Source organism: Myotis yumanensis, unplaced genomic scaffold, assembly GCF_028538775.1.
Source record: "Myotis yumanensis isolate MYYU_CA2020_CCGP unplaced genomic scaffold, mMyoYum1.0.hap1 SCAF_18, whole genome shotgun sequence".
Taxonomy (NCBI): domain Eukaryota; kingdom Metazoa; phylum Chordata; class Mammalia; order Chiroptera; family Vespertilionidae; genus Myotis; species Myotis yumanensis.
This window is the reverse complement of record NW_027223769.1, coordinates 28,391,962-28,528,435: the sequence shown is the minus strand read 5'-3', so window position 1 is coordinate 28,528,435 and position 136,474 is coordinate 28,391,962. Positions and strand designations below refer to the sequence as shown.

Sequence of the window (136,474 nt, the reverse complement as noted above, 5' to 3'; positions counted from 1 at the left end):
CCCAGCGCTGGGGCAGAGGGCGCGGCCTGAGGTCCCCTGTAAAGCCCCGCGGGTGCGGGACACAGCCTGAGATCCCCTGTCAAGCCCCACCGGGTGGAGGGTGCGGCCTCAGGTCCCCTGGCCTGGCACCAGGATGAGGGGCGCGGCTTGAGGTCCCTGTCAAACCCCATTAGGGTTGGGGTGCAGCCTCAGGTCCCTGCTGATTGGTTGTTAAGGCTTGTTATGGGAACTTGGCCTCCACTGTGGGTGCAGCCATCTTGTGTTACGAAAACCCCACCTCCGCTGTGGGTGCAGCCATCTTTGTGGTGGAGTGATGGTCAATTTGCATATTCCCTCTTTATTATATAGGTTATTTTATCTTAATTAAGAAAAATGAATTTTTAAATTTAATTTTGTATGCTATTTTGACTTGAAATTATACCTCCTGGTCCAGAACATTTCCTGACTTTTTTTTTTAAATCCTCACCAGTGGATATGTTCTTATTGATTTTAGAGAAAGAGAGAAACAGCAATTGGTTGCCTCCCACATGTGCCCAAATGGGATCGAACCTGCAACCTTTTTGGTGTGCTTGACTACGCTCCATCCAGCTGGGGTCATTTCAGGACTCTTAAATATTCATTGCTTGCTTTGAATTATAGAATAAAGATGGCAGAACTAGTAAATTGTTTGTTTTTTAGGGAGGGGATAATATTCTTTTTTTTTTTTTTTTTTTTAAGGAAATCTTTTTATTTACTTCTAGAATAGCTTTACAGGCCATACTTAGAGAATTTCAACTAAGAAGAATCTTTGTCTTTCTTTTTACACCAAGCAACCTACACAACAGGCGTGGTTGCTTTTTCGATAATATTCTTTTTAAAAATATATATGTTTTTATTGATTTCAGAGAGGAACGGAGAGGGAGAGGGAGAGAGAGAAACATCAATGATGAGAGAGAATCATTGATTAGTTCCTCCTGCATGCCCAACACTGGGGATGGAGCCTGCAACCTGAGTATGTGCCCTGACCGGGAATCAAACCATGATCTCCTGGTTCATACATAGGTCAACACTCAACCACTGGGCCAACCAGGCAATACAGTATATTCTAAAGTCATGCAAAGTGTTCACAATATCTATTGTTCTAGATTCTATGGCTGTAACCATAATCTCTGTTGTTTAGGAAAATCGTCTATTTTTATATACCCGGAAATATTAGTAATGCAGTTCATTAATGGAACTGTGTTTTAGGTGAGTGTATAGAGTCAGGAGGTCTTGGTGCTAGCTTTTATCACTTACTAGCTGTGTGACCTTCTGTAAGTGAATTATTTAATCTCGGTTTTAATTTCTTTGTTTTAAAATGTTCTTACTGGATGGCTATAAAGTTCTAATAATTGGGAAAGTTTTGAAAGCTATTAAAATTTGAATATAAACTTAAGTGTTAGTGCTAGTTAAACCTGAGTGAAAAAGTATTAGGAAGAGAGAGTTAGGAAATGAAAGGAGCTGTATGGAGCTGTTTTTGGGTGGGGTAGGGACTTTAAGCAGAGTGAGTTCAAAGTGGAATCTTGGAGTTGCAGAAAGTCCAGAAATAGAATGTAAGGTCTCAGCAGTGTTCGAGTTAATGGTGGTTTGTGATGCATAGGCTAGTGTAACATTGCTTTTTTATACCGTGAGAAAGCCAGCAGGTATTTTAAATATATTTACATGAAGAAAAATTCTATCTTTGGCTCAGTGGATAGAGCATTGGCCTGGGGACTGAATGGTCCTGGGTTTGCTTCCTGTCAAGGACGTGTACCTAGGTTGCAGGCTCAATCCCAGGGCCCCTGCAGGAGGCAACCAGTCGATGTGTCTTTGTCACCTTGATGTTTCTCTCTCTCTCTGTCTCTCCTGCTTCCCTTCCACTCTCCCTAAAAGTTAATGGAAAAATATCCTCTGGTGAGAATTAGCAACAACAAAAGAATATAAATCACATAACATATTACAGTATTTTAGATTAGACTAAAAATGTTTCCTACTTAAAGCCATGTATATCTCAGTATGATCAGATGGCTCACAGAAGGAATGTCTTTTCTAGACAATGGGTCATTAGAGTTTCTATGTGTAGCAGTCTTTTGAAAAATGATGTTTAGTGAAAATGATTTAATTTATAACACATGACATTAACTTTGTGTGGGACTGTACAATAAAACCAGTACGATATTTCAGCATTTTTGTTTGCTTGTTAATCCTCACCCCAGGATATTTTTTCCATTGACTTTTTTTTTTTTTGAGAGAGAGAGAGTGGAAGGGAGGGAGGAGGGGGAGAAGAGAAACATCGACGTGAGAGAGACACATCAGTTGGTTACACATGCCCTGACTGGGGCAAGGGATCAAACCTGTAACCCAGGTATGTGCCCTTGATCTGGAATTGAACTGGAGACCTTTCGGTACACAGGTTGATGCTCTAACCACTGAGAAACACCGTCCAGGGCTTTTATATTTTTCAATTCTCACCCAAGGATGTGTTTTTATTGATTTTTAGAGAGAGAGGAAGGGGGAGAGAGAGAAACATCGATATGAGAGAAACATTGGTCGCCACTCATGCATGCCCTGATCAGTTTGCCCTGCAAACTCGGTATATACCCTGACTGGGAATCAAACCCACAACCTTTAGGTGCAAGGGACAATGCTCCAACCAACTGAGCTACCTAGTCAGGGCTTAGCATACTTTTTGTGTTTAAATCTTACTACAATGTGATTTTTGTTAAGTCATTTACAATACCCTGTAAGATGTCCCAAATTAAGTGGGCTGGATGGCTATAAAGTTCTAATAATTGGGAAAGTTTTGAAAGCTACATATTTTACTTTTTTAGTATGTTCATTATTTAATTCATTTCCCCCATAAATGCTAGCCATCTTTTCACTTATTAAATATATCTTACAAATAAAGAATAGATAAAAACATAAGTATAGTTTTAGGAATAGTAATAAAAGGAATATTCATGTACCTGCTACTTAAGATATAACATTTCTACTATATTAGAACTGTGATTCTAGAATGGTAGCCAGTGGTTCTCAACCTTCCTAATGCCGAAACCCTTTAATACAGTTCCTCATGTTGTGGTGACCCTAATTTCATTGTTACAAATTGAACATAATTAAAGCATAGTAATTAATCACAAAAGCAATATGTAATTATATATGTGTTTTCCGATGGTCTTAGGCGACCCTTGTGAAAGGGTCGTTCGACCCCCAAAAGGGTCACGACCCGCAGGTTGAGAACTGCCGCACTAGACACTTGTGCCAGTAGTCTGAATTGATGTGATGTATGTAAAAAAGTACATACAAGATTTTGAAAACAAGGTACAAAAATATGTACACTATCTCAATAATATTTATATTGATTATATATTGAATTAATATTGTAAATATAATTGAAATTAAATAATTTCACCTGTTTATTTTATTTTAATTTTTTAATTATGGCTGTTAGATTTACATGTTACATATGTGACTGCATTTGTGCTTCACATTATATTTCTACTAGTGGCCCTGTGCATGAATTCTCATACACATTGAAAGGAAATTAATTAGAAGAAATATTTTAATATCGCTATTCGCTCTTTCTCTATAATAGAAGTGTCAACCAAATTCTCAATCGGCGATGACAGATGGAAACACGCGTGTGATTGGCACCAGTGAGAGCTTTATATATATAGATAAGCTTAATTAGGCCTGCTTTCTGATTTAGCTAAACTTTTTTCAGCCCAATAAAGCACCCCAACTTCCCTTTCAGGTAATTGTCAGCAACACAGCAGTAAATATCAACATGAAGCAGATTATTATTGTAGATCACGCAGGGAGAACAATGGGTAAAATATTAAACGGCAGCAGTATATGACTATATTCTGTGCAGTGAGAAAACCTGAAGTCATTTTCAAGGTCCACCATTTCTTCTTTTCAGTCGGGTCAAGTTTCTAAGCTTTCTAAATCTCCGTTTTCCGGCTACTGAAAAGAAAATAGGATTCTACTGAGTCTCCTATCTACCTACTCCAGGAGTTCTGTGAGGAGCAAATGAGATGAGGCACGGGAAAATGCTTCATAGACATTTGGTTAAAGTGTAAAATGTTTGCACCTGGCTATAAAGCAAGTCGTGTTCTTGGGCTGAAGAAACTCCAAGAATGCTAGGCACTAGGGAGAGGAAGCCGGGGGTTGCTACACCATGTCATTACCTGACACCCACAGTGACTGTTGCTGGGCTGGGCTGGGCTGGGCTGTGGGCTGCATTTTGTGCTGTGGGGTCTCTGCAGTGTTGGCTGCCATTTGATGGGCTGTCACTCCTGGGTGGTGGTGGGGCCTGTGTCCCACGTGGGGGAAGCCAAGTGTTGCTTTTTGGGCACCAGGTCTGTGGTGCCGTTTCTTTGTAAATGGCCAGTGCTTGTCACGGCAGCTCCTGCGTTGAGCATCTGCCCCCTGGTGGTCAGTGCACGTCATAGTGACCGGTTGGACACTTAGCATGTTGACCTTTTTAATATATAGATTGGACAGTGATACTTCAGAAAACTCCACAGTTCTATTTCCCACTCCACCAAAAAAACCCACCACAAACCACTATAATGACTGATATATTTATTATTTATTTCTTTGCTTGTCTTTAACATTTTATTTTCTATGCATGTATCTCTAACCAATGCATTGTTGCATTTTGAAAAATAGTACAGCAAGCACAACCTTCATGACAATGTAAATAAAGGATTGCAGTATCATCCTAACATGAAAGCTCCTAGAAGATAAGCTGAACAGAATCTGAGTCAAGTCTGGATTCAGCTTCCCTGCGAATTTTTTTAAAAATACGTTTTTATTGATTTTAGAGAGAATGAAAGGGAAAGGGGGAGAGGGAGAGAAACATTGATTGGCTGCCTTCTGCAAGCCCCCCACTGGGGATCGAGCCAGCTACCCAGGCATGTACCCTAACCTGGAATCGAACCAGTCACCTCTTGGTGCATGGGACAAAGCTTAACCCTGAGAATTTTTACAAGCCATTTTCGGCAAGTTTGTGAGCAGTCATGAATGGGTTGTGAAAAAACTAGGGCTCACGCTAGAGCAGGGGTTCTCAACCTGTGGGTCGCGACCCCTTTGGGGGTCGCCTAAGACTATTGGAAAACACATATATAATTACATATTGTTTTTGTGATTAATCATTATGCTTTAATTATTTTCAATTTGTGACAATGAAAATACATTCTGCATATCAGATATTTACATTACAATTCATAACAGTAGCAAAATTACAGTTATGAAGTAGCAACGAAAATAATTTTATGGTTGGGAGTCACCACAACATGAGGAACTGTATTAAAGGGTCGGGGCATTAGGAAGGTTGAGAACCACTGCTCTAGAGTTAGGGCATGTGGCAAAGTGTGAGCCAATGTTCACAGTATGCTAGAGATCTGGAAGAAAAATGGTCAGAGGGAGTGGGCTGCTCTGTATTATCTGATTCTAGGCTTACCATGACCTCCTTCCTTTTCACAGGAGTTTCTCCGTAAGTCTTTTCATCTTATGAAACTGAAACTCTATCCCCCACTAAACAATAACTCCCCATTATCCTCCTTCCCCAATCCTGGCAACCACCGTTCTACTTTCTGTCCATAATTTTGACTACTCTAAGAACCTCATACAAGTAGAATCATATAGTATTTGTTTTTTATGCCTGGCTTATTTTAGCATAATGTCCTCAAGAGTCATTCACGTTGTAGCATATTGCAGAATTTACTTCCTTAAAAGGCAGAATAATATTTCATTGTATGTGTGTGCCACGTTTTGCTTGTCTAGTCACCTATTGATGGAGACGGGTTATTTGTATGTTTTAGCTGTTGGGAATAGTGCTGCTATCAACAGGGGTGTACAAATATGTCATTGAGACCCTGCCTTCATTTCTTTTGGGTATATGCCGAGAAGTTGCATTACTGGATCATATAGTAATTATTTTTAATTTTTTTTTTTTAGTTACTGCCGTACTGTTTTTCACAATGGCTGTATTCTTTTACATTCCCACCATAAGGATTTTAATTTCTCCTGCTAACACTTGCTGTTTTTTGGTAGTAGCCATCCTGATGGGTATGAAGTGGTATCCCATTATAGTTTTGGTTTTCATTTCCCTCATGATTAGTGATAAGCATCTTTTCTTAATGCTTTTTGGCCATTTACTAGTATGTATCTTTGGAAAAATGTCTATTCAAGTTCTTTGCCCATTTTGGATGTTAATCCCTTAATGGGTGTATATGATTTGCAAATATTTTCTCTCTCTCTCTCTCTTTTATAGAGAGGAAGAGAGAGGGATAGAGAGTTAGAAACATCGATGAAAGAGAAATATCGATCAGCTGCTTCCTGCACACCTCCTACTGGGTAGGAGGTACATGCCCTTGACCTGAATCCAACCTGGGACCTTTCAGTCCGCAGGCCAACGCTCTATCACTGAGCCAAACCAGTTAGGGCTTCTCCCACTCTTTGGGTTACCTTTTTACTCTGTTGATAGTGTCTTGATACATATAAATTTTTTAAATTTCATGAAGTCCAATTTATTTATTTTTTTAAAATAAAGTTTTACTTGTGTCTTTGTTATCATTTCCAAGAAATCATTGTCAAATCCAATGTCATGAAGTTTTTATCCAATGTTTGCTACTAAAAGTTTTATAGTTTTTGGTCTTTGATTCATTTTGAGTTTATTTTTTAATACCGTTTTAGATAGGGTTTTTATTCTTTTACATGTGCGTATTTATTCCTACTACCAATTGTTGAAAAGACCATTCTTTTCCCCATTGAATGATCTTGGCACCATTGGCAAAAGTTATTTGACTATGTGAGAATTTATTTCTGGGTTTTCTATGCTATTCCATGGGTTCTATATTTTTGTTTTTATGCTAATACTATGCTGTTTTGATTTTTGTAGCTTTGTAGTTTTTTTAGCATAAATTTTCCCGTAAGGCAAATTTTATTAATAACACTAGTTTATTTCCCTCCCCACAAGACCAAATGCAACTATCTGAAGTGAACAGATCATCAAGATTTTATTGTTACATAATAAAACAAAACATGAAGCTTAGAATTGGATCACTTGGTCCTTTCTCTTATCTTCTCCTAGTTTAAAATGCTTGCATCTTATAATAGCCACCCTTCTCTTAACACTACGGTGTCGGGTGAATTTCCCGCCAAAATATAAGATGGCGCGGGCAATTATTTAGGTTTCCCACGCAAAATCAGGGATTTTTATGATACCTATTACCCCAATGGGTATGAAACGGTTCGCATACGCAGGTAGGTATCTTTGTGAACGGCAAACAAACAAATATTTGGTAATACGCAGTTACAATCGGCCCAAGTTTACACGTTTCCCGCACTCCACCGCAAATCTATATGAACCGAGTTAAGACGGCTCCCGCGGAGTACGCGCAATTCACGCGAGCCGACTTAACTCGTTTCCCGCACTCCAAGTTTAGATGTGCAGATGGGCCTAACACATTCAAGCCTCAGCACAGTCTTTGTAGTTTTACCCTTTTTGCAGAAAATCAGCTTAGTCTGCCCACCATAAGCACTCTGTTTCCTGTCATAATGCCACTTTTCCTGCACATACAGAGAATCCTTGTCATTGTACTGTGTTATGTTGTGGAGTTGATGCTTGCCACACTTCTTACAGAAAGTCTGGCAGGTTTTAGAAACATTCAACCATGTTTGCTAGAGCGCTATCAACATTGAAAGCATAGTAAGTTTTGAAGTCAGGAAGTGTGAGTCCTCAAGTTTTGTTCTTTTTAAAAATTGTTTTGACTATTCAAGGTCCCTTGAGATTCCATATGAAATTTAGGATGGATTTTTCTGTTTGGTTAACAGATTTTATTGAGTAGGTGTGTATATGTAGTTAACACACACACAATAAGTTCATGATATTTGAACTGTAGAAAGTAGATTGGTCAGTTACATTAAATCACTATGGAAGAAGCTTTTTTTTACACTTACATGCAACCCAATTATGATTCAGGCAAACAAGATTGAATGACTAACCCTAGTGATTATCCAACAGGCGAGCAGATGACTGTGCATTTATGAACCGGTGGGGCATGTGGCTAAAGGAGGATGAGTCAGAAGCACGTATCTTCTAAAGGAATCTGTTAGAATAGACTACAGAAATGATTATAACTAAAAGGCAGGAAATACTCTTCCTTAATGGAATATCTTATTTCCCTGGGTGCCCATGGCCATCCCAGTGTCACTGCTTGTCTTCTGGTTAATTGGTGGTAACAACTATTTATTGTCTTGAAAACTTGGTTTCTTTCCCTCGAAAGAAGTTACTATGTAAAACATGGGTGGAAATCTGTATTTAAGGAATCAGTGTTTCTGTAGTACTCTATATGTTTCATAAATTTTATGTGCATTGAGTTCATTTTTATTACCTATGAAAGGCATTATTCAGGAGTTTTATATGTGAGGAATCTGAGGCTTTTGAGCAAACAAATAATTGATATCAGACACACTGATAGAGCTACAATTTAAACCCAGGTTTTATCTGATTCCAACGTATATTTTGTCATGCACTACATATGTAATTTTACACAGAATTTCAGTAGGTTTCTGGTCTTTTTTAAACTTATCCATAAACTCAAACTTCGTAGGTTCTTTGAACTCTAGACTAAGAACTACTGCCTTAAATAAAAGCATGGCTAAAAATTACGAGTGCCCTTAGATACCTAAAGGCATCCAACAAAGGGGAAATTTTTATTTGGAGACCTGTAACTTAACCTTTAGCCCCTAGGCTCCTTACATGTTTCTCTCTTTTTCTCACTGGCTATTTATAGCATGCTTGCTGGGTTCTTTTCTGCTACCCAGCATCTAAAAGTTGGATTTCTTCTGAGTTCTTCCTGGGCCCTCCCTCTTTTCTCCTACTTTGGGAATCTCTTCCTTTCTTCTAGAGCAGCAGTTCTCAACCTGTGGGTCGCGACCCTTTCACAGGGGTCGCCTAAGACCCATCGGAAAACACATACATAATTACATATTGTTTTTGTGACTAATCACTATGCTTTAATTATGTTCAATTTGTAACAATGAAATTGGGGGTCACCACAACATGAGGAACTGTATTAAAGGGTCGCGGAATTAGGAAGATTGAGAACCACTGTTGTAGAGTTAAATGGTACTGTATTGTTGATGGTTGCCAGACTTAACATCATCAGCCCGTATCTTTTCTCAGAGTGCTAGAATCCCATTTGCAACTGCCTACTCAAAAATCTTCATTTACATATCTCATAAGTGTTACCTATGTAACAGATAAAAACTATTGCAAAATTTTTAATAATAGTTTTATTGAGATAAAATTTACATACACAAAATTTATCCCTTTAGAGTCTACAATTCCGAGGGTTTTAGTATATTCAGAGTTGTGTGACCATCACCACTCTAATTTCAAAATATTTTCATCACCCCAAAATAAATCCAGTACCTGCTAGCAGTCACTCATTTTTCCTGTTCCTAAGCCCCTGGCAACCACTAATCTCCTTTCTCTCTCTATTTGCCTGTTCTGGACATTTTATATAAATGGAATCATAAAACATATGGCCTTTTTCTGGTTTCTTAGCATAATCTTTCCAAGGTTCATCCATGTTGTAGCATGCATGAATACTTCATTTCTTTTTATCGCAGATATTTCATTATATGGCTAATGCCACAGTTGATGGTGCATACATGTTTTTCTGAAGCTCTACTGCTACAGTGATATGGAATTTAAAGCTACAGATTTTGAATATTAAGTGATGTCATGTGTGATTTAGATTGACTATAACATCACAAATACTGATATTTAGAGCTTGGGTTTATTAAAAATTGTTTTATACTAACTTTTACCTTATTTCTGAAAGAATACAAATGTGAGGCTATAGTCACTTCTAACTTTCTGTGAAGTCTCAAACATCCTCTGATATTTTACTTTTGGAAAGATAAGCGGGCCTTTTTGTTGTTTTTGTGTATACTTAGTTTAATCTGTTTACCCATTTTAAAGGCTTTAGAATCTTTTTTTTCCAATCCTTACCGGAGGATATTTTATCATTGATTTATTTTAGAGAAAGTGGAAGAGAGAGGGAAAGACAGAAATATCGATGTGAAAGAAACACATTGATTGGTTGCCTCTTGTACAAGCCTAAACCAGGGCTGGGCCGGAGAGGAGCCTGCAACCCAAGTATGTGCCCTTGACTGGAATCGTACCAGGGACCCTTCAGTCTGCAGGTCAGAGCTCTATCCACTGAGCCAAACTAGCTAGGACTATAGAATGCATTTTGTATAAAATACTTAATTGTTCTTAGAACAATGGGTTTAATCCGTAAGTCATATTTTAATAAATTTTCTTTTCATAGTTTGAAATAGGGCATCATTATTTTCAGTGAAAAATGTCTTAGTGTTTAAATGGCATTATTGAATTATATTACAAAATGCCAAACTGGTAAGAGACAAAATTTTATTTTCTTTGTACTTTGAGGTTTGGTATTCATGAATGTATGAAAGTGGCAAACATTTACTTTGAAGATCTACACATAAAACTATTTATTTGAATGTGAACATTAAATAAATCACCAGAATCATCTAAATATCATTTAAAATTATAATTTCAATCATTGCATTAGCCTTGATGAAGAACTATAGCCATTTTCTGAACCCATTTAAGAATTTCCCAAAACACACCAGTGGTTTTCTTTGTCATGAGAGAATTTTTATAAAAAAGTAACAGCCTTCAGCTTTTGGCTTGGAGGAGGCTTAGGTGCAACTTTTTCTTCGGTCGTCCCAAAACCTGATTCATCCAACACCAGCTGAAGTTTGACCCCAAGGACATTAAAGTTGTGTATCTGAGGTGCAACTATGGGGAAGTCAGTGCCACATCTGCCCTGGCCCCCTGGGTCTGTCTCCAAAAAAGGTTGTTGATGAAATTGCCAAAGCAACTGGTGATTGGAAGGGTCTGAGGATTACAGTGAAACTGACCAGAACAGAAAGGCCCAGATGGAGGTAGTACGCCAAGAGACAGAGAAAAGCAAAAAACATAAGCACAGTGGAAATACCACTCTTGCTGAGATTTACCACCATTGCCCAACAGATGCAACACCAATATTTGGCTAGAGAACTCTGGAACCATTAATGCGATCCTAGGGACTATCCAGACTGTGGGCTACATTGTTGATGGCTGCCACCCTCATGACATCATAGATGACATCAACAGTGGTGCAGTGAATTGCCTAGCTAGTTAAGAACTAAAGAAAATATTTCAATTAAAGATAATTTCACAAAATACAAAAAATATTTCAATTAAAGATAATTTCACAACCAAAAAAAAGAAGGAGTAATAAATGGCCTTTAAAAATTTTTAGTAGTTTTTTTAAGGAAAATATTTTGGCTGTGGAAGTTAATATGAATAAGCTACATTTATGGAATCTTTGATTCTAAAAGATATGAACTCATTGGTGAATGTAGAATCTGATTATGAAGTTGACCTTTCTCTGACATTAGAAGAATTCTCTTTATAATTAGTATAAGAAGTTAAAATATTGAGGCACATTGAGTGGTGAAATGTTATACTCCTCCCTGGTGTGGCACTCCCTTCAACCTCCATTAGAAAGAGTAGGTGGAAATCTTAATTAGAAGAAATAGTAAGTCAAGTTAATATTAATAGGCAGTATAGAAGGGTATTGTTTTTTAGGTTTTGTGAGGTGTCAAATATGAGGTCAGAGTCACTTGTTAGACTTAGGTATATATGTGGAGTTTTGAATTTACAATGTGGAAGGGAATGAGCACTTATCAGAACAGAAGGAAATGTGTGGTTAAACGGTTTCAGCTATAACTGTAGACTATTTCCCTTGGTCCAAATGGGAGGAGAAATGGAACTTTATGTTTTTAACTTTTTCCAATATAAGTAGAAATTGGTTCAGCAGGGTTGATTGGAGTCCTTAACAAGAAAGATGGTTGTGTTTAGTAGTGGAGGCGAATGACATGAATATGTATTAAAAAGGTATAAATCTGCCCTGACCTGTTTGGCTCAGTGGATAGAGCATTGGCCTGCAGACTGAGGGGTCCCAGGTTTGATTCTGGTCAAGGGCATGTACCTTGGTTGCGGGCGCATCCCACTAGGGGGTGTGCAGGAGGCAGCTGATGTTTCTCTCTCATTGATGTTTCTAGCTCTCTGTCCCTCTCCCTTCCTCTCTGTAAAAAAATCAATAAAATATATATATATTTTTAAAAAGTTATAAATCCTATAGCTTTTATTTTACAGGTGTCTTGTAATTTTTCCTAGCATATTTATAATCACTCACGGTCATTTATTCTTATTAAGTCTCTTTAAAAACAAGAATTCCCCAAGATTCTTTGTTGAAGAAACTGCTAAATTGAGTAAAGGAAAAGTTAATGTTTCTAGGTTTCTCCTCAAAATGAGCTGTCTTACTGATTTTATATAATTATAGGTAATAAATAATGCAAATTCTAATGCTCTGAGATTATTCATAGAAAACATTCAGTATAGGCGAGTAAAGAACCTTATTTATAAAGATAATAGAGGCCCAGTGCACAAAATTTGTGCGCAGGTGGGGGGGTGTTCCTCAGCCCAGCCTGCACCCTCAATCTGGGACCCCTCTCACAATCTAGGACTGCTGGCTCCCAACCGCTCGCCTGCCTGCCTGCCTGCCTGATCACCCCTAACCACTCCCCTGCCAGCATGATCGACACCTAACTGCTCCCCTGCTGGCCTGATTGCCCCTAACTACCCTCCCCTGCAGGCCCAGTCACCCCTAACTGCCCTCGCCTGCAGGCCTGATCGCCTCCAACTGCCCTCCCTTTCAGGCCTGGTCCCTCCCAACTGCCCTCCCTTGCCAGCCATCTTGTGGTGGCCATCTTGTGTGTTGGCGTGATGGTCAATTTGCATATTATTGCTTTATTAGATAGGCTATTTGGGCACCTGCCAGCATGGCTCAGAACGTCTTGGTTCAACTCCCCATCAGGGCACATGCCCAGGGTTACAGGCTAGATCCCCAGTAGGGGGCATGCAGGAGGCAGCTAATCAGTGATTCTCATCATTGATGTTTCTATCTCTCCCTCTCTCTTCCTCTCCTAAATCAATAGAAATATTAAAAATAAAAAATAAAAAAGGCAGCATTACCTACTTGATGTGGGTAGTGAACACACAATACAACACAGAGGTGATATAGAATTGTACACCTGAAACCTATATAATTTTATTAATCAGTGTCACCCCAGTAAATTCAATTTAAAAAGCAGCATTACTTATCAGATAGCTATTAGGTTGCTTATAAAGCTGAAGAAAAGTGTAAAAGAGCCTGACACTGGAGAGCTCCAGGGACCCAAAAAAAAGGGAAGCAGTGCACACTTTTCAGGGGCTAATGAATTCCAGTTGTTTTCCGTCTGTATGTCTTTCTACTCAAGATTCAAAAACCAGGCCCTGGCTGGTGTTTCTCAGTGGATAGAGCGTTGGCCTGCAGACTGAAGGGTCCCAGGTTTGATTCCAGTCAATGGCACATGCCCAGGTTGTGGGCTTGGTCCCCAGTAGAGGGCATGCAAAAGGCAGCCGGTCAGTGATTCTCTCTCATCATTGATGTTTCTATCTCTCTCCTTTTCCCTTCCTTTCTGAAATCAATAAATATATATATAATTTTTTTAAATATATTTTATTGCTTTTTTACAGAGAGGAGGGGAGAGGGATAGAGAGTTAGAAACATCGATGGGAGAGAAGCATCGATCAGCTGCCTCCCGCACACCCCCTACTGGGGATGTGCCTGCAACTAAGGTACATGCCCTTGACCGGAATCGAACCTGGGACCCTTCAGTCTCCAGGCCGACACTCTCTCCAGTGAGCCAAACCGGCTAGGGCATGAAATCAATAAAAATATATTTAAAAAAAAAAAAGATTCAAAAACCAAGGCAAAGTACTTGATTGTCCTAGCTACAGCTGGAGGAGCTATGATGTCTACTTCAAATACCATCTTACTATAGTTTTTACAAAATCTGAAAAACTTTCTTTTAAAAATAATCTGGAAGAATTGTAACTAGAAATAAAATTCTGGTAAACCAGATTAACTTAATGTATAGAATATAGTCAGAGGCTGTAGTTTATATACTAGTACTTATAATTCTTGATTTTATGATTGTATTTCTTTTTTTATTTCCTAAGAAAACCACAGTTTTCATAAGTAACTTTGATCTTTGTTTTTCATGTGTCTGATTGGTTTTCACCCTTCTTTTCTGTGTCTTAGGTCTATTTGAAGGCTCCAATGATTCTGAATGGAGTCTGTGTTATCTGGAAAGGCTGGATTGATCTCCAGAGACTGGATGGTATGGGCTGCCTGGAATTTGATGAGGAGCGAGCCCAGGTAGGGAGACTTCAGGCTTTACTGAGTGTGGTCCCTTTATAGACCCCTAATTTTGCCTGTGCCTGAGGATCTATTTTATCCCATCTTTAAGAGTAAGTATAGCCCTAGCCGGTTTGGCTCAGAGGATAGAGCATCGGCTTGCAGACTGAAGGGCCCCAGGTTCGATTCTGGTCAAGGGCACATGCCTGGGTTGCGGGCTTGATCCCCAGTAGGGGGTGTGCAGGAGGCAGCTGATCAATCATTCTCTCTCATCATTGATGTTTCTATCTCTTTATCCCTCTCTCTTCCTCTCTGAAGTCAATAAAAATATGTATTTTTTAAAAAGAGTAAGTATATTGCCCTGACCAGTTTGGCTCAGTGGGTAGAGTGTTGGCCTGCAGACTGAAGGGTCCCAGGTTCGATTCCAATCAAGGGCATGTACCTTGGTTGCAGGCACATCCCCAGTGGGGGCTATGCAGGAGGCAGCTGATCAATATTTCTCTCTCATTGATGTTTCTAAACTCTATCCCTCTCCCTTCCTCTCTGTAAAAAAATCAATAAGATATATTTAAAAAATAAAAAGAGTAAGTATAAAAAGTCTCAGGTTCAAATAATATTGAGGAATCCTAAAGATGTTGAGACACAAATTCTGGTCCTGGTTTTAGGTAAGTTCTGCCTTCAGTGGTTCTAAAGTTTCATTTGATTACCCTAATCTGCTCAGTGGGCTACTTCAGAGTCCAGTAAATGGTTCTCTTTAATATTTGTTCTTGATCTTTAGCACATTGTGAGGAAGAAAAAAAAGAGTTCATAATAAAATGTAGCAGCAACACTGAGGAGCTTGGCAAATCCTCTCCCCAAACACTGGACAAAATTGTTTAAAAAAACAAACAAAACCATTTAATGTCTTGACATTAACCAAAGGGCATAAATTGAGAGGCATTTATTTAAACAAAGCTACCTGAATTTCACTAACAACAGTAGTAGTCTGGCAATTTATTTTATTTTATTTTTTTAAAATATATTTTATTGATTTTTTACAGAGAGGAAGGGAGAGGGATAGAGAGTTAGAAACATCGATGAGAGAGAAACATCGATCAGCTGCCTCCTGCACACTCCCCAATGGGGATGTGCCCGCAACCAAGGTACATGCCCTTGACTGGAATCGAACCCAGGACCCTTGAGTCCGCAGGCCGACGCTCTATCCACTGAGCCAAACCGGTCAGTATAGCCTGGCAATTTAGTCAGGAGCTGCTCCCATCTTTTCCCTCAGCTCTATGGTCCTTCAAGTTCTACCTTTGGCAGGCAGGGCAAGGCATGAGGGCTGGCAGCTCTTATCCTCCTATCAGAGGGAGCTGACTTTGTTTAGAGCAGCTTGGAGGGATGTTCTCAATAATAATAGAGGTCTCTGGCAAACAATCCAGGAAAGCTAATATTATAGGAAGCAACAAAATGGCAGACTAGCCAGAAATTTATTAGGGTTATCTAGGAAAGAGATAGCCCTTATGTTCCTGAAGGCTGTGTGCATATATAAAGCCACACCTGTTCAGGAAAATCTAAGAGGACCTTTGGAGGAAGCTAATTCTTGCTGAACACAGGTTAGACTGATAAGCTCCCTGCACTTTTACAAGATTCCCCCAAAACACACATCCTATGACAAAGGATGGAAGCCTACTGAGTTCCAGGTATTTAGGCAAAACTTCTCACCAGTCATTGGCTGACCACTAATTTATTCTGATGGGGGAGTGGGGTGGCAACCCCTAGAAAGCATAGCTTAAAAACAATAACTAAGCAGTGACATCAGAGGCTGCACACTGCTGAGGAAACAGATTCTACAGAATTGGTCCAGGTAAGTCACTAAACAGACAAACACAAAACAGTGTTATAACCAATTTAGTTTATACAAGGCAAAATTTTATATTGAGTTGACTTTTAAAACTGAAATATTTTATTGGAATGATAGGTAAAAAATTTAGTCTAACTCACAGCATTTCTCATACTTAGAATTTTCCAAGCTTTGTTGCCCCAGTCCACAAATTGAGCTTTATCACTACAAAGTAAGTGCCATCTGTTGTGATAATAAATTAATATAATAGGTTTCACATAATGTAGAAATTTCAAAGCAGGGGATTCCAACCGTCCAATCAGCAGTCAGCACTTATCTGTAGCTTTTTCCATCCCAAAATCATCTATAAAGAGACAAGTAAGTGTAGAAATTAAGAGTAGAAGCTTCATAGTCATAATTGTGAATCCTGGCCCCACCACTTACAGCTGTTATGGACTGAATGTTATGTTTCCCCAAAATTTATACATTGAAGCCATAACCCCCACTGTGACTATATTTGGAGATAGGGCTTTTATAGGGAAACTAAGGTTTAACCCTATATAATAAAGGGCTAATATGCAAATTGTCCCCTCGGCCAGGAGTTCCGCGGCCCCTCCCCTCAGAAGTTCATGCACCGGGCCTCTAGCCCTATCTAATAAAGGGGTAGTATGCAAATTAACTGTCATTCCATCACAAAGATGGCAGCGCCCATACCCACAAGATGGTGGTGCCCAGTCCCTTCAGCCCCGCTGCTGGAGTGTCTGGTCCTGTCAGCCCCGCTGGGGGGAGCAGTGGCCAAGTGGCACGGCTGGATCCGCCCTCAGGCGACGAGCCCAGTGTCCCGCACACCCCGGTCCGCAGAGGGAGGGTGGGCAGGCCTCTGGCCAGAGGCCAGTTGGGGCATGGGACGCTGGCTTTACAGACTGGGCTGAGTGGACTCCCCCCCCTGCCTGCCCGCCACCCCCCCCCACCCCCACCCCCCCTGCACGAATTTCATGCACCAGGCCTCTAGTTAAGCCATAAGAGTGGGACCCTGGTGTAATAGGATTAGTGTCCTGATAAGAGATGCATAAGAGATCTTACTAATTCTCTGCCATGTGAAGACAAAATACTCTAACAGATACTGAGATACCAAGTAACCTAAGAGATAAACAGAAGGTAGTCACAATTCCATTTCAAAAAATCAAATTGTGTAAATATTTCAGCTGAAATATTTTCATAGGTATTTTTGCCTTTGTTCAGAGTACCTTTGACAAACATTAACAAGGATATGGAATACAGTTGATGTGTTGGCTATTTGGAAAACTAGCACTTCTAGTCTCTGGTATGCAATGGGAATGATTATGTATATTCATCACAAGCTATGTACTAGGATATTAGTATAGTGGCATTATTAGTAATAGCCAGAAACTGTAAACTGCCCAAATGCCCATTAACAGAATGTTTAAATTATATGTACACACAAAGAAATACCATGAGGATGAAAAATTCCAACTAGCATACCACTATGGATGAATTTTACACATATATTGAGTGTACCAAAAAAAGCACATGCTGTATGAATCCATTTATATGAATTTATACAAATGGGCAAAACTAACAATAGAAGTAAAGATAGTGGTTCATCCTTGGGAGAGGGGGCTAGTTACTGGAATGGAGCAGAAGGAGTCTTTTGAGATGCTGGTACTGTTCTGTTTTTTCACATGAAATCTGGTTACATGAACATTTAGTTTGGGAAAATTCATCAAGCTATATTTTAGGACAGTGCTGTCCAGTATAATTCAGATGTAAGTCACATAATATAGTTTAAAATTTTCTAGAAGCTACATTTAAAAAGGTAAAAAGAAACAATTGTAATTAACTTTATATTATATTTTACTTAACTTTAATATATCTAAAATATCATGAATTTACAGTCAGCATAAAAAGTTAGGTATATTTTATATTTTTTTTAGTAATAAGTATTTGCAATCCACTTAGAGTCAGACTAGTGTATTTTCCACTTACAGATTTAGACTAGCCACATTTCAAGTATACAGTAATCATATGTAACTAGCAGCTACCATATTGGATAACAAAGCCTTAAGCCATGTGTATTTTTTGTATGGACATTAGGTTAATGATGGACTGAATATACTACAGTGGTCCCAAAAGATTTTAATGGAGTTGAAAAATTCCTGTCATCTGATGATGTTCCTATCATCATTGTTATACTCTTTTCTTTTTTTTAATTCTCACCCAAGGATATGTTTATTGATTTTGAGAGAGAGAGAGAGAGAAATAGATCGATCGGTTGCCTCCTATACAGAGATCGAACCTTTTTGGTGTGTGGGATGACACTCCAACCAACCGAACCGCCCGCCTGGGGCTTCATCATTATACTCTTAATTTACTTTGGCAGTCACAGAAAGATGTTTTTACTTTTAATGTAATGACTTTTCAAAAGTTTTACAGGCATACCTTGGCAATATTTTGGGTTTGGTTCTAGACCACTGCAATAAAGCAACTATTGGAATAAAGCAAGTCACACCAATTTTTGGATTCCCTATGTACATAAAAGTTATGTTTACACTATACCAGAGGTCCTCAAACTTTTTAAACAGGGGGCCAGTTCACTGGAGGGCCAGAGTATAGTTTAAAAAAAAACTATGAACAAATTCCTATGCACACTGCACATACCTTATTTTGAAGTAAAAAAACAAAACGGGAACAAATACAATATTTGTATTTGCATGTGGCCCGCGGGCCGTAGTTTGAGGACCCCTGCACTATACTGTAGTCTAGTAAGTGTACAATAACATTATGTCTAAAGAATGTATGTACTAGTACATACCCTAATTTTAATATTTATGGGGTTTTATTGTTTATTGATTTCAGAGAGTAAGGGAGGGAGGGAGGGAGAGAGATTGGAATATCAATGATGAGAGAGAATCATTGACCGGCTGCCTCCTACACACACAACGCCCACCACCAGGAGCCAAGCCTGCAACCTAGGCATGTGTCCCGACCGGGAATTGAACCATGACCTCCTGGTTCCTAGGTTGACACTCAACCACTGAGCCATGCCGGCCGGGCCTATTTTTAAAATACTTCGTTGTTTTAAAAAATGCTAACCATTGCCAAAACCGGTTTGGCTCAGTGGGTAGAGCGTCGGCCTGCGGACTGAAAGGTCCCGGGTTCGGTTCCGGTCAAGGGCATGTACCTGAGTTGCGGGCACATCCCCAGTAGGAGATGTGCAGGAGGCAGCTGATCGATGTTTCTAACTCTCTATCTCTCTCCCTTCCTCTCTGTAAGAAATCAATAAAATATATTTTTTAAAAAAATGCTAACCATTATCTGAGCCTTTAGCAAGTTGTAATTATTTGTGACAGGGTTGCCACAAACCTTCAATTAGTAAAAAGTGCGGTAAAATGAAACAAAATTAATGGGGTGTTGCCTGTATTTTGATTCTAGGATCAGGTTAGAAAAATTGAACCATTGTTGAAATTTGCAGATTTTGTATTTGAGGTAGTTGATGACATTGGTGTAAAACTCGTGTCCTTTAGCTTTTTCCAAGTTTGTCTGTTAATGAAGCCAACATATAAACAGTTTTGCTTTTTGTATGTGCTTGGGAATGTGAGTGAAATTAACTTAGATTTATATGTTTTACTTGTATTTTTTAAAATATATCTTTATTGATTTCAGAGAGGAAGGAAGAGGGAAAGAGAGATAGAAACATCAGTGATGAGAGAGAATCATTGATCCGGCACACCCCACAATGGGGATCGAGCCCGCAGCCCAGGCACGTGCCCTGACTGGGAATCGAACCATGACCTCCTGGTTCATAGGTCGACTCTCAGTCACTGAGCCACACTGGCTGGGGCGGGTCATTTGTTTTAAATGAAAAGTTATGTTCTACAGAATGATGTTAAATGCACCATGTGCAAGTGCATTTGTTAAATTGTAGTCTTTGAAGTACATGATGAGGCTTCTTCAGCAGATTTATCTTTTGGTTTTCATGTGATCAGTGATAATTCTGATCCACACAGAATATTAAATGTCATTATTTTATGCAAATTTTACATTTATCATCGACATTCTTGTAAATGAATTTGATTCTTAATTTTTCATTAAACATGCACTTGCATTTTAAAATTCATTGCTGCAGAAAGGTAAGTAAGTATTACCAAACTGTAAGATAAATGTAATTATAGACTTAGGCAATATAATATAGACAAACTCACTGCAGCAAGAATGGTCAGAGTATTCTGTATATTCTCTATGAAAGCACTGCTGGACCTTTATTTCCCACATGGATTTCACATATACCCAACCACCTTTTATGATGACCCTACCTGACTACTTTGTGCGGATTGTAGTATAGACCATGGAGTAAAGACTAGTAGAACATGTAGCTGGCAGGCAGCGGGATGTTGAAAACCTTTCCGGCTACCACTTGAGATTGGTAGTTGTCCAAGGCCATTTGAGCATACTTTACTGGATGAGCGTGTAGTTTTATCAGTGAGTGCCCTTTATGCTGACCTTGAAAGGGAGGTATTACTTAAGGTTGCAACAGGAAAGCATTAGGTTAACATTGGTAATTGCTCATTGTCTTTCAGATTTAACCATTTATTAAAGTGCACACTTTTTACTGCACATATATTTCTCTTTTTTTTTTTTGAATTTTTGTGAGTTTATTTGAGCCAAATGCACATATATTTCATTTCTCACTAGGAGAGACCAAGACACAGCTGGAATTAGAAATTAATTTACTACATCTATTAATAATAATACTTGTTTTTTCTTTTAATGAAATAAAAATCTCTGACTGCCCTGGCCAGGTGACTCAGTTGGTTGAAGCATTGTCCCATACACCAAAAGGTTATAGGTTCAATTCCCGGTCAGGGAGTGTATGGGAGGCAACCAATCAATGTTTCTCTCACACGTCAATAATTTTTCTCTCTTACCCTTTCTCTCACTCTAAGAAACCATTTTTTAAAAATCCTCATGTTAGATTTTTAAAAAATCGCTGACCTTTGCTAGAATACATATTAGAGGCTAATAATTTCCTTAGGGAATTAGATCACATCTCATGCTTCATGCTCTCATTTCATCGTGTAATTTTCCTGTACTGGACTAAATCACAGTTGATAATTACATATTGATTTTTGTAATTATTTGTTCATTGTCCACCTGCCTCACTAGACCAGAAATTGTTAGGAAAAGCACCATTTGTTCCCTCACATTATATCCATGACACCTAGCACAGTGATTTGGACATAATAAAGACGCACTAAATATTTGTGGAAATATGGGAAAGTGAATGAGTGAATGCACAGGACAGAAGGGGTATACTGTTATCAGCAGGTGTGTACTAGTTGACATCTAGCTAAATAATAGAAATCCCCTGGGAGTTGAGAACAGTGTTTCTTTGCAGGTGCTTCTGGCTTATATAGTACATTCTGAGAATACAGCAGGTATGTGTAATTATGTTTGGACAGATGTGTAAATTTTATATATTTATAAATGCAAAATAATAGCTAAGACTTAATTCAATGTGTACTTAAGCACTTCTAAAATATGTTGTCTCATTTAATTTTTACAACAGTCTTGTGAAGTAAATATTACTATGCCCAGTTTACTGAGGCTTGGAGAAATGAAATATATTGCCCTGGGTCAAAGTATTAACTCTATTCAGTGACAAAGGATTTATCACATGGAACAAGATCTCCAGCAGTACATGGTCCAGGCCTGTATAGCACTTAATTATGCTATCAGGGGCTCTAGGTCTTTTCATCTTCCTGCTGTACTGTGCTCATTGTGTGACTATATCCTTATTATGTTTGCAAGCTGGCTGCTCTATTTCTGGGCATTGCATCAGTTTTCTAGAAGGAGGAAAGGTGAAATGTCTCCCTTTTCCCCCCCATCACCGTTTATCCACCCTACACCCTCCTCTAACTCTACCCCTCCCATTCCCCAGGTGAAGTGTCTCTCTTTTTTTTCCCATTAAAAAAAAAAACACTTTATTGTTGAGATTATTACAGACGTCCCTCTTTTTTCCCCTCATTGCCTCCCTCCATCTGGTTCCCGCTCTGTCCCAGGCCTTCACCACCCTATTGTCTGTGTCCATAGGTAATACATATCCTATATAATAAAAGGCTAATATGCAAATTGTCCCCTCACCTGGGAGCTCAACCAGGAGTTCAGCCAGGGTGTGGGGCTGGCCAGCTAACTGCCCATGGTCCCTCCTCCCGGCCAGCACCCCCCCCAATCGACCCATCCCTGATTGGTCCTCCCGTCCTCAATCGTGCCCCCCCCCCCCCCCCGCCCCAATCAGAGGCAGGGCCGGCCGGACCCCACCCATGCACGAATTCATGCACTGGGCCTCTAGTATGCATATAAGATCTTTGTTTAATCTCTTCCCGCCCCCCCCCCCCGCCCCCTTCTGAGAATCAACAGTCTGTTCCATTTTCATGCCGCTGATTGTATTTTATTCACCAGTTTATTCTGTTCATTAGATTTCTTATTTTTTTATTTTGATTTTTAGATTCAGTTGTTGATAGGTATGTATTTGGTATCATTTTGTTCATATTTTTTTATCTTTTTCTTTTTATTCTTTTTCCTTTTCTTGAAGAATACCCTTCAACATTTCATATAATGCTGGTTTGGTGGTGATGAACTCCTTTAGCTTTTTCTTGTCTGTGAAGCTCTTTATCTGACCTTCAATTCTCAATAATAGCTTTGCTGGGCAGAGTAATCTTGGTTTTAGGTCCTTGCTATTCATCACTTTGAATATTTCTTGCCACTCCCTTCTGGCCTGCATAGTTTCTGTTGAGAAATCGGCTGACAGTCTTATAGGCATTCCCTTATAGGTTACTAAGTGCTTTTCACTTGCTGCTTTTAAGATTCTCTCTTTGTCTTTAGCCCTTGGCATTTTAATTATGAAGTGTCTTGGTGTGGTCCTCTTTGGGATTCTCTTGTTTGGGAATCTCTGTGCTACCTGGACTATTTCTTTCACCAGGTAGAGGATGTTTTCTGTCATTACTTCTTCAAATAGGTTTTCAATATCTTGTTCTCTTTTTTTCTTCTGGCATCCCCATAATTCTGATGTTAGTACACTTGAACTTGTTCTATAGGCTCCTTACACTATCTTCATATTTTTGGATTCTTACTTCTTTTTGCTCTTCTGGTTGGGTGTTTTTTGCTTCCTCAGATTTCAAATCATTGATTTGATTCTCAGAATCCTCTATTCTACTATTGAATCCTGCATGTTATTCTTTTTTTTTTTTTTTTTTTAAATATATTTTTATTGATTTTTTACAGAGAGGAAGGGAGAGAGATAGAAAGTCAGAAACATCGATGAGAGAGAAACATCGATCAGCCGCCTCCTGCACACCTCCCACTGGGGATGCGCCCGCAACCCAGGTACACGCCCTTGACCGGAATCGAACCCGGGACCCTTCAGTCCACAGGCCGACGCTCTATCCACTGAGCCAAACCGGTTTCGGCAAATCCTGCATGTTATTCTTTATTTCAGTCAGTGTATGCTTAATTTCTGACTGGTCCTTTTCCATGTGTTTGGCATTCTCGCAAAGATCCTTGGAGGTTTCTAGAAGATTCTTAAGTAACCTTATAACTGTGGTTTTGAACTCTATGCCCAGTAGTTTGCTTTCTTCCATTTCTTTCATTTGTGACATGTTTCTATGTCTCTTCATTTTGGCTGCTTCCCTATGTTTGTTTCTATGTATTGGGTAGAGCAGCTATGTCTCCTTGAGTTGGTAGAGTGGCCTTGTGTGTAGTAGGTGTCCTATTGGGCCCAGTGACTCAGCCTCCACAGTCACCTGAGCTGGGAACTCTAGGTGCACCCCTTTGTTGGCTTAGCACAGTTTGTTTGTTTTTTATTTAAAATATATATTTTATTTATTTTTTACAGAGAGGAAGGGAGAAGGATAGAGAGTTAGAAACATCGATGAGAGAGAAACATCAATAGCCTCCTGCACACTCCCCACCGGGGATGTGCCCGCAACCAAGGTACATGCCCTTGACCGGAATCGAACCTGGGACCCTTCAGTCTACAGGCCGACACTCTATCCACTGAGCCAAACCGGCTACAGCGGCTTAGCACAGTTTTGTTATAGTTGAGACTTGATAGCTTTTGGTGTCACTGGGAGGAATTGACCTTCAGGCCAATTTGCTCTGAGGACCAGCTGTGACTACAGTGGGAGAGCTGCTATGCAGGAGACACCCCTATGGAGCAGGACTTGCTTCAGGGGGGCTTTGGTGCTCACTGAGTCTGCCCCTTGAGTGTGTCGCTTATGGATGTGTAGAGTTGTAATCTGGTATGGCCTGATACTGACCACTGGGTACACTGGCTCTTGGGTCTCCAGGGAGATGCAAAGTCATCCACTGCTTAGGGCCACCCAGCAGGAGCTACGAGAGATCTACAGATTCCTCCTCTTTGTGTTGGGTTTGAAGTGCCCAGATAAGCCCCAGTATGAAGCAAGGCAGGCCGGTGCTGGTGCCAGGTCTTGGGCCTTTTATTGATATGTTTGGGGCTCCCTGACCCAACTGCAGCTTATTTGAGATTTTCAAGGACAGGCCATTCAAATACAAAAGCCGCTGCAAGCAGCTTGAGTGGAGTTGTAAATTGGATGAAGTGGGGTTGTAGAGAACCAGGGTGAAGCAAACAGAAATGGCTGCCAGTCAGCCCTGCAACTGGGGAGATCCCAGCACAGGAACAATGATCCCTGTGAGTACCTCCGTCTGGGAGAAAGCCACCCCCAAGTTCTTGCCCTGATGCCATACAAATGTGTCCCCCAGAGCCTTGCCCTGGTGCTGGAGCTCAGATGAAGCAGCACCTTGCAAGTTCAGTTCGTGGTGCTGGCATTTTAAGAAGAACAGCTGGTTTTTACAGCCTGTAGTTATGGGGACTTCTTTTCCCAGCTCTGGGACCCTAGGCTGGGGGATCTGGGACCCCTGGCTCCTTTGGGCGACCTCCCACAGAAAAGATCTCCCTCCCAATTAAAAATGTGGCACACATGGGTGCCAGACCAGCCCGTTCCGTGCCTCCTACCAGTTTCAGTGTGCTTTCTTCTTTACTTCTCTAGTTGTAGGACTTCCATTTAGCCAGCTTCCCGGCAGTTGTGGGGGGCAGTGAGTACAGGCGTTTTTACCTATGGCCATCTTGGTTCCCTCTCCAGATGAAATGTCTCTTAAATGACTTTTTAGAAGCCCCGTTAGGTTGACTTATGTTTCTTTCTCTGGTTAAGAACTAAGTTACCTGGCCACCCTTGTTGCAATGAATCTAGGAAGGTGAATATTGATTACTTTTTTTGTATTGTTTTTTATCTTTTATTTATTTTATTTTATTTTTTTTTAATATATTTTATTGATTTTTTACAGAGAGGAAGGGAGAGAGATAGCTAGAAACATCGGTCAGCTGCCTCCTGCACACCTCCCACTGGGGAGGTGCCCACAACCCTGGTACATGCCCTTGACTGGAATCGAACCTGGGACCCTTCAGTCCGCAAGCCGACGGTCTATCCAATGAGCCAAACCGGTTTCAGCTTTTTGATCTTTTAGTTTCTTCAATTGTACTATTGGAAATCCTATTATTGAGGAATGTGTAGCTGCAAAGGTTGAGCATCCTGTGCTGTAGACAGTACAGGAAACTTACACGATGAAATGAAGCACAACATTTGATCTAATTCCCTAAAGAAATTGTTAGCCTCTAATGTGTATTCTAGCAATGGTCAGAGATTTTTTAAGTTGGAGGGTATTGTAGTCAGATTGTGCTGTAGAATATGGCTTTGATGGCTTTGTGGTGGGTTAGGGAGTGACAGATTAGAAGCAGGAAGAGACTGTTTAGGAGACCTTTGCAATAATTTAGGTAAGAGATTTTAGGATTCTGAACTAGGAAAATGTAGGAATAAAAAAGAGACTAAAGATTCCAAAAATATTTAGAAGGTCGAATGGATAGGACTTGGTTGTTGATTGGCTCTGTGGAGACAGGGGAGAATGAAGAGTCAAAGGTGGCTCCGGTTTCTGACAGAAATTAGTAAGTGGTGCCACTAACTTAGACTAAAGAAGGGTAAAGGAGGAAGGTTAAATTGGTTACCTTTTTAGACACGGTGAGTTTGAGGTATGTGGAGTTCCTTCATGTGCAAATCTTTATCCATTAATTGAGAAAGGATTAGGATAGATTTGTCCTATGTTACAAACATTTTTTTTAATAATATCCCATGGAATTTTATTTACTTTTTTTATTTAGAAATTTCTAATATTTGTATAACCCTGTTAATATTCTCTTTTATATTTCTGGCTTAGTGTTATAATTGGAGGGCTTGGCCTGTCTTATCCCAATTATAGATGTATATACCCAACTTTTTTCTTGTACATCTATGGTTTAAATATTGACTTGATCATGATTTTATTTTGATGAATAGGATGAGGTAGGGAAAGAAAAGGGAAGAGCATTTTTAGTTATTTCCAAAGTGTGGTATAAAACATGAAAATACTGAGTTTTCTTTTTAAAGTAGCTTCTACATTAATTTTTTATGGTTTTGATGTTTTAAGGAATATTCTGCTGTTTTTTCCTTCCACAAGTAAAGCACCCTCCAGTTTTGAGTTTTTATTATAAATTAAAATAGCTATTTCTTGTGTTCTTCTGATAGCAGGAGGATGCGTTAGCACGACACGCCTCTGAAGAGGCTCGGAGAAGAACACGTGAATTTGAAGATAGAGACAGGTCTCATCGGGAGGAAATGGAGGTGAGAGTTTCACAGCTGCTGGCAGTATCTGGTTAGTACTTCCCCCCAAACTCTGAGGCTCTATTTGTGACGTTTGTGCATAATGTTTTAAAATAGTTTAAATTTAATTTTGGCTTTCATTTTTAATAGTTATACTCCATGATTTTGTCCTTATTAAAGGTAATTGGTATAAAGAAACTTTGCCTTAATTTTAAGGTTGTACATGAATTCTTCACTTAGTGGTTTTTATAAAAAGCATTTACTGTATGTGTATTTTCTCTTAATTCATCGTTCCAAATATTTTACCTATTTTTTCTTTTTTAATATATATTTTATTGATATTTTACAGAGACGAAGGGAGAGGGATAGAGAGTTAGAAACATCAATGAGAGAGAAACATCGATCAGCCTCCTGCACACTCCCTACTGCGTATGTGCCCGCAACCAAGGTACATGCCCTTGACCGGAATTGAACCTGGGACCCTTCAGTCCGCAGGCCGACGCTCTATCCACTGAGCCAAACCGGTTAGGGCTACCTATTTTTTCTTAATTATTTTTCAGATTCTTTGTTTTAAAATACCTTTTATCATAGAAAACATTTTTAGAACATTATTAAAACTCTTTGCAATATTATATTTCATTTGTCTGTGAATATTTGTGTTGATTTTGTAACAGTATAATTTTTGGTCATTTTTTGTATTCTCTTTATAGAGAAAAATTTAATATTTCAAAGTACCCTTTTTTTAGGGAGGGGTAGGGGAAGAGAAAAAGAGAGAGAAACATCCACGTGAGAGAGAGAGACATTGCCCTGACCAGGGCTGGTGATTGAACCCTCGACCCTTTGGTCTTTGGGGCAACACTCTAGCCACTGAGAAACCGAGCTAGGATTAGTTTGATTATTCTTATAAACGATTTTACTTGAAGAAAAACATTTTGATGTGTGAGTTTATATGTGTGTGTTTATATTTTTTTAAAGAAAAATACAGTTTGTTGATGGAAGTGCCAAATAATTTATTGTGTGGATAGTTTCCAGTTGGTTTTATGTCAGTGATTTGAAAGCATGGGCTTCATAGTCAGACCTACTTGAGACTCCTGCTCCATCATTTGCCAATCTCTCTTAAGAGATTTCTCATAGAAATTATTGTGAGAATTAAATAGGAAAATGTTTGTAAAGCACTTAGTATGGTGCTTGGTATGTGTATGCCTACAATAAATAATAGATCTAAAATACTTTCACACTAAAAGCTCTACCCAGTGATGGTTCCAGTTAATTGAATTATATGGCTAATAAGAACATCCTTTTAGTTCTCTAAAGTGTATCAGGCACTTTCCTTGCATTATGATGTAGAGCACAGAAAAAAATTATTACATTTTCATCAATGATTTAAGATCTTGTAGGTCTTTATGGCAATAATTTAAAACATCAGTTCTTGTAGAGAACTGTCATCGAGAAAATTGGGCAGGAATCAGACTCCTGAGCTTGCACTGCCAGTTACTTAAGGGAGTTTGGGGTATGTATGTCTTTTGACACTTTGCATATGTATATTTTGCTTCCCTTTTTATTATTTACTTATATATATTTTTTAGAATTACAGTTTACCTTCAATATTACTCTGTATTAGTTTCAGGCATACAGCACAGTGGTTAGACAATCATATACTGTACAAAGTGATCCCCCAATATTTCAAAAACCCAACTTGCCCCATACATAATCCTATATAATAAAAGCCTAATATGCAAATTGACTGAACAGCAGAACGACTGGTCTCTATGACACACACTGACAACCAGGGAGCAGATGCTCAATGCAGGAGCTGCCCCCTGCTGGTCAGTGCACTCACACAGGGGGAGCGCTGCTCAGCCAGAAGCTGGGCTCACAGCTGGCGAGCGCAGCTGTGGTGGCAGAAGCCTCTCCTGCCTCTGCTGCAGGCAGGCGACAAAGGAGCGAGAGGTCCTGGACTGCAAGAGCCCCGGACTGCAAGAGGGATGTCTGACTGCCGGCTTAGGCCCCATCCCCTTGACAGTCGGACATCCCCCGAGGGGTCCTGATTGCGAGAGGGCACAGGCCGGGCTGAGGGGTGCACCCCCCCCCCCCCCACTCCCCAGTGCACAAATCTCGTGCACTGGGCCTCTAGTTATAATATTACTGACTATACTAGTATATTCTCTATGTTGTTATTTATATCTCTGTGATTATTCTGTAACTCTTTGTAACTACCAATTTGTGCTTTTGCTTCCCTTAAAAAAAAAAAAATCCATAACAAATTCCTTATGTCAGCTTGTTTTCTTGCAGTTTACCTCCTTTTTCCTAAAAGGAGAACATTAAAAATGTTTTCTTCCTATAATTAAAGTACTGTAAGAGGCCTTAATATCATATATGGAACAAAGTTTCTTTTCTGTTGTTTGTTTCAGTTTTGATATTTTTTTATCACAATTTTATTTTAAAACAATTTGTTTTCTTACATTCAGCTAAACATTCTTATTACAGTTGAAGAAACAGAAAAATTTATTGACTTTCTTTTAAATAGTTGGTTAATAGAAGGAAGAAAGAAGGCTTAAATCAGTTTCCTAACCAAAAGGTCTCCACAAGTACAGGCTAGCACTGGGAAATGAATTTCCACATCACCCATAAAGATGATTAAGTTAAAAAATAAAATCTGCCAGGAGAGTTTAGAAATCATTTTACCTGGAAAAGAAAAGGCTGAGACAGAAGAGAATAATAATGATCCCAGTGGGTGGTCCTGATGCCTGGTGAGACGGGGTCCAAGGAGCAATGGTAATTCGTGAGTGGTAGTAACCCAGTAGTAGATAGTCCTTGTAAGCATGAGATCCTGGCAGCACAGAGGCTTCGGGATGTCCCACCCTGTTTGGATAACTCTGTGACCTCTGGCTCTGGTATGCTAAACTTGTAATTGTGATGCTCATGAGCATTTAATATATGTGTAAGGTTGAGGTCTCTAACAGCAGGAAGCAGAACCCCACATGGTTAACAGCTCAATGGGTTTGATTTTCGCCAATCTTTTAACCTGAAATCAGTTTAAAAAATTCATTGGACATGTTTCTGTTTTACCATTTGTAAAATTTAGAAAGTTTTAATCCATCATCCGTGGTAGGATTTAGCATTTTCTTTTTCTGATTTTTCTGTAAAAGGTTATTTTAGTAGTCTGATATTTTCTTTATTTTTTAGAGGTAATGACAAATTATCATTAATTTGGCAATTGAAAAACCATAGTGAAATGAATAAACACTACTTAGTAACCGTGTCCAAGTACTGTTAAATCTTTGGTATATAGTAAAATGATATGCAAAAAGAACAGAACACTGTGTATAATAATATCTTATTACCCTGTGGGTATTTTTAAAAGGAATACATACACATACTTGTTTGTGCATAGCCTCTCTAATAAGGATACAGTAAGAAACTGTAACTGGAAATTATAGAGGGAATCAGGTATCTAGGGGCCACATAGGAGGATGATTACTTTTCACTACTTATTTTTTGTACCTTTTGAATTTTATATCATGTGTATATTACCTATTTAGAAAAATAAAATTCGTTTTTAATGTTAATACAGAATGGTGAAAATTGAAGACTTTATAACTTGCTGTCTGTATTCTCTGGCATATATGTTGCTTTAAAAAATGTGAAATCCTTTCTCCAATTGAAATTTTATACAGAACGCCAATAGATAAAATAGATACAGGAACACTGCTCAGTGAATCAGGGGTAGAGATTATCCTGGTCTCCCTCTAGAGTCTGTGGGGTATTTTCAGGGAACCCAGTAGTTGGCAGCATGTAACTTGAGAGTCTTTGATATAGAAGAATGAACAAGAGGTTTGTAATAGATTTCCCTGGTTTTAAATCCTAACCCCACTACTTGTTACCATATGACTACTTGCTTATTTTCTTGAGCCTCATCTGTAAAACAGGGCTAACACCTTTCCTCCTGGGTTGCTCAGTATCTAACACTTATAATGGGGCTCAGTGCAAGCTAGTTTCTTCACCTCATTCTGTGTACCTTGATTCACACCGTATCTGGACTCTCAATAAAGGCAGGCATATCCTCACTTCAGGTATTATTTTGCCAAGCTACTTTAGATTCTGGTTTTGTTTGTTTTTTGATTTGTGTATTTTTAAAAATTGATATTTAGAGAGAGAGGGAGAGGGAATGAAACATCAATGTGAGAGTGAAACATGGATCAGCCATCTCCTGTACACTCCCCACTGGGGATTGAGCCTGCAGCCTGGGCATGGGCCCCAACCTCAAATTGAGCCAGTAACCTTCTGATCCATGGGATAATGCCCAACCAACTGAGACACACTGGCCAGGGTTGTTTGTGTATTTTTAAATATTTTTTTGTTTTATTATTGATTTTTAGAGAGGAAAGGAGAGGGAGAGAAAGGTAGAAACATCAATGAGAAAGAGATCAGCTGCCTCCTGCACGCCCCCTACAGGGGATTGAGCCTGCAACCCTGGCATGTGCCCTGACTGGGAATCAAACAAGTGACCTCCTGGTACATGAGACTATGCTCAATCCATTGAGCCACATTGGCTGGGCTGTTTGTATATTTCTCTAACAATAAAAGATTTTGTACTTTTCTTGATTCTTTGGAGATAAAGATAGCAGTTACCTGGGGGAGAAGGTATAAGGGGAACTTCCCCAAGTTTTGGTAATGTTTTATTTCTTGATGCTGGTTACATGGGTGTGTTCACTTAGTGAAAACTCACCATGGTACATATTTATGATTTGTGCACTGTTCTATAGACTTAAAAAAAAATGTAGACTTTTAAAAAGAAAAAATAGCTCTGGATGGTTTGGTTCAGTGAATAGAGCATCTGAAGGGTCCCAGGTTCGATTCCAGTCAAGGGCACATGCCTGGGTTTTGAGCTTGATTCCCAGTAGGGGGCATGCAGGAAGCAGCCAATCAATATTTCTGTCTCATCATTGATGTTTCTATCTTTCTCTCCCTCTCCCTTACTCTCTGAAATCAGTACAAAAATATATATATATATGCTTTAAAAATAAATAATTAAAATAATCACAGACATTTATTCTATGAAATGCGCCTGCCCATTTCTTGCTGGTTCCAGTGGGTGGTCCTGATGCCTGGTGAGACGGGGTAATTCCTGGGTGGAACCATTATTATTTGCCTGTTGCCACATAGAAGTAGCCCAGTGCCTTTTCTCCAATGATTTGAAAATGTTGACATGCTACCTATTGCAGTTCTCTTCAGGTTACATATCTCTCTAACTATAATTTAAATACCTTACTTTTGGCTTTTGTTGAGGGATATTGAGGTTAATAAGGGACAGGCTACATGCTCTGGTCATAGATAAATGAAAAATATACCTTGTCATCAGTTCGATAGCTTGTACACACTCTGTAACTAGCAACAGCTTTCACTTGATTGGTCTCTTAACCTAAAACTATAATATGGCGCTGTTTGTTCTTAATTCAGCTGCAAAGTGATAGTGCTGAATGAGATTTTCTCTAGTATCTAGAAACTGGTATCATTGGTTAGGTTATAAAGCATTAGCAAATAAGTTGTTATCTTTAATGTAAGAATGGATAAATAATATTGCTTATCCAGCTTTAGGCAGTTTTAATGCAATTCAGCAAATCATAGAAGAATTTTATGTGGAAACTATTTGGAAGTAAAAACAGGCAAAAGGCTTTATGTGGTTTTTTTTGTATTTGTTTTTTGTATGTTTTTGGAGCCTGTGTGGTCCAAGAATAAAAAAAAAACTCCCAACCTTATTCATTTTAAATTCCCACAGACTTCAGTTTTCAAATCACTTAACTCTACCAACACTCATATTTGGGTAAGGAAGGACCAATTAACATAAGAATCTGTCTGTACTGGGCCTTCCTGAAGTGTGTGCTGGCTAAAGGCATTAGATGAGAGTAAACTGGGAACATGAACTATGAACTGGGACTAAGAATGAGAATCAGAAAAGGATTAATGAGGAAGAGGATACTAAATCTGTCTTCTCCAACACTGAGAGAGTGACTCAGTTTGCTGTATGATGTAGGAAATGTAGACTTTTTAAAAATTTATTTTGTTTTAATCTTGTTTTAGTTTGTAAAATTACCCTTAACCGCAGGATTCAGTTTTTTATTAACTTTTGAGAAGTTCATATAGATAAATTGAGAAGTGATGAGCAGCTTTGTTCTAATAACAGCAGCATGAGTGCTAAGTATGTGCCACACATGAGAAATGATGACACAGCTGGATACACTACAATATTTGCTTTACCCTTGATTCTTAAATGCTCTTATAAACTATGTCTCCATTTTGAAGAACTGAGGCTGAGAGAGGATGAGAAGCTTGTCTAAGATCACATAGCTAAGGTGATAGAGCTATCCCTATCCAAGCCCAGAAATGGGGATTCTTTTCACTATCTTATTTTGAAATATCACTTTATAGTTCAAATATTTATGAAGTGATATACTTTTTAAAAGTCTATTTTTATTGATTTCTGAAAGGAAGGAAGGGGGGGAGAGAGAGAGAGAGAGAGAAAGAGAAACATCAGTGATGAGAGAGAATCATTAATCGGCTGCTCCTGTACTGCACACCCCCAACAGTGTTTAACTTTTTAAATATTTTTTATAGCAGAGGTGGGAATTTATTGAGAAACAAGCACAGAGTCCCATGTGGAGAGGGGGGAGAGTCCCCTGTTTAGCTATTTTTAACTATTAGGGCATTTTCTCATAAAGAGTGTTCACTAATTTGATGATCTTAATAATAAAAGAATGAAAATCGCCCTAACCCAGCGGTTCTCAACCTGTGGGTCACCAACCTGTGGGTTGCGACCCCTTTGGGGGTCGAACGACCCTTTCACAGGGGTCGCCTAAGACCATCGGAAATTATATATAAAAAAATTTCTTTTCCCATATATAATTACATATTGTTTTTGTGATTAATTACTATGCTTTAATTATGTTCAATTTATAACAATGAAAATACATCCTGCTTATCAGATATTTACATTATGATTCATAACAGTAGCAAAATTACAGTTATGAAGTAGCAACGAAAATAATTTTACGGTTGGGGGTCAACACAACATGAGGAACTGTATTAAAGGGTCTCGGCATTAGGAAGGTTGAGAACCACTGCCCTAACCGGTTTGGCTCAGTGGATAGAGCGTCAGCCTGTGGACTGAAGAGTCTCAGGTTTGATTCCGGTCAAGGGCATGTACCTTGGTTGCGGGCACATCCCCAGTGCGGGGTGTGCAGGAGGTAGCTGATCGATGTTTCTCATGATGTTTCTAACTCTCTCTCTCCCTTCCTCTCTGTAAAAAATCAATAAAAAAATATTTTTTTAAAAACCCTATTCTGGTAAACTTAATGAAAAATTAGAATCAAGAGTCCCTATATATTGACTAAGGAGAAAAAACTAGAAATTATAAACTTTATTATGCTTTTAAAATAATCCAGTTTAGAGAGTTTCTTTGCCATCATCTAGTCAGGCTTATTAACCACAAAAGAATTCCTTCTAAAACATTCAACCTCCATTAGAAAACTGCCATAGTAGAAAGCATTGCTTCTTAAGACAGCTCAGACATTTGTTGAATTTGTCCTGTAGAAGCTATTTCACTGAACCTAAATCTGTTTTTGTATTTGTCTCCTTCGGTGGCAGCCCATACATCTTCTCTTCTAGCATTAAATTTCCTCCCAGTCTTCCAGCTCTCATTCTTCCCTCTTCTGCTCTCATTCATACTTTATCAGACTTCTCTTTTAATTTTCCTATTCACCCTCCTTCATATGACTTATATCTATCTCATTCCTTCTTAATAATGTAAATAGAAACTAAAAACACAAATAAATAGAAAAATATAAACAAAAATATAAACAAACCTATGGTAACCCCTGCATAGCCATGACCAGGAAGAACTCCAGCTGTTGCTGCTGCCGATTCTTTGTACTCCTTTGAAGTCATCCCTTTATTATTATTTTTTAAATAATTCTTTTTTTAAAAATATATTTTTGTTGATTTTAGAGAGAAAGGGAGAGGGAGGGATAGAGAAACACCAATGATGAGAGAGAATCATTGATTGGCTGCCTCCTGCATGCTCGAGCCTCCAACCTGGGCATGTTTTCTTGACCGGAGTCGAATCTGGGACCCTTCGGTCCACAAGCTGATGCTCTATCCACTGAGCCAAACCGACTAGGGCTCATCCCTTTATTATTAAAATAATTTGAAAATTACTCTTATCTCAAGACAAAAGCTGAAATGGGCTTTTCACAAAGTATTGGTAGGTTTGTAGTGATTTCTAAGACTTTTCTCTGTGTTTCTTCATTGCTAGCCTCTTTCTACCCTTCATTGACTGAAACCAGATACTCATATCATCATCTCTGATTTTGCAGAATTGATCTGTCCTTATACTGCTACATTTAGCATTGATTCTATATGGAACATAAATTGTTTTTCTGACCATATATATTCCATAGCTGTATTAGTCTATAACCATGCAGCATAACTTTAACCTGATTAGTTCATTGAAAGGAATGCCCTAAAATTTAGAGTGCAGTCTGCTAATAAAAACAATAAAGTCTGCCCTGGCCGGTGTGGCTCAGTTGGTTGAGCGTTATCCCATGCCCCAAAAGGTTGCTGGTCCTATTCTGGTCAGGGCACATACCCAGGTTGCAGGGTTTGATCCCAGGTCTAGGACATGTTTGGGAGACAACCTAGCAATGTTTTTCTCCCTCCCTCTCTCCTCCCTCCCTCCCTCAAATCAGTAAACATATCCTCAGGTAAAGATAAAAATAAAAAATAAAGTCTGCTAGAGAAATATAAAAATTTATAGGAAAGACAATAAAAGTTAGTGTTGGATTTTATTTGATTTTTTAAAAGTGAATAAGGCAGTATTGTGTCTGTCTAAATAACAACTCTCTTGAGAAATGATGACTTAGCTGGAACTTCTGACTAAACTTGATCTTACAGTACAAGTGTGACTTGTTGAGATGGTTCTTTGAATGTCAAGAATGCTCTGATCACTGTTTTTGATATTAAGAATTGAAATATTTTGACTTTTGGTTAAATTTGTTTCTAAAAACTGACAGACAGTGGAGACTCAGTTGAGATATTGATACATGATTCCATTTAGCTAAAGATTGCATGGATAATTACAGTTAATCCCAGTTGTTGGTATGTAACATAGGGGGTTAAAAACAAGATCCAGATTGAAAAAGATGGTCACTTGGACTAGGGTGAGAATGGTAAAGATAATCAGAAGTGGTCAGATTCAGGATATATTTATTTATTAGAGGCCCGATGCACGAAGATTCGTGCAAGAATAGACCTTCCTGCCCTAACCGGTTTGGCTCAGTGGATGGAGCATCGGCCTGCGGACTGAAAGGTCCCAGGTTCAATTCCAGTCAAGGGCATGTACCTTGGTTATGGGCACATCCCCAGTAGGAGGTGTGCAGGAGGCAGCTAATTGATGTTTCTCTCTCATAGATGTTTCTAACTCTCTATCGCTCTCCCTTCCTCTCTAAAAAATCAATAAAATATATTTAAAAAAAGAAAAAAAAAAGAATAGATCCTTCCCCTGGCTGCCAGCACCACCTTCACTCTGGCTGGAGCACAGGCTTTTCAGCACCGCACCCAGCCGCCTGCCAGCTTTGTCAGGTTGATTTGCATACTCACTCCTGATTGGCCAGTGGACATCGCTAAGGGACGGTCAACTTACATATTTCTCTTTTATTGGTGTAGATTTTGTTTAAGCATATACTTAAAGGTAGAGCTGTCATAATTTGCTGTTGGGTGTCGGAGAGAGAGATATTATGGGTGACCTTGAGGTTTTTTGCTTAAACAATTGGTAAAGTGAGTTGCCCTTATCTAACATAGGAAAACTGTTGTTGAAGGAGCCAAGTTCTGTATACCAACTGATGTTTATGTTTGACTGACATTAGTAGTCACTAAAGAAAGCTTATGAGGAAGCATGCACTGGAATTCCTGAAATAGACTGAAATATTGCGTGTGGACCAAAGGGGCACTAGGTTATATTATCAGAATGTCATACACAGTATGTTAGTTGTTAGATGTTCTCTATAACTTGCCATAAATAGTTTAACCAGGAAATCTTTATTATAAAGTAAAACTTAAAATCCTCAGTGTTTATAATTGTCAAGCCTCTTAGTTGTTAAATGTTGTTGTAAAGATACTTCTGGGTATACAAGTGCATGAAGAACTCTAATTTTACATTTCTATTTTTGCTTTTGAAACACAATATTTTATCCATAGTAATTCTGGATTTTATTTCTTGAGGTGGAGATTTTTAGTTCAAGTTCAGGTGGCAGAGAAGGAATTCAATAAGAGATTAAATTTATTACATTTTCAACCATTTTTCTTTATCTGTATAATGGGTAAATAATAGCAACTATGTTATAAGTTAAACCCTTTAGCCCTAAAACAGTAAATGTAGATTTATTGTTTTTTTATACATGGTACATATTTCAATAATGTTCTTTTAAATATAACGAGATTTTTATTCTTGGTTTTTAAGGAAACTTTAGCCAAATATTTCATACATAATTTAAATTGTTCTTTTTCCTCTTAGATGTGGAGAGATATTGGCTGAAAACGTTTTAGTTGCAAACTTTTCTTATGTGCTACTGTCTTATTTATCTAGCACTTGGATTTTCAAACATATTTTGACCCCAAACTATGATTTTTGTCATTGCAGGCAAGAAGACAACAAGACCCTAGTCCTGGTTCCACTTTAGGTGGTGATGACTTCAAACTTCGTTAATTAGTAGCACAGCAGATGTGCTCCCCAAATCTTTCCACGTACATTGTTTCTAGTCGACAAAAATAATTGATTAAAAGACCAGAAACTGTGATAACTGGAGGTACTACATACAGCCTATCTCTCAACCTTAGGCAGTAACAAGACATCACAAACTGCCATGGTTTTGCACTATGATTATAATACCTGCATTTCTAATTTTGTATGCATGTAGCCAGTAATGAATTTACATTTTTTCTATGCAAACTTACCTTGTTGGCATTATTTTAGTGAGTTGAAACTATCTACTTGTAAAGCTCTTATTTGTCCTCCATTTTAATTTAAAAGTTCATGTCATTTAAAAACAAGTCAATAAATTTAAATTTTTATCAGAGGGTTTTATCCCTAATCAGTTACTCTAATTTTTTTTCCCTTTTTTGTGTGTGATTTTAGATGTATTGGTTATACAGCTGCATTTTAGCTAGGCATTCTTGTTTTTTTGTTTTGTTTCCCCAATTTTCTTTTGTGTTTTTATTGTCTATGGCATTTTAAAACTGCTGATGTGTTTGCATTATTTACAAGCTAAAACCCTAGTAGCATAGAGCTGTCTGCCACAGCCTTCTAACAAAGTTTACAGTTAAAGTTGCAGTATCCTTTTAAATGTTGATAATCAGCTCCTTTTCTTTCCTTCTTAAATATAAAAATTTTTAATTGGCATTGACTCTAATCTTCCCCAGATCTATTTTAGATTCTGTTCTATAATCATGAGTTTGTGTGGAGATATTCTCCTTAATGATAATATTCTACTGAAATGCCTAAAGAAGTCGCAGGCTGGCTTCTGTTTTATTCAGGGATTTTCTTTTTTTTAAAGTCAATCAGAAAAGGGATACTGGAGCTTCTTCATGTATGTAACAGCATATTAAACTGGAGACAGTGATGAATCAGCTACAAAGGTAATATTGTATTAAAATCATGTTTAAGATAGCTGCTTTTATGTGTATTTTATAATGCATGCTTTTGTAAAAACAATGCTGGGTGATAAAAGATTAGTGTTAGAGAGAAAATGTTCATCTGTGCAGAGGATACATTTTCTTCCATTAATTATTATGGGGAAAAAATTCACAGGTTATATATATGGTATTTTCCAAAAGGACTATTAATAGAACCTTTTGAGATGAATTAGTATGGGAATATTTTTTAAATAGGCTCACTGTCAAATTGAATGCAACTTGTTTTTGTTTTGTTTTTAATACAAAACTGGAAAAAAGTGCTAAAGTCATTTGGCACTTCCTTACAAATATTTTTCATGGTCACATTCATTAACTGTTACTACACTTCTGAATTTTTTTTGCAAAAATGTATTTTATCATGATAGAATGGCATTATTTTAAAGAATTTGAAAAACTGACATGGTCAATTCAGAAAATGAACTGAATTCTGAATAAGGTTATTGCATTTAAAACACATATATACTTGATTGATGAGGGAGGTATGAGTTTCATTGTACATAGGTCTTATAATTCATAAACATATCCAGTATCACAGAATAAAAATGTTTGTTATATATTTGAAGTCATGCATGGTAAGGAGTGTGTTTAAATTGTTATAAACAATAATACATCATAAAAGACCATGCTGATCTTGTGTAACTAAGTACTATGAATGAATTTGGTTGTTATTTGGTGTTATACAGCTCACATGTTTACACACTCAGTGCCCTAATTTCCCCTGAGGGAATCGCCTTTTAAGTGGTCCTTACAGTGGTGTTTTAAGGTTACTTTATCACAGAGCTCCTTGGTTTTTGACTTCTGCACTTACAATTTTTTTAGTAACAATGATGATGATGGTACATTTTTCTCTATTGCTTTTAGTCCACCAGTAACTATGATCAAATCTATTAAGTGTTCATGTTGCCATTGTTGTGTAAATACTGAATTTTTCCTGTCATTTAGCATTGTGCTGCTTTCGTCTGTCTTAATGCTGGCATTAAGATCATGAGCCCTTTTTCTCCAATAGTGCAAGCTTTGAAAACTACTTTTATTAAGTTATTGATGCAATCTGATATTTTTTCAAAACCTATATTTAAACAAAGTTACACCATTGCATCATCTTTTTTAAATTCATCTCCATTAAAACTTGCCTTAACCTACCAGATTGCTTTCGCCACTATTAGCCATACTGTGTGTTTGTATGTTTAATTTACTTTCACAATAAAGTTCTGTGTAGTGAAAACAAGGTCTTGGCTCTTTATTGGACATAATCCAACAGTTTCTCTTCTAGTGTTCATTATGACACAAAAATTGATTTTGTTACCTTGAACTGTTCTTTCATCCTGTTTTATAACCCTAAAAAAATGACAACAGTGGCATCTAGTGGTATTTCTCCAACCTAATTTCAAAGAAAACGTTTAATGTAAATATCACAAAGAATACTAATTTCCTAATGTATATTGTGGTTTTCAAAAGTCTGGCTTAATTTACCCATCCAATGAGATATGACTATAAAGTAGTGATGTCCTTTTGGAGGGGAGGAAGAATTTTAAAAATTACATATCCAAATTAGTACCATCTTTCAAGCTAGTACCTGAAAATTAAGCCTTTCATTTTAGAAGCAATCCTTAAGCTTGGTCCATATGAAAATATTTACTTATTCACCACCAGACTTAACTGTAAATGACAGATACTTTTAAATGCTGAATTGGAACCATTAAGCAACATTCCAAAGAATAAGATCCATACTCTGAGGGTTAATTTCAAAAGTTATTATATCAGGTATTCAAGATATGCTCATTTGAGGCCGCTTGGGAAGAGAACTATCTTAACATGATTATGCTTCATTTGGCAATGAGCTTTTTCAAACCATAAGCCATTGTATGAATTTTCCATTTCTGCATAACACATTGCCCCAAAACTTAGCATAAAACAAGAAACATCATTTTACAGATTCTGTGGGTCAGAAATTGAAGAAGCTTAAGTTCAGTGGTCTGGTCAGAGGTCTCTCTTGAGGTTAGAGTCAAATTGTCAGTCTGGACTTAGTCATTTTAAAACTTGGCTGTGGCTAAAGAATTCCCTTCCAAGCCCACTCATGTGGTCATTGACTGGCCTCAGCTTCTCACAGACCATTGAATGAAAAAGCCCTTGATTCCTAGGAAGGTGTTGGGATGGAGACCTCCTCCACATGGGTGTCTCCATAGGGCAGCTCACAGCTTAGCAGCTGGCTTCTCCAGAGCTAGTGACCCAAGAAAAAATGCATGCCCATGATGAAAGCCAGTCTTTTTAATAACCTATTCTTTGTGTTGCCATAGTCTGTATGTTAGAAGTGAGTCACTGGGTCAGGCCCACACTCAATGGGAGGAATAGTTAGCTTCATCTCAGAAGAAAGGCATGTCAAAGAGTTTGTGGATGCATTTTTAAAACCACCACAGCCATATTGCCACATCTATGTGTATATGCAAGACAACATTGATGTTTTGATCTTCCAAACATCTTTAGAGATAAGATTTCATTCTTTTGCAGGCAGATTTCAAGACACGATTCCCCTAGATCGCATCAATTTCCTTTCTTGCCCCACATCTTTCAAAAATGTTTCAAGTCTAGAAAATTACAGTTGTAGGATGGCATCATGAGTGGAAGTTGGCAGTTTGGTTTAAATATAGGATACTCAGATAACTAAGTCACTATATTAGTCAACTGGCAACTTTTGGTTAGAATAACTTCAACTTGAGAGTTAAGGGGTTTATTGGCCTTATTCAGATTTCAGAAACATTGGGAAATATGAGTAGATAAAATGGAGGAAAAATTTTTTTTAGTATGTTTTTATTGATTTGGAAGAGTGAGGGAGATAGAAAACATGGATGAGAGAAAAACAGATCCATTGGCTGTCTCCTTGCATGCTTCCTGCTGGGGATGGAGCCTGAAACCTGGGCATGTGCTGTGACTGGTAATCCAACCAGTGACCTCCTGGTGCATGAGTTGACACTCAACTGCTGAGCCATACCAACCGGGCAGAAATTTTTATTAGAGAAGATAATCTGAATCTATGATGTCCAGTTTGGTAGGTACTAGCCACATGTGGCTTTTGAGCATTTGAAATATGGCTAGTTGAATTTTTTATATTTAAATTTTAAAACTCAAGTAGTGTTAAATGTTTTTCTGTTATATAAAACTTTGTTTTAGGAGGATTACATTTCACTTTAGTCTTTGAAAATATAGTGTCCGAGTTGAGATGCACTGCTAGTGTAAAATATCAGATAGCAAAGATCTATTACCCCCAAAAAGGAATATAGGAAATTTCACTATTTTTTATTTACTTATTTATTTTGTTAATCCTCACCCAAGGATATTTTTCTATTGATTTTTAGAGAGAATGGAAGAGAGGAGAGACGGAGAGAAACATCGATGTGAGAGAAACATCAATTGTCAATTGGTTGCCTCCTGCAGGAGCCCTGACCAGGGCCCTGGGCCAGGGAGGAGCCTGCAACCAAGGTACATGCCCTTGACTGGAATTGAATCTGGGACCCTTTGGTCCACAGAATGATCCTCTATCCACTGAGCCAAACCAGCTAGGGCTCTATTTTTTTTTTTGACTACATATAAATATTTTTGTATAGTGAGTTATATTGATATTTGATGTATTGGGTTAAATAAAATATTTAAATTTTATCTTTAATAAGGCTACTAGAAAATTTTTAATTACATATATTGGCTCACATCAATATTAAGATTTTTAAGTGGGCAAAGTATATAGATCATACAATCAAAAGGGAAATAAGTTTTAAAAAGACTGAGGCTTACTATTACTGGGTTTTGTTTTGTTAATCCTCACCCAAGGATATTTTTTCCATTGATTTTTTAGGGAGGGGGGAGGAGGAGGAGGAGAGAAAGAGAGAAACATCAATTAGTTGCCTCCTGCATACATCTCTACGAGACCCTAGAAATCAAACCTGCAACCCAGGTATGTGCCTTTGATCAGGAATTAAACCTGTGACCGTTGGTGCACCAGCCTATGCTCTAACCACTGAACACACTAGTCAGGGCTATTACTGGTTTGTTTTTTAAGATTAAAACAAGCCCTAGCCGGTTTGGCTCAATGGATAGAGCGTCAGCCTGCAGACTGAAGGGTCCCGGGTTCAATTCCGGTCAAGGGCACATGCCGGGATTTCGGGCTTGAGCCCCAGTAAGGGATGTGCAGGAGGCAGCCAATCAATGATTCCCTCTCATCATTGATGTTTCTATCTATCCCTCTCCCTTCCTCTCTGAAATTAATAAAATACATGTATATATAAAATTATTCTCATTGATGTTTCTTTATCTTCCTCTGAAATCAATAAAAATATTAAAAGAAAACAAAATATTATTTTACCCCCTAGGATCATTTGGGGGGGTGTATATTCATTGCCCAAAATAGACTGGTCTCTGCCCTCAGGGTACATCTAACCTGGTCTGGGTGGTCAAAAAAGGCTTTCTTGAGACATTTAAGTTGAAATCTGAAGGATGGTAGACACTATGCCAGCAAAGATAAGCTGACAAAAGTATTACAGGAAGCCAGGCCAAAAGCATGGCAAATTTGAGAAACTAAGCAGTTGAGTATGACTAGAACATGGAATGGAGGGGCTGTAGCAGTGAGATGAGTCTGAAAGGGTCTGCAGAGGCCAGCGTAAGAGTCCTATGCAGTCCTGGGTGGACTTTCCCAGCCATGTTAAACTGTTGGGACTCTTTCCAAGAGCAAACTCAGAGCCATTGATGGGTTGAGTTTGCGGGGATGAGTACTTGATATAAAGCTGGTGGTGGTGTTTGATTGGAAAGAAAAAACTAGTAGAAAGTCCCATGGATCACATGGTCACCCAGTAGATTAAGGGTAGCTTAGTGAGCGTTGGAAACATTTCAGACCTGAGAAGCAAGTACAGGAGGCATAACTGACAATTTTCCCAGTTTTTCTTACCATGATAAACTGGCTGTATTGCCTTAACACTCCTAAATTTTTACTGGCTTAAAGACTTAACTCTTACTTGCTAAATACCCATCAGTGGTTGACCTAAGCTGACAGAGCAATCACTAGAGCATTGCCAACCATGTTGCAAAGTCAAGAAGATAGTATAATGAAAAAGGCACTGGCTTTTGTTTTGTTTTTTGTTAATCCTCACCCTAGGATATTTTTTCCATTGATTGTTAGTGAGAGTAGAAGGGAGGGAGGGGAAGGGAAAGAGAGACACACATCAATTGGTTGCCTCCCACACATGCCCCCTATTGGTTTGAAACTGCAACCCAGATACATGCCCTTTACCAGGAATCCAACCCATGACCCTTGGTGCCCTAACCATTTTACAACACCAGTCAGCGCAGGGCACTGGTTTTTAAAACCTGAAATTGGCCCTGACTGGTTTGTCTCAGTGGATAGAGCATCGGCCTGTGGACTGAAAGGTCCCAGGTTCGATTCCAGTCAAGGGCATATACCTTGGTTGCTGGCACATCCTCAGTTGGGGGTGTGCAGGAGGCAGCCAATTGATGTTTCTCTCTCATCAATGTTTCTAACTCTCTATCCCTCTCCCTTCCTCTCTGTAAAAAAACAATAAAATATATATATTTTTAAAAACACCTAAAATTGACACACATGACTTCTGTTTACATTTTATTGGACCTGGAAAGTTACAGGGCTAACTTCACCTGGACAGGGAACTGCAATCCTACCTTTTGCCAAAAAAGTCAAAATATTTGTGATGAATAGCTGTAATGATTATCACAGGCCACTCTTTTTTTTTTTTTTTTTTTTTACCCTTAGGATGTCTGGGGTGGGATCAACTACTCTGTGTTTTTGTGTGTTTTTTTTTAATTTTAAGACTTTTAATATGCACACCACAGGCCACCCTTTCAGTTATTAAATAAGTGTTCCTTTCCTCAAGAAAATACATTTACCTTGGGAGACAACCTCAGAGTCCCAGCTGGTCAGGCATTGAGCTAAAATTCTAAAATATTGGTTATCTGCCCTCTATATAGCCAGTATACAGTGGTGAAATAGGGACAGGAAAACTGCAGGAAACACTTCCATTCAAAAAAGGAAGGATAGCCGAAACCGGTTTGGCTCAGTGGATAGAGCGTCGGCCTGCGGATTGAAAGGTCCCCGGTTCGATTCCGGTCAAGGGCATGTGCCTGGGTTGCGGGCACATCCCCAGTGGGAGATGTACAGGAGGCAGCTGGTCGATGTTTCTCTCTCATCGATGTTTCTCTCTCATCGATGTTTCTAGCTCTCTATCTCTCTCCCTTCCTCTCTGTAAAAAATCAATAAAATATATTTAAAAAAAAAAAAAAAGGATAAAGTCACTGGTCTAACAATTATGCAATGTCATTGAGGCAACTGTCTGAGGGCCCTCTGCCCTAAGAGAGGGAAGTTTTTTTTGAAAGGCCGATAGGGAGGGGTTCTCCAATCCATTGTTTTTCATGACCCTTCACCCCATCCCTGATTTGCTGATGCAGTTAGTTACCTTTTATTTCTGCTTTCAAACTGGCTTTCTTTTTTTTTTAACCTTGACAAATGCAACCAATAGTAACCGTGGTACTAAGATTCTATTTTCTAAGCTTTTCACTGAGGGCTTCAAACAGTACATTTCCTGCCTTCTAAGTTATCACAAGGGACAGTTTTAACACAAGTATTCTAATCCTCCCAGACTGCAACGTCAGTTCCCCCAGGCTCTTTCCTGTCTGAGTAACAACTTGTGTTTTGATTCTTGACTCCTTTTCTCCCTCAATTCCTCTATCTGTAGATCCTGCCAATGAATTCCATCAATTCTGTCACTATTAGATTTTTTAAAATTTTGTTACACACAAAGCATTTTGCCTGTAAGTGCAGTCCTCCTAACACATCTTTGAGATATTTCACAGGTGAAGAAACAAAGGCATAGAGAAGTGAAACAACTTGCTCAAGGCACAAAACTATTAAATGGCAGAACTGGGATTCAAATTCCTAGTTCATATATTTAAACCAACTATACTCTGACCTGAACCAGTCCCTGGATTTCTTTGGGGGGGGGGGGGGGGGGGCTTGGACTGCCATGATGAATACCTGTACTTCCTGAATACACTCTTTTTTTTTGTTTGTTAAATATATTTTATTGATTTTTTACAGAGAGGAAGGGAGAGAGATAGAGAGTTAGAAACATTGATGAGAGAGAAACATCGATCAGCTGCCTCCTGCACATCTCCCACTGGGGATGTGCCTGCAACCCAGGTACATGCCCTTGACCGGAATCGAACCTGGGACCTTTCAGTCCGCAGGCCGACGCTCTATCCACTGAGCCAAACCAGTTTCGGCCTGAATACACTCTTATCGGTGCACCAGCAGGCAGTTCAATATCTGTTTTGTAAAATATATATTTTTATTGATTTCAGAAAGGAAGAGAGAGGGAGGGAAAGAGAGAAACATCAATGATGAGACAGAATTATCAGATCGGCTGCCTTCTGCATGCCCCCTACTGGGGATTGAGCCTGCAAACCAGGCATATGCCCTGACCCTGACCAGGAATCAAACCATGACCCCCTGGTTCATAGGTCTATGCTCAACCATTGAACCACACCAGCCGGGCAACCTTCAAGGTTTTTTGTGGTTTTTCTTTCAGGTCTTAGCATGCCATCTAGGCCAACTGCCCAACTATTTCTAAACACATCTTGAATGCTTGTCATGCATAGTAAAAGGTAATGTGCCCCTAATCCCTGACCCTGTCATACTCCCAATATTACCAGAAAGGGGACCTGGCCCTGAACGGGTCTGCCTAGGGCCAGCTGGTAGTGTGTGGGTTCTTGACTTTGTGCAGGAAAAATTTCACAACGTAAGTCCAGGTGAATTTTAGAGGACATTTATTAAAGCTGGGGACAGTGAAACAAGGAAGGGCTGGGGAAATGAGCCTAGGCTAGTCTGCTTTGGCTCACTAAGAAGTCAGAGAAAAGGGGGCCTTGGGGACGGGTTAGGGGGATTTTCTGGGATGAACTGCTGCTGTTCATTGTTGTCCTGGTTACAAGCCTCCTGGGGTCCTTTAGAGTTTAGGGGATGCATGCCTGTGGGGGAAGAAAGGGAGGGGAGGTGTAGGCGTGCTCCTGGGAAGGAGAGCACCCTAGACCAGTGATGGGGAACCTTTTGAGCTCGGCGTGTCAAAATTTTGAAAAACCCTAACTTAACTCTGGTACCGTGTCACATATAGAAATATTCATAATTTTTTTTTATATTTGCAACCATAGTAAAAAAAGATTTATATTTTTGATATTTATTTTATATATTTAAATGCCATTTAACAAAAAAATCAACCAAAAAATATGTATAAGATGAACAAAAACAGAAAAACAATGTACATTTAGGAAAAAATATTAATAAAAACAATCAAATGGTACAAAAACTAGAAATTAGTGACTTTTTTGGTGCTGAAGTTTGTCTGCTAATTCTTCGATTGCAGGTTCATACTTGGTGCACTTCAAGGCCAAGCAAGCGCCACTGACTTCATCTGTTAGCCAGTTTCTTTTGTTCGTTTTAATATTTAATGCTGAGAACAAAGTCTCACAAAAATATGTTGATGAAAAAATTGTTAGCAAAGCCATCGCTAGATTTTTTATGTCGCTAAAAGTGTCAGGTACTCTGTTCCAAGCACTCAAAATTTCTTGTTCGTAGTTGCACTCTTCTTCATTATTCAAACGATTTCGTTCCAGATTTTCAAGTTTCGACCTTAAGTCGACAAACACATGAGTCCAAATGCTACCTTGAAAATCTGCAAGTTGTATCTCTAAATCGTCAATTTGCATCCACTGGAAATTCTTTAATTCCAAAGTACTGTAAAAAAAAAACTACATCCGGATACTTAATTATTTTAATGGTCTGTTCTAGGCTTCTAAATTGGTTGAATCTTTCGCTGAACTGTTCAAATAACGAGTTTACTATATATTCTGGTACATAAGTATGGACTCCATTACACTCGTTGTAGTGGCCTTCTCGAAATACTTTTTTATCCGAGGAAAATACTTACAAGTTTTAATTTCAATATCTCGATTGAAAATTTTAAGTTTACTTTCAAAAGATTTGATGTATCCAAACATAACGTCAATACTTTTGCCAAGACCTTGTAATTTTAAGTTCAGTTCATTCATATGAATAGAGAGATCTGTAAAAAACATCAAATTGCTGACCCACTTAATGATCATTGATCTGAGGAAAGTTTGCCAGATCCTTCTTCTCAATAAATACCGTAATTTCTTCAAAGCACTCCACAAATCGCTCAAGTACTTTACCTCGACTCAGCCATCTCACATTATTGAATATTAGTAGTCCACTGTAGGTTGAATCAACTTCCTGTGAAAGTGCAGAAAATTCTCAGTTGTGAAGGGGTCGAGAAGCTATAAAATTCACAATTTTTGTTACAACTGACATTATATCATTCAATTCTGAGAATCCTGATTTGGCACACAACACCTCCTGATGGATAATGCAATGAAAAGGTACAAGTGGATGTATAATAGCTTCCATAAACAATTTCAGGAATCCCATATTTTTTCCCACCATATTTGGTGCCCCATCTGTCGTGACTGACACAACTTTAGAGATATCAATGTTTAGGTCACTGAATGTTTTTATAACAACCTTACATATTTCGTTTCCTGATGCTGGGGTCCAATCCCAGCGGGTCCAGGGGTCCCCAAAGGTGTGGACGGAGTCGGCGGAGAAGGAATGACATGGAGACAGCGTTCAGTTGATCAGCAGCCTAGCCAGGATCTCTAGCCAAGTTCTGTGTCCATGTTCTCTCGCTAGGTTCTGTCTCTAGGTTCTGTAGTCAGGTTCTGTTGCAAGGTTCTCTAGCCAGGTTCTCCAGCCAGGTTCGGTCGCCAGGTTCTTTAGCCAGGTTCTATCCAGGTTCTTTTGCCATGTTCTGTCTAGGTTCTCCAGTGAAGTTCTGTAGCCAGGTTCTGTCCAGGATCTTTTGCCATGTTCTCTGGCTAGGTTCTGGTTAGGATCTGATGAGAATCTGATGTTTATTGTCTTGTTACATCCGTATTTATACCAGCCGATTTTAATCCTGTCAATTTCTATTACAAAGGTTAGGGCGTTTCTTATCTCCATTCCAGGGAGTAAAGATTATGTAGCTTAACTACCCGCCTGGCACTTAATTAAGGGGTTGTATCCCCTCCCTAACCTCAGGGAAAAATTCCTACCTGGGGAAACAACTTTTCTCGGAGAGGTGACTTTGGTTAAAACACATAGCGCCAAGAAGGGGAGCAAACATATTAAGAACATTATGCCATATACGCCAGGTCCCTTGAAACAGCAAGGATGGACCGGCTCCCAGCATCCTGATGTACTTATTGGCACTGATTCTAACTTTTTCAACTCTTCTTTGTGAGACCATCAGAATATCTAGCAATAATGGCCAACGGAGCATTTGATGTGACATCAGTTTCATCAAGAGAAATTGAAAAATATTTACAACTATTTAAGTATTTTTTTAATTGATGTACTTTTTTGTGAAGATCTATTATTCTGATGTGAGATTCTTTTCACATTCTACATTCCATTCTGGGATCCCCCAATCTCCTAAACAATTTTTTTTGAAATTTGCATACAGTAAGGTTTACTTTTTATTGTATAAAGTTCTCTGTATTTTAACAAATGCACAATTTCATGAAAAAAAAAAAGATCTATTATTCTGTCTTGATAGTACTTCTACTGAGTGGTAACTCAGAAATTCTTTTAATAATATCATCTTTATTTTTCATATCGTGAAATAGAGCTGGTGCACATCTTAGAAATGTTTCCTTAATAAATTCTCCGTCACTGAGGGCTTTTCCATGCTGAGCTATGGAATGAGCAATATAGTAACTTGCTGATGTTAAATTTGTAGAGCATCTTACAAATTTAATGATGGAATTTGATAGACTTTTATAGAGGTGTAGCTGCCTAGAAATGTATTCCTTCCTTTCATTGATACTTTTTTCAAGAGCTGACAATGATTAGTTTCAAAATGTCTCTTTACATTCCACGTTCTGCTTACTACCATTTCATTACACAGTATGCACAATGATCTGTTGTTTCTATCGACAATCCCGTACATCGCGATCCATATGTCTTGAAAGGGTCGGCTACTGCTACTTCCACTTGCTTTATCATTCAATCTTGCTTTTTTATTTTTTTGATTCTCCATCACAAGGCTGCAAAAATAAATAAATATAAATCACGGCATTTTTTTATAAAAGGTTGATAGGTTTCTTACCTATTAACTTGTTGCAGTGTTGTTACACTGACTCCTGGTGCAAAACAATTCAAAGATAGTATATATAACCAACAAATATATGGTGCTGTAATCAATTATCCGACACGCAGAATGTCTCGTCGAGCACTGTTGCACTGTATTATCTTTTTCTTCTAACACTCCCACTCCTGTCTCCTAACGAACATGGCGATCAAGTGCATCCGTTTGCCGAATGCACCCGAACACACGGGAAGCTTACCCGAGGCACATGTTGACAATAACGAGGCCGTTGCCAGAATTGGGCATTTTGTCACTCGAGTAAAAATAAAATGTCATGAGTAAAGATTAATCTCTTTATAGTGCAATTCTTTTTTTTTTTAAATATATTTTACTGATTTTTTACAGAGAGGAAGGGAGAGGGATAGAGAGTTAGAAACATCGATGAGAGAGAAACATCAATCAGCTGCCTCCTGCACACTCCCTACTGGGTATGTGCCCACCACCAAGGCACATGCCCTTGACCGGAATCAAACCTGGGACCCTTGAGTCCGCAGGCCGACGCTCTATCCACTGAGTCAAACAGGTTAGGGCTATAGTGCAATTCTTTTTTTTTTTTTTTAATATATTTTATTGATTTTTCACAGAGAGGAAGGGAGAGAGATAGAGAGTTAGAAACATTGATGAGAGAGAAACATCGACCAGCTGCTTCCTGCACATCTCCTACTGGGGATGTGCCCGCAACCCAGGTACATGCCCTTGACCGGAATCGAACCCGGGACCTTTCAGTCCGCAGGCTGACGCTCTATCCACTGAGCCAAACGGGTTTCGGCTATAGTGCAATTCTTAAGCTTTTTATATTAATGTCAATATTGGAACAATGTATCTTGGATGTTTTCACTATGTATCTTTGCTACGCAACACTGATGTACATTTTCTGTCTCTGTCAATGCATGTCACCCAAAATGAGTTCGAGTGTCACCTCTGACACGCGTGTCATAGGTTCGCCATCACTGTGCTAAGGCCACTCAACCGATCGATCACTATGACATGCACTGACCACCAGGGGGCAGATGCTCTGACCAGTAGGTTAGCTTGCTGCTGGGATCCGGCTGATCGAGACTGAGCCAGACAGGCCAGGTGGGCCAGACACGCCCTGGAGCCCTGCCAGGGTCCCTCCCCAGCTGGCCAACCTCCCTCGTCCCTCCCTGGCCCCAATCGTGTACCACTAGGGTCCCTCGGCCTGGCCTGTGCCCTCTTGCAATCCGGGACCCCTTGGGGGATGTCGGAGAGCCAGTTTTGGCCCCATCCCGCAGACCAGGCCAAGGGACCCCACTGGTGCACGAATTCGTGCACCAGGCCTCTAGTTTAGTATAAAAAATATTGCAAAAGAAAGAGCTTGGGTTTTGCCACCTAGGACCACAAGATCTCTTTAACTTTTCTGGGCCTCCTTTTTTCACCTGTAAAGTGATGTACTGTATAAGCTTTCCTCTCAGATTGGTCCGTGAGAGTTGCTTCCATAAAGGCCTGCCTCCAGAAGAGACCTGATTGCCTTTTAGTTTTAGAGTGCCTCTGGGCACCAGCCAATAGCTCAGGATGAACAGGTATGAGAAGCCTCTCACTCGACTTGTAGATGGAGAAACTGAGGCACAAAGAGCACCAGAGGTTTGGTCTAGAGCACACAGTGTTGGCAGCAAAGCTAGCTCTAGCTCAAGTCTGAGCTGTAGCCTGCGACCTCCGGTGGGGTATGGGACTGGGGTGGAGGCGGGAGGGTGGCTGTTGGGAGAGGAACTGCTCACCTCTGGATGTGGTCACCCCGGAGGCCGGACTCACACACACACACACACACACACACACACACACACACACACACACCTACACTGGAACTTGAGCACATTCCTCACTCGCTTTGAGTTCCACCTCAGCCCCTGAGCAGCTGGGTGGGGAAGGAGTCATTCCTGGAAACTAGAGGCAGCTGCAGTCGGCGTCAGTCTCAGCCCCAAACAGAGGTGGGAGGGTGCTCGCGGGCCCCGGGCCCCGCGACTCCGCATCCTCCCTCCCTGCTGGGCCGCAGACTGTGCACCCTCGGAACTCGCTTCTTGCTTCCATTGAATGGGAGTCGGACGCGCGTGTAGATAGCAGATGGGGACTGTATAACCATGTCACATGTATGTGTTGCGTGGCGTACACATCCTTGTTTAGACGTGTGAAACGTGTGCGGCGCGGTGCGCAGATGTGGGGGTTCACGGAATATGGGGCTCTTCGTCCCAGCCCTTCCAGATGGTACTGCCAGGCCTCCACCCGTCCCAGGCGCTAATCTGGAGTTTGCGCGTGCGCGACTCCGCCTTAGGCCCCTCCCCTGCGATGGGACCCCGCCCTCGCCTCACTTTACGGCCCAGCACGCCACTTTTACGGCAGACGCTGCCGCTGTTGCCGCTGCCCCTACTACCGCGGCTGCTGCTGGTGAGGTGAGGTGCGGTGCGGTGTTGGGCCGGTGTCGCCGGCGACCGGGGAGGAATTGGGGAGCAGGGCCGCCGAGGGACGGCAGGGACGACGGGTTATTAGCTGCTGCTTTGTCCTCAGCTCCGGTCCCGTCTGCGCTGCCGCAGGGAGGCCGCCCCGGCCCGGCGAGCCGAACCAATGCTGGATCTGGAGGTGGTGCCTGAGCGCTCTCTGGGGAACGAGCAATGGGAATTCACCCTGGGTAAGTGTGGGGGTCCTCCCTCAGAACCCTGTTCTCTGGTTCTTACTTCCCTCCGGGCCCTTCCCGCCTCTGGCCTCTGCCCCTGACTCCCCAGTGCCCGCGGCTTGTCGCCTCTTCCGTCCTATTGGCTTTTGGGGCTCCAGGCACTAGATACCCGCTCCAACCGGCCCGACCCGCCCGTCTTTGGCTCGGCTGGGCCCAGACGCCCTCGCCTCAGGCCTTCACCCGGCCCCTCCCGGGACTGGTACGGTAGTAATAATAATAACAACAGTGACTGACACGCCCCAAACACTTGAGGACTAGCTCTGCTTTGTGGTGCGTAATGATCTCTAGACGGCCTTCTTGGGGTCGAAGGGTCGACACTGTTGTTATTCCTAGTCGCTATTTACTGATGAAATAGTTGAGAAGTGACTGACACTCTGAAACGCCGCAACAGGGGGTCTCCCTTTGCTTTTCTGGGCTGTGAGTTGCCACTTCGGAAGGGGAAACCCTGCGCCTCCCACCCCCCGCCCCATCCCTTACTCTGGCGTTGGGGATCTGGTGAAGGGAGCTGGTTGAGGAGAGTCTGTGTGTTAAAGGAACTTTCTGACTTGTTCCCTTCTCGTTTTTAATTGTGGTCGATGTGGTGAGGTAATCGTAAACCCAGACCTTAGCTGAGAATGAAATAGGAGTTCAGGAAAAGTAACATTTAGTTTGTAGAACGTTCAATTAGGTCGTTTTGGTATTTTGGGTGTGTTTTTGTTTTTTGTTTTTTGGCCCGGTTTTCCTCATCCCCACTACCTTTATGTGTACAAATATTTGCGTTCAGTAACGCCAGTGTGTGTTTACTTTGATGTTCCAGCACTAGGAAAAGGGGGCGGGGAGCAGGTGCTGGTGCTGTTTGTTTGTGCTTGGGCCTGAACTTTTGTCACACTAATTTGAGCGACTGGACTGAGTCAGCTGCTCTGTTGGGCTATAACTTATCCTGGAATCTGGAAGACTCACGTCTATGGAGACAGACAGGGCACAGGAGACACTGGTAGGGCCCTGCTGGTGCCCAGTTGAACGATAAACCTCCTCTGGACTGTGGGAGCCAGTTTTATCGAGAGGCCCTCCTCAACTTCTCTCATAACTAACGCCACTCCCGCAGAGTTCTGCCCAAAATTTTCGCTGGTATGGAACACCCCAGCCTCTTGTGAAGCAACCAGAGCTGGATTTTGGGAGGCTAGTGATATCTTTGCCTCCAGACACATTCATCATGCTGGTGCAGTTTGGCTTCTAGTTAGGGAATTAACCTCTCCACCCACAGCTTCTGCTCACACCAGGATTTAACAGGACGGAGCGAGAACCACCACCATGGCTTCAGATTGTGCTTGATGCTACGACTAAGTTGTGGATCTCTGTGGTACAGGGTCTTGGCCAAAAGTAATGATTAGGATGTTAGTTGAGAGCAGGATTTTCAAAAAACTAGGTGGGAGAACAAGACTTTTTTTGTCAACTGTTTTTTTGTTGTTTTTTAAAATATATTTTTATTGACTTTTTATAGAGAGGAAGGGAGAGGGATAGAGAGTTAGAAACATCGATCAGCTGCCTCCTGCACACCCCACACTGGGGATGTGCCCGCAACCAAGGTACATACCCTTGACCAGAATCGAACCAGGGACCCTTCAGCCCTCAGGCCAACACTCCATCCACTGAGCCAAACCGGTTAGGGCTGTCAACTGTTGTTTTGATACCGGAACTCCCACTTTTTTTAAAATATATTTTTATTGCTTTCAGAGAGGAGGGGAGAGGGAGAAAGAGATAGAAACATCAATGATGAGACAGAATTGATCGGCTGCCTCCTGCAGGCCCCCTACTGGGAATCAAGCCTGCAACCCCAGCTTGTATCCTTGACCGGAATCGAACCCTAGACCTTTAAGTCTGCAGGCTGACGCTCTATCCACTGAGCCAATCCAGCTAGGGCCCACTTCTAACTTCCAGTTTTCAGGGGTCAAGGGTTTGGGCTGTTCTTTCAAACTTTCTAGCAACCAGAAACAGTGAAAAGACCATTTCTGTACATGGGTCTAGAATTGAACTTTGGGGAAAAGTTCATAAAGGGGGCCTGAGCCTTGATGTTTTCTTTGTGGGTCTTAAAAGTCACTTTAAAATCCTGTCTGCCTTAGAGATGGTGGTCATTTAACTTCTCCAGACTAAAATAAAAGTTAGTCCTCTCCCCAGCCCTCACACGTCAAAACTGCAATTGGGGCTGAATTACATTCCTAGGCTAGAGAACCAGGCAGTGCTTAATTCAAGTCACCACAGCCTTGAAAGGTAATCTCCATTTGACAGCTGAGGCTCAGAAAGGTAAGAGATGATAAAAAGTAGGGGACAGATTTTTTGCTCCCACTGCTCTACCCTTCTGAGGATAGGATCAGTTTTGTTTCTAGGTTTCTTTTTGGAATCTGTGCTAATGCAAATGTATCTAGACCTTGCCATTATCTGCCTGGCATCATAATGGGGAGCTGCATCCAACTTCTTGGCTGCTTTCCTGGCCTTTGTTTGATGTTGGAAGATTAGAGAAATGCCAGCAACACAGGGACAGGAAAACCTAGGCCAAGAGGAATCTCTGAGAATGCCACTGATGGCTTGATCAGTGGTGGACTAAAGGCAGTGCAAATTTGAGATGTTTTTCAATGACATTCGCAGAATGCATTGGTGTGGAGGCATGTCTGAATTTATTTTTTAAATTTGTGTTGCAGCCCTCGCCGAGTAGCTCAGTTGGTTAGAGTGTCGTCCCCATAAGACAAAATTGCTGGCTGGGTCTCTGGTTAGGGCACATAAATAAGTGGAACAACAAATCAGTATCAATCTCTCTCTTTCTCTCTCTCTCTCTTCTTCCTTTCTCTCAAATCAGTAATTTAAATTTTTTTAAATAAATAAATAAGTGTTGAAAATGCCCAAAGAGGGTAGGTTTAAGGGTCACTAGAGAATAGCCTTCTCTGAGCTTATCTTGTTCCAGAGGGACTGAACACTCACTTTGTTGAAGGCAGCATGTACCTCTGGACTCCGCTTACAGACATTGAAAATTGAATAAGATTAGTCTAGTGCAGTGGTTCTCAACCTGTGGGTCGTGACCCTTTCACAGGGGTCACCTAAGACTATCGGAAAATACATATATAATTACATGTTTTTGTGATTAATTACTATGCTTTAATTATGTTCACTTTGTAACAATGAAATTGGGGGTCACCACAACATGAGGAACTGTATTAAAGGGTTGTGGCATTAGGAAGGTTGAGAACCACTGGTCTAGTGGGAAGGAACTTGACAGAAATAGTGTGTTTTATTGTAATGGGGTAGAAGTTGTGTAGGGTGCTATGGAAGGAGAGAAGAAACTTGATCTGCGGAGTTCGGGAGGAAGGCTTCCTGTCAAAAACCTACAAGAGCCCGGCAGGCATGGCTCAGGGGTTGAGCATTGACCTAGGAACCAGGAGGTCACAGTTGGATTCCCGGTCAGGGCACATGCCCGGGTTGCCGGCTCGATCCCCAGTGTTGGGCATGCAGGAGACAGCTGATCAATGATTCTCTCTTATCATTGACTAGAGGCCTAGTGCACGAAATTTGTGCACTTGGGGGGGGTCCCTCAGCCTGGCCTGCGCCCTCTCGCAGTCCTAGAGCCCTCGGGGGATGTCCCACTGCCAGCTTAGGCCCACTCCTCATGGAGGCAGGAGAGGCTCCCAGCACTGACCACCAGGGGGCAGCTCCTACATTCAGCATCTGCCCTCTGGTGGTCAGTGCATGTCATGGCAACTGGTTGTTCTGACATTTGGTTAATTTGCATATTAGCCTTTTATTATATAGGATGTTTCTATCTCTTTCTCCCTCCCTTCCTCTCTGAAATCAATAAAAATATATTTTAAAAAAACACTACAGGAGCCAGTACTATTCCTGGAGCAGCTAACATCAGGAAGACTCTATTAGAAGGCTACTGCCAGATTTCTTATCCAAACTGTCCATACATATAAATCTTCCAACCAAGTTAAAACAAAACAGTGGGCCCGACTGGTGTGTCTCAGTGGTTGAGCATCAACCTATGAACCAGGAGGTCGTACATTTCGATTCTGGTCAGGGCACATCCAGGACTGTGGGCTCTATCCTCAGTAGGGGGTGTGCAGGAGGCAGCCGATTGATTCTCTGTCATCATTGATATTTCTACCTCTCTCTACCTTCCTCTCTAAAGTCAATAACAATATGTTAAAAAAACAATGGGAAAGATAGATGGTATGTAAGGAACTATAAGCAATTTGATATTATAATTAGAGCACTATGTACTGCTGGAAGAAGAAATAGGTTCCCTAGATTCCCAATTCTCTTTGGTAGTAGCTGCCTGGGACACTATCAAGGAGTCTCTGGGTTCACTGGAAAAGAGGATACCTGGAATAAAGTGTGTTATGGATGGGTTTAGGAAGAAAGTTTAGAGACTAGATTTTGAAAGATGGGGAAGGATGAGGCATCTAGAGGTTCTGGTTTGAATGACTGGGTAGATGTAGAGGTCAGAATACAGAAGAGAAGCCAGATTTCAGGGAGTTGAATAAAACACATACTGTCCTTGTGCTTATAAAGCTATGTCTTTGTTTTTGGATTGTCTGGGACTTTGTTTTAAATTGCCTCTCTGTATGTGTCTTGTTTGAAATATAATGTGTCTTTTTGTTTGAAAACATACTTTTTGGTGTTCCCTGTGAGTCCCTGAACTTTTGAGAGGCCATTGGGATTGGGATTTTTTAAACGGGAGCAAATATAAGTCTATTTATAATGGGCCATCAGCTCACAAATCAAGTGTTAATTTAGAAGATATTTGTGATTAGATAAATAAGGATAAAAATCCTTAGTAAAATAAGTTGATTCTGGTAGGTGTGTGAGGAAGGAACTTTCCTAGGGTATACATAGTCCATGGCACAGTGAGAACCAGGCCTCATTCTCCAGAGTCACACAGTCAGTGCTTTCTCACTCTTTTGGTTCATGCTGACTTTGTCTTCTCAAAGCTCTTTGCTTGGGATCAACACAAAAGTTCCCATTTGTATATTAACTCCCTTCCCTTATACAATCCAACTATTCCCTTAGTGCAGTGGTCGACAAACTGCAGCCCCTTGAGTGTGGCTCTTCCACAAAATACCACGTGCGGGCATGCACATACAGTGCGATTGAAACTTGGTGGCCACACTCAAGGGGCCAAAGAGCCGCATGTGGCTCACGAGCCGCAGTTTGCCGACCACTGCCTTAGTGCTTGCTGCTAACTTTATTCTAGCTCTTACTGCTTATTGAACTTTGAACTTAGTCTTGTTTCTGTAAACCTTAGTGACACCCACTGCAAACTTGACTGCAGGCACCAATACCTAGCACAGTGGTAGATGTTCGTAAATGGACAACCCACGTAACCCACACAGGTGTCCTTGCTTTATTTCAGGAATGCCTCTGGCTCAGGCAGTAGCCATTCTTCAGAAGCACTGTCGCATCATCAAAAATGTCCAGGTTCTCTACAGTGAACAGGTGAGCTGATTTGTTTACTGAAATAGCATCCCTAGTCAGTGAGTCATCCCCAGAGGTTGGTGATTTGGGGGAGGGGCTGACTGGCAGGGATTGTTGGGTCAGTGTATTTGAATAGGAGACTCTTCAGCACTAGCCAGTTATCAAGCATTTTTTTTTTAATTCTAAAACTTTTGGTCTTGATAACCTGTTGCTGCCAGGTTTTGAGGATCTGTAATAACTGAACGTGTGTGTGTGTGTGTGTGTGTGTGTGACCATCCGTCCCTGACACGGACTTTTAGTGGGAGGTCACCTTGGACTATCTGGTCTTGCTTTCCATTCATTATTTCTTGGACAATATGGTAGTCTCTATTAAATGTTGGTCAATTGTGCCAGGAATTAACCCTTGTAGAATGTTGCATGTACCTACAAAGACCTTTTTAGCCCAGCTGGCATGGCTCAGTGGTTGCGCCTTGTCCTATGAACCAGGAGGTCATAGTTGCATTCCTGGTCAGGGCACATGCGTGGGTTGTGGGCTTGATCTCCAGTGTGGTATGTGCAGGAAGCAGCCGATCACTGATTTTTTTCTTATCATTGACTAGAGGCCCAGTTCACAAAAATTGTTGCGAGGAGGGGGGTTTGTCTCTGAAGCCTGCTGTCGGACATCCTTAGTGCTGCTGTTGAGGCGGGAGAGGCTCCTCCCACCGCCACTGTGCTTACCAGCCGTGAGCCTGGCTTCTGGCTGAGCGGTGCTCCCCCTGTGAGGGCACACTGACCACCAAGGGGCAGCTCCTGCATTGAGCGTTTGCCCCCTGGTGGTCAGTGCGCATCATAGCGACCGGTTGTTCCGCCACTCAGTCGATTTGCGTATTAGCCTTTTATTATATAGGATAGGAAGTTTCTATCTCTCTCCCTTACTTCCTCTCTGAAATCAATAAAAATATATTTTTTTAAAACACACACTTTTTTTAGTTTCCAGTAAGAGTATACTTTAGGTTAGCACCAGAGAAGAACTTTCTGAACATCAGAATTTTTTAAATAATATTTGATTTTTTAAGTATGTAAAGTTAGAAGCTATTTTTCATAGTCCTTTAGAAATAGGATTTTTCCATCTCTCTAAAAATGCAATTTCCCTTCCACTGACTTTTTAAAATATATATATATTTCTTTATTGATTTCAGAGAGGAAGGGAAAGGAAGAGAGAAATAGAAACGTCAATGATGAGAGAGAATCATTGATTGGCTGCCTCCTGCACGCCCCACACTGGGGATCGAGCCCACAATCCGGGCATGTGCCCTTGACCGGAATCGAACCTGGGACCTTTCAGTTCACAGGCCAACGCTCTATCCACTGAGCCAAACCAGCCAGGGCTCCACTAACTTCTTTGAAGTCTGTGATTCTTCTATGACAGACCATGTGCAACAACCTTTTGGTGCTGTTTGTGTCACAAACCTCAGGGAATAGTTTTGCTCCTATACAGGCTGCAGGCTTGTCCTCAAGTGGCTTTTCTGAGGCCATTTAAGTACCAATTTGATTATTTTAGTTGCATTTTATTTCAATTAGTTTCAGATCCTAAAGCAAGTGACAGATTATTTTTGGCATGAAGGATTAGAAGTGGGTATAAAGTGAAGAATAGTAGCTTTTCCTCTTTGTTACAGGTCATTCATAACCTAGTCTGACTTTCAGTGTTAGACCCAGAGGGAATTGTAAGTAGCAGGCATCAAAATGGGAAGCAGCTTAAGAAAATTGGCTTGCCCTAGCTGGTTTGACTCAGTGGATACAGTGTCAGCCTGGAGACTGATGGGTCCCGGGTTCGATTCCGGTCAAGGGTGCAGGCCTGGGTTGCGAGCTCCGTCCCCAGTGAGGGTTGTGCAGGAGGCAGCCAATCAATGATTCTCATCATTGATCTCTCTCTCTCTCTCTCTCTCTCTCTCTCTCTCTCTTTCTTCCTTCCCCCTTCCTCTCTGAAATCAATAAAAATATATTTAGGAAAAAATAAAATTGGCTTGCTTCTTGAACTTATAAGTAATTTCCAGATTTAGTTTAATCAGATTTGGGCACCCCAAGATTAGATGCATTTGAAAATAGGCTTTCTTTTTATTCAAATATTTTTTTATTATTTCAGAGAGGAAGGTTAGAGAGAGAAACATAAATGATGAGAAAGAATCATCGATTGGCTGCATCCTGCATGCCTCCCACTGGGGATCAAGCCCGCAACCTGGGCATATGCCCTGACCGGGAATCAAACCATGACCCCCTGGTTCATAGGTTGAGGCTCAACCACTGAGCCACAACAGCCGGGCATGTTTTATTTCTTATATCACTGACTTTGTTGTTAGTCGTCCAGTTTTGAAGTACAAATAGTAGTTTTAGCATTAAACTAATTTTCCCCAATATTGTCTAACCAACTGGAATCAGTTAGAAAACATGGGTTTAATAATTAGTCTGGTTCTCCTGTGAAGTGGATATAGTTTCCTTATAGAATAATCTTTTGATGCGGATCAAGAGGAGATGGTCTCTCAGAGCTCTGATATAGTGCTTCTTACATGTGGTCCTTTCCTCTTCTGCCCTCCTTCCATTCCTTTCCCATTTGTGTCCTTGTTTCCCATGAAGTGCAGAGAATAGTTTGACCTGTTAAACCTTTCAAAACTATCTTGTTTGTCTCCAGCAAATCACACCTTGGAAATTTAATGCGCATATCAAGTAGCCCCATTTTTCTTAGAGGGAGAGGATGTTAACGACTTGCAACAGACAGCTTTACTGAACTGTTTCATATGGAGGACTGCATAGTGCCTAAGCACCACATAGTTAGTATGTGTGTATTTTTGTTCTGGAGATAAAAGGTACTAATAAAACATTGTGAAGATGATTTATTTGCTTCCTTTTAAAAATTGCTCAGTTGTACAAAAAATTCTTTTTTAATTTTTATTTATTTTGCTTAGTTATATCCTGCATTGTAATAATGCCAGGAAGAAAATGATCAGTTCTTGGGAGAGTGTAAGAAAATCCAGATCCTCCCAGCATTCTTCCTCTAATCATGGATCTTGAAAGATGCTAAAATGTTGCTTCATCCTGCTTTCCCCTATGGGCTGACCCTCTCAGAAATGGAACTGTGTGTTCTGGGTTCAGAATAAGGTCAGGGTTCATAGTCCATTATCTTGTCTTGCTTGAGACCTAATTGTTTAGGCATTCATACAGCAAGCATTCTTCTAATGTTTGCCAGGCATGATGGTGCCACCACGGCCTCTACTTTGTAAAGGTCAATGGGGTTTAGGGGAGCAGTCTGTGCTAATCACAGAAGGCTCTTTGGAGAGAATTTTTCTACTGAGACCTACACCAGCAGTGAGTGGCACAGTCTTTCTCTGACAGCCACTCTTTTTTTTTTTTAATATATTTTATTGATTTTTTATAGAGAGGAAGGGAGAGGGATGTGCCCGCACCCAAGGTACATGCCCTTGACTGGAATCGAACCTGGGACCTTTCGGTCTGAAGGCTGATGCTCTATCCCCTGAGGCAAACCAGTTAGAGCTGACAGCCACTCTTCTGTCATTCACTGCCTGCTTTGAGACGCTTTATAAAGAAACTTCTCTAAATCCTTTTGAGAACTGTGTGCCAGTTTTAAGAAAGGGCAGAGTTTTGGACGGTCCTGTTTTTTTTCTGCTGGGCAACCTGGTTAGGGCTATGGTGAGTCTTCACGTGTTGAGTCCTTGAATTGATTGCATTGGACTAGAAGCAGGAGGTGGGGCATGCATGAGGAAAGCGTGCAGTGTGCTGTGCTTAGTGCTTTCTGACCCACTACCTATGAAACTAGAGCTCAGAGAAGTTCTGAGAGTCACGTAAGGTCACCAGCTCACCTGGACTCAAGGCCAGCTTTGTCCAGTATTCTGTGCTGCTACTCCCCTCCCCCCAGGACTCAGAAGGGGCAAATGTAGAAATATGACTCCTTAGATCTTAGACTTGGGCCTTTCAGAAAGAAGCACATGTGATATGAGATGGTGGGGGGAGGGGAGGAAAGAGGAAGAGTGTCATCTCATACATCATCAGATCACAAAGTACTTATTTGTCCTGGAATATGGCCTAAAACAGTCAAAAATAAAAAGTGTTCCCTGTGGATGGTACAGCCTGGGAGTGAATGGATATAGGTTCAGCCAGAATGCATTGGACATTACCTGCTGAATTTGGGTCCTCATGAGGCTTTTTCACGTAGTCTGCATTCCTCATCAACTGTTCTCTGACAGCAGTAAACCCATGCTACAGATTTGTACCCTGGACCCTCAAAAGAAAGTGGCCTCTATACTCACATAATTTTAGCCCTTTTCCCCAAGTATTATTACTCCAAACCTATAATAATATAGGCCTTGGGAAAGAGATGCTCTTTTCAGCCGATATTATAAAGTAGCAGCTGTAGGCTGGAAATAGAGCACACTGCACTCATGCAATAGTTTGTTTCTGGCTTCCAAACCTTGTTAGTTGGGGGAGGGAGTCTGCACTTAGATATTCCCTGTGTATTGCATATATATTGTAATGCTTTCAGTAGGTGCTGCTAAGTAAATTAATTGTTTGGAGTGTGTGTTTTTATTTTGTAGTCTCCTCTAAGCCATGACCTCATCCTTAACCTGACTCAGGACGGGATCAAACTACTGTTTGATGCTTTCAATCAGAGACTTAAGGTAACTAAAGTTTCATGTCAGGCTGATTAATATGTGCTGTTATGAGATGTTTAGGCATTCATAAACTCCTAAGTGGGAGTAAACTTCCTTGGTTCAGAGACCGCCAAGAGGTAGGAGACTGAAGCCTTGCCTGTTTCCCTAAAAAGAGAAACTGGGTCTGGTAGTGGAAATATTCTGGGAAGGACTCTAGTCCTAGGCTCTGGAGGTGAAAGGGAAAGAGTATTGAGGATTTAGGGAATGTGGTATGGGGAGGGGGCTTTTATATTAAATAGGAAAATGAGAGGAGCTAAGTATATGGCATAGATTCTCCTGAGTCTTTAAAAAGGTACTAAAACTCAGCAATTCCAATCCTGGGTGTCTATTCAAGAAATGAAAACATCCACAAAATAGAGGGGGAAAAAACTTGTACACAAATATTCTTAGCATAAGCAGAAATGATTCTAGCAGCTTTGTGCATAATAGACACAAGATGAAAAACAACCCAGTGTTCGTTAGTGGGTGAGTGGCTGAGCAAAGTGAACTATGTTCATGTAGTGAAGTGTAATATGACAAAAAATGGACAATTTACTCCTACCTCAACATAGATGGATCTCAAAAACATTATGCAAAAGAATTAAGTGAAATAAAAACAGTCATAAAGGCCAAAACCGGTTTGGCTCAGTGGATAGAGCGTCGGCCTGCAGACTGAGGGTCCCGGGTTCGATTCCGGTCAAGGGCATGTACCTGGGTTGCAGGCACATCCCCAGTAGGAGATGTGCAGGAGGCAGCTGATCGATGTTTCTCTCTCATCGATGTTTCTAACTCTCTATCTCTCTCCCTTCCTCTCTGTAAAAAAATCAATAAAATATATTTAAAAAAAAAAAAAAAAGTCACAAAGGACCACCTTAAAAAAAAAAAGGTACTAACAATGAGGTTTAATGGCAGAATAGGACCACAAGATTTTTCTTTTTTTATATATATTTTATTGATTTTTACAGAGAGGAAGTGAGAGGGATAGAGAGTTAGAAACATCGATGAGAGAGAAACATCGATCAGCTGCCTCCTGCACACTCCCTGTTGGGGATGTGCCCGCAACCAAGGTACATGCCCCTGACCGGAATCGAACCTGGGACCCTTGAACCTGCAGGTCGATGCTCTATCCACTGAGCCAAACCAGTTAGGGCAAGGACCACAAGATTTTAGTCAGGTTTATATATCTTATTTTACTTTATTCTTCGATCAAGTAACATGACTTAGAAGATGAAAATTAGAGCAGTTTTTCCTAAAATGCTGAGATTGAGGCTCAATAAGTTTGAGGAAATGTAAATAAACAGCTTGCTGGTGTGCAGGGTTGTCTTAATTAGTGCTCCGGTGCAATTTACTAACACCTGCTTCAGTCCAGGATGTTTTTAATACACTATTTACAAATGCCTGGGCTTTACAGGTTAGTCATGTGACATCAGACTCAAGCACCAGAGTCACAAGGTTGAATGTGGCTCTGGGCAGTGGCATGCAAAGCCATCATCCTAGTTAGGATATGGAGTTGTCTTTCCAAAAGACTTAGATACTTCCTAGTTCTCGACATACTGTCACAGATGAGCTGCTGAGGAGATAAGATAGAATATGGAAAAAGAATGTTTACATGAAATGAGAATTCCTCATTAATGATTTTTCAAAAGCAGGGTTTGATGTCACCATTGTTAGCCCCACATCTCCCTTGCCTCTCCTTGTGGACTTAGTTGTCCTGTCCTCACTGACCCAAAGTTTTACACTGGGAAAAGGGATAGGATGGCCTTCAGTGTGGCTTCATCGCAAATTGGGGAAAATTAATCTGGAAACACCTTTACAAAGAGTCATTTGCCTTTAACTTGGTAAATCCACTTTAGGAAACATAACTTTAAAAGGTTATGGGCAGGGTAATGTTGCCAGATATTTATAGCAGGGCTTTTCATAGTAATGAAAAGCTGGAAGTAACCTAAGTGGACAACAAAAGGGGGTGGCTAGACGGCCCATCACAGAATCACAGCGTGGTGAGGACAAAATCATGTATAGGGTGTTTATTAAAATACATTTCATTTTCAGCTGTTAAAAGTGTGTATATATTTTTGGGGAGCACTTAGTACATATAAGGTCAGGGCTGAGTGCTTCCCATGCATTTCCTAATTTAATCCTAATAAGCCTGTGAGGTGCAGTTTACTAGTCAGACAGCTGAGAAGAAGATAGTGGTTTGCCTGAACAAGTTTTTAACCCTATATTACCAGTGGCTTAAGCTCTGTTGTTGGGTATGGGAAATAAAAGTGATAAAAGCTGAAGAAAACAGTGTGAGTACATTATGCAGAACGTGAGGAATGGGAAGTACATTAGATGGGTAAGGAGGTAAAGTCTTCTGCCTCTGTGTGGTCATTATGAAGAAGGAGGGGCTAGGGACCTGCCTGAGCCTCTGGAAACTGAGGAAGCAATCAATCGGGTGTCCTTGCTTGGCATCAGGTCTGATCTGACCCATGTGCCTGCCCTTCCATCCGAGGGCTTTAGAATCCACCTCTCCCTTATGTTGTCTCCTGCAGTTTCCCTGTCCCCTCACTAGCTGCCTATGAGTGAGCTCTGTGGAATGAGCTTCACCAAGTCACAACCTTTACAGCCACCTGTCTTTTCCTTTCCTATTTTGGCTGCTGTCATGTCTCTGTTTCTCTCTGGTGAAATCAAGGACTTTTCCAGCCCAGAGGCTAGAAAATCATGAACTTTAGACTTCCTCAGCTGTTTGTTCCTATGGCTCAGCTAACTTCATAGACTAAAATCTGCTGGTAGAGTCTCCTGGTGACATGAAGGACTCCCAGATGGTTAGCACTCGGGGTTCCTTGCCACAAGTGCCCCCCTGTCATTAACTCTGGTTCACTGGGCGGGCAGGGTTGAACCACCTCCAAATGTTGGTCTGAGTGTAGCAGATGGGTGACAGTGACATAGGAGGAACATTCTGGAGGCTTACCCCCCCATGGTGAGTGGTGGGAAGCCCTTGAGGTGCCATTGCCAGCTGTTGTAATCAGAGGCAGAGTGCCTGCCTCTACTATATAAGCAGGGCTCTACTATAACATGGGGCTCTGGCCTCAGTCAAAAGGCATACCAATTTGGCAAGATAGACTGCCATGCCCAGGCTTCCTGAAGGGGACACTTCCTGAAGGTGTCTTATGAATCATAGCTATTTCCCTTCCCTTCCTTGCATGACCTCTCTTGGCATCTCTTTTCATGCTTTCGAGCTACATGTTGCCCTTAGCTAGCTTCATAGCACTCCCACTCACCTGACATGTTGAGTACTTCCCCTTTGCAAAATAATAAGCCAGACCTTAGGGGCCTTAACTTAGTGGGACCAGTGGACAGCATACACAAGTAGAGTAGAAAAGGGTTGATTGAAGTGCTGTGATGGCCAGCAGAGCAAGTGATCCTTAGAAGCAGTTAGGATCAAAATAGCCACATTATAGTTAAGAGATGACTAAGTTGTAAATTCTGTGTTATGATCTCTGAAGTTACAGACAAGGTCTGTCCAAGAGTGAATGCCTATTATGTCTCAGTTTCTGTAACAAAGCCAGATGCTCCTATACCTAATGCCCCTTCCAGAGTCAAACCCAGGTTGTCAGGGCAAAAAGACATTGAACCAGCTCTGTTTTTAGCCTCTAAAATGAGGCCCAATGTTCAGCTGGCTGGCTCAGTGGCTGAGCGTCAACCTATGAACCAGGAGGTCACGGTTCGATTCCCGGTCAGGGCACATGCCCAAGTGTCTGGCTCAGTCCCCATTGTGGGGCGTGTAGGAGGCAGCCAATCAATGATTCTCTCTCATCATTGATGTTTCTATCTCTCTCTCTTCCTCTCCCTTCCTCTCTGAAATCAATAAAAATATATTTAAAAAAATAAAACGAGGCCCAAGACCTCCCAGTTGCAGAATGGTGGATGGTTCTGAGGTCCCAGCCAGCTATCTGCTGGCTGCCAAGCCCTAAACATCATTGTCATAGAGGACTTCATAGTGCTTATTACTTGGTACCAATAGTGGCTGTGTGTTCAGTAACTTTTCCTTTGTCTCTGCCCTGAATTCTGGACATTTCCTTTGAGGCCAAGCTCACTGAAGATTCACGAGGGTTCTGAGGTCCTCCAGGGTTAGCCAGATGCCCTTCATTAAGGATATATCTGAATATTGTCACAGTTGTCCTAAGCCCGTGGTCGGCAAACTGTGGCTCGAGAGCCACATGCAGCTCTTTGGCCCCTTGAGTGTGGCTCTTCCTAAGCCTTAGGAGTACCCTAATTAAGTTAATAACAATGTACCTACCTATATAATTTAAGTTTAAAAATTTGGCCCTCAAAAGAAATTTCAGTCGTTGTACTGTTGATATTTGGCTCTGTTGACTAATGAGTTTGCCGACCACTGTGACCTAAGTTAATGTACTGTGACTTATTTTTTAGCAGGATAGACCTCTCCCTTCATCTTTTTGTTCTGTAAACACAGTATTTTGAAGCTATTTTTGAAATGGATTTGGGTTTTTTTATGCAGCAAAGTATAGAATGGAAGGAAGGAGGCTCCATATCCAAGGTTACAACCTTTTTAAAGAAAAATATGTTTTTATTAATTTTTTTAGAGAATGGAAGGGAGGTTATGTGCCCTGATTGGGAATTGAATCAGCAACCTTTCAGTGCATGGATGACACTCAACCAACTGACCCACACTGGCCAGGGCTCTGAGGTTACAACCTTAACAAACCCATGTATTTGTTTCTGTGGAGTGTCTCACTGTCCTGTAAGGGATGGTATGTGCAGTCTTCTCTATGATACAACAGTAGATTAGGTACAGGAACCTTGACCCAGAGCATCCACAAACATCTGTTCAATCCACTGGAAGAGGGGGAAGGAGAGGTTAATGCTGTGTGTGGTATGGGTTTTTCCTCCAAATTTAATAATGAGAACTAAAGATAATGTACCGTGCTTCCAGAGAATTTCAGCTAGTGATAGATTATTTTTTCTTTGCTATTCTGTAAATGTCTTCTTAATCTTCTTCAACTACAGAGCATTAACAACTCTTAAAATTTTTTTTTTAGGTGATTGAAGTATATGACTTGACCAAAGTAAAGTTAAAATATTGGTGAGTTTTCTCCCTTGCTGGTATATGTCACAGGCGTGGTACAGTGGGCTTTATGTACTACACCCATTACATTAGTAAAGGAATGCCATCCACAGCAGTTCTGGGATTAGAGCCTGGTGCCATGATTTCCTCAGACAGCTCTCAAGCTTGCTTAGTTTCCAGGAGAAAAGGAAACCTTACTAAGAACATGCTGTGAATATATGTCAAATTATTTACTTCTCTTGGCAAAGCAGGACCTCAGCTCAGAGGTGATTATAACTGTTTCTTGGGTCACAGCTGTCCTCTGCACGTTGTCTTTTTGGCACCTCTTTATGCTTTAATGAGCAATAGAATTGGGACAGTACAGATAGGTCTGACTCCAAAACCTATGCTAAAGAAAATGCCCAAAGGGCCACTGTTTAGGGACCAAAATCTGCTTTTTAGGATGATAATCGGTATGGTGCACAAATATTTGGCCCCCGTTATGACAAGGTGCTATTCTAGCATCTAGAGTGCTCTGTTCAGTAAGCTTCCAAGGTCTGGCTGTCCTGGGCTTGAGTAATGGCTTCATAATTTTATTAATCTCTGTGACCTTGGGCAAGTTACTTGACCTCTTTGAGCTTGTTTCCTCATCAGAGAAATGAAACCAGTAATGTGGCTGCTGGATTAGGAAGATTGCATGAGATAATACTGGAAAATAAAGCACATAGCACAGTGCCTGGTTAACAAAGGTGTTCTATAAATGCTACTAATCTTCCAAAAAATTTTCTTAACCTTTAAGCATTCTCCTGAAAGTCATAAATGCCTTATCTTCATGCTCATCATCTGAAATCCTAAGCCCCCCTGTACTGCCAAGCCCACCTCCCAGGTGGGATCCATCCCAACCCCACCCATCTGCCGAATCACCCAATTAACCTGCCTTTTAAGAAAATTAGCTGCCTTGCTTGGCTACATCTTTTTAAGATGTTCATCCCTTTTTAAGAAAGTTTTCAAGCCAACTACTAGTAGGCATCCTGGGAAAACACATTAACACTGTTTATTCCTGAGGCCACTCTTCAAGTTTGGATACCTGGAGCTGAGACTGGATTTATTTCCTTCTGAATAGATGTCTTGGGAGGCCCTAGAGGACCAATTCTGTATATAAGCCTCTGGAGAATTGACTTGTCCTGACCTCTTTAATTGTCTCTTATTTTAAAGTTCTCTAATTAAACTTTTATTTTGATATAATTGTAGATTCACCCGCCTATGTTTTAAGAATAACTCTTCTAGCCACCATCTCCAGTGATCTGTGAGCCCATCCTGGGAAGCCTGGTATTAAAAAATATCTTTGTTTTTCAGTGGAGTACATTTTAACTCTCAGGCCATAGCTCCCACCATTGAGCAGATTGACCAGTCTTTCGGTGCAACCCATCCTGGAGGTAAGCCAAGTCCATTTGATTCCTCTGGTTCTCTGGCAGCCCATCGTGATAAATCTGGCAAGTGGTACCATCCCCACCACAACCTCCTGGAGCCCAGTTCCTATAGTACATGGGGGTTGGTACTTGAGTGTAAAGCAAAGTTCCTCCCCCTTGTTTTCAGCCTAGTGGGTCAGTTCAGAAATGAGATACAAGGAAGTGTTGCCAGTCATTACTCCCTGCCAGGCTGGTTTGTGTTTGCAACTTCAGCCATGCCATTTCCTTCTCTTTCCTACAGTGTACAACTCTGCTGAGCAGCTCTTCCACCTCAACTTCAGAGGACTGTCTTTCTCTTTTCAGTTAGACTCGTGGACAGAGGCTCCCAAGTACGAGGTTAGCCCTTCCTTTCCCCGAGTATTTGTTGCCCAGTCCCCAGGTGCCCTACGTCAGCAGACAGTGCTTTTCAGGCAGACTAGATAGGTATCCTCTAGTTATCTATTGCTTTTAGCAAAATGTTTCATTCATCCTTAGGGTTATGAAATGATAGCTTTTCCTAAGGCTTACATTTTATTAAAGGGGGCATTCCTGCATTTCCTCACTGATGAAAGAAAGAGAAGAAAAACAAAGTAAAATTAAAGATGAACTTGTATGGTTGGGGTGAGTTTATTGACCAAGAGCCAGATTTTAACTAGTATGTGCTACTTTGATCTGGCCAGTTCATAAAGACCAGGAGTGCTGGGGAAATGCTAGAGTCTGAGTCACTTGGCCTGCAGTGTGCCCTTAGTAAAACGTTTGTTCTGTGTTTGCAGCCCAATTTTGCCCATGGTCTAGCTTCTCTCCAGATACCCCACGGAGCAACTGTGAAACGAATGTACATCTACAGTGGAAACAGCCTTCAGGATACCAAGTATGTGTCAGGGAGCACAAGCTTCATGCTAAGGCCTGGTAGGTAAGGCAAAGCCTGTGCTTATTCTGTGCCTGCCCCCAGGGCTCCCGTGATGCCCCTGAGCTGTTTCCTGGGCAATGTGTATGCTGAGAGTGTGGACGTTCTTCGAGATGGAACTGGACCCTCAGGTTTACGACTTCGCCTACTTGCTGCAGGTCAGTTACTGGCTTTGGGGTGGTGGATTCCCTCTTGTGTCCATGTTGTATGTTGTGAGCTCCAGGGTTGTCTGTTCTCCACCCTTTAAGCCCAGTTCTTAGAGAAGGCTGGCAGGAGGGACTTGTTGAATTGTGGTTTGGCCACACCCTGCTGAGATTTTGCTGGCTTTGAACAACAACAAAAAGAGTTGCTGCCTTTAGTAGTTGGTCGCTCTAGGATCCACGCCTGATTTTGTGGTTTCTTATGCCAGGCCAATCTCAGGTACATTGGACCTTGGATGGGGCTTAGTAGGACAGGGATCTCTAGTGTGGAGCTTGCCTCCATCAAGACATCCTGGAAGCCAACATAGAGATTATACCTTCACAGAACTCATAGTCTAGCTAGTATTTGTTCATAAATTGGGATCTTGCATCAGTCTCTGGGCATTGGTTCTTAACTGTTAAGAATCTTAAATGTAGGGGTGTGAGGGCGGGCTTGAAGGGGTTAAGGGGAGGGACGGGGACATATATAATACTTTCAACAATAAAGATTAAAAAAAATAATCTGGTATGTAAACTGAACTATTGCCCTGAATAAATTAGACATTCACAGCCTCCAGGTTAGAAATTTTTTAAAATGTGATTTTCTAGCCAAGGCAGAATAACAGCTACTTAAAGGAATGTTGCACCTGAGCTATAGCTTTTGAGAGAGTTGAAAGAACTGTGATGTGGCAGCATAGTTGAATGATTTAGGGTCTGTCTTCTCCAGAGGATTGCTGCTTGAAACAGCAGGATAGTCAAGGGTGGCTCAGTTATCCCAGGTGACAGTGGGAGAAGCCTCTTGGGAGTGGGGGGTGGCTCAGTTAATTCTGACTGCCACCCTGTACAGCACACCCCTAACAGTCACATCTCAGGGCTTCATTGAGTTACTGTCCAATCCAGTACTCAGTGAAAGTTTTATTTGGCAAGCGGAAGGGTAGCTTGTCTCAACTGACCTATTTCTCCCATCTGTTTCCTTAGGCTACAGTGATGCTTTTTTTGTTGTTGCCTGTTTATTTGTTTTAGAGAGGAGAGAGAAACATCAGTTTGTTGTTTCACTTATTCATGCATTCACTGGTTGATTCTTGGCATTTGGGGACAACACTAACCAACTGAGCTACCCCGCCAGGGCCTACAGTGATACTTTTAACAGGGAATATCAGTTCACCTGTTTTGGTCCCCTCAATAATTTATAGGAAGACTTACTTTGGAATCAGAAACTAAAAAGCTCCTAAAACTAAAGGTAATTTCACCTGGGTAGGCTTCAGGCAGAAAAAGAAAGCTTACCTGTCAAGGGTGCCTTCCCTGTAGCCCCATCTGGGCATCACAAGAATCTGGTACCTGGAGACTTGGGGCAGACAGTCCAGCTTGACAGCATTTTTGTGGGTTCCAGATTTCCTAAACAAGGTTTTATTTTGCCATTTAGTGTATATGTGCTGTGAATAAAGACTCGGGTTAATTGGAGAACTCATCACCTAGTATTTCATATTTTGGATTCCTGAAGTCTTCTGTATGTAACAGATGGATTGTTATCCATGAAAAGAGTTTTGTCACCATAAAGCCCCGTGCAGAGTAAGGTGATGTTGGCGATTATTATGGTACCAGGAATTGCAGTCCTCCTCAGACTCTTGGCTTTTTTTTTTCCCCCCCAAAAAAATACTTTGTCTTCCCATCCACAAAATGGGGGAAATGTTACTAATGGTGTATCTATTGCTATTCCCCAACTATGTGTGTGTTTAATTGGAGCCATTTCTGAAATGTATTAGACAAAGTTAGAGTTAAATATTCTTCCCAAAGAAGAAACTTTTGATAAATCAAGATTTTTTTCCATTGTCCCACTTTCTTGGTTTTCTCTTGAAGTACTAGTGTGTGTCAGGTGCTTGTGGATTAGGGAGTGAGTTAATGTGTGCTTCGCTCTTGGATTTTATAGAGTGATCTTTAGGCCAAGTCTCTTGTTGAGTGTTACCATTGAGAAGTACCTCCTAGCATTAAGTACCCTTTATTTTGTCAGGACCTGCAAAGTGGCAAGAAATAATAGTACTTTATTATATACTTCATAGCACCTCTGCAGCTATTTATTGTCCCTCGGTTGTGTGCTGACCTGATTGGGATCTTTATCACGCCATAAACTCTCCACATGGGCACCTGTTTTGCTCACCATTGTTTCCTCAATATCTAGCAAAGTATCCCCTAGCCTTTAATGGTCAATAGTAAATACTTGGTGAGTGAGTGAGTGGTGTTTCCAGAGCTCCCTGTCATTTTTGTGGAATTGAATGAGTCTCTGGCATTATTTAGATAAGGTAGTGATCTCTGGTAGTATCTCAAGCCCTGGTAACCTGCTTGCATGCAGTCTTGCCTCTCAGCCAAACCTGATAATGCAGTGTGCAATCAGAGGCCTCTCTGGAGCCCCCAGGGTCCTGGACTGCAGGGTCTCAGGCCCTACCCTGGAACTGACTATACCTCTCCCTTGTTCTCTGCAGGTTGTGGACCTGGCCTGTTAGCAGATTCCAAGATGCGGGTATTTGAACGTTCAGTGTATTTCGGTGATTCTTGCCAAGACGTTCTTAGCATGCTTGGTTCTCCACACAAAGTCTTCTATAAATCAGAAGATAAGGTGAGGGAAATGTGTTTATAAAGTGAATAGTGGGATAGTGGTCTCTTAATGTTTTAAAATCATTAACTTAATATTGAGTAAATATAAACTTTTTGCTATTTTCTCATAGAACCTATTCTGTTCAAGCAGATGGAGAAGTAAATTGAAAGCTCTTTTCTGACACTTGTTGGTCAGATTGTCCTGCCTTTCCTTGGAGACCAGGGCCCAGTTTATAGTCAACCACAGCTGGCTGGGTTGGTTGGCACCAGCAGCTGGGACTCCTAGACTCTTGCCTACCCAACAGTTTAATGTCAGAGGAAAAAAAACACAATTTACAGAATCATTTAATCCAAGAACTGTATTAAGGGGGTGGATTTTAATTCATTATTTTTTCCCCAACAGATGAAAATTCATTCTCCTTCCCCCCATAAACAAGTTCCATCCAAGTGCAATGACTACTTTTTTAACTACTTTACTCTCGGAGTGGTAAGTTATGATTCCTTAGAGAAGTGTTTAATTTCTGGGGGCATGGGCAGTGTACCTTGGCACATCTGTGTATACATATACAGCTGAAACTGTGCCTAGCAGCAGGGAACCTAGCCCCAGCTGGCTTTGCCCACTATTGTTGTATATGTCAGACTTTCCTGCCACCAAGGTTGCTGAGACACTGAGTTCCCTGTTATGTGTTCTCTGACAGAAGCATGCTCCACAGGTGGAGTCTGGGAATCATTCAGGTTAAGATGTTTTGGGAACTTCCCTCTTGTAGAGCATAGGAACCTCTTCTGGAGTCACAAAACTGGGAGATTAACTGGGAGATTAAAAAGTCTCAAAAACAGTGGGAGTGTGTTTATGTATTTAAGGGATCATCCCAGAGGCATTGTAGCCCTATGCTCTGGACCTCGGGTGCTGAATGGAGCTGATGGTCACCATCAGTGCTGACAGTCCAGCTGGTAGATGGATTTTGTATGTAAGAAATGATTGTGTAGCCCTAACCGGTTTGGCTCAGTGGATAGAGCATCGGCCTGCAGACTAAAAGGTCCCAGGTTTGATCTGGTCAAAGGCATGTACCTTGGTTGCGGACACATCCCCAGCAGGAGGCAGCTGATCGATGTTTCTCTCTCATCAATGTTTCTGACTCTATCCCTCTCCCTTCCTTTCTGTAAAAAATCAATAAAATATATTTTTTAAAAAGGAAAAGAAATGATTGTGTAAACACTGCACTATCAGAATACATCTCAGAGGGCAGGGCTAACCTGGACCTTGGGTCTTCTAACCTCTGAGCTCTCAAGGGCCTGGGGTTCTGGGACAGCAAAGAAAGGGTAGATTTTCTCCTTCTCTTTTCTCAGAGAAGGAGAAAAGAGAGATTGGGTTTGCCTATGTGGGAAAGACCAAACAGGAGCCAAGATTCGTGGAAGAGCAGTGGGATCATAAACTGTTGGGGCTAGGATGGTGCCAAGAGGGCATGACACTGTTCTGAGCTTTTTGAGTTCTAGAGCCAGTGATGACAGGTGGCAGGGAAGATGGAGAGAATGTATTGTCCCTGATAGGACTTGGTGTAGCTATTGATGGAGGGGTGGAGACAGGGGTAACCTTGGGGTTACAGGCCTGAGCAGCTGGCAGGGTGTGAAGCTGGGAAAGATGTGATGGAAGTGCTCAATGGGTAGCATCAAATCTAGGTCTGAATCCTGGCAGGAGGCTGAAACTTCAGTTTCAGGGGTTGCTGACACCCATAGAGAGGGCCTAATGGAAACCAGAGAGTCTCTGGCAGGTCATGACATTCAGAATAGCCAGGTGCCTTGAGCTCCTTGAATTAGATGGCCCCTGAATCTTCTCAGTGGCCTTTAAGTTGAAATCTATGCTTAGTTAATTTTTTATCCCAGTGCTTGACAGGAAAGGTCTGATTTGTTTGAGTTCCCAAACAGTGGGAGCTGTAGCCACCTGTGCTGGCCAGGACTGCTGGCACAAGATTTGGAATGGGGAGGCGTATGGACGGTTGGGTGCCCCCCTCACTGAAAATGTCCAGTTAAGGCTGCTTGGCCTCAGCTGTCCCCAGTATTGTTGCTTGGGAGAAAGCTCTTGCCTGCAGGCATCCCCATGGTGGAATAGGTGTCTCTGAGTTGGACATGCCCTGGGAAAGGCTGCTGCCCTGCCTCGGTAACTCTCCTGACTTAGGCATCTTGTTTTCTATCACAGGACATCCTCTTTGACGCGAACACTCACAAAGTGAAGAAGTTTGTCCTTCACACCAATTATCCTGGGCATTATAATTTCAATATGTAAGTATACCTGTACCTGCCCCTCTGAGCAGTGGGCTTTGGACTAACAATCCCCAGGAAAGAGAGATTATGGCTTTAGAGTTCACTAATTTATCTACACCTGAATTCTTGCTGGTTAATGGGACGTGAACATTTTCTGAGTGTTTATTCTGTTCCTGGTATAGTGTCTAATAACTTACATCTCTCCATCTGTACCCAGTTTACAAATAGGGAAATAAATTCAGAAAGCTTGGTGTCTCATCCAAGGTGGTAGTCTTCAGACCCCAGAGCTACACCTTTTCTGTTGAACTCTAATTCCCTAAGCTGGCCTCCCCCAGTGAATTCTGAGTCAGGCCCAGTGCCGGGCTTAGGATAGTTGTGCTTAATTCTGTTTTTCCTGGAGTGCAAGGTTAAGATGTGGGGGTGGTTAGGTCTCTCAGGGGGCCCAGCCTTTACACATCTTCCTTTTCTCTTTTAGTTATCACCGTTGTGAGTTCAAGATCCCAATAGCCATAAAGAAAGGTGAGTAGTGAGTGTCCTTGGGATAAGAAAAGGCTTTTGAGGTCAGTAACTCATGATGAGAAGGGACAAGTGATCCAAGTAGAGAGGATGGTAGCAGGTGGGTTAATGTAGTCTTGGCTTGGCCCACCTGATCCTGCCCACAGCCTTGACTCCTCTGGGCTAAGCTCTCTGTTTGGGGCGGAGCGCTAGGAGAGGCTACAGTGGTTGGTCTGTAGTCTCGTGGAGGCCTTCCAGGTCTTTTCCCGTAACTGGAGTGCTGGTCTCTAGAAGGGAGACTTTCTTAGCTACAGATGATCATACAAGTGGTCCCAGTCCAGCCTTGTGATTGTTGTCCACTGCTGGTTGGTGTAACTCACACCTGACTGACCTCCCTTCAACCCTCCATTTTCTTCCATTCAGGAATAAAACAGTCTGTGTCTCCTCCCTCCATACTCCAGCCCCAGTGCAAACGGTGGCCAGATCTGGATTCTGCCTAGGGCTGGGGTCACAGGTGGGCTGGGCCAGCTGCCAACCACTCTGTATTCTCTTTTCAGAAAATGCAGATGGTCAGACAGAAACATGCACAACCTATAGCAAGGTGAGCTCCTATTTTCCCGCCTGATGCAGCCTGAAAATGAGGTGGTCATGTACGTGCTAGCAGTCGGGGGTCCGTGTTATCTGAGCCTGCCATTGGTCACAGGTGTGGTCAGGCCCTTCTAACCCCCTGCCGCCTCCATCCCTCTTGCAGTGGGACAACATACAGGAGCTCCTGGGTCACCCTGTGGAGAAGCCTGTTGTCCTTCACAGGTGAGTGTGGGGGTTATTATCTCTGGCCACCCTGTCAGAAGGCCTAAGGAAGCCTAGCAGTGGATATTGCTTAGAAATAAATGATAAACATGTGCATACTTCCTTCCCCAACTCTGTGCATTAATACTAGGCCTACTATTGTGTGTTTTCCTATACCAGAGAGGTTGCCTAATAGGAATAGCTTCTCCCCTCCTCCACCTACCTCCAGATAGGGGAGCCTTTTCACCCCTAGTTATTCAGAAAGGGAGGCAGTTATGACCAGCTGCCCTAGGATCTTATCATTTCTTTTTTTTTTTTTTTTAATATATTTTATTGTTTTTTTACAGAGAGGAAGGGAGAGGGATAGAGAGTTAGAAATGTCGATGAGAGAGAAACATCGATCAGCTGCCTCCTGCACATCTCCTACTGGGGATGTGCCCACAACCAAGGTACATGCCCTTGACCGGAATCGAACCTGGGACCTTTCAGTCCGCAGGCCGACACTCTATCCACTGAGCCAAACCGGTTTTGGCTAGGATCTTATCATTTCCATCAAAGCTGCTACTAGCTGTAGTCCACAGCCCAACCCAGTACCTGGTTGTCATGCTGCCTGAGGCTCTCTGCCTCCTGACTTCTCACAACCCCAGTTCACTTCCATAGTAACTTTTTGTGCCATGTTAGGCTTATTGAGGCCAATTGCTACCTCCAAGACCTCAAGGGCCTATGTGAGACTTATAGACCACTTGCTAATAGCCCCCATCCCAAAAGGGACTGCTGGCCGGGCCTTGGCCTACCCCTCTAATTCTGGCTTCCCCGGCCTCAGGTCCTCCTCCCCAAACAACACCAACCCATTTGGCTCCACATTCTGCTTTGGTCTTCAGCGGATGATCTTTGAGGTAAGCCCTGGGGACTGAGAGGTTGGTGTTCTGGCAGGGAGAGGCAAGTCATTGAGAGAGATCAGGGAGGACCTAAAGGCCCTGCTGGGCAGATTAATCCTTCCCCTACAACTCTGCTGAGAACTTGGCCTCTCCAATTTAACAGTGAGGGTTCAGAAATTATGTTAGAGAAATTCAGGGTCAGGTAAGCTAAAGCCAATAATAAGATGAGAGGTAACGGGAATCCCAATACCTAAAACCAGCACATCAGGGAAAGGAACCACAGGGCAAGAGGGACTCAAATGGCTATAGAGGGGACCCATTGGCTTGGGAGAAGAATGGGCTGCCGTTTTCTCTTCTGGGTGCCATAACCTTCAGCAGGCCCCTGAAGAGTTCCAGAAGAACTGGACAAATAGGTGTGGTGGAGTATATGTATCCCATGAGGCTCAGGCAGACGCTAGGGCAGAAATGATGCCTAACATGAGATAATGGATGTTGAGGGATTGGCCCAGTCCTGTGCAGTTGTGTTGTACACACAACCTCCACGCCCATTTACAGGGCCTTCTTTGGGTCCTTTCTCTGCCATCTGAGCCCCAGTGCTAATCCCACTGGTGGTTTTTGTGGGTCTGATTGCCTGCTCTGCTCCGTCCCTTTGACTTGCTGTCCTCTTCTCACATCAGGTTATGCAGAATAACCACATTGCCTCGGTGACCCTGTATGGCCCCCCCAGACCTGGTGCCCATCTGAAAACAGCAGAGCTCCCCTAGGGACATCACCACCTATGCCCCTCGCCCCCGTGGAACTGTGCGTCACATCCTCCTCAGCGGGTCTTCATGTGCCACCTGTGGGTTTTCTTGGATATCTTGCCAGTGTTGAAGGGCTGTTGTGATGTTCTGAGATGAGGCTCAGGCTGGGTGCTCTGCCATGAGATGAGAGACCCAGGTATTAGTCTGTCCGTCCTCAGCCTGCTGGTGCCAACAGGGGACAGAGACTGCAAAGAGAAGCACAAATTCTGAGCCTTGATACCTGAACCCAGGAGCTTTTGGCTAACACTTAAGGAGGCAGGGTTCTGTCTCCTCTATCCACACACATTGGAAAACTTGGGACTCTGTGGCTGAGAACGCAGGCACCCAGGACGAGGACATGGTCCTGCATTTGGCCCAGCATTGCCACATGACCCTTAAGGCAAGCAGGTAGCACATCCTTAGGACTTGGTTGCAACTTTTGCACTACATCCACTTTAGTTACTTGATGAGCTGGCTGTTGCCAAGGTGGCCCACCTGCCCTTCCTTGTTCCTTTCTTGCACGCGATCCCTGCCAGGCCCAGTAGGCACACCCAACTGGTTGAAACAGCTTTCTTCCATCCAGGTACGTGCCCAGGCCTGGTTCCCACCCTTCTTAGAGCCAGCCTTCAACGTTGCCTCTGCCCCGCTATGCCCCAACCTGGCTGGCAAGGCTGCATGTTTCCATCCTTTTTGCCTCTTTTATTTAATGCCAAAGTTTTAGCCAAAGACATCTTCCTCCTTTGTTGTGTTTCAGCATTCTGTTCTGCACTGTGGGCTGGCTCCCCTGCCCCAATCCTGGGCAGTGTCCCCTGGCTGGGCCCATTCATGGCTCAGGCTTTGGGGACTCAAGGAGGGCTGAGCTGTTCAGCCTCTTCATGGGTCTTGCTAAGGAAAGTAGCATATGTGCTTTAAAAATATTAACCTTTTGAAAAGAATTGAGAAGAGAAATGTATAATTTTATCCCATTTTTAATATTTTGGTCTAGCAACTTGTGATACATAGATGACAATTTTGTGAGTTTTTCAAATGTGTGTACAGATTTTTGTAAATATGACTTTTGTAATTAACTCATGTACAGCCTCATCCTGTATAGTTTAACGATGAATGTGCAGGGGACCTGCCCCAGGTTCCTATATGATTCCTGGGCCTACATCCAGGCTTGTGTGGCGCTCTTGTGACTTTGTGACTGACTGGTGTCTTCCCATTTGGACTGTGGCCTGGCCAGAGACACCACCCCAACCCCCACTCCACACATCCCCACTGTTGGGTCAGCCAGGACTGATCTCATCCTCCTGGAATGGGGGAACCTTCCTCATGTCCTGCCCACACCTCCAATAAAGACCTATGCCCTCAGCAATGGCTCACCACGTGCTGTTGCTGGGATGTTTGTACTAAAATAAGTGCGGGGTCATTGACTTCTTTTTTTAGAATGTGGGAAATGTATAGTGGAGTCATCTTAGAAGAGGTTCCTTGGCTCCTCTGAAGGGGCAATACAGCCTCCAGGAGCTTGCCCTAGCTGTGTGGGTATAGGTTAGTTGGAGGTGGGGAAAGACTTAGTTGTTCCTGTGTGTCTCGATCCCTGCTGTTGCAACCAAACCAGGGCCCAGGAAGGGGATGTCTCCTCAAAAGGAGATCTAAAGACTGACAGGGCTGAAAATACAATTTGGAGGGACAGGTGGGAGACAAAACGCCTACTTTCGGATTGAGTTTTAATGGAATGCCTGCCAGTTCCATGAAGGCTGAAGCCAGATCCCCACCTCCTTGTGGGATGTAGCTATGAGAAAGGCCTGTATGTGTGCATCCTCGGGGTTTCAAACCAAGTTGTGTGGTCAGAGTCCATGAGTCCCTGCCACTTCTCCCGACACACACCCACACTCCCACACACCCCATCCCCCCTACCCCTCAGAGGTTTGTCATTAGATGGTTCCAGGTCAGCTCCCAAGTAGGGGGACAGGAACCAAACTCAATCTTCATTCCCTGGAACCCTGAGGAAGCAGACATCTGACACCAGCTGGTTCCTGAACTCTTACGCCCTTTTGGGGGAAGAACCACATACCCTGCAATAATCCACCTGGGAAACTCGTCTCTTCTACATCCTGGATCTGAATGAGGAGAGCTTTGGGCAGTGACATGTTACTACGACCCCCACTGGAAGGGGCCAGCAGCTACAGGCTGTGGATGTGCACAGGCTGGCCCAGGCGAACCATGCAGTAGGTGCCACATTAGCCAGATGTCAGCGGCGGATAGTCCATGCACTACAACTAGCTCACGGTAAAAGCAGGGGTCAAAGGTGCGCAGGTGCGGCGCAGCTGAAGGTTGGGGTATGCCAAAGGTGCGGAAAGCAGGATGAGGCTCAGGTGTGAGCCGAAGGCGCTGCAGACACATCCCCAGAAAGACATCGTCTATAGGGAAGAGCTCCACCTGGGCGCAGGCACCGGCCAGGCGGCGGAGCGTGGCCCCCGAAAGCACGAAGCCGCCTCCGCCAGCGTAGGCCGGGTAGGCCGGCAGGCCATACACAGCCTCGGGAATGTAGTACTTGCTGGCTCGCGCCCGGATTGGCCGTGCCTGTACGATCACGTCACCCACAAGAAGGTCCTGCGCTGGGTCCCGCGCCGCCAGGAACTCCAGCAGGTTTCCCACGTGCATGAACACGTCCGCGTCGCCCTTAAAAACGAAGCGTACGTTGGGGCAGTAGGCTGAGGCCCAGGCCAGAAAGTGGATCTCCTTGAGCGTTAGGTTGAAGAAGGTGTCGTCGAAGGCCCAAAGCAGGATGTCTGTGTAGGTGCGGCTCTCAGCACGCAGTAGGGCGCGCCAGCGCGCTTGTGAGCCTGTCCCCTCCGCCTCAGTTGGGTCTGAGCCTGCGCCCTTGGGCACGCCCAGCAAGAACACGCGGCGCACGAGCGCCCCTTGCACGCGACCCTCAGCCCCCCACGTCTGGCGCACAGCTTGGCGCCGCTCAAAGTCGGCCGCCACTGACTTGACGGCGATGAGTAGGTCGGGTCCTGCGCCGGGTGCGCCATCGCCTCGGCACTTGTGCGGCTGGTTAATGAGCAGGGGGAAGCGTCGCTGGTCCTTGGCACGCAGGTATCCGCGAAAGTCAAAGGGTCCCGTGGGCGTGGGCGGCTCCGGCGTGTCCTCTTCATAGACCTGCAGGGCTGCGCCCTCGTCCGGCGCCTGGAATACACGGAGCCGGGGGGTGGGCCCCCGCGCTGCCCTCCCTTGCGCTCGCGGCGCTCTGGTGGTGGGAGCTCTGCCATCGCGCTGCGCATAGAGCAGGAGGCTGAGGGCGGCGCCCAGGATCAGCGTGAGCAACGCGTCCCCACGTAGGCGCAGCCTCCACCTCATGTCCGCGTGGCCGGCGCCCGCGCCCCCTGCGGAGAAACTCTGTCAGGGTTCCCGGCCCCGCCCTCCCCGAGGGGAGGCGGCTGGAGGCCACCCGCCGGGGTTCCCCAACTACCGGCCGTTCATCCCCCTCCTCTGGGCTCCGTTACTCCCCTCATCCCCCCACCCCGATCGGGATGGCACCCTGAAAGGGCAAGGAGTCTTCCAAGCAGCCAACTCCCACCCCTCAACTTCAGCCCTGGACGGGGCTCCAAGGCCGGGCAGGGAGAAACAGCCTCAGCCCCACCCCCACCCGCCTGCCCTGCGCTGCGGCCAGTCCCTTCTACTCCTCTCTACTCACCACGTCGGTCCCTGTGATGCGGACACTCACACGCTTGGCCCTTGGGAGCGGCAGGGCCCCGGCCGCCGGGGCCTCCAGGGCTCAGCGCAGGGCCCCAAGGGCGGCCATGGACCCGCCTGGGCCAGATGCAGCGTTGGCAGGAAGGGGGGCTGGGGCTGCTACCACGTGACCCTCCAGCTGTGCGCGCGGACAGCTGGAGTTCAGCTCCACCCAGGCGACTCGGGGGAGTGCTGTCTCCGAGTGGGGACTAATCTCAGAGAGGGATCCTAACAGGCAACTCTTTCTGAGAATTCCCGGAGAGGTGGGTTCTGGTCTGGAAACAGGCTCAAGCTCCCCAATTCTGCTTTTCGGGGGGCGGGGGCAGGAAAAAGCAGCCTCAGGTCTTTTGGAATTCAGTCCAGGACTCTTTCCTCTGTCCTCCCTTGCCTCTTTCCCATCCATCCACTGGAACACATTGCCTCTGAAGAGACAGACTTAAGTGCTCACCTGTGAAATTAATTTATTAAAAACACAGGCCAACCCTGTGTGTGTGTGTGTTTTCACCAATTAATTTCACAGGTAAGCACTTAAGTCTGTCTCTTCAGAGGCATTTCTGAGTCCCCTGGTCCCTAATGCCCCAGGCCAGCATAGCCTCCAGGTAGAAATAACCAAGCCTGGGCCACTGCAGGCCAGATTGGGGAACTCCGGAAGTAGGCCATCGAGCAAAGGGTTTGATCTGGGGCCCAGGTGGGCAGAGAGGTACTATGGAGACTGCGGGCCCAGTCCTTGCCTACCTCTGCTGCCAGCTCCCTCTTCCTAGAACTCAGTCTCAGAGGAGCCTGGAGTAGACAGTCCTCCCCACCCCATCCCACCCCGCTCCAGAGTTTTGAGGACAGGCTATAGAAACCAGCACCGCTACCCAGCGCCATCCTCCTTCCAGTGGCTATGCCTGCTCCTGACAACTTACCACCAATGTTCTCCCTTCAAAAGCAAGCCCTGCCTCCTGAGCCTCACTTTCTTGTTCACAGACCTCTCAGGTGTCTGCTATTGCTTCTTCCACTGCCTCACCTCCCGGCCCCGCTGTGGTCTGGCTTCAGGCTGTACCCACCATGTCCTAGAAATACCTCCCACCCAGGAGCCTTTTCCTTGACTGACCTGCAGCCTCCATACAGCAGGTGGGTATTCCCCTGGCTTCCAACTCTACTTTTTCTTTGCTCTTTGGGGGGCTCCTTTTCTGGTCAGTGTCCTTCAGGACATCCCCCTGGGCCACCCCACCCACTCCGCTCTGTCCATTGGTGCATCTTTAGCCTTGACCCTCTGCTGAACTCAAAACTAAACATCGAGCCCTAACCGGTTTGGCTCAGTGGATAGAGCATCAGCCTGTGGACTCAAGGGTCCCAGGTTCAATTCCGGTCAAGGGCATGTACCTTGGTTGCAGGCACATCCCCAGTAGGGGGTGTGCAGGAGGCAGCTGATCGATGTTTCTCTCTCATCGATGTTTCTAACTCTCTATCCCTCTCCTTTCCTCTCTGTAAAAAATCAATAAAATATATTAAAAAAAAAAACAAAACTAAACTAAAGATTCAGCTGTCCTTAGACTCTCCCTGAATGTTCTACAGGGAACATCATGTCCAACTTGTTCCAAACAGAGCAAGCACTTCACCTCCTCCAGGCCCATCCGTATCTCAGCAGAAGCCTCACCTTTAATCCAACTTCAAAGACAGAAACTCTGGGGTCCTCTCTCACCTCACTCCTTATCCAGTGTCACCAGGCCTGTTATCCTTTGTCTAAAACAACTCAGTGTTCATCCCTTCCCTCCATCTCTGCTACCACTGTCCCAGCCTGGGCTTCTCGCTCTCTCCATCCTCACCAGCCACCCAGCCTCCATTCCTGAAACCCTTGCTTCTCACTGACCTCGGGATAAAACCAAACTGTAAAATATGGCTTCCCAGACCCCCTGCTATCTACCTCCCCCACTCACCAGCCGGTCTCTGCAAATCCACCCACCCCTAGGTCCAGACACTCAAACTTCCTGTTCTTGGAACATCTTTCCCTCTTTCCTCCCTCAAGACCTCACCTGAGGCTGGCTATGCCCAGGACATTGCCATTCTCTAACCCCCCCCACCCCATACACTCTCCCTTATTCACACTCATATCGCTCCCAGGAAGCCTAAGCCCTAATCTGGATTAGGCCCCTGCTCAGTGCTCCCACAATTCCTTGTATTTTTTCACATCAAGAACCAGGTACCATGCCCTGGCTGGGTAGCTCAAATGATCAGAGTGTCATCCCGATAAGCCAAGGTTGCAGGCTCCATCCTTAGGGCACATACAAGCAGCAACCAATGAATGCATAAATGGGTGGACCAACAAATTGATGTTTCTCTCTTCCTTCCTCTCTTTCCCTCAAATCAAAAAATTAAATATTAAAAAAGAGAAACAGGTAACATTTTATTACTGTTGCTTAATACTTGGAGTCCCATACTGAGTGTGAATTGGGAGCTGTCTTGTTCACCAAAGTATTTGTAGCACCCAGGATGATGCCTAAAACAACAGCAGGTGCCTAATGAGTGATTGTGCAATGAGAAGAGGTAAGGGCTGGCCAAAAGCCCCCCTTCTGGGATAGGTAAGGTGAGGCCGACCTCTGCAGCAGATCACCCCCACACTCTGTCCCTATCATAGTATCTGGGGCGGAATCCCAATGGCACCCCAGCAGGCATGGTGGGTGCCGGTCTGACTCCTGGAGAAGGCAGTCAGTTCTGCCCAGCAGCGCCACTAAGTAGGGTTGTAAGTCCTGTGAATGGACAGGGCAGCCGTAGCAGCAAGAAGGGACCCTAGAGTCATCCAGGTGCTCCAAACCCTGGCTGGGCAACTGGCTGACCGTCCTTGTGTCTGGTGCCCAGCCTAGGCCAGGGCGCTATCGGGATGCGCCAGGCCCAGCAAGTCCTCTGCCAAGCTGGTGAGCTCGTTCTCCTCCAGCGCCTCCACCAGGCGCTGCAGCGTGGCGCGGCGGCCCTCGGCCTGCACGAAGCGCCTCAGTAGCTGGAAGGCTTGCTCGTACAACCCCTCGCGCTCGTACTCATAGGCCAGGGAGTCCAGCACTGGGTCCCTCAGTGCCCGACAGCCACGCTGCAGGGAGCGTCCAACCTTGCGCCATTTGAGGCCCACTGAGCGCGCAAACGTCTGCTGGTCCTGCAGGCTTATTGGCCGGTTCACTGCAAGGGGTGGGGGGGAAGAAGCGGAGTGAGCTGGGGGCGGGGGGACACCGATACCCTTCCATTCCCGCCCTGCCATTTCCAGGTGACCCTGTCTCTGCCTCTTCAAGAGCGCCTCACCTATGGGCTGGCCCTGGAACATAAAAGTCTGGCCAGATGGTGGCGGTGGCGGTGGCTTCTCCGACGAAGATGGGGCCAGGGACTGCAAGGGGGATGGAGCTACCTCTACGTTGCCACCCTGGCCCCCTGAGCCAAAAGTCAGATTCCGAAGCGCATCCTCCAACTCCGTGAGTTCCTCGTCCCGGAGCCGGTCAGGCTAGGGAGAGGAATGCTGCGTCGGTGGGGGTCTTAGCCACGAATCCCTGCCCCACCTCTGGGCCCAGTCCCGCCGCACCTTCTGGGCAAAGATGCTACTCAAACAACGCTCCTCATCTGCCAGCAAGGCGTCCAGCCGCTCGGCGCCGGCGCGCAGCTCCAGTTGCAACGGCACCGAGTGCAGGGTGAGCGATGCGGCCAAGCGGCCCTCCAGCGCGGCGCGCAGCGCCCCCTCGCGGTAGGCGCGGAGGAAGCGGCCGCAGGGCTGGCGTCCGCAGAAACGCAGCTGCACAATCAGCTGCGGATCGCTGCGGTGGATCTTGAGCATCTGCAACTCGTCAGGGCTCCCGCTCTCTGCGGAGGCGGGCAGTCAGGCGCCAGACGGTCCGCCACCGGACCGTTCTCCAAGCAGTCGGAGGAGGGGTGAAGCCCGCGGTCAGAGCCCCTCCCTAGCCCCCAGACCTAGGAGCGCGGGTTTACCCCAGAGCTCCCAGCCAGAAAACAAAATTGGGATGCCAGAATGAAGGCCGGGACCTATCCCAGGGAGTGGGTACCATCCTAGCCCCATCTCTGGAGCCCCAAATTAAGGTGGGCAAAAGGGACATGCGGAGAGACTTTGCAGCACAGAGGGGGGTGAATGCCCTGGACAGCCAAGCAATCTGGGTAGGAGGCCAGCGGGGCAGGGAAGGGGTGGGAGGTCTCGGATCTTAGGCCTCCACCAAGTATGGCTCCTGCTGCCCCAGAGTGGGATTCCCCAACGAGGCTCAGTCTCCTGTGCCTCTGCCCTGATATGGGAAAGGGGGACCCGGAAGGTAGTTACTGGGAAGGGGTTTGGGGCAAGGAGTGCTGCAGTGAGAGAGGAAAAGAGGAGAGAGATGTGCACGATTAGTAGAAAGCAGTGATCCGACTGGTTTGGGGAGTGGAGGACGTTAGTGCACACATAGGTAGACCATACATAGACACATAGATTAGATATCTACACCCAAGGGCGCATATGGGTAACAAAGAAGACAGCCTAAGCAACCAGTCCAATCCTTGCCATCAAATCTTTTCCCTACTGGCGGTTAGACACATGCCCACAGAGTTGAACAGATTGGGGAGGGGGGGGGTGTCTCAGCCCCTGGCCCCGCCCACCAAAAGCCTCCCCTTTTACACCGTATGACTCAATCACGCACCTGCCAATGCAGCCCGAAGAGCCCTGTACACCGCCACCTTCTGCTGGGGATGAGCGTAAGCGTCTGACAGGACCACCTTGTCCAGCGAGGACTCCACAAACAGGTATGCACTGCCCACCCACTCCTCGAGCCCATTTGGCCCAGCAGCCATCTCGCCTCCTGGAGATGCAGATAGGTATCCAGATCACCCCAAACCCAGCCCTGGGGGCAACCCATCCAGTCCCACATGGCCCAGTTGTCCCCACCCAGTTGGCATACTTGTTCATCATCTCACAGGCAGCCCCTTGTGTGTCTGGCTCTACAGAGTCCAGCCCAGCTCAGCCCAAACTTGCAGTGAGGACTGTCCCTCCCTCCACTGCCTTCTCAGAAGAAGAGCCCGTGGTCACAGTAGCGAGAGGGGGAAGGTACTATCCTGCAGTGGAGGCAGAGAAGTTATGCCTTTTCCTCAGACCAGTTGTCTCTCTTCCCAAAGCTGACCGGAGACATCATCCTGGAGGTGCCCATGCCACAGCCAACAGGACCGATGTCCTGGTATGCCCTGAGCTTAAACTTGAGCTCCCAGAATCCCTTAGGACCACAGCCCCCCTCTCCCACCACAGCAGTGTTCTCACCTGCATTCCTAACTACACATTCTGACTTCACTTCAAAGGATACCTATAGTTTGTGCCTGCCCAGATTCCCTTCCCCGATCCTGATGGACGTTGGGGGCCTTCTCTCCTCCCTTTAATCCATGTGCCTGTTGGGAGGGCTGACCCCACTCCCTAGCTCCAGGTGTGGGCATGTGAAACAGGCCTGGCCAACCTGCATATTCCATTCACCTTTCTAAGATGATCAGTTCAGAGTTGGGCAGATTCAAGACAGACCAAGCAACCTGCAACTTTGGCTGGACCAACAGGAAAGAGGCACTAGTTTCTCTTCCCTTGGGGCAGAGCTGAAGGAAGGGGAGGTCTCCCTCCTTTGTCACTGCTTGGGAAGAGCCTGAATGAGAATGAAACTGACACAAAGGAAACAGAGCCCAGAGATGAGGACGTGCACTCCCAACCACACACTGTGCCCCTGGCTCCAGCTACACCCTGGACTTCTCAGTTATGTGAGCTAAATCATTCCTTTTTGGTCCAAAGTACTTGGAGCTGGGCTCTTGTCTTATGCAACTGAAATTGTTCTATTACAGATTCCTTCCCTGTTCAGAGAGAGCCAGGGCCCCGCGGTTCTGGCATCTCCTCCATCTACTGACAAAATCCTAGCCCTAGACCAGGGGCAAAATTCCCAACCAGGGAACCACACTGCACTGACCTTCAGTTCAGTGGCCTCCTAGTCACAGTGCCAAGAGGCCTGCTCCTTCCTCCTCACCTCACCTGAGGCAACATCCCACCCTTATCTATCCTATAAACATGGGCTCAAGACCCCACCTCCTGCCCCATCAGCCTTCTTTACTCTCTGGTCTTTGGCATTTACATATGGTGGGTAGGAGCGTGCTGAGCCCCAGTGTGAGCACCCTGGACTGATTCATTGCTCTGGGCAGTACAGATGGGGTGGTCTCAGCTGGCATCTATGTACATGAGGGACAGGGAACCTCGGAGGAGGGATGCCAGAAGGAGCCAGGACCATAGACTTGGATAGTGTTGAGGCAGCTGTTTCAGATCTGCCCCAGACCTTAACCTGAGAGCCAAAGCCTGGACAGTAACTGGGCAGGGGCCATGCAGCATCGCCCAGACCTGGCAAGAAAGATGCCTGGTGATGGTCCTATCCTGAGTCTGAGCCCAGCGATATGGCTTTTGAGCCCCCCCTCCCACACACACACACACCAATAACCTTTTGGTAGAAAACATAGTAATACCGGTGTGGTAGGGACAACCCCGGTGAGGTTGAAACGGCCCCCGTGAGGTAGGGACAACCCCGGTGAGGTTGAAACGGCCCCCGTGAGGTAGGGACGGCCCCGGTGAGGTTGAAACGGCCCTGGTGAGGCTCAGACGGCCCTGGTGAGGTTGAGACTACTCCAGTGAGGTTGGGACAAATAAAGGGGACCAGTATAGACTGATGAACAGGGGTAGATACAGAAGCAGAGCAACATTGAACAGAATGTCAAACTACAGTGGGAAGCCTGGGGAGGGTTTGGGGGGGCGGATTAAGAGATCAACTGAAGGACTTATATGCATGCATATAAGATTAACCAATGGACACAAGACACGGGGCGGGGGTGGGGGGGCCGGGGGGTAGGAGCCAGGGGAATGTCAAGGGGGGGAAAAAGGAGACATATGTAATACTCTTTGTAATACTTTAAGAAATAAAAATTATTAAAATATTAAAAAAACAAAATAAATAAAATGATTAGAATAGCTTGAAAAAAAAAACAAAGGATGTACGTTTTAATAAAGTTTTACTTGATTTTGTTAAAAAAAAAAAAAGAAAACATAGTAATACTTGTGTGTTTACCCAAAACAATGCTCTATGGGAATGGAGGAGATGGGGGCGGGGGTTGTTCAATTGTCATTGTATTTAGAAATATCCTATTTTATGTAAAATACATGTCCTTTGTATTAAAAAAGCAAAATTAATTTGTTTTCCTTAAAAAGCAAAAAAATAAAAACAAAACAAAAATGGGGTGAATCTCTGTAGGTGCAAGTGAGGCCAAGTAGGGAGAGAAGGGGGGAGCCCTGGGGGAGAGACCCAGGTGTGAAAACCTACCCTGGAAACGTCTGCTCTTTCATGTTTTCTTAGTCCCCTGACTTGAAGGTGCAGACCCCACGGATGGATGTGGTCCCGCCCCAAGGGGTGGAGGGGGGTGGTAGGACGAGCCAGTCTGCCCAGCAGGCTTTTTTTTGGGGGGGGGGAGGCACTGGAAACCTGGAGGAGTGGGGACGCTCCATCACACTCACTAGGGCTGGACAAATGGGGAAAGTCATACAGGTCTGCCGGGCCCTCGGCTCCTAGTCCCCTTGGGAACTCCTCCTACGCCTCCTTCCTCGGAAACCCCTCCTCGGGAAGCCCCAAGCCTCACCCTCCTGGAGTCTGCCTCCCTGGGCCCGGCCTGGATGCGTCCCGGAAACGCTTGGCTGGGCTGAGACTGAGTGACACGTGGGTACCGACTCAAGAAAATACACCTCTACAGCCAGGGGCCATCGCCCCATTAACACACCCTCACAGTGGGGGAGGGGGAGGGGGAACAGCCCCACCGCTGGCCGGGTGAGCGGCAACAGCCTGCGGGCGTGGGCCCTAGAGGACTGGAAGCCTGCGACTCCTAGCTTCCAGGCGGGCTCGCCCCCTACTCAGCTGCATCCCTTCCGAGCCCTGCAGGGGAGCTCCCAAGCCTCCCACTAGCCCACCCTCAAGCTGGGATTTCTCACGCACGACTGGTTGGGACCGGGCAAGAGGTCTTTGCTCACAGATTCATTCAAAACCAGCTCCGCCTTCTGACCTGCGGCCTCTCGAATGCCCCTAGCTGGGACAGGGAACCCGGGGGGCCAAGGTCGGTACCCCTTTTCCTGCCTCCCACGTAAACAGCCCAATAGGCCACCGCTACCCCCTGGCCGGGCAGCGGCGGATGACAACCTCCCCGCTTCCACGATCCCGAGCCAGGATCCACCTCTGCTCCCGCCAGCACCGCGAAGCCCACCCACCCCCTGCACTAACCTGGCCCCCAGGCCCGGCCTGGCTTCCCACGCCAGCTCCACTGGGTTCGCGCTGCTTCCGGGTGTGCGCCAAGCGCAGGGGCGGCGCCCCAGCTCGAGCCGCCTAGTCCGCCCGGCGTCCCGCCCCCCGGGGCTCCTTCTCGCCCACTGCTCTCCACCGCGAGTCTCCAGCCTGTGGGCAAAGCCCACCTGGTCCACTGAGCAGGTAAGACACTGGCGTCCGAGGTTAGACGGCAGGAAACACTGCCCGGTCAGGGACCTCGGGGACTTGTGGCTCTAACGAGACCACAGGGCTCCAGGGCGAGAGAGCTGCCCCGCTTCCTCGGGCGGGAAACAGACGGGTCAACAAAGGGACGTCCCCTGGGGACCAGAATTTTCGGGTGCTTTCTGGGGGATCGAGCTCGATGATCTCTGATCTCCGATCTCTGCGGCTCCCGGCCACTCAAGACGGGGTGCCGGTGGGTCCCAGGTGGAAGCCTGATCGAGGGTGTCTGAACTTCCAGGACACACGCGCGAATTCCAGCAGGAAGCGTTAGTCTGGAAAATACATACGGGAAATCGAAAACTGGCAAGTGGTGTGGAACGTGGTGTATGAAAACCTTCAAGCACCTTAAAATAACATTGGCAACTTAAAAGAGGATGCACACTTTTCCAACAACGCCCGCCCGGGAAAGGCCGCGCTCGGGGGTGGACCTGCGGAATCTCAGCTGAGTCTGGGAGCCTGGACTGCCCTGGGGTCAAGATCGGGACTTGAACCCAGAGCCCCAAGCTTTCCTCCCACTAGTTTGTCATTGGAAGTACCCGGGACGTCTTCCTCGCGAGGGGAGGACGGGAAAGGGCATTCCCCTCTCTAGGTGGATTCAGCGGTGCCCCACCCGCTCCTCCGCTTCCTGATTGGCTCTGGTCCCTGTCAATTAAAAGTCTTCCCTAATGCTCCCGCCCTATTAACCCTATTGTCACTCTCTAGGGACCAGCGAGGCTAGTAGGGGGGTTATCTCCTTGGGACCTGTAGAGTCTACCAGCGCTTGTTGAAATTCAGATTCCTGGACCCTCCTCTTTCCAGAGAGTCTGATTTAGTAGATGGGGCCGCGGATTCTGTATTGGAAACAAATGTCGGAGTGGTTCCGGGCCCCTAGCAGTCTGAGAAGCCCTCATTTCAACGGCCCGCCAGGTAGGGCTTGGACTCAGTCCTTCCCTAGTACTGAGGGTCCAAGCTGGGAAGGAAGCAGTTCAGTGACCCCTGAAGACTGGCCTGGGCAGCTCTGAGTGTTATGTAAAGGGAGGCAGGGGAGGTGAGGTGGGCTCTCTGAGCTGGATGGGGAGGACCAGGTTGTTCAGAGTCAGGGCCTATGCAGTCGCCTTCCAACCTCTCTAGGAAAGACTTTAGTAACTGGGAGGACGATCAGAGAGCATTGTCTAAAACCAGGGCACCTGGACTTTATCAACTTGACGCATAGGTCGTGCTTGCTTTCCTTGTAATACTGTATAAAATGGGGATTTCCCCCCCAACAAGTGATAACGTAGTTTAAAGGAGAATCAGATGTTCTCTCTTTCCCTTCTAAATGAGAAAATAAATCAGAAATCCTTCAGCATCCAGGGCCGACTTCATGAGTCTGAGACCTGTGCAGTAGCACAGGGCCCCATGCTTGGTTTGATGACTTGGTTAAATCCTCTGCGTGTCACTGGCTGGAAGTTCTTAAACATGTTTTGAACGAGTACTGCATTTTCATTTTGCACTGGGCTCCACACATTGTGTATTAGCTCCTGGACCACAGGTATTTCCATACGTGGGCTCTGGTGTTCTCCTCCACACTCTGGCTTCCCGGGGCCCAGGGACACCCTTCTCTCTCCAAGCCAGAGCTGCTGGGAGCCTCACTCCCCCCACCCCACGCCAGCAATGGCTGAGCCTGGAGAGCAGCTGCCGGAGGAGGTGCTGGTGCTCATCTTCTGCCACCTGCCCCTGCGGGACCGCGCTGCCGCCGCCAGGGTCTGCAGAGCCTGGGCTGCTGCTGCCATCTGCAGCGCTGTGTGGCACGACACGACCATCAGGTGAGCCCGTTCCTCCCCTCCTTCCTCCTGCCACCTTCCAGTCTTCTCCCTCTCTCCGTGGAGTCTGGGGGTTGGGGAGATTCAGTGACTCCCTGTATTAAATAGAATAATAATTACTAACGTTTATTGACTGCCTACCATGTACCATTGTTATAAGTGCTTTACATGTATTAATTAATAGATAGTATTATTATCTCCATTGCACAGATGGAAAATTGAGGCAGAAAGAGTTAAACACTTCCTGCAAGGCACTCAGCTAGAGTGTAGCAGAAGCGAGTGTGAACTTGGCTATGCATGTCTCCTTAGAGACCACTGAGAAAACCCAGTTCCTAAAACCCTGGCTCTCCATGCCAGGGTTTCAACTTGCATCAGATGCATCTGAAGTCTTCTAAAGGGATAGGGTGGGCGTTCCCTCCCAGCATTAGGCTAGTTTGGGGCAGCCAGGCATGGTCCGGTCAGAGAGGTGTGTGGGTAGGGAGCAGAAGGGGATGGTAGTTGGAATCCAGGCCGAGGGATGGATAGAGGTTTCTTTTCTGCTGTCGGGGACACAGCCCATGCTTTTTCTCCACCGCTCTAACCCCAAGTTGCTACTGTGAGCGAGAAGGCATGCTGCCACCATATCTGTCAGCCTGCCTGGACCACATTCGCAATCTGCGGCTGGAATTTGAGCCATCGAAGGAGCCGAGCCGCCGGATGGCCACGGAGCTGCTGACCGCACTGGCAGGCCGTACCCCAGGACTTCGAGGCCTGCGCCTGGAGTGTCGCGGAGAGAAGCCGCTCTTCGACGCGGGCCGCGATGTCCTGGACGCCGTATCCGCCATCTGCCGGGCCGCTCGCGAATTGCATCACCTCGACCTGCGGCGCTTGCCCTTCACTCTGGACGACGCGCTGGTGCTGCGGGCGGCACGCGGCTGCCCCGAGCTCCGCAGCCTTTTCCTGAACAACTGTACGCTGGTGGGCAGCGTGGGGCCGGGCTCCGTGCTCGAGCTGCTAGAGGCCTGCCCGCGCCTCTGCACCCTCGGCCTGCACCTGGCCAGCCTGTCACACGCTGCCCTCGAGGTGCTGGCGGCGCCGGACCGCGCGCCTTTCGCTCTCCTGGCCCTGCGGTGCGCCTGCCCTGAGGACACACGGGCCCCCCCTCTGCCCAACGAAGCCTGGACCGTGTTGCGCCGCCGCCACCCTGGACTGGTGGTGGAGGTGGAACTGGAGCCGGCGATGCCTGCTGAGAGCGTGACGCGCGTTCTGCAGCCCGCAGTGCCGGTGGCTGCGCTGCGCCTCTGCCTCTCTGGTGACAGCGCCGGTCCCGTGCGCTTCGCGGCGCTGCACTACGCCGCCACCTTGCGCGTGCTCGAGGTGCGCGCCGCCGCTTCTGCCGAGCTGGACTCGGCGCTAGAGTTGCTGGCGGAGCGCTGCTCGGGCCTGCGCGACGTGCACTGCTTCTGCGTGGTGCGACCCTCCGTCCTGCACGCCTTCCTCGCGCACTGCCCGCGCCTGCGCAGCTACACGCTCAAACTAACGCGGGAGCGCCATCCCTGGCGGCCCACGCTGGTGGAGTGACTGGGCAAGCCCTCTCCCGCCCCTGCCCCCAGCAGGCGTGCGGCCCTCAGATGCCGGGTGGATGTGCCCAAGAGAGCGCCAACTGCTAACCTGTTCCGTCAGGACTCTGTTGCCACTTGTGCCTCGCGAGGATTTGGGGGGAAGGGTGCGCTGCGTCCACTCAATGCTCTCGACATCTGCAGGCGGCCCCGATGTGCCCGGGGTACTGGGATCACCCTCCTCCAACCTCCCTCCTCTGGGAATACTGTGCCAGCTCCGCAACCCGCTCCCCCCCCCCCCCGGGTGGGGGGGGGTGGGGGGCACAAGCGCAGGCCGAGCCTCGGGGATAAGTGTGGAATAAACAAATCCTGCGGTACTTCTGCTTCCTGTGACAGACCTGGTCGGCTCTGAAGGGGGCGGGCAGGGATCCTGCAGAGGTCGGAGGAGGAGTGGGCGAGATTGAGACCGTAAGGTCCGCTGCACCGAAACAGCTGCGGGAGGCAGGGGTGCGGCGAAGCCCCAGGATTCCGGAGGGAGGTGTCCGCTTCTCCGCCTCCCGCCCTTCTCCGCTCCTCTCTGACCGCTCGGAGGCTTCACTGTGCCCATGGCCTTCGCCTTCTAGGACTTTACCAGCGCACACCAGGCTGCGCACAGGCCATTTCTTCCGAAGGAAAATGGAAGACATAGCGGTTCTAAGAAGGGAGGAGCTCCAACCCAGGCCACCTCTCCCCGCACCCCTGCACTCACATCCGATCCCAGCCTGCCCTTTCTGTCTGCTGGTGGGGTGGCCCAGGCTGAGCCCCGCCCCGTGGGGGCACGTGGCCCCCACCTGACCCGGCGCAGGGAGGCGGAGTAGGGCAGGGCGGGCGGCAAACACAGCACTTTCCGTGGCTTTGGCCAGACCGCGGCGGACCGGCCGAGCGCGGAGCAGGGCCGAGACTGCACCATGCAGGAGGCGCCAGCCGCGCTGCCCGCGGAGCCGGGCCCCAGCTCCGTGCCCGCCTTCCTCGGCAAGCTGTGGGCTCTGGTGGGCGACCCGAGCACAGACCACCTGATTCGCTGGAGCCCGGTGAGGGCTGGGGCCCCTGCACTCCCCCAGGGGCACTCGGGATTCCTCCCTGTCAGTGAGCATCCTCTCCCACCCCACCCCGCCGGGGCCGGCTGTGGGCTCCTCGGTTCAGCGGTCCAGGATGGTTTATCTTGGAGGGGGTGTGCGAGATGGAGGTGAGGTGACCTGTGAGCGAGGAAAGAGAAAGAGCCTTCTGGAAGCTTAAAGGTTCTTTATGGTCATTTAGTTCCCACACCAACCCATCAGACAGATCGGAAAACAGAGGCCAGAAGAGAAGGGCGGGGTCTGATTCTAGTTCAGAGTAGCATCATGGGTCTGGCCCCCCCCCCTCCTCCCCTTGTGGGGCTGGAACCCAGGTCTGGCCTCGGCAGCTCCTTTCTGAGAACCAGGTACGGAGTCGGGGTCCAGCTGGGCTAGGGATTCATTGTGATCACTCCAGGCTGGGCCTCGGAGCTGGTTCTAGCCTGGCCTCATCCCTAGTTCCTGAGGGACAGGGTCCTAGAGTGAGTGTGTGTGTGTGTGTGTGTGTGTGTGTGTGTGTGTGTGTGCGCGCGCGCGCGCGCGCGCGCCTGGCCCTGGACGGGCACCGCTCACGCTGTCCTCCGGTCTCGGTGGGAGGGCGGCGTTCTCCGCAGAGCGGGACCAGTTTCCTCGTAAACGACCAGAGCCGCTTCGCCAAGGAAGTGCTGCCCCAGTACTTCAAGCACAGCAACATGGCGAGCTTTGTTCGGCAACTCAATATGTGTGAGTCCCCAGGTCCTGGCAGGAGTTGGTGGTGGGTGACTTGGTGCGAGGGGGTGGGGCCATTTATGGCTCCACGCCGCACCCCGCAGACGGTTTTCGGAAGGTGGTGAGCATTGAGCAGGGAGGCCTGCTCCGGCCCGAGCGCGACCACGTGGAGTTCCAGCACCCGAGCTTCGTGCGTGGCCGGGAGCAACTACTGGACCGCGTGCGGCGCAAGGTGGGGCAGCCCGCAGGGCCCAGCGAACCCTGGTGGAGGTGCTGGGACGGCTGGCCCAGTTTCCTGTGACTCAGACCCCACCGTGCCTCCCACCTGCAGGCGCCTGCGCTGCGCAGTGACGATGGCCGCTGGCGCCCCGAGGACCTGGGCCGGCTGCTGGGCGAGGTGCAAGCTTTTCGGGGAGCGCAGGAGAGCACTGAGGCGCGGCTGCTGGAGCTCAGGCAGTGCGGGGGTGGGGGTGGGGGTGGGGGGACCTGGAGAGAGGGAGATCCGTGGCGCAGAGGAGGGCGGGAAAGGGGTAGGGGAGCGGGGAGTCTGGGTGAGAGGATACTGAAGTTCTGGGCAGCCTTCCTCTCTCGGGTCTTGGCGCCTTCATCCAGACAAAATGGGCAGGGCTGTGGAACTCTGTTCTCTGTGGATGATGATCATCCCGGTGGTTGCGAGCTGGGACTTGCCAGTCTGCGGGGAGTGGTGACTGGGACAACTCTCAGATGCCTCAGCCCCTTCCCACCCCCTCTCCCAGGCAAAACGAGATCTTATGGAGGGAGGTGGTGACACTGCGGCAGAGCCAGGGCCAGCAGCACCGGGTTGTCGGCAAGGTATCCCTCTCCCCCACCGACTGACTTCCCTCTCCCACTCCCGAATACGCCCTCTGCCAGTCCTCTACCCCACCTGAAAGTGCCCTGTTAGGCTGGGGGCAAGGTCCAAAGCCTGAATGAACCCTTTGTTCCTCTTCAGCTGATCCAGTGCCTCTTTGGGCCACTTCAGGCTGGGTCCAGCAACACGGGAGCTAAGAGAAAGCTGTGAGTGAGAAAGCTAGGACACTCACCTGCCTCCCACCCCCGCATCCAGCACCTTCCCTGCCTCCTCCTCCAGAAACCCCTTCCTCCAGAGTCCTCATCCCCTTCCCTCTATACCAGTCTTCCTCCCCCCAAGGCTATCTCCCCAAGACCCCCCTTGCAGGACTTTCCCCCTCGCCCCCCAACTTCACCACCAAAACCCAACTCTCAGATCCCTCAGTTCTAGGACCTTATCCCCAAATTTCCATTCCAGCAGCCCCTTCCCCTTTCCCCCAAAGCATCCCAACATCAGAGGGTCTAGGGTTCAAACCATGCCCCCTCCTACACCCTTTCTACCCCCAAAGGGCCCCCATCTCTCGGGGGAGCCCCTTCTGCCTTCAGCATGTGACTGATGCCCTGGCAACAGGCCTCAGCTCTGCTGACTGGGCTGCTGGGGCCTGTGGGAGGGAGGTGGTGCAGACTGTGGGGCATGAGCTGAAATCTGTATCCTGCCACCTGCACAGGTCCCTGATGCTGGATGAGGGGAGCTCATGCCCAACACCGGCCAAATTCAGTGCCTGCCCCCTACCTGGTGCCCTCCTGCAGGACCCCTACTTTATCCAGTCGGTAGGCTTTGCTTCTCTTTCCTTTCCTAGGGCACAGCTGGGCTTATGGAGAACCTATTCCTTTTCCCTCTGCCTCTCCCCCCAAAAAAGAGAAGATGGAGGTCAGCCTCACCCCCACCCCCAGACCAGACTCCCCAGCATGGGCTGCAAATCTACCCCCTTAGACCTGGTCCATGAGGGTACTAATTGGGTCTGGCTTCCCCTGTGGCTTGAGGTGAAGAGTTAGGCCTAATCTACTTACAGCCCCTCCCAGAGACCACCTTGGACCTCAGCATTCCTCACAGGGCCAGGGGACCCATCATCTCTGACATCCCGGAAGGTTCTCCAGCCCCTGAAGGGACCAGGCTTCTTCCCTGCAGTGGTGGCAGGAGGTAGGAGAAACAGACAGGGGCTGTCCTCTGGGCAGCCTGTGGGGGGGAGCCTGGCAGTCCAGATGGCTGTGGGGTAGGGGAGAGGTCAGTGCCAGGTCTGGTTGAAGCTTTTCTCTGGCACAGGGAGAACAGCCAGGCATTGCTCAAAGAAGAGCCAGCCAGCCCAGGAGTGGACGGCCAGGCTGGGCAGGCTCTGGCCCCAAACGAGTGTGGATTCTGTGTGACAGCCCCACCACCACTGCCTGTGGCTGTGGTGCAGGCCATCCTGGAAGGAAAAGGGAGCTTCCGCCCTGAGGGGCCCAGGAGTGCCCAACAGCCCGAACCAAGGGGGCCCAGGGAGGTACCTGACAGGTGAGCAGAGAACCTATTCTTGACTGTGAGCCCCGTGGGCCACTTTGGCAGGTAGACCAGCACTAACTAGGCCCCTGTGACTTCCCAGTCTTGTCTGCCCCCTGGTGGCTGAGGAGGATGTTGGGTACTGTGAGATGACCTGATTTCTCAGAGCTGCTCTAGAGTACTGAGTATCAGGCCCTAGCCTGTTTGGCTCAGCGGATGGAGCAGCCTATGGACTGAAAGGTCTGGGATTTGATTCCCATCAAGGGCATGTACCTCGGTTGCAGGCTCCTCCTAGGCCCAGACCCTGATCAGGGTGATATTTCTCTCTATCTTTCCCTTTCTCTTCCACTGTCTCTAAAAATCAATGAAAAAATATCCTTGGGTGAAGATTAAAATAATAATGATAAAAGTACCAGCATCAGAGGTCCTGGAAAGTGGAATCATCTCTGCGGTAGGGCTCGGGAATCTGCATTTTAACCGAGTCCATTGAGGTGGTTGTAAAGATTGTAAAACACACAACGGTTTAAGAACCACTGGCATTGGCAATTGCATAGGGAGGGGACACATCCCAAGACCCCAGCTCTACAACCCAGTCCTCAGGCCAAAGGTAGGAGGCAGAGACACTCGTATGTGCCCCTCTGTGAGGGGTCCTCTCCTACCACTTTCTAGATATTGTCAGATTTAGACCCCGATGTATCCAGGTTCCTTTGGAACCTAACTGGAGGGGGAGTGGCACTGCAGGCCAACAGCAGTTCTCCATGCACAGGAGGCCTCTGGGCCTGGAAAGCGGGGGCCAGAGCCCAGAGAGTCTGCTGCCTTCAATGCTACTTCGGGCCCTCCCTGAAAGTGTGGAGCCTGCAGGGCCCCTGGATGTGAGTACGCCTTCAGCAGGGCATGGGGCTGTGCAACCTGGGAGGGGCACCATTGACCCAGAGCTCCCCCAGGTGCTGGGCCCCAGCCTCCAAGGGCGGGAATGGACCCTGATGGACTTGGACATGGAGCTATCCCTGGTAAGATGGGGCAGAGGGCAGGGGTCTGGGAGTTGCTGGGCTAAGCCCTTCAGTCCATGGCTGTTCTCTCAGCCAGAGCCCTAGCTCCTTCCTCAGCTGCTTCTGTGGGGTTCTTCCTTGCAGATGCAGCCCCTGGTTCCAGAGAAGGGTGAGGCTGAACTGGCCGTCAGGGGGTTAAATTCTCCAGGCCCAGGTAATGGTCGTGGTGACCCAGGACCCAGGGGAGGCGCTGGTTGACCAGCACTACCATGATTGGGTGGGCTGGGCAGTTTGTGTTTGGGGGACACCCCTTGAGAGTTTAGGCTGCCCCCTAGAGAGCTGCTTATGTCACCCATCCCCTTACCACTGGGTGAGAGCGGGGATGTTGAGAATGGAAGTTCTAGGGGACTAGAGGGCAAGATGGGCAAGGCTCCCCTTCCCTGCTGAGCACTGTCCCCTCCTCCTAGGGAAGGACTCCACTCTTGGGACACCACTCCTGCTGGACGCCCCAGCGGCTGTGGGAGGCCCAGCTCTCAGCCTGCCTGGAGCTGTAACCATTCAGAGCCCCCGCTGCGAACCGGGCCTCCCACCTGGGTCCCGGGGCTGATCCCTCCCCCTGAGACTCTCTAGTCTGAAGCCAGCCTGGCTGAGGGCTGCAGCCTCACGCCTTTCTCGCCTTCCTGTCCCCCTGGCGGAGGCTGAGCGAAGACCCTGCTGCTCGGAGGCCCCCTTCCACTACAGTTCCCAGTTATGCACATAAACCGCATTGTTTTCTGTGTTCCTGGTCTCTTTTCTCTACCGACCAGGGAGCCCAGAGGCCTTGGGGGAGGAGGGGCGATTTTGCGTTCGTAGAAGCGTCCAGGTCCCAGAGCTTTAATGGAGAAACTCACTCCCGGAGAGGGGAAGGCTCGGGCATCCTGCTCCTAGCTCCCCTGCTTGGTCCCGGATCCTCCGGCCCAGACCCACTGCAACCTCCGGGAGTGGGGGCTTTGGGGGCCACACCCAGCTCCGCAATGAATCCGCTCCGGGGTCCTGGGTCAGCGGGTCCCCCTCTCTGAGCCTCATCTGTGGTAGGTAAACAGGGTCCACGAGAAGATGGGAGCGAAGCGCCTGGAATTGCCAGGCCCACAGTGGGCGCTGGGGCCGCGGACCACACTGCGCCCTCGCTGACGCCCTGCGCGCTCGGAGGAGCGGGAGGGAAGGCGGACTACTCCGAGGAACCCGAGCGAAGCGCTGCTCTGTGCGCCCGAGTGCCCGCTCTCCCCTACCCCTCCCGGTTCCCGGCAGCCCTGCCGCCCCGCCCCCGCCCCCGCGGCAGCTGCTGCTCCCACCCCACCCCACCCCCGCCCCGCCCAGCCCTTTCTGCCTTGTCATCTACCCCGCCAAGGCTCCACCCGTGAGTGGGGCCGCACGGAGCCCCTGGGGGAGGGAGAAAAACTGAGATCGCGTAGAATCCGAGCCCCGCGGGCAGTGCTCCCAGGTCTGAGCCCCATCCCTCGGCGAGACCCTAACCCTGGGACCCGGTGGAGGGGAGATAGGGGAGTCTGTGGTCGCACCTGCCAAAGGCTCCCGCAGTTTCCCACAACTCCTGCTCCCGAGCAAAAGAGCCCGCGGAGCCCGGTGGGGAGGGGGGCCGAGACCCCCGCCCCCTCCCCCCCCCCCCCCCCCCCCCCGGGCCTGGAATTGGAGCCGCCTGGTGCCCGGGAAGGACCGGGCCGTGACCCTTGAAGGACTGGCCGCAGCATAACTTAGGTACAGTATTTACTTCTGAGCTTTGAGTCTCAGAGGGAGGGCCTACAAGGACAGGACTTGGCAATGGGAAGAGGAGGCTAACATAAAAATAACTTGGTTAGGAGTAAGGGAGGATGAGGGGCTAGTCCGATCTGCCTCCTCCCTCTGCGCCTGTACAAGCGTAGGTTCTGTCCCCTCTCCCTTCTTGCTCCTGGAGGACAGTCTTTGGAAACCTCAGCTAAAGAGGGTAGGGGTCCGTGTGCAGAGATGTCAGCTAGCGTCGTGCTGAGGGCATACACCGTTCACTGGGGTACACAGCAGAAGAGATGAAACCACCCGTCTGCCTATAACACACTCAGGCATTGGCGAGGACGAGGTGACATTTATTTGAGACTTGGAGGATGGGTCCACAGCTTGGAGGGAGGGGAAGGGTATTTCGGGCTTAAGGAATAGCATCTACTAAGGTTCAGAGATGTCAGGGGCTTAATTCTCCTAGCACTGAGGGTTGGGGAAAGTGGGGGGAAGCCTCTCTGTCCAGGAGGTGGGAGAGTGGCCAGGCCAGATAGTCTGAATTCTCTCTGATGGGCAGTGGGGAGCAGGGGCCAGGTAGTTAGGGCTGACATTCTGCTGGGCAGGAGGCCTCATTGTAATTCAGGTTGGAGCAAGTCAGATTGCAGTTCTGTGCCTTGGTCTCTCTGATCCTGTCTTCTCACCTGTGAAATGGGGACAATGAATCCTGCCCCAGAGAGCTGTTGACCATCTCTGTGCTGTGGGGGTGATGAGATGGGAGTGAGAGGCACTCAGAGAGACTGTCAAAGGAGATGAGGTGAGGATGGTGGGGTTGAGGGGGGTGCTGACAGAGACTCACTAAGAGGTGGGATAGCAGCATATGTCACAGGTGGGGCATGAATGGAGGAGGGGTAAGGGGTAGTGGTCCTAGTCTCTGATCAGTTACCTGGGGGAAGGGTGATGCTTCAATATGACCAGGGAGGCATAGCATGACACCAGGTGGTCATGAGAGAGAGACCTGGGAGGCCAGAGGGGGCTGGGACCAAATCTGCTCTCCCAGACCTAGGACCTGGTAAGGAGGTAGAGGAGGGGACCCAAAGGGAGGATGAGACCAGGAGGGTGCTGTGTGGACAAAACTAACTAAGGCTGGAGGAAATAGGCTGAGGGAGTGGTCCAGGGCCTGACCTCTGTGCCTCTTAAGGCCAGCGGCCTGGCTGCTGGGTCAGGCCATCCAAGAGGGATGGGCCATTGTCCCCAGATGTCAATAAGTAGACACAGCAGATTCATTTCTGCCTGACACCTGCTGTTTGGTAGAAACAATCTCTCATGTGATGCATGGAGGAAAACAGTAAAAGTTCGGCAAGCATTTAAAAATAAATGGTTGGTAGCTTTTTTGAGTTTGGCCCTGGGTACTTCAAGATGAAGCAAGAGATGGCTGTGAGTCATTCCCAGGGCAGCAGGGAGACAGCTGGGTCGCAGGCGATGCCGGGAGATCTTGGTCAGAGCTAAGATTAAAGAGAATTCAGATATCTCTGCTCAGGGATCAGGGAACCAGTAAGGGCCATGAGACCACATCGGGGTTGCAACATGGTAGTGGCCTTGGTGAGGGGGTGCAGGGGCAGGCCCTGCCCTGAATGATGGATCTCGGGGTCAGGATAAGGGGTGTGGTCATTCTCCGGTGGGTGTGAGGAGCAGGGGAGGATCTCAGCACTGTGCTGTAGGTGAGGAGGGGAGTCAGGGCTCTGAGGGTCTAGGCTGGCGGTGGAAGTAGCAGATAGACTGGAAAGGACTTGCCAGCTGGGTGTGGGATCTTTGCCTGTTGAGGCGCGGAAGCGGGTTTGGGAAAGAGAAGTTCGTTTGGATAAACTGGGTCTGAACAAATGGCAGCATCTGCAGACAGCTGGGGCTCAGGAGGGAGGTCCTGGTCGGGGAGAGCGGTCAGAAAGTAAAGGTCCGGGGAGAGTTGAGGAGGGGAGGGCCACACCTGATGTTGAGGGACCCAAGGAGAAGCCGGAGGAGGAGACAGGACTGAACCGGCCCTAGAGGCTGGAGTACAGAGTCGGTGCTGCGGCCTGTCCTGCCGCCGGGGTTAAGGTGAACTTAGACCCCAGCCACCGGTGTTCACTGGAGCCCTGGGAGAGAGGTCAAGGGCGGGGAAGCCCTGGCCCCCAGTCCCTCTCTACCCCTCCCCAGGGGCCCCCCAGAATGGGCAACTCGCAGGAGAGACCGTCAGAGACGATCGACCGCGAACGGAAACGCCTGGTAGAGACGCTGCAGGCGGACTCCGGGCTGCTGCTGGATGCGCTGCTGGCGCGGGGCGTGCTCACCGGGCCGGAGTACGAGGCGTTGGACGCGCTGCCTGACGCCGAACGCAGGGTGCGCCGCCTGCTGCTGATGGTGCAGAGCAAGGGCGAGGCCGCCTGCCAGGAGCTGCTGCGCTGCGCCCAGCGCACCGTGCGCGCGCCCGACCCCGCCTGGGACTGGCAGCACGTGGGCCCCGGTGAGCGCGCGCGGGGCGGAGCCTAAGTCAGAGCCGGGGCGCGCCGAGGGCGGAGTTCTAGTCTCCCCCAGAGGTGGGCGTGTGCGGAGGAAACCGCAGAGGGGTAAACTGAGCCTGAGACTCTCCCACCTCCACCCCAGGCTACCGGGACCGCAGCTACGATCCTCCTTGCTCAGGCCACTGGACACCGGAGGCAGCCGGCTCAGGGACCCCATGCCCTGGTCTGCCCAGACCTTCACTCAGTGAGGAGGCCGGGGCTTCTGAGAGCTCCGAGGCAGTGCAATCCGGAACCACCGAGGGGCCCCAGACAGAGTTAGAAGCTGAGGCCTCCGAAGGGCCTGAACCCGAGTTGGAATCGCAAACGGATCCGGAGCCAGAGGCAGAACCAGAACCTGAACTAGAACCAGAACCCGAGACGGAGCCGGACCAGGAGCCAGAGCCAGAACCTGAGCCAGAGCCGGTCCAGGAGCCAGAGCCCGACCCAGAGCCTGAGCCTGAGCCGGAGCCAGACTACGAGGCAGAGGATGCGTCTGAAGGTGTTAGGCTGCCCAAACCCGGTGCCAGGTTTGCGGGAGGTTGTGGCCCCGGGGGGCAGTGGGCGGGCCCCACCTGACCAACCACTTTCCCCCTTCATTTCTAGATTCCTGAGGGCCGGCGCCCTGACTGGCCACTCCCCATCCAAGCCCAATGGAACCTGGGATCCCGGCCTGGCTGGGTTGGATTACCACCCAGGCTCCACCTGGACTAGGATTCGCTGGAGTGAATAAACTGTGGAGGGTGGGTCTGGGCTCTCGGTGATTCCGGCCCTTTGCCCAGGAATAAAGGTATGGACCTGTGCTCTGAGTCAGTGACCTGAGAAGCCCTGTGCCCCACCACCCAGTCCTCAGCCTCATTTCATCAATAGATCGGGCTGCACCCTAGAGATCCCAAATCCAGGGGTCCAGTGACACAAGGGCCAGACTTGGGCCCTTTTATCTTCCTGACCCAGTTGGGCAGGTGTTGTCACCAGCCCTATTCCATGGAAGCCCCTGGGCCTGGGATGGAAAGCCAGGGAAGGGGAACTTCTCTCCACGTAGGGAGGGCTCGAGCTGAGGGCCCTGGGATTAAGAGGAAGAGGAAGGGATCTTGGGTAGACAAAGACCACACAGCTTATTGTAATTGTCGTTTTAATTGTCTGGCTCCTCTCAGCACTGGGAGCTCAGTGAGGGCTTGACCAGTGACTGGCACACAGACGGCGTTCAGTGCATTTCACTGACTAAATGAATAAGGGCTTTCCAGCTGCATTTCCAAATTTTACAGATGAGAAAACTAAGGCCAAGGGTGGGAGTGGGCCTGGGTCAACCTCAGACAGCGAGTCTGAGGTGAAACTGGAAGCAACAACCATCTCTGCACCTCTCCTGGTCCAGGGGGGGCTCAGGATTTGGGACAGGTAGGTGTCTGCCCCTCAGGCTTGACTATGGCTGCTGCCAGGCTATGCCAACCTCTGTCAGAGACCAGCTGAGCCCAAAGACAGGGACAACAGAGGCCTGAGGAGGGGGTGGGGGTAGGGGCAGGGCCTGGTGAACTCTCGGGCTCAGCTCACAAGGCCGGAAGGACTATGTGTGCGTGCGTGTGTGTGTGTGTGTGTGTGTGTGTGCACGCGTGCGTGTGCTGGGATGGGGGCTAGGCACAGTGGGTGCCTTCCAGAGGAGCCTGTCCCTGAACCTTCAGAAGCTGCTGCCTCCAGCCCCAGGAAGGAGAGCACATAAATAGGGAATAAATACATGCAGTGGGAGAGGCAAAATGCTGGAAAGCACATCCCAGCCCAGCTGGGTCTCTACCTACTAGGACCCTTGTCCCTTGAGTCTGTGTGAAAGCCAGGACCCCAGGCTCAGGTAATCACCCCAGAAGAAGGGAGACCCCCACCAGGACCCAGTGAGAGGTAGACAGCGTGAAAGCTGAAGGAGCACCAAGGGGCCGGGTGGGGGAGGGGAGACTGGAGTACGCAGATACCCAAAGTCATCTCATGCAAGAACAAGTTTCTACTCCCAAACCATCCCCCATCCCCATCCATGCTCAACTTCCCTGCTGCCCCCAGGCTTCCCCTCTGCTCAACAGACAGAGGCAGGAGGGCACACTATTTGCTCAACATGCTGCTGCTGGCCTCCAGGTCCGGGGAGGCTAGCAGGGAACACACACCCACGGATGTTGCCACTCCTTCCTCCTGAGATGCTCCTGTCCCCTCCGCTTCCCCAAGAAACACCCAGGCTGTGGAAGCACAGAGCAGCCCTCTTCCTGTTCAGGGGGATGGTCTAGAGCCCCCAACCAGTATCAGTTAGGCAGCAGGCGGCCCAACTCTGCTTCGTCCAGCCGGTTGGTGGCCATGATGTGCTCCAGCTGCTGCCGGTAGCGCTCCAGGTCCTGCATGAAGTGGGGCACCCGAGTATTGTTCAGCACCCCATAGGGCCGCAGGTAATCTACATCCTCATAGGACACCTGCAGGGAGGAAGCTGGGCTGAGGGGTAGGCAGAGGCCCTGGCTTTCAGGTGGCTGGTCCCAGCTCTCTATCAATGGTTTCTTGCCCGGTGCTCCTGGAACTCCTCCCTGTCTCCTCCTGACCCATTCCCAATGTTATGTATCCCCAGGCACAGTCCTGGGTGTTTGCTCTTTCTCTTAACACCTTCTTTTATCATCTGTGCCCTACAACCCCACTCCTGTCTCTAGGCTAGCTCCCCCAATTGCCTTTGAACACTTTCTCCCAGACAGCCCAGGTACCTCAGACTCCCCATAGCCAACACTGAATTCTTAGGTGTCAGATTATGCCAGGCACTCTCCTGACAGCCCTCTAGGTCAGATTCCAGGGAGGGGGCTGGGACCTGTCACCCTCCCACTCAGGGTGGCCACTGAGCTCAAGGGACCCCACTCTCTGAAGAGCTCCCCAGCCTGCCCCTCCCTCTCCAACTGCATGGCCACTGCTGGGTTAGGCCAGACACCATCAGTTCTGCAGGAGTGATTAGAAAGGCCTCCCTCCCCCCATTCCCTTTTCTAGGTCTCTCTCTCTCCCTCAATCCACCTCCCATCTGACATCCAGCCACAACTTGCTTAAAGCTCCTCTGAGTCCCTATTGCTTCAGATGCTGTTTACCTTTCTCAGCTTGGCACAGATACCCAGTGCTAGGGACTTGGTCCCTGGCCATTTCTCCAGCCTCCATCTCCAGCCTTCCTGACTGCTCCTTTGGTCTGGAGTGATGCAGTATCTACACACACACACACACACACACACACACACACACACACACACACCTGCAGGCTGGGCCAAGCACCTGCCAGGCTGTCATTTCACCTCCTGTGCTCACCTCCACCTACCAGAGAGGCCTGGCACCAGTCTTCAGTCAAGCACCCATCAGAGGCTCAGGGAATACTGCCATGAGGAGAGCTGGCTGGAACCTCTGAAGGCCCGTGGCCACTCACCTTGCCCAGCGAGGCCAGCAGCGGGAAATCGATGGTCTGGCGGTGCCGCAGAATGCGCACGATGCCATCCAGGTACACCTGGTCTTTGCTGAAGCATCCTGTGGGCATGGGAAGGCCATGAGCCTCTACACATGAAGCCACCCCCGCCCCTGCCCCGGCTCAGGGTACTCCTCAAACGGGTACCTACCCGGCAGCGAGGTGTCGGTCTGGCCGCGTTTGGCGCGCACGCAGTACTCCCAGCGCACGTCTGTGTCCTGCACGTAGCGCGCCAGGTCCTGGAAGAGCTGGCGGAAAGACAAGTGCGCCGCTCGGTAGATGGTGTAGTAGAGCAGTGCTGCGCGCCACAGGAAGGGCTGCTTGCGGAACAGCACGCTGTGCAGGCTGGCCAGGCCCTCCTCGGTGGGGTTCGCTGGCCGCAACCTGTATTGCAGCCGGCCTTCGGCGCTGTGCCAGGGCTGCCGGGCATTGTTCACGCCTCGCAGGTAGTGGGTGCCTGGGGGAGGGCGAGGGAGGCGGTGCTGGGCGGGTCACCCGGGAACCCTCCTGCCAGGCCTCTAACTTGTACTCATGCGGGTATCCTCATGCCCCTAAACTCAGGCTCTCCCATAGCCTCTCCCTTGCCACCCGTCCCAACTTACAGACTCATCCAACCTCAGGGGCACCCGCACCCAAGGACCCATAGAGTTTCACATGCAAGAGTCCTCCTCCACCCATCGAGGACTACACACACACACCTCTCCCAAACTCACACTGCTTCCCAGCCCCCTGGAGAGGACAGGAACTCACACACCACCCCAAGATGTGGATCTTGCATGCCCTATTGTTTGGACAGTCCCGCTGATGTCCCTAGCAAAAACCAACGTCTACCCAGGGCAACAGAATTCTAGATGAGGAGGGACAGGCAGAAAAGAATAGCAGTTTGTGTCCCCTGCTTTCCTTCCAGCCTGGCCTACCCCCTCCTATACCTGGCTCTGTGTGTCCTTGGCCAATTCCATTCCCACCCTGGAGGGCCTGCATGTTGGCTGGGCTAGCGAGACCCTCAGTGTTTCCCTCTGGCCTGTCCAGGCCCCAACAGCCTGTCCCCACTGTCCAGGGAAACCAGAGAGGAAGTGGAGGGAGGAAAAGATACCCAAGAGGAGTGAGAGATGAGGGTGAGCCCAGAGAGGGGCAGGCATGTTCGGGCCTACCTCCCTGAGCCAGAGGGAGGAGGTGACTACTCATGAAAGGAAAGGGCCCCAGCCTCAAAGGTAAGTGGGAGAAAGAGAGGGGTGGGGTGACTGGGGCCCCTCATTGTCCTCCCACCTCCCAGCCCCCTCTCATCCCTGCCTGCCCACCCATCTCCCCACATCCTGACCTATCTCGTGCCGCAGCATGCCTTCCAGCCAATACTGGCGGGCTCCGGTCAGGTTGATGGCCAGTGTTGGTCGGCTGTTCTCCACCATCATCACTGCCTGGGACAGCAGGTCTTCACTCAGCTGCACCACAACCTGCAGGCGGCAGCAGTGCTCGGAGCCATGGCCACCAGCCCTGGGGCCAGTGTGCAGGTGTACCTGCAGGGCATCCAGGCTGGACACGTGGCCAGGACACCCGGCCTTCGCCATCTCTGCTCAGAGCCAGTTCCCACCTTACTAGGGCAGGGACAGGGGCTTGCCAGGGGTCTGTAGCTGGGCCTGGCACCACCCACCGGTCAGGCCAGTTTGGGTCAGGTAGAAGAGGGTGCTCGAAGGCAGGGCAAGCTCACCTCCCCGACACAGCCCTCCTTCTGCATGTATTTGCGCACAATAGACCAGATCTGGCACTTGGTCAGCAGCTGGCCCCCCGTCGCGGCCTCAAAGTGTTCGTAGGTGCCAAACTTCTCCAGGACAGCCTCAATGATGCCAACTGCCTGCACACAGGGCCCAAGTGGGTGGTCAGGCCAGGCCTCTGGGGTGGGCAGGGCCAGGGTAAGGTGGGCAGGCTGGACTGACCTGATGGATGAACTGTCCAGAGGCCTCACAGTACTTCTCCAGCACAGCCGTAGGCATGGGCTCCTGGTACTCGAACTGTGGGTTGTAGGTGTAACGGGACTGGAAGAACTTGTCCCGCTCACTGTCCATGTTGGTTGGCCGCAGGGCCATCAACAGGCAGGGGCTCCTGCTGGCACCACGGCCTCCGGACTTTTGAGTCTTAGCAATGTGAGGCAGGGAGGAAGCAGACCGCAGGGTACCCCCGCCTAGATCCCGTCTGCGTCCAGGTGGGGCCTGACTCTGGGTGCCACCCCTGGGTCGGCCAGTACTATTTACGGTGTAGGTGCTCTCACTGCGACGCATGTGGCCACCGTGGCCCAAGCGCAGCTCTGAGAGGGACTGCAGCTCAGGCCGTGGCCGCAGGGCTGAGGAGACTGACAGAGCCAGGGGCAAGGCCAGGGACCGAGGCCAGGGGTACAGCGGTGTTCCATCTCGGTCTGAGGGCTTCGGCCTACGGCCCAAGGTTGAGCGCCTGGCTGGTGGGCTGGGGGGTGGCTGCCCGTACACCTGAGCCCCTGAGTCCAGCACCATTCTGTTCTGGGGGTCACATCCAGCTGGGCCACTCCAACTCCCCACACTGTTGACTTCTGGGGACACAGAAGGGCATGTGGAGGCCAGCATGAGTGGATGTGGCCTGAGGACCAGCAAGCCCTATACTCTACACTGCCCTTGCTGGGTTCCAGGGGTCTGGGTAGCTGCCCCCTCGCTCCACCTACCCCAGTGTCCATTCCCTCCAGCAGGCTCACCAAAGCAAGCTGGACTGGGAGAAATCCGGGGGAAGAGACTATGGATGGTCCCTGGAACACCTTCAGCCTGTGAGCTTCTGCAAGCAGGCCTGAACCCCTACTCGTGATTCTAATCCCTGTGCTCAGACCCACCTAGGGTGGAAGCTGGTAGAATGTAGCCTCAGCGGCCAAGCTGATGGGTGAGGGGGCCTCACTACCTTTTACCTGCCTCCTATCTGTAGCATTTCTCAGTCCCCCCCCCCTCCCACCCCCTCACCCCCTCGAGCCCATTAGGCCTCAGTTTGAGTGCCTGCATGCCCCTTGCTTAGCTAGTCCCTCCACCTGGAATGCTCTCTGTCCACTGGACCATCTGTTCAAATCCAATTTAGAATCAGCTCTTAGGGGTCAAAGAGAAATTTCAGTAAATCCAAGCCAATCCCTGGTCTGTCCCCTATCAGAGGCATCTTCCTAGTTGTCGTCCAGGGCCAGTGCCGGGGGCACTCAGCCCTGACTCTGTACCAGGGCTCAATCCAATGCTGTTTTTCTCCAGCCTCTGAACTCCCGTGCCTGCCTGCCTGCTCAGGGACACATTGCCAGCCTTTCTCCTCTCTTCTACATCTCCTACATCACCAATATCTTCTTCTCTGCTGGATTCTTTACATCAGCATAAATGCATGTGTTATTTATCCATCTTAAAAAAAACAAAACAAAGCCCTAGCCAGTTTGGCTCAGTTGTTAGAGCGTTGGCCCACTCGGACTGAAGGGTCCTGGGTTCAATTCCCATCAGGGGCACAGACCTTGATTGCAGGCTGGATCCCCAGCCCCGGTCAGGTCGTGTGCAGGAGGTAATGTTTCTCTCTTTCTGTCTCTCACCGCTCCCCCCCCCCACCCCCCCGGCTTCCTCTCTCTCTCTAAAAATCAATGGAGCCCTAACCGGTTTGGCTCAGTGGATAGAGCATCAGGCTGCGGACTCAAGGGTCCCAGGTTCAATTCCGGTCAAGGGCATGTACCTTGATTGCAGGCACATCCCCAGTAGGGAGAGTGCAGGAGGCAGCTGATCGATGTTTCTCTCTCATCGATGTTTCTACTCTCTATCCCTCTCCCTTCCTCTCTATAAAAAAAAAAAAATCAATAAAATATATATTTTAAAATCAATGGAAAAAATATCCTTGGGTGAGGATTCACAAAGCTAAACAAAAAACCCACACACTCCCTCCAGCTGTTCCTCACTGCAGCACATTTCTTTCTTTCCTGTTCTCTCTTTTTAAAATGTTTTTATTGATTTTAGAGAGAAGAAGGGAGAGGGAGAGAGAAATATGGATGAGAGAGAAACATCGATCGGCTGCCTCTTGCATGCCCCCCACTGTGGATCCACACCGAAACCAGGACATGTGCCCTTACCTACCAGGAATCTAACCTTTTGGAGCATAGGATGACAGTCAACCAACTGAGCCACACCAGCCAGGGCTCCTGTTCTCTCTTAAATTTCACTCCAATTAGGCTTTCCCCCAATCTCTATTGAAACTGATCTAACCAAGGTCATCAATAATCTTCATATTGATCAGCAGCACTTGACACAGTTAATCACTTCATTCTGGAGACACGTTCTCCACTTGGCTCCCCAAATCTCCTATCTCACTGGCTGTTTGTTCTTTATTTTATTTATTTATTTATTTATTTATTTATTTATTTATTTTCTGGCTGTTTGTTCTTGATCTTCCTTCCTTGCTATCTTCCTGACCTCTTAACACAGTAGTGCACTTGGACACTTATATGCAAACTTCTCTCCTCCATTTGTGCTCACTCCCTAGGGAATCTCATCCATTCTCATAGTTTTAGGATCATCAGCCCAGACTTCTTCCATAAACCTCAGGCCAGTGTTGCCAGTTCTCAATTCCACATGTTTTTCCTGGAATGTATAGTAGGCATCTCAAACTGAACATGTCCCCTGTCAGGAATGTCTTTCCCCCATGTAACTGCAGTGGTCACTCTCTCCCTTACCTCATATTTTGGCACAAATACGTTATTAGAAAAGCCTCCCTAAAGCACACTCTATAAAACAGTAAATCTCCTCTCCCTACTGCACCACAATTCCCCACCCCCTTCCTCCGGTTATTGTTCTCTGTAGCAGGTACCTCCATCTGAAGTACAGCGTATTTAATGGTTAGTTATCTGTTTCCTCCTTTTGAGTGTTCACAGTGTGTCCCCAGAGCCCAGAGCAGCTGTTCAATAAATGACTGCACCCAAGAGCCCCTTTCCTTCTCAGGACTGGAATCATGCCTTCCTTGCACTTTGTTTTCCCATCTGGATCTGACCCCCTCTCCCCCCCATCCCCCAACCCTGCCCACCCTCCACACACACACATTCCTTCCACCCCACCCAGAGACCAGCTGCTTAAAAAGATTTCTGGCCTCAGGCTTCACTCCCCTCAACTAACTGTACACTTTCCTGGACTTCTCAGTGGTTTCCGAGCCTCTACCTGGACCAGTCCCCCTTCATCTTTCCTTCCACCCACTTCTTTGCAATGGCCAGAATACGCCTGTGTCTTTTATGTCTCAGGCCCTTCTGCCCAGAATGCTTTCCCAATGTCTCCCTGGAGCAAACTCCTACCCATTTTTTCAGGGCTTGGTTTAGGCCTCACCTCCTCCGGGAAGTCTTCCAGGCGTCTTAGAGGCTCCCAGGACGCCTAGGCGGCCTCTTTACCGCCCTAGGTTGTCACTGTCGTAGCCTAGGTCCGTGTCCCCTCACCATATCCTGAACTCCCTGAGGGCAGGGACGGGTCTGATTCACTCCCATGTCTCAAGCATCCAGCACGAGATGCAGAATGAATGAAGGATGGCGAGGGGAGGAACCCAGACTGAAGGTGGAGTCTGGTGACAAATGAGAGGGTGTGGCCTGCGCCAATGGGGAAACTCCCGGAGAGGATAACGTGGAAGAAGAGCCAATGGGGACGGAGATATCGAGGAGGGGCGTGACCTGTAGCCAATAAACGGCGGGGGATGAGGCAAAGGGCGTGCCCAATGGAGGGCGGGGCCAAGAGACAATAGAAGGGGGATTTCTTGGTAGGTGAGGCGGGGTCCCGTCGCGCGCCTTCTCAGCCTCTCCGGGTAAAAGGGTTCCATCCTCGTGTCGTACCCCCACCTGTTCGCTGCTCTTCTCTCCGTCACCGTTCCCGCTCCCGCTCCGAGACATCGGTCGCCGGCAGCCCAGCCCTCCGGAGTTGACGCCCCGGACGCACGCACTCGGGTGCGCGCACGCGCACGCTCACGCGAAAGCGCGCGGGTTCGCGTCCATCGCCGCCGCCGGCTCCAGAGAACACAGCTGCGGGGGCGGGGCCGGGCAGGGCCGAGGGGGCGGTGTCAGCCCTCGAGTCATGTCCCTAGGCGGGGCGTTGTCCTGAGCCCGCCCGCTCCCCGCAGGCCAGGCGGGTTTCAAGGCTTCTGGAGGTACCCGAGTCAGGGCTGGGGAGACTCCAAATCACTGCTTCGGCGCGGAGACGTGGGGGTGCAGTCCGCACACGGAAGCCGGGTACTTGGGAACTGATGCCGGGACAGACGGGGGCAGCCGGAATATCTGGACTGGGGCCAGGATACCGTAGGCGTGTCCCTGTCCTGGACGCCCTAACGTTCGCGGACACTTTTATTTCATCCCCTCCCCTTCCCGACACACACAATTCAGGCGTACGGGGGTGGGGAGAGCGGGCACACAGCTTTATTCTGCGAGCAGTTGAGAGTCAGGCACAGGACCCCGAGAAGAGGCAGGAGGATGGAGAAGGTGTAGGTGCTGGCACAAGGCTGAAGAGTGCGCGGCGACTCGCGCGAGGCGAGGGCTGCGGGCCGTCCTGCAGGGAGCTGAGTGCCGCTTGGCGCTGCTCTCGGGACACGTCCCCGCGCAGGTCCAAGAGGGCAGAGACATGTTCCTCGCTAAGTGGGGGGGGGGGGGGGGGGCGGACCACAGCGATGCATCAGCCCCCCCCATCCCTCCCAGGTCCCTTCTCCCTTTCCGCCCCCATCCACGTACCTTACGTCGGGAAATTGTTGCCGAAGGCTTGCCACCTCGAGGCCAAGCATCGTGGGGTCGTGGAGGTTCAGCAGCTTCCGCAGGGTGAGCAGCACCGGCGCGCAATGAGCGCTCTCTTCCAGGCCCTGACCACGTTGGGCTAGGTCTTGAGCCCGCCCTTGGCTCCCACCCAACCACGGAGACTCACACCCATCTGCTCGCCCAACAAGCTCTTACCAAATCGAGGAAAAGATCCCGAAGCTGGGTGGCATCCTGTTGCATGCGCTCGGCTGCCTGGTTCCGCTCGTCCGCACCGCGGCACACTAGGCGGCCTTGCATCAGCGCACATAGGTACTGCAGCACCACCGCACGCTCCGTCTCGGCCAGGAGCACCTGCGGGGACGGCTATCACGTGGGCCCAGGACACCTTTTCCATCGGCGTTCCACCCTCGCCAGCCTTTCCCCAACACACCTGGAATGCGGGGTTCCGAACACGCCAGAAGTTCCGGCAGAAGCGCGCTGTCCGCTCGCACACATTGTTCAGCAGCTCCGGGCTCGACAGCCAACGGCGCGAGGGCAGAGTCGCGAACAGGGGCTGGAAGAATGATCCAGACCCGGAATTTCCCCGCAGAGACTCCCAAACATACCCTTATCTCCTCCTACCCTTAGTCCCACCTGCAGTCTCACCTGGAGCTCCAGCAACAGCGCCTCCAACACCAGCCGGCAGATCCTCCTCTGCAACTCGTCCAGCGCTGCCTCCACCGGAGCCAAGGCCCCTGAGACCACCCCTTCGGGCTGCAAGACGGACACGGAGGAGCTGGACCAACCAAAAGTAGGGCTTCAGGACCAAGGCCAAGGCCCCCACAGGCCTCGATGGTCTGGAAGCTTGGGCGCCACCTAGTGGCAGAGGTGTGTGTGGCAGGAAGCGGGGTAAGAAGGGCCCTCGCCTTCTGAAGGTCTAGGGCAGTGGTTCTCAAACTTCCTAATGCCGCGACCCTTTAATACAGTTCCTCATGTTGTGGTGACACCCAACCATAAAATTATTTTCGTTGCTACTTCATAACTGTAATGTTGCTACTGTTATGAATCGTAATGTAAATATCTGATATGCAGGATGTATTTTCATTGTTACAAATTGAACATAATTAAAGCATAGTGATTAATCACAAAACAATATGTAATTATATATGTGTTTTCCGATGGTCTTAGGTGATCTCTGTGAAAGGGTCGTTCGACCCCCAAAGGGGTCGCGACCCACAGGTTGAGAACCGCTGGTCTAGGGTGTGCACGGTTGAGCTCAGCAAGCTAGAAAAGACACAACCCAGTCAGACCTGTTTCTAATTCCCAGTGAGACCTTGAGCAAGCCATGTCTTCCTGTTTCTGTTTCCTCTTCGGTAAGGGGAGAGAGTTCATCACAGTCAAGAGGGAGTAACTTGTTTGTCTGACCTCTCTGTCCCCATCCTATGTAATAAAAGCCTAATATGCAAATTGTCCCCTCAGGTGGTCATTTGACCCATTCAACCAGAAGACCAGGAGTTTGACCACTTGCTATGATGTGCGCTGACCACCAGGGGGCAGCGCAGAACATGGCAGGCATTGGCAATGCGGTGCTGGCAGCGGGCAGCAGTGGAGGTGCTGCCAGCCCTGATGGGCACCGACAAGAGAGGGACCGCAGCGGGATGGTGGAGCAGGTGAGTGGGCGGCACTAGGCCAAAGCAGATGTGAGTGAGGCTTTATTGCTCCACCGATCACCCTGCAGATGGAGACCAGTGTCAGCGGTGGGGTGCGAGGCTGCTGCCCAGCTCCCAGGCGCTGAGGGAGCCGGGGAGGGGCGGGGGGGACAGCCCTGATTGATTGCCCCGCAGGCAGGATGGCGGAGCAGGCAGCACCAGGCCAAGGCAGGGTGCCAGGTGGGGCTGTGAGGCTGGGGGTGTGAACTGGGGCCCAATCTCCACAGGCCACCCTGAAGGACCCCACCTGTGCATGAATTCATGCACTTGCCCTCTAATCCCAAATAATATAAGACCCAAGGGGAAGGAAATACTTTTCTGTTTTGATCACAGCTATAACCTCAGACACAGAGTAGGCCTTGGTGAGTATACTATGTTGTAGTATGTTGAATTAAACATGAGACTATGTGCTAGGCACTGTGGTAGGTACTTTACATCAAATGTGATCCTCAGAACATCTCATCTATCTATATAAAAGCCTAAGTGACCATCAGAACTGAACAGATGACTGAACAGGCTGTGTGGGGCGACCTGGCCAGCAGGGTGGGCAGTTGGGGGCGATCAGGCTGGCAGGCAGAAGCAGTGAGGGGTGATCAGGCCAGCAGGCAGAGGTGGTTAGGAGCCAGTAGTCCAGAATTATGAGAGGGATGTCCGACTGCCAGTTTAGGCCCGATCCCCAGGAGTACCTCAGCAGTCGGACATCCCCCAAGGGTCCTGGATTGGAGAGGGTGCAGGCTGGGCTAAGGGGACCCTCCCCCCTGTGCATGAATTTCGTGCACCAGGCCTCTAGTTATATATAAAAGCCTAAGCAACCTTTATGACTGGAGGACCTGCTGGTAGCTATGACGGTCACTGATCACCAGGGGGCAGACGCTCAACATAGGAGCTTCCCCTAGTGGCCAGTGCACTCCCACAGCCAACCTCCTGTGGCTGGCCAACTTCCGGAAGTCCCTCCCCCGCGGCTGGCCCTGATCGGCCCCCATCAGGGTGGCTGGCCAACCTCCCATGGTCCTTTCCCCCTGGCCAGCCGACCCCAAACAGCCCTGATTACCAGCCAGGCCGAGGGACCCCACCTGTGCACAAATTCATGCACCAGGCCTCTAGTTACTCATATAATACTAGTAAGAGAGATTAAGTAACTAGCTCAAGGTCACCCAGCTAGTAATTAGTAGAATTAGGATTGGAACCACGGGGCTATGTGACTCCAAAGTTCCTAATAGACTAGTGAAAGCTGGGTCCATACTTAGCAGGTACTCAGCAGTCAGTGAAGGTGGGCTTCTGTGGGGGCCTTATGGTACCTGAGTGCCGACTGGTGGTTGAGGGCAGCCAGTAGGTAGGACACGTAATGAGGGACCACTGCTTCCCCTCTGAGGTGGTCTCGGGAGAATCGGATCAGAGCATCATTAAAGCTGCAAAGGACAGAGGTGGCGCCTGTACCTGCTGTCACTGGTACCCCAACAATTTCTGTCCCAAGTACTCTGGCCCCCACCTCCAAGATACCCAAGGCACTGTTGTGCCTTATTCACTCAGAGCCCCCCTGGGCTGCCCCAGGAGCAGGGCCAGGGGTGGGGGTGGGCCGGTGCCTTGGCAGACCTCCTCAGGAACGCTCCCAGTTCTGACAGTGCCATGCCGTGCACCCGCCGCTGCAGTGACTCACTGACCAGGCTGGTCACTCGAATGTTTTCTTCCAGGATCTACAGGCAGAGATTGGCAGCCATCAGCAGCGTCCTAGTTATGCGCCCCCCCCCCCCCCCGCTTTCTTTATGAGGCTTTCTGTATGAGGGCTGTCCACCTGGCTGCCACTTCCCACCCACCTGCAGCACGATGGCTGGCATTGGTGAGTGGTAGAAGCCGGATGGATCTGTGTCAGGCTCCCGTTCCCGGCCCCATTCAGACACTTCACCTTCCAGTGCCTTCTGCAGCCACTGCACCACACTTGCCTGGCAGAAGGGACAAGGGGCAGCAGAATGTAGCAGGGCACTGACCCTGCTAGAGACAGGTAGCCATGTGACTCTACAGCAGCGGTTCTCAACCTGTGGGTCTCGACCCCTTTGGGGGTCGAATGACTGTTTCACAGGGGTTGCCTAAGACCATCGGAAAACACATATATAATCACATATTGTTTTTGCAATTAATCACTATGCTTTAATTATGTTCAATTTGTAACAACAAAATTGGGGGTCACCACAACATGAGGAACTGTATTAAAGGGTCGCGGCATTAGGAAGGTTGAGAACCACTGCTCTACAGATAGTCACACAGCTGGTGGCAGAGCTGCTCTGGACCTGGGCCCCAACTACTCACCCGGACTTTGGATACAAATGTTGCCTCTAGCTGCTCGATATTCTCCAGGGTCAGGAGAGGTTCCAGCTGAGACACATCAGCCTCCGGCCCCAGTTCCAGGCTCCCCATCATTTCTGGCCTGGTGATGAGTGGCCTAGTGTCACTCTGAGCCCCCAGCTTCTGATCCACCCACTTCCCATTGCCCCAGGGGCACTGACCCCAGGTACACATGCAGCGCCCAGTGCAGCAAGGTGAAGGCGTCGGAGGCTCCCAGCTCGGGCCCTTCCAGGAACTGCTGCAGGCAGCGCCGCAGGCCGCCGTGCAGGGTGTGGGCCCACAGGCGGACCACCTTGTAGTGTGGTGGGCAGCAGGGTGCTATCAGTGCCTCAGCTGTAGCCAATTCGGCTGGTAGAGCCACCCGCAGAGCCTCCAGCCACCCTGCGAGGGCCCCTGGTCCAGGCAGCAGAGGTGTCCCAAAGTGGACCCGCTCTAGGCCCTCCTCTAGCGCTCGCAGACAGCGCTGCCGCCAGTCCCGGGGGGCCTGCTCCAGGGAGGTTGTTCTGCCAGCCTCCACCTCCGCCACGCGCACAGCAGCCACCAACAGGGCTGGGTCCTCCCGGGCCAGCTGCCCTGCAGCCCCTACAGCTGCCTCCACAGCCTGGCCCAGTGCCTCAGCCAGAGGGCCCAGCCCCTCAAAGACTGGCAACTCCAGACCCCCCAGAGAGGCCCACGTCTCCTCTTGCAGCTGCTCCAGCTCCCTAAGGCTCACATATGCCTCCAAGAGCCGATGGGCATCAACCAGGGTCTGTGCGTGGACCACTGCAGCGGGCACTAAGGAGGGAGCAGAGGAGACAGCCCTGGGTCTCAGCCTTCCCACCTGTGCAATGGGTACGGGATCAGATGCTGAGGCCCTGCGGCTGGGGTGATGTATAAAGTATTAAATAACCAGTAGAGTAGACTTTTACTGAATGAATTTAATCTTATTAGAGAATAAAATATAACCAGTATAGTAGAGCGTTGGCCAATCTGAAAGGACCAGGGAAGGCCCTAGCCTAGAGGCCTGTTGGGCGAGGTGTAAACCCTTGAGCTGATGGAACAGAAGGAAGTCAGGGATCCTGGAGGGAAGGCAGGGAGGAACGGGAGGACATTCTAGTGGCTATTCACCCACGCTGTTAGGGAATATTTCAATGTAACAACCCGGGTGGCCAGAGCCACTTGACTGGGTATCAGTGCTGACTCAGACATCCCCTGCTCAGAAACCTGAGTGAGCTAATTTGCACCTTGCTTTATGTGCCATCTGAAGCCTGAGTTACTCTCTGGGAGGCCCTTGGTGTGTCCCTCCATGCAACCTCCCACTGGTACCCCAGCCCCTTGATGAGTGTGTTGACTGACTGTTGGGGGGCTGGAGCCCAGGGCCCTTGCACACTCACCTGCTCGCAGCCGGGGCAGCAGCTGAGACAGGGCCTGCAGTTGCTTGTGTTGGACAGCCTGCTCCCGCAAGGGCTCTAGGGTCTGTACAGCCTTGGCCATGCCCCGGAGCAACCCACGGGCCTGGCCCAGGGCCTCACGGGCTCCTTGCACGGCCTCGAGGGCCTGTGCCAGTTGCCACACACCAGTCTTCACACCCTCCAGGTATGACTGCACCACTGACTGCAGAAGGGAGGGAGACGGTGAGGCCTGGCCAGCTGGCCACCCACCCCCAGCTCTCCTGGCCCTGGCCTGATGCCCACCTTAATGCGTGCTTCCAGGGAGCGGGTGCGCTGTACCTCACGGCTGCGGTACTGGCCCAGCCTGGCCAGCTGCTCCGGCCGGTAGAAGATGCCTGAGGCCCACTTGAGTGCTGCACCCCGGGCCAGCTGCTCCGCCCTCTCCTGCTCCGGCCACTCTGGCCCTGGGCAGGAAGAGCCTGGGTAGCCATGTCAGTTGGGCAGGGCCTGAAGGAAGCAGCTGCCGACCCTGCTCCCCTTCCTGCTCCTCAGCCTGAAACCCCAGGGCAGTCTACTCCTCTCACTGACGGACAGAACTCCAGCCAGACCTGGCAGGGAGGGCCCAAACCCACCACTCACATCTTTCTTGCCACATCCCTCCCCCAACCCATCCAGAAGGGCTCATACCAGGAGGAAGTGAAGGTTGCATTTCGTCCTTGGCTGTGGGGTCCATTTTAGGCCCTGGAGGAGCAGGAGCTGAGGTAGGAGTCCGGGCAAGGGTCTGGGCTAGAGCAGGCAGAGTGGAGGAGCTTTGAGCTGCAGGCTCTGTCTAGGCCTCTCTCAGAAGGAGGAGGGAGGTTCCTGCCCAGGCTCCTCAGCAAATGGGAGGGAGGCAGGGTGAGATGGGGAGGCACCTGGGAAGCCTCCTTTGCTGGGTTTCTCAGCGTTGCCCCTTCAGATCCAAGTGAGGCAGGGTGGGCACAGGCCTTCACTGGACCCCACTCCTGTTCTGCGTTGCAGAGGACAGTTTGGTATGGAACTCACCAGGCTTGACCAGGCGGCCAGTTCTCCCTCCTCCGCAAACAGCGTTGGCCTTGAGGATGGCCCTCTGCCCCAGCCCTCACAGCGGAGCTGGGCACTCCCTCCACCGACTCCCAGGGCCTCGGTGGCTCTGGGTCACACCTCTGCATGCAGCAGAATTCCCCTTTCCAAGGAAGCCTCGGTCCCACCTCCCTGGCCAGAAGCCCGCCTCCTCTCTCCCCAAGACCACATGCAGAAAGGAAGGAAGCTGAGTCTCTGGCGTTTTATTCCCAACAGGAAAGAGCATCTGCGCTGTGGGATGGGGTGGGGAGGGCTGGGCTCACTTCCTTGGGGGGAGGGGGCGGTACTCCCTGTGATTATTAAGTCTTGACCAGTCCACCCAGGACCTCTTAGTGCCCAGAACAGACATGAACTGGATGGCCCCAATTTGGGGTGGAGAGTGAGGTGTGCAAACATGGATGCAGACAACATCACAGTATGAAAACTATGCCCTTCAGAGGAGGGTGTGTAACCTCTGCAGAGAAGTGAGAGATCACAGGCTGTTGTGAAGAATGTGAGCCCTGACCGGTTTGGCTCAGTGGATAGAGCGTCGGCCTGTGGAATGAAGGGTTCCAGATTTGATTCCGGTCAAGGGCATGTACCTTGGTTGCGGGCACATCCCCAGTTGGGGGTGTGCAGGAGGCAGCTGATCGATATTTCTCTCTGGATGTTTCTCTCTTGTCGGTGTTTCTAACTATCCCTCTCCCTTCCTCTCTGTAAAAAAATCAATAAAAAATATATATATATTTTAAAAAGAATGTGTATGGTGGGTGATGGCAGGAGAGGTTCAAGGGCTCTGAGAGCTGTTTATCTTGAGAGTTAAAGGGGCCACAGAAGGGACTATAAGGTAGTAATAATGTAGCGGGCACTAGGGAACCACCCAAACCCACCCTTCAGGACAAAGGCACTTGTTCCCCTCGCTGCTTGCAGTGTATGCTGCTGAGGTCTCACAGCTGAATCTCAAGGCCAGTGTTGGGGTACAAAGGCCCAGAATCCGTACCCCTGTCTGGATATGGAACGTCTTGGAAGGGCCACCCCAGCTTCAGAGCTCCTAGTAGGATGGGCTGGGGTCTTTATTATAACTGCATTGCAGTTTAATTCCTTCTCTGTCCATTTCTGCTTATCTTACAAGCGTGGATAAACTTCCTGCAGGCAGATTCCCTGGGTCAAAGTCTGCTTCCTGGAGAATCTGACTGGGTAGAAATAATAACAAAAACGCTAAAAAAAAAATAACAAAATGATACCAGCAAACACAAAATCCTCCCTACATGCTGGGAACTGCTCTAAGTGCTTTACATATATTGACTCATTGGCAAACATGTTTGCATTGGCTGAAAAGTGTCTATAATTCTATGGCCTCTGAGCACTGCAGGGTGGAGACAAGAGGAAGATGAGCCCTAGCCGGTTTGGATTGGTGGATAGAGCGTCAGCCTGCGGACTGAAAGGTAAAGGTCCCAGGTTCGATTCCGGTCAAGGGCATGTACCTTGGTTGCGGGCACATCCCCAGTGGGGGGTGTGCAGGAGGCAGCTGATCGATGAAACATTGATGTTTCTAATTCTCTATCTCTCTCCCTTCCTCTCTGTAAAAAATCAATAAAATATATTTTTTTAAAAAAAGAGGAAAATGAGCCTGGGATCAGGGAAGGGGCGTGGGGCTGGAGACAAGAGGACAAGCTAGATGTAGTGAGTGCTTATTGTTTGGCAGGAAGTGAGGTACGATAATAGGATGGGTGACCCCAAGACAGTGGGGCAGCTTATAGGAGCAGGAATTGGGGAAACACATTGGGTTCATCTGGCAGCGCGGTCTCCTCTCCGGAGACGGGTTGGCCACCCGGAAGGTTTTGGTGGCTCTCCCTTCTCTATTGCCATCGACTTCCTCCACCTGGGCTGATTTCGTCCTTTTCGGCGGTTGAAAATTTGCTGACGGCCCCAAAGTTTTGCGGCCGTACCCGGGGAGAGGAATTGCCCCACGTTCCCTAGGAGAGAGCGGAACGGAAGCGGAAGCTGCGACGCTGGCGCCGGCGGCTGGGCGGTGAGGAACGGAAGCGGAAGTGGCGGCGGCGCCGGCCTGGCCTGGCCTGGCTGAGGGGAGGCGGCGGGCGGGCGCGATGGCGGAGGCCGGGCCACAGGCGCCGCCGCCCCCGGGCACCCCGAGCCGGCACGAGAAGAGCTTGGGGCTTCTCACTACCAAGTTCGTGTCGCTTCTGCAGGAGGCCAAGGACGGCGTGCTTGACCTCAAGCTGGTGCGGTCCGGCCTGCGGGGCGGCAGAGGGGATGTTGGAATAGGCCTGGGCAGGTAGCGGGAACTCCTGGGGCGACCCAGCGGAGCCCTCGGGGAGCAAGCCGCCATCCGGGTGCTTTCTCACAAGTGGGAGGTCGGGAGCTGTTTCGTTCGTTCGGCCGAGGCCACTGGGTGTCAGCCCTGTGCCAGGCTCAGGGCTGCAGGTGCTGGTCCTCGTGGCCCTCCCTGCGCGGGGAAGAGAGCATCGGAACGTCCGTGTAGTTTGTGCCGGGCCTCTTTCCACCCTGCGGTCCTGAGCTGCTGTGATGCCTGGGAGGAGGGTTGGGACTGTCCACCCCTTTTCCAGCCCCCTCCAGGCCAAGTCTCCAGGTAGCTGAGGGTACACCTGAGAGTGGGGCTGAGCATCCTCCCCTCTGTTCTCTCTGCCAGGCAGCTGACACCCTAGCTGTGCGCCAGAAGCGGCGGATCTACGACATTACCAACGTGCTGGAAGGTATTGGGCTGATCGAGAAAAAATCCAAGAATAGCATCCAGTGGAAGTGAGTAGAGGCACCTGGGAGGGCAGTGGGATCGATCTCCCATCCGGAAGTGTTGGGTGGGCGGTGGGAGGGTGCAGGAGAGAGCAGGGTCCATGGGGCCCAGAGCTCCTGGCAGGCCTCCTCAGCCCCCCTCCCTGGGCTCAGGGGCGTGGGGCCTGGCTGTAACACCCGGGAGATTGCGGACAAGCTGATTGAGCTTAAGGCAGAGATCGAAGAGCTGCAGCAGCGAGAGCAAGAGCTGGACCAGCACAAGGTGTGGGTGCAGCAGAGCATCCGGAACGTCACAGAAGACGTGCAGAACAGCTGATATCCTCCTGGCAGCCCCTGCTCCTGGGGTGTGGGCGAGGGGCCCTCTAGTCCAGCTGGGTTTGCATTGTGGTGTCCTGGCTCTGTCCCTCTGGGGAGGATGGTCCTGCAGCTCCTGGCCGGGTCCCAGCCTCCTGCTTCCCTCTCAGAGCCCCTCTCCCACCAATCTTGGTCTGTGATCCTTCCCTTCTAGACCCCAGACCCCAGGACTTGCTCCGAGGGCTTGTATGTTAGACCTCTGCTGAAGAGCTGGGTCTTCTGTGTGGTCTGCCATCTGTCACCATAGGCAGGGCATCAGTCGTTCTCCTTAACCCCCACACCTTGGCCTACGTGACTCACGAGGACATCTGCAGATGCTTTGCTGGTGAGCAGAGCCTGAGTGGGGGGGGATGGGGTTGGGGCTGGGCTGAGCCACAGCCCTGAGCAGTGGGTTCAGTATCTAAAGAGCGTTCTGTCTCTTAAGAGAGTTGCTGGGGCCTTCCCAAAGAGGAGTCAGGCAGGGCGAGTCCTGGGTGAGAGGATCACTGGGGCCCTATGGAGGCCAACCATACTGAGCGGGTACAGGAATTCTGGGCTGGGTCTCTAGGTCAGTCCCCATCTGCATGGTGCCTTGGATTTGGCTTCTCAGGTGTGAAGAGCAAGCATAAGGGGAAAGTGTGTGTGTGTGCGCGTGCGAGTGTGCGTGCATGCTTGTATGCAGGGGGGCATGATGCCCCTTTCCAACCTGCCGTTAGTTCGGTTGCATTGTGGATACGGAAGCTGTTCCTCCTCTGTCTTTGATCCCCCAGACTGGTCCTGGGGAAGGGATGTTGGCCTTAGCCAGAACACCTATACCTAAGGAGCAGCCCTCAGTTGGGGAATGGGATACTCATGGCCAGCAATCTTTTGCTCCACATGTTTAAATTCAGATTTTCTGGTTATTCACCCCTGGGGTCTTAGAAGGAGAAAAGCTTTAGTTTTCTGTTCCAGCCCCTATGAGGGTGTCTAGCCCCTCAGAGACCTTGGTCTTCCTGCTCCAAGGAACAGGAACCCCCATTCCCAGCTCAGATTGAACCCCTGGGCCCTGACCCATCCCCCTTGTTATTCTAGGAGACACTCTTCTAGCCATCCGGGCTCCTTCTGGCACCAGCTTGGAGGTGCCCATCCCAGAGGTGGGTGCTCAGCTCAGGCAGGCGGGGTTGGCTGAGGGTGGGGGCTGGCTGTGGAGCCCGATAAGTCTCGGGTGGGGCGGGTAGGGGAGGCCTGAGGTTTCGGGTTATCTAGGAGAATGGGCAGCCTGGGGTGAGAGAGGGCACTGTGGCTCAGGGTCAGGCAGGAGCCAAGCCTGCTTCCAATTCCACCTGCCCCACACCTGCAGGGCCTCAATGGGCAGAAGAAGTACCAGATTCATTTGAAGAGTGTGAGTGGTCCCATCGAGGTGCTGCTGGTGAACAAGGAGGCATGGAGCTCACCGCCTGTGGCAGTGCCTGTGCCGCCACCTGAAGATCTGCTCCAGAGCCCATCTGCTCTCTCTACTCCTCCACCTCTACCCAAACCTGCTGTGGCCCTGCCCCAGGATGCCTCACACCCAAGCAGTCCCCAGGTCACCAGCACCACCACCATCTGTGTCCCTGCTAGCGTCGAAGCCCAAGGGATGGCCATTCCAGCAGCTGAGATCATAGGTGAGGCATGATGAGCATCTGGCGATGGGGTGATCTCTGGGGCCCAAGAGGCAATACCTCTGTGTTGTGGGATGCTGTACTCAGAGCTGGAAGAGACCTTGCAGAGGTTGTCCTTTTCCTGGCCCTCAGCTGGCCTCCCCTTGCTGTGACAAGGGAGCCTTTTTTCTTTTTAAAAAAAATATGTTTTTATTGATTTCAGAGAGAGGAAGGGAGAGGGAGAGAGAGATAGAAACAAAGATGATGAGAATCACCGATCGGCTGCCTCCTGCATGCCCCCTACTGGGGATTGAGCCCACAACTCAGGCATGTGCCCTGACTGGGAATCGAACTGTTACCTCCTGGTTCATTGGTTGACGCTCAACACTGAGCCACACCGGTGGGACAAGGAGAGCCTTTTTTAACAGGGAATCTCTGACTGTGTGAAGGGACATTAGTGGTGGCAGTTTCCCCCCAGATCCACCTGTCTGACTTGCCTTGGCAGCCTCTGTGTTAGAGGCCTCATGCCCCTGTCTCTTGCAGTCCCTCATTTCCAGATGACCTCTTCGGGGGTGACTGGCAGTGCCTATCTCTCCTTGGGCCTGGGAACCAGGGCTGTAGTCATCTGGCCGTGGGTTCTAGCACAGCCATTTTCAATGTTCCATTTCCTGCCCCAAGTGATGGGTTTGGGCCATGTGGTTGCAGTGAGTGGCGGCCCTGGATCTGATAGCAAGGACAGTGGTGAGCTCAGCTCACTCTCGCTGGGCCCGGCAGCACTGGACACCCGGCCACTGCAGTCGTCTGCCCTGCTGGACAGCAGCAGTAGCAGTAGTAGCAGCAGCAGCAGCAGCAGCAGTTCATCTGGACCCAACCCTTCTACCTCCTTTGAGCCCATCAAAGTGGACCCCACAGGTGGTGAGTACTTGTCCCATCAGGAGCAAGGAGAGTCCAGCCTGCGTCAGTTTTGGGTCAGAAACAGAATTTGGGCTAGAAACCCAGCTCTCCTATCTCCTCAGCCAGAGCTGGCCAGCATGAGGGCCAGCCCTTGCTGTCAACCCTGCCTAGACCAGAGCTCTGCCAACGAGAGTGCGGAGCTTGGCCTCCCTCTGGTGCGGTACCCCTCTGTCCCCCTTATTGGTCTGACCCAGAACTCCCTGGCCCTCTCTCAAGCCCTGCCTGCCACCCGTGGACTTGGTCTCAAGAAGGCAGAGGCAGTCTCTTGGGAAAGGGGCTGTGGTATGGCCCTCAGGCTCCAAAGGTCGGCAGCCCCTTCCCTGGAGAGGTGATGTTATCTGCCTGGAGTTCCATCTCCATCCTGTGCCTGGGTGTTTGCTTTTTCCAGGACTCATTCTCCTCAGCCCATAAACACCGCTCCCACTAAATGAGTGTCCCTCTGAGTATCCCTCTCTCACCTTCCCTGTCTTCTCTCTGTCTGGACTCTGAAAAAGCTATCTCCACTCCACTTCATATGTTGGTCTCCCAGTCACCCTTCAGGTTGCAGCAGTCAGGACCCCTGCACCCACCTCCCACCCCATGCTCTTGATACCCACCCCTGACTGCCAGCTCCAGTGGGTTTTGAGGCTCATGTGCTCTGCTGCTCTTTTGCTTCGTATTGATGCTTTTTTTCTCCTTTGGCTTTAATGATACCAGCTCTTGGCTCCTCTTACCGGCTTCCCTTCTGGTCTCTCCCTGGTGCTTCCTTAACCATTGACACTCCCGGGCCTCTGTCCCATTCCACACCTGCAGAGGGCTAGATGAGCCCCAGCCTCCGTCTTGCCTAGATCTTTTGCCTGAACTCCATCCTTGTGTCCACGTGCCTTCCTCTGCACATCCAATGGGCACTTCATTCCCATGTGTTCTCAACTAAAACTTGCTTTTCCAGTTCCAGCGCCTTCGACTCCTCACCTCACATCACCTAAGTGAGTTCAATTCCAGATATCTCTTATATTCCCAACACTCAGGATCACTGCCAGCCACCTCTCTCGTAAATTCTTCAGCATCCTCCTCTTTACCTCAACCGACAAGGGTCTCTGAAACACAACCTGACTGGCATTCCTCTGTTTACAAAAGTACCTTTAATGGCTCCCTAAGGCCTGCTGGGTAAAACCAGAGCTCCTGAACCTCGCCTGTGACATCCCTGGTGCTCAGCCAGCCGCGGCGCTCCTCCCCGGCTTCGTTTTCCTCTGCTTTGCATGTGCATCCTCCCGATGAGACTTTTGTAGCAGGGTTGTCACCCTGTAGCTCCAGCCCCTGTTGAAGTGTCTGCCTCCTCTGCCAGGTAACCCTGCTCGGGTGTGCTTGTCTGAGCCTGGCACCAAGGAAGTGCTCAGTAAGGGCAAGGATGGATAGGGCATTCTTCAGGCAGGATATCCTGCATCAGACAGGGTAACCTCCATCAGACAGGGTATTCTCCATCAGACAGGAAGTCCTGCATCAGACAGGGTATCCTCCATTACACAGGGTATCCTGCATCAGACAGGGTATCCTCCATTACACAGGGTATCCTGCATCAGATAGGGTATCCTGCATCAATCAGCATATGCATGCTGGACCCAGAAAGGGAGTGGTCTGCTTGCCCTTCTGCAGCACTTCTGAGTTACAAGGGCATACCAGTCACCTGCAATGAGCCTTTGGTATCCTGGACTCTGCACTGAAGAATTTGTCAGCGAGGGAGACCAACAGATAATGCCAGCCTGGCTTAGGGCGGGGCCTTCCTCTCTTCAGCTATGTGGAACCCCAGGGTGGGTGGTATAGGATCTGAGAAAGTTGGGGGCTAGGGTGGGACCAGGCTGGATCTCTGTGCCCTTGAGCATGGCTTTCTTATCTTTCAGTTCTGGAACTCCCCAAAGAGCTGTCAGAAATTTTTGATCCCACACCAGGTAGGGCTGTGTTCCTCCTTGGGGCTGGGAACGGGGCACAGCTTATTGGGTCTTGCAGCTTCTGAGGACCTATGGTTATGATTGGTACCTGGACATAGTGTAAAAGTTCCTGATGGGGGCAGAGGGAGGTCCTCTTCATGGGCTTGGTGGGTGGAGAGGCAGGAGCCAGAATATGAGTGAGGTCTCCCTCCTTCCCCAGAGTGCATGAGCTCGGAGCTACTGGAGGAGCTGATGTCCTCAGAAGGTGGGTGGCCCAGGAAGGTGGGGGGTGGGTGTGGGCAGGGGGTTGGGCGGCTGTTGTGGGGGGTCTTGGCCTTGACCTCAGGCCTCAGTATGGTGCTCTCTGCAGTGTTTGCCCCCCTTCTCCGCCTTTCTCCGCCCCCCGGAGACCACGATTACATCTACAACCTGGATGAGAGTGAAGGCGTCTGTGACCTCTTTGATGTGCCTGTTCTTAACCTCTGACGGGGACATGCCCTGTGTGGCTGGGACACAGACTGTCTAACCTGAGGGCTGCTTGGGGACCTCCTACATCTCAGCCGTACACACAGCTTGAGAGCCACAGACTCTGGCTTCCCCAGCTTTCCCTCACTGCACAGTTCTGGCCACAGCTCCCACTCCTGCACCAACACCTGCATTGTGCTGGGAGAGCAGAGGGGCTCAGCTCCCTCCAGGGTGGAGCCAAAATATTTGCTTCTCCTTTTCTGGAGCCTTCCCCCGTGTCCTCCCTGTGCCCCCCCTGAGCCCAGGCTCTGCTGCCACCCAGTGTCACAGAGTGAGGAAACATTCACTCCATAGGGCAGCTTGTCTAACCTCCCCCTTGCCCTGTTCCTGTCAGCTCTCCCCCCTCCCGGGAGGGCAGCTGGGGTGGGGCTGGGCACTTGCCAGCACCACTCCTTGCCTCCTTCACTTCCCTCCATCCCTTTACCCTAGAGCTCCTCCTGGACCTGTCCTGCCTCCCTTCTGCCTGGCCCTTAGCCCTGACCACCTGTAGGTGATGTTGGGGGAAGGGGGAGGGTGCTAACAGGAACAGAGGTCTCTAGCTAGGAATCTGGGCAGGTGAGTCCCTGAGGATTGACCCAACCTCCCTCCTCCCAATAGCCCCTCGTTTATTCATTTACCCTCATTTAGAGCCATTTGCAGAGATTTAGAAAGATTTGCAGTAACGAATGGATTCCTATATAAAGATTATTTTTATACTTTTTTTCAACAAAAGGAAAATGTAATATTTGTACAGTGTCCAAATGAATAAAGATCGTGCCTAAGGCTATCTCTGGTCTGGTTTTTTTTTTTTTGTCTCTCTCCCTGGGACCGCTGGATTGGTGGTGGGACTGGGTGGGTCACCTTGCTGGGAAGGAGGTGTGGCGGAGCCAGCCGCCCGCCCTCCCTACTCCACCTGCCGCACCTTGGGGCGGGGCGGGGCCGCCTCTTCAGGGCGGGCAGTCCCGGCGCCGGCCTCCCACCCCCGGACTCCAACCCGGAACTAGCCTCGGCTCCCTCGGGAAAGCCGGCGCCGGGCCTGGAGTGGGCGCCTGGGCAGTGAGTGCGGGCCACTGGCCTCAGGCCGCGGACAGGGGCACCCTCATTGTCCCCAGGGGCCCAGACCCAGTGCGCCCTTGGCGGAAGGTGGCAAGGTGGAAGGTACAGGTGTCCCGCCCCGGCTGGACCATGGCGCCCCCTCGGGACGTGGTGAAGATCGCCGTTCAGAAGCGTGACGCCATCCCGCAGCTCATCCAGCTGGACCAGGTCACCCGGCCGTCCGGCCAACATCACCCCACTGCCCACCTCTGGGTCGCCCCTTCCCCTCGAAACAGCCCACCCTCCCCCGTCCCCAGGTTCTTCCCCACTCCTTGCCCCGTGAGTAACGCCTTCACTTTCAGGCAAAGCCCCTGGCCGCTGTGCTGAAGGAGGTGTGCGACGCGTGAGTGCGGGCCTGGCCGGCCAGGGGGTGGGGGGAGAGCTGGCGGGAGGGGCGCCCCTTTCCCGCCTCACTAAGCCTCCTGGCCCGCAGGTGGAGTCTGGCTCACTCGGAACGCTATGCCCTGCAGTTTGCTGATGGACACAAGAGATACATCACCGAGAGTGTGAGTCCCTTCTCCCCTTTAGCCCCTTCTAACTCCTGGTTCCTGACCTGATTCCTCGGACCCTCATCCTCAGGGATCTCTCATTTAGTTCCAAATCCTCCCTCATTGACAACCCCAATTAACCAATCCTGAGAGCCCTTCCTGACTTCTCTCTTCTTTGTCTTCTCCAGAACCGCTCAGAGATCAAGAATGGCAGCATCCTGTGCCTCAGCACCGCCCCAGTAATGCCCCTCCTGGCCCCGCCCGCATTCCCTGCCCCGCTGCTGTGCCTCCTGCTGTTCCCCTGAGCCTCTCCCTGCCCCAGGTCCCGCGGCCCCAGTCACATCCCTGCAGTGCTCCACCTAGTGGACACCCCGGTCTCCACACCTCCAGTTCCCACTTACCTCCACCCAGCCTCCTCACCTTAGCTTCTGCTTCTACCCCTGCCAGGACCTTGAGGCTGAGCAGCTGTTAGGTGTGCTGCAGAGCAGGAGTCGTGAAGGGCGCCGGGAAGCCCTGCAGCAACTCGTCCTGCTGGCTCCAGACATGACCTTTGCCCAGGAGGTCATCAGCCGTGAAGGGCTTCAGAAGCTAGGCACCATCATTGAGGAAGGGGATGAGTGAGCATCGGGCTGTGGTGGGTGGTGGACATGAGGGGCTGGGGGTCCTGACTGGCCCTGCTCAGCCCCAGATATGCCCCCAGCCTAGGAGAGGAGCTGGCCCTCGCACTGCAGGTCTTCTTGGAGCTCATGGAGCACGGCGTGGTGTCCTGGGAGACGCTCAGTATCCCCTTTGTTAAGAAGGTGGGTGGGCTTTTCTAGGGGCAGTGGGTGGGCTTAGGATCTGGCCATGCATGCTGACAACCCCTACCCCTCTAACAGGTGATACGCTATGTGAACATGAACCTGATGGATCCATCTGTGCAGCCCCTGGCCCTCAGGCTGCTGGAGAGTGTGACCTTGAGCAGCCCTACCCTGGGCCAGGTGGTCAAGAGTGAGGTGCCACTGGACAGGCTGCTGGTACACCTACAGGTGTAAGTGTCTGGGGGGGGGGGGGCACAGATGAAGGGAGTGGCGCCAGATCCTGGATGGCTGATTGAGTCCTCTTTTTGTCCCAGGATGAATCAGCAGCTGCAAACCAAGGCCATGGCACTGCTGACAGCCTTGCTGCAGGGGGCCAGCCCTGTTGACCGTAAGGTGGGTGTCCATCTGGTGGATGTCCATCTCGTGGATGGATGAGGGGCAGGAGCTGGTGAGCACTGAGCTCTACTGCGGGCCTAGGGTGGGTGCTCATGGTGAGGCTGCATCATCTAAGCCCCCTTCCCGCCCACTCTCAGCACATGCTTGACTACCTGTGGCAGAGAAACCTTCGCCAGTTCATCTATAAGGTAGGAAGCCCTGGCCAGGCAGGCCCACCCACTCCTCCTCCCCCAGTGAGCCCACACTTACACCCCTGGACTCTCTGTCCTCCAGAGCATCATCCATAGTGCAGCACCACTGGGCGACGAGATGGCTCACCACTTGTACGTACTGCAGTCCCTTACACTGGGGTTGCTGGAGCAGCGCATGCGGACACCACTGGACCCCTACAGCCAGGTGGGTGCCTTTGGGAGACAGAGGCTGGGGGCAGCTGGAGCTTGGCCTTGAATCTGTGATCGTGACCACCCCCAAATAATGACCCTCAGGAGCAGCGGGAGCAGCTGCAGGCCCTGCGCCAGGCTGCCTTTGAGCTGGAAGGGGAGTCTCCCAGTGCCGGGCTGAGTACTGACCGGCGCCGTTCCCTCTGTGCCCGGGAGTTCCGCAAACTGGGCTTCACCGTGAGTGACCCCTGCCTCAACCCCGGGCTGCCGTTGTTCCAGAGGACTGGGGCCCTTCCTCAGCTGCCTGTCCTCGTCCCCCAGAACAGCAACCCCGCACAGGACCTGGAGCGCGTGCCCCCCGGCCTGCTGGCCCTGGACAACATGCTCTACTTCTCCAAACATGCACCCAGTGCCTACAGCCGGGTCAGTGTTGGGGTGTGGGCAGAGCGGGATGCCTGCCTATGATGGGTCCCCATGGGCTTAGCCTTGACTCCCTGCCCCTTTCTCTGCTCCCACCACCCCAGTTTGTGTTGGAGAACAGTAGTCGTGAGGACAAGCACGAGTGCCCCTTTGCCCGGAGCAGCATCCAGCTGACGGTGCTGCTGTGTGAGCTGCTCCGTGTCGGGGAGCCCTGTGAGTGGGATTGGGCACGGTGTGTCCGGGAACGGGGGACGGAAGGGCAGAGAGGGCCAGGGGCTTCACATACTTCCTCCCTGAGCCCCTCCTGCCCCCCTGCTCCAGGCTCCGAAACAGCCCAGGACTTTTCACCCATGTTCTTCAGCCAAGACCAGAGCTTCCATGAGCTCTTCTGTGTGAGCATTCAGCTTCTGAATAAGACCTGGAAGGAGATGCGGGCCACACAGGAGGACTTTGACAAGGTGGGTGGGTGGGAGCTGGAGACCTGGGCCAGGGCAGGGGGCTATGCAGGGCCCTAGGGGTCCAGAGCTCAGACCCTGAACTGAGCCTGGGGTGGCTCCAGGTCATGCAAGTGGTCCGGGAGCAGCTGGCCCGTACGCTGGCCCTAAAGCCCAGCTCCCTGGAGCTCTTCCGAACCAAGGTGAACGCACTCACTTACGCGGAGGTGCTGCGACTGCGCCAGACTGAGCGGCTGCATCAGGAGGTCACGCTCGCCCCTCCCATACTGTGAGTTGGTGGGGATGGGTCCCAGTCCTAGCCCCCCCTTTCCCTGGTACCCCATGGGCCTGTCCCAGGTCAGTTTCGGTCAGCAAACCCCCTCCCCCTACCCAGGGAGCTTCGGGAGAAGCTGAAGCCAGAGCTCATGGGCCTGATCCGCCAGCAGCGTCTGCTCCGCCTCTGCGAGGGCACACTCTTCCGCAAGATCAGCAGCCGGAGACGCCAGGGTTGTTGAGTGGGCAGGGGGCAGAGAGGGTCTGGCCTGGGTCAGGGCCCCTCTGCTCACTCCTTCCCTCTTCCCCTTGCTGCCCATAGACAAGCTGTGGTTCTGCTGCCTGTCCCCCAACCACAAAGTGCTGCAGTATGGGGACGTGGAGGACGGTGCCAGTCCACCTGCCCCCGAGAGCCTCCCAGAACAGCGTAAGGAGGGCAGGGACAGGGACAGGACACCTGCTCCCCCAGACCTCCCCATGCCCCGGGACGCCTGGGGCCCCGGTGGTCAACCCAGTCTTCTTCCTGCAGTCCCAGTGGCTGACCTCAGGGCACTACTGACCGGCAAGGACTGCCCCCACGTCCGGGAGAAAGGCTCATTGAAGCAGAACAAGGTGAGGGCAGGGGGGCCTGGGCTCCTTCCCACTTGCCCTGCCCTGCCCCCTGCTCAGTGCTCATGGTTCCCTTCCTCCCCAGGACCTCTGTGAGTTAGCTTTCTCAGTCAGCTATGACCACGGGGAGGAGGAGGCGTACCTCAACTTCATCGCCCCCTCCAAACAGGAGGTGAGTGTCTGGGCAGGCTGAGCTGAATTGGGCAGATGGGCAGGGGAAGAGACTGGCAGGTCCTCATGGAGCCGTCCCCGCCCCCAGTTCCACCTGTGGACCGATGGGCTGAGCACCCTGCTGGGCAGTCCCATGGGCAGTGAGCAGACACGGCTGGACTTGGAGCAGCTGCTGACCATGGAGACCAAGCTGCGCTTGTTGGAGCTGGAGAACGTGCCCATCCCTGAGCAGCCACCCCCCATCCCCCCGCCCCCCACCAACTTCAACTTCTGCTATGACTGCAGTGTCACTGAACCTTGACAGGTTGGCCGAGGGCCACAGCTGCTGCCACTGTGGTGGCCGTGAAGGGTGGAGTGTGCAGCAGTGCAGACACCCCGGCCAGCAGAGGCTGCAGCAGGAATAAAGTCTGCTTGGCTCCTGGGTATGTGTCGAGCCAGCTGTGAACCCTGTGGGCCAAGCCTGCCTTCATACTCGGTTGGTGCAGGAGATGTGGGCATCAGGCCAGGGCCACAGCTTGGGGCCACGAACCTGGGCAGCTACAGTTGAGGGGCTTGTCCTTCCTCAGGATGAGTCCTCAGCTTCCCTCAGTGCTGGGCCTGCAGACAGGATGGCCTGTGTTTGGGAGGCACCAACCAAGAGAGTGCTGGTGCTACCAGCCAGGTGAGGGGGGAGACACGGCCCCAAGTGGAGGCCTTCCTGGGCAGCATTAACAGGGGCCTAATGTAGGAGCCATGTTTCCAGAGGCCTCTGAGAGTCTGAGCTCAGTCCGGAACCTTGCTTGGCTGCCCCGTGTCCTTTGTGGGACTTGGAGAACCTCTGGTGGGAACAGGACAGGAGAGATGTGAAGCTGGGCCTGCCTTGTGTTGAAAGGCAGGTGTAAGATTCCAGAAGACATCCCCCAGTGGTGGGAGGATATTCTGACAAGAGGGAGTTCAGTGCAGGAAGCCTGCATTCTGATTAAAACCCACTGCAGGAGGGTGGGATGGGCACAGGAAGGCCAGAGCTCCTGGGATCAGAGGTGGCTGTTGGATTGGGCCCAGCTGGAGGTCACGCCCAGAGGCTCTGGTCATGGACCTCAAGCCTCTGAGGCCAAGAGGAGCAGCCCTGCCCACAGGACTGACTGAAAGCTTCACCATCCACTGACCTCCTTTTCCACTCTTCTTGCTACCTCTTCCCCGGCAACTCCTCAAATGTCTTTTTAAACAATGTTAACCATCAACATGTTGTCTTGAAAAGTGATGAAATGACATCTCCTTTGGAGAATGTACTGAGCTTCCCCTCCCCCAGCTATGCTTCTGACTCAGGCACCTGGAGACTTCCCACCACATTTGGAATAACTGCTGTTTAGTTCAAGGTGGAAGTAGGGGTGAGGATCCCAGATGCTGTTAAGTCTCCCAGTACTCCTTGTCTGGTGGTCCTTTGTGCAGGCCACCATCATCTTGACAAGAACCTCCTGGTTTCCTGTCTCCAGTCTTCTCAATACCAGCTACCCTAGCTGTTCTAGCAAACATGAAGCTGATCTGATCACACACACTACCCCCATCCTGTATTCGTCAGTGTCTCCCTATTGTCCAGGGGGTAATGGTCGTGGTACCATGATGGGCAGAGTAGAGATGGGTTGCAGACATGTATGTGGTTTAGGCCCTGTGCAGGGTTCCCGGTGCTTGGCCCCTGCTGGCACCTTCCCTGCACCCTGTTGGGGCCTAGACACCCCCCACCCCAGTGTCAGCTCTGGCCTGCCATGTGCACCCCCCAGTCCCTTCTGCCTGATTGCCCCTTCTCTCGCTTCTCATTTTTTCTGCCTTGAGTCCTTCCTTGACCTCCCAGGCTAAGCTCGGCGTGACTCCCCTGGGTCCCCAGTCCCAGGTGCTGTTGCTCTGTTTGTGCACATGGCTGTCCCCGCCTGTTGGCTGATTTGCTTCTCCAACTGCCCTGGCAGCTGGGAGAGCTTCACCATCTCTGAATCCCCACAAAAAGCAGGCACTCAGGCAGCCCAGTTGGCTGCTCCTAGAACTGATGGACAGATGGACAAAGTGGAGGTGGACGTACGGAGGGCCCGGCAGACTTTCTAAGAGCTGCTGTTGAGAATTCCCTGGCACTGTTTCAGAGGTTGGACTAGATGACCTCTAAGGACCCTTCCTACCCAGCGAGGCTATTCGCTATCCTCTTTCTTGCCCCCCCCCCGCCGAAGACCACCTCATGGACCCTGGCATCGTTGATCAGTATGTTCCTGGGGGGGGTCTGGCTGGGCCCAGTGCACACAGATGTGCCTTTGCTACAGGACCTGCCTGGGAGCTCATGCTGGGAGAGGCCTCCAGACTTTTGGAACCTCCCACCATATGGGGAAGCTGGGACCTGCTAGGGGCTCCTATGGGGCTTTGGGCCACACCCGAGGAAGTTGCCTGGTGTTTCCTCCCTTGTCCCTGGACCGGGCAGGGCTGCTTCAACTGAGGTGGGGAGGGGAGCGAACTTCAGATAAAGAGGTAGAATCTGGAATTTTTAATCTCGTTTGGGTTTACAACAAAGATAAGGCTTGGCTGCTAAAGTTCAGCGCTGGTAGGGGACTGGGAACTAGAATAGGGAACAAGGTAGGGCACAGGCCTTGGATGGAAGTAGGCAGAGCAAGAGGGTGTCTGCTCCTCTCCAGCATCCGACCCAGCCACCTATGGGCCTGGGGCTTCCAGACCCAGGCCTGGCATGGAGATCAGGAGCTGGCATTTCCAGGGGCCTCATGTAGCTGGCAAGCCCCTGCCAGGCTGTGGGGCAGACTGGGGTAGGAAGCACTCCAGACTGCCCTGGATTAGCCCCACCTCCCGTCCTTGCAAAGGTGTTTATAGCTTAGGGAAGGGGCCCTGGGGTCTGTAGCAGAGGGGAACAGGAGGCACTGAGTCAAACTCCAGGTTGAGAAGCCAGGGCCAGGGACATGAGGCTGAGCCACAGGGCTGCTTACTGACCTGGCCTCAGAGTGTTAGGGTCAGGTCAGCACCGCCCACAAAGCGGGACTGGATGCAGATCACCTCGGGCAGTTGGGCTTGGAATTGCCTGACAGCAGCTATGCTAATACCAGGGCACATGGCGACATCTAACATCTGGATCTGCTTGCACGCCTGCCCAATGGTGTCCAGCGTTCTGCAGGAAGGCCCCAGTATGAGTGCCTGACCCGAGGCTGGGCCCAGCCCAGCCCAGCCCCTGCACTGGCATTGTTGGACACTCACTGCTCTGTGAGCCGACTGCAGCTGGACAGGTTGAGGTGCTGCAGCCTCGGCCAGGAGCTGGCTGCCTGGGCCCAGCCCTCGTCACTGAGGAGGCTGCAGTGACTCAGCGCCAGGCGCTCCAGGCTAGGGCAGCCCCTGGCCACAGCCACCAAGCCGTTATCTGTGAGTGCTGGCAACAGGCTCAGTGACAACTGCCTCAGCTGGGGGAAGTGGAGCACCTGCAAGGATGGAGGATGTGGGGCTGGGGTGTAGTATGGCACTGGAGCCAAGAGCCAGGGGCTCTTCTAGGTTCCCCACCCCCAGCAAAAGGAGGGGCCATACACAGCAGAAGCCAACAAGAAAGGAACTTTTTCTAAGCAAAAAGGGGGTGGGCCCAGGCCCCTGG

General features: G+C 48.4%; 11 protein-coding genes across 27 annotated transcripts in view; 7 read left to right on the top strand and 4 right to left on the bottom strand.

Annotated features, from left to right (window-relative positions):
• Window positions 1–39,855, top strand: part of CBFB (core-binding factor subunit beta) — a 54,238-nt gene extending 14,383 nt beyond the window's left edge. For 2 of the 6 annotated variants that reach the window (XM_070398280.1, XM_070398277.1), the window contains 3 exons: window positions 14,241–14,357; window positions 26,811–26,937; window positions 37,579–39,855. In XM_070398280.1, the coding sequence (XP_070254381.1) occupies window positions 14,241–14,357; window positions 26,811–26,937; window positions 37,579–37,601 (267 nt within the window). In that variant the 3' untranslated portion in view covers window positions 37,602–39,855. The remainder of the gene's footprint in view (window positions 1–14,240; window positions 14,358–26,810; window positions 26,938–37,578) is intronic. The other 4 variants (XM_070398278.1, XM_070398276.1, XM_070398281.1 and 1 more) reach the window with 3 other exon arrangements.
• A 12,394-nt stretch (window positions 39,856–52,249) lies between these two features.
• Window positions 52,250–79,474, top strand: PHAF1 (phagophore assembly factor 1). Its single transcript, XM_070398594.1, has 17 exons — window positions 52,250–52,299; window positions 52,415–52,535; window positions 57,961–58,043; window positions 62,606–62,689; window positions 67,744–67,787; window positions 69,105–69,184; window positions 69,459–69,553; window positions 69,970–70,067; window positions 70,149–70,261; window positions 72,760–72,893; window positions 73,275–73,358; window positions 75,066–75,148; window positions 75,606–75,649; window positions 76,183–76,226; window positions 76,377–76,435; window positions 77,238–77,310; window positions 77,970–79,474. The coding sequence occupies exons 2-17, from the start codon at window positions 52,472–52,474 to the stop codon at window positions 78,054–78,056; spliced, it is 1,269 nt and encodes a 422-aa protein (XP_070254695.1). The 5' UTR covers window positions 52,250–52,299; window positions 52,415–52,471; the 3' UTR covers window positions 78,057–79,474.
• Window positions 79,041–90,099, bottom strand: B3GNT9 (UDP-GlcNAc:betaGal beta-1,3-N-acetylglucosaminyltransferase 9). Of its 2 annotated transcripts, none has more exons than XM_070398596.1 (2): window positions 90,068–90,099; window positions 79,041–81,445 (listed from the first exon to the last, which is right to left on the bottom strand). In XM_070398596.1, exon 2 carries the CDS (start codon window positions 81,417–81,419, stop codon window positions 80,211–80,213), a length of 1,209 nt encoding a protein of 402 aa, XP_070254697.1. In that variant the 5' UTR covers window positions 81,420–81,445; window positions 90,068–90,099; the 3' UTR covers window positions 79,041–80,210. The 2 variants fall into 2 exon arrangements, with proteins under 2 accessions (XP_070254697.1, XP_070254698.1); XM_070398597.1 differs by lacking the exon at window positions 90,068–90,099 and adding an exon at window positions 81,757–81,987.
• Window positions 84,159–90,193, bottom strand: TRADD (TNFRSF1A associated via death domain). 3 transcript variants are annotated; one of them, XM_070398602.1, is made up of 6 exons: window positions 90,068–90,088; window positions 87,256–87,320; window positions 86,438–86,596; window positions 85,342–85,616; window positions 85,068–85,263; window positions 84,159–84,947 (listed from the first exon to the last, which is right to left on the bottom strand). In XM_070398602.1, exons 3-6 carry the CDS (start codon window positions 86,586–86,588, stop codon window positions 84,637–84,639), a joined length of 933 nt encoding a protein of 310 aa, XP_070254703.1. In that variant the 5' UTR covers window positions 86,589–86,596; window positions 87,256–87,320; window positions 90,068–90,088; the 3' UTR covers window positions 84,159–84,636. The 3 variants fall into 3 exon arrangements, with proteins under 3 accessions (XP_070254703.1, XP_070254702.1, XP_070254704.1); XM_070398601.1 differs by lacking the exon at window positions 87,256–87,320 and having other exon boundaries at window positions 90,068–90,193; XM_070398603.1 differs by lacking the exons at window positions 87,256–87,320; window positions 90,068–90,088 and having other exon boundaries at window positions 85,342–86,108; window positions 86,438–86,524.
• Window positions 90,182–94,016, top strand: FBXL8 (F-box and leucine rich repeat protein 8). 3 transcript variants are annotated; one of them, XM_070398599.1, is made up of 4 exons: window positions 90,182–90,271; window positions 90,570–91,237; window positions 91,925–92,115; window positions 92,700–94,016. In XM_070398599.1, exons 3-4 carry the CDS (start codon window positions 91,964–91,966, stop codon window positions 93,670–93,672), a joined length of 1,125 nt encoding a protein of 374 aa, XP_070254700.1. In that variant the 5' UTR covers window positions 90,182–90,271; window positions 90,570–91,237; window positions 91,925–91,963; the 3' UTR covers window positions 93,673–94,016. The 3 variants fall into 3 exon arrangements, with proteins under 3 accessions (XP_070254700.1, XP_070254699.1, XP_070254701.1); XM_070398598.1 differs by having other exon boundaries at window positions 91,921–92,115; XM_070398600.1 differs by lacking the exon at window positions 90,570–91,237 and having other exon boundaries at window positions 90,240–90,271; window positions 91,921–92,115.
• A 538-nt stretch (window positions 94,017–94,554) lies between these two features.
• On the top strand, window positions 94,555–99,541 carry HSF4 (heat shock transcription factor 4). 2 transcript variants are annotated; one of them, XM_070397926.1, is made up of 13 exons: window positions 94,555–94,720; window positions 95,356–95,464; window positions 95,554–95,681; window positions 95,781–95,905; window positions 96,205–96,280; window positions 96,420–96,484; window positions 96,985–97,087; window positions 97,330–97,457; window positions 97,581–97,808; window positions 98,560–98,665; window positions 98,738–98,803; window positions 98,927–98,951; window positions 99,250–99,541. In XM_070397926.1, the coding sequence occupies exons 1-13, from the start codon at window positions 94,598–94,600 to the stop codon at window positions 99,387–99,389; spliced, it is 1,422 nt and encodes a 473-aa protein (XP_070254027.1). In that variant the 5' UTR covers window positions 94,555–94,597; the 3' UTR covers window positions 99,390–99,541. The 2 variants fall into 2 exon arrangements, with proteins under 2 accessions (XP_070254027.1, XP_070254025.1); XM_070397924.1 differs by having other exon boundaries at window positions 98,927–98,996.
• Window positions 99,542–100,156: 615 nt separating this feature from the next.
• On the top strand, window positions 100,157–103,858 carry NOL3 (nucleolar protein 3). Of its 2 annotated transcripts, none has more exons than XM_070398360.1 (4): window positions 100,157–100,262; window positions 102,716–103,022; window positions 103,163–103,558; window positions 103,663–103,858. In XM_070398360.1, the coding sequence occupies exons 2-4, from the start codon at window positions 102,728–102,730 to the stop codon at window positions 103,668–103,670; spliced, it is 699 nt and encodes a 232-aa protein (XP_070254461.1). In that variant the 5' UTR covers window positions 100,157–100,262; window positions 102,716–102,727; the 3' UTR covers window positions 103,671–103,858. The 2 variants fall into 2 exon arrangements, with proteins under 2 accessions (XP_070254461.1, XP_070254460.1); XM_070398359.1 differs by having other exon boundaries at window positions 100,157–100,534.
• A 330-nt stretch (window positions 103,859–104,188) lies between these two features.
• Window positions 104,189–112,429, bottom strand: MATCAP1 (microtubule associated tyrosine carboxypeptidase 1). 2 transcript variants are annotated; one of them, XM_070398264.1, is made up of 8 exons: window positions 112,344–112,367; window positions 111,844–111,965; window positions 108,439–109,064; window positions 108,213–108,356; window positions 107,826–107,958; window positions 106,659–106,964; window positions 106,472–106,569; window positions 104,189–105,497 (listed from the first exon to the last, which is right to left on the bottom strand). In XM_070398264.1, exons 3-8 carry the CDS (start codon window positions 109,006–109,008, stop codon window positions 105,333–105,335), a joined length of 1,416 nt encoding a protein of 471 aa, XP_070254365.1. In that variant the 5' UTR covers window positions 109,009–109,064; window positions 111,844–111,965; window positions 112,344–112,367; the 3' UTR covers window positions 104,189–105,332. The 2 variants fall into 2 exon arrangements, with proteins under 2 accessions (XP_070254365.1, XP_070254366.1); XM_070398265.1 differs by lacking the exon at window positions 111,844–111,965 and having other exon boundaries at window positions 112,344–112,429.
• Window positions 112,430–112,898: 469 nt separating this feature from the next.
• On the bottom strand, window positions 112,899–119,864 carry EXOC3L1 (exocyst complex component 3 like 1). 4 transcript variants are annotated; one of them, XM_070398260.1, is made up of 14 exons: window positions 119,686–119,864; window positions 119,329–119,427; window positions 118,945–119,120; window positions 118,645–118,864; window positions 117,433–118,045; window positions 117,236–117,353; window positions 116,746–116,871; window positions 116,525–116,625; window positions 116,230–116,340; window positions 113,889–114,018; window positions 113,674–113,796; window positions 113,439–113,594; window positions 113,223–113,347; window positions 112,899–113,125 (listed from the first exon to the last, which is right to left on the bottom strand). In XM_070398260.1, exons 2-14 carry the CDS (start codon window positions 119,372–119,374, stop codon window positions 112,936–112,938), a joined length of 2,235 nt encoding a protein of 744 aa, XP_070254361.1. In that variant the 5' UTR covers window positions 119,375–119,427; window positions 119,686–119,864; the 3' UTR covers window positions 112,899–112,935. The 4 variants fall into 4 exon arrangements, with proteins under 4 accessions (XP_070254361.1, XP_070254362.1, XP_070254364.1 ...); XM_070398261.1 differs by having other exon boundaries at window positions 118,945–119,105; XM_070398263.1 differs by lacking the exon at window positions 112,899–113,125 and having other exon boundaries at window positions 113,259–113,594.
• A 1,927-nt stretch (window positions 119,865–121,791) lies between these two features.
• Window positions 121,792–128,594, top strand: E2F4 (E2F transcription factor 4). Its single transcript, XM_070399022.1, has 10 exons — window positions 121,792–121,964; window positions 122,393–122,502; window positions 122,647–122,808; window positions 123,129–123,172; window positions 123,898–123,959; window positions 124,166–124,469; window positions 125,151–125,360; window positions 127,277–127,324; window positions 127,524–127,568; window positions 127,674–128,594. Exons 1-10 carry the CDS (start codon window positions 121,830–121,832, stop codon window positions 127,787–127,789), a joined length of 1,236 nt encoding a protein of 411 aa, XP_070255123.1. The 5' UTR covers window positions 121,792–121,829; the 3' UTR covers window positions 127,790–128,594.
• Window positions 128,595–128,786: 192 nt separating this feature from the next.
• ELMO3 (engulfment and cell motility 3) lies at window positions 128,787–133,294 on the top strand. Its single transcript, XM_070399021.1, has 20 exons — window positions 128,787–129,070; window positions 129,205–129,245; window positions 129,336–129,408; window positions 129,579–129,629; window positions 129,838–130,007; window positions 130,091–130,190; window positions 130,269–130,420; window positions 130,505–130,583; window positions 130,724–130,774; window positions 130,860–130,982; window positions 131,072–131,203; window positions 131,288–131,389; window positions 131,491–131,599; window positions 131,708–131,844; window positions 131,946–132,109; window positions 132,215–132,327; window positions 132,416–132,520; window positions 132,623–132,705; window positions 132,788–132,874; window positions 132,962–133,294. The coding sequence occupies exons 1-20, from the start codon at window positions 128,993–128,995 to the stop codon at window positions 133,172–133,174; spliced, it is 2,163 nt and encodes a 720-aa protein (XP_070255122.1). The 5' UTR covers window positions 128,787–128,992; the 3' UTR covers window positions 133,175–133,294.
• The last annotated feature ends 3,180 nt before the right edge of the window (window positions 133,295–136,474 follow it).

Excerpts from the sequence above, each read along its gene's own strand:
- PHAF1 (XM_070398594.1), top strand. The coding sequence starts at position 52,472 with ATGCTGGATCTGGAGGTGGTGCCTGAGCGCTCTCTGGGGAACGAGCAA. Across the intron at positions 62,690-67,743 it reads CTTTCAATCAGAGACTTAAG|GTGATTGAAGTATATGACTT; the intron begins GTAACTAAAGTT and ends TTTTTTTTTTAG. Across the intron at positions 69,554-69,969 it reads CAGAGGCTCCCAAGTACGAG|CCCAATTTTGCCCATGGTCT; the intron begins GTTAGCCCTTCC and ends CTGTGTTTGCAG.
- B3GNT9 (XM_070398596.1), bottom strand. The coding sequence starts at position 81,419 with ATGAGGTGGAGGCTGCGCCTACGTGGGGACGCGTTGCTCACGCTGATC.
- TRADD (XM_070398601.1), bottom strand. The coding sequence starts at position 86,588 with ATGGCTGCTGGGCCAAATGGGCTCGAGGAGTGGGTGGGCAGTGCATAC. Across the intron at positions 85,617-86,437 it reads TCTTCGGGCTGCATTGGCAG|AGAGCGGGAGCCCTGACGAG; the intron begins GTGCGTGATTGA and ends CCGCCTCCGCAG. Across the intron at positions 85,264-85,341 it reads GTAGCATCTTTGCCCAGAAG|CCTGACCGGCTCCGGGACGA; the intron begins GTGCGGCGGGAC and ends TCCTCTCCCTAG.
- FBXL8 (XM_070398599.1), top strand. The coding sequence starts at position 91,964 with ATGGCTGAGCCTGGAGAGCAGCTGCCGGAGGAGGTGCTGGTGCTCATC. Across the intron at positions 92,116-92,699 it reads TGGCACGACACGACCATCAG|TTGCTACTGTGAGCGAGAAG; the intron begins GTGAGCCCGTTC and ends TCTAACCCCAAG.
- HSF4 (XM_070397924.1), top strand. The coding sequence starts at position 94,598 with ATGCAGGAGGCGCCAGCCGCGCTGCCCGCGGAGCCGGGCCCCAGCTCC. Across the intron at positions 95,906-96,204 it reads CGGCTGCTGGAGCTCAGGCA|GCAAAACGAGATCTTATGGA; the intron begins GTGCGGGGGTGG and ends CCCCTCTCCCAG. Across the intron at positions 96,281-96,419 it reads AGCACCGGGTTGTCGGCAAG|CTGATCCAGTGCCTCTTTGG; the intron begins GTATCCCTCTCC and ends GTTCCTCTTCAG.
- NOL3 (XM_070398360.1), top strand. The coding sequence starts at position 102,728 with ATGGGCAACTCGCAGGAGAGACCGTCAGAGACGATCGACCGCGAACGG. Across the intron at positions 103,023-103,162 it reads CTGGCAGCACGTGGGCCCCG|GCTACCGGGACCGCAGCTAC; the intron begins GTGAGCGCGCGC and ends CCTCCACCCCAG.
- MATCAP1 (XM_070398265.1), bottom strand. The coding sequence starts at position 109,008 with ATGGTGCTGGACTCAGGGGCTCAGGTGTACGGGCAGCCACCCCCCAGC. Across the intron at positions 106,965-107,825 it reads CATGCTGCGGCACGAGATAG|GCACCCACTACCTGCGAGGC; the intron begins GTCAGGATGTGG and ends GCCCTCCCCCAG. Across the intron at positions 105,498-106,471 it reads TGCTGGCCTCGCTGGGCAAG|GTGTCCTATGAGGATGTAGA; the intron begins GTGAGTGGCCAC and ends TCCTCCCTGCAG.
- EXOC3L1 (XM_070398260.1), bottom strand. The coding sequence starts at position 119,374 with ATGGACCCCACAGCCAAGGACGAAATGCAACCTTCACTTCCTCCTG. Across the intron at positions 119,121-119,328 it reads GCAACCTTCACTTCCTCCTG|GCTCTTCCTGCCCAGGGCCA; the intron begins GTATGAGCCCTT and ends ATGGCTACCCAG. Across the intron at positions 113,348-113,438 it reads GGGATCTTTTCCTCGATTTG|GGCCTGGAAGAGAGCGCTCA; the intron begins GTAAGAGCTTGT and ends CAACGTGGTCAG.
- E2F4 (XM_070399022.1), top strand. The coding sequence starts at position 121,830 with ATGGCGGAGGCCGGGCCACAGGCGCCGCCGCCCCCGGGCACCCCGAGC. Across the intron at positions 123,173-123,897 it reads CATCTGCAGATGCTTTGCTG|GAGACACTCTTCTAGCCATC; the intron begins GTGAGCAGAGCC and ends TTGTTATTCTAG. Across the intron at positions 127,325-127,523 it reads AATTTTTGATCCCACACCAG|AGTGCATGAGCTCGGAGCTA; the intron begins GTAGGGCTGTGT and ends CTCCTTCCCCAG.
- ELMO3 (XM_070399021.1), top strand. The coding sequence starts at position 128,993 with ATGGCGCCCCCTCGGGACGTGGTGAAGATCGCCGTTCAGAAGCGTGAC. Across the intron at positions 130,191-130,268 it reads GTATCCCCTTTGTTAAGAAG|GTGATACGCTATGTGAACAT; the intron begins GTGGGTGGGCTT and ends CCCCTCTAACAG. Across the intron at positions 131,845-131,945 it reads CACAGGAGGACTTTGACAAG|GTCATGCAAGTGGTCCGGGA; the intron begins GTGGGTGGGTGG and ends GGGTGGCTCCAG.